Below are 118,069 nucleotides of genomic sequence, written 5' to 3'. Positions count from 1 at the left end.
AACTATTTGAAATTGTCAAATAAAACAAACATCTGCTCATGATTTATTGTAAAAAATGAGAGAGCAGACAACAGATGGACTCTGATAGCATTCAAATTTTGTATTTAGGAATTAATATACACCAGTGCTGACCCTTTAACTGTGTGAGTCTGAGCGACAGATGTGGGACACGAGTCACAGATGTTAGCATGAGGGACCCTCCACAAACACAAATGTAATTCACTTATTTATGTATTTATTCTGCTGCTCATTTTTGAATGAGATCCACTGAGGACTGGTGTTCACAGACATAAACCACAACCAAAAAAAAGCATATGCAAACATTATGAAGAGGTTTATGCAAAGCTGAAGAGAGGGTCAAAAAATTCTGAGTGAGGTGGCAAGGTGCCAGAAGAGGAGCTGAACTCATTTTTATGCAAATTGGAGAGTCTGCAGCAATTACACAGATAGAGCAGTGAGTGTCCACTGGACTGATGTAAGCTTATGGCATGCCATGTTCAACCTGAGATCAAAACCAACAGTTGGCACCAGTGAGGCACATGCAGGCAGAAGGAAAAAAGCATCTCTCTGCCTACACCCATTGGTAGTGAAAGTTAAACAATTGTGAGGCTTTCTTTCTGTCATAAGAAAGGAAACAAATATTGCCGTTTTCTATTAATTATTGGTGAGAGAAAATTTGCCACTTTGTATTTTGGATATTTTTCAGAAAGTACGAAAAACATTTCGCAGGGTGGAAATGTAACATGACTCGTGAGGCATTACATGTTAGTTTTGAAAGAAGCAATCCTAGATGCACAATAAATTGTCCGTTTGAAATTTTGCCCGTAAAAAGTAAATATGTCAGCTGCTGAATGTCACCACTTGGCATTGCTTGGTTATCAACTTCAAATTATAACTGGGCTTTTAAAGGTATTATACTGTTGAAGTCCTTGTAGTGGGAGACCAGACAAGTCTTCTACCAGAGTGGCCAGTTTTCTTCAGCTGTATGGAGAATAAAGTATCACAGCACCTCCTCTGCACGTTGCTTGGCAATGCATTCCCACTGTTTCACTGTGGTCTCAGTTGCAAGAACGACAAGTTTAATTTTAGTAAACCTTTGTAATTGTGTAAAAGACAGTAATAAGGTGGAAACTAAAGGAACGGCACCTATCAACCTTACTACGTGGGGGCGTGCTGTGGTGGCGCAGGGGGTTAGCACGCCCCACATTTGGAGGCCTTAGTCCTCGACGCGGACGTAGCCCCGGTCCCGACGACCTTTACCGCATGTCTTCCCCCCTCTCCTCACCCTCCTTCCTGTCTGCCTACTGTAGAAAAAATATGAGCCACTAGCGCCGCAAAAACTCTTCGGAGAAAAAAAAATGGAAAAAAAAAAACAAACCTTACTACGTGAACACTGTTTGTCTACAGCCGGCTAGCTCCCTGAGCAGGTAGTTGAAGTAATTACCCAGAAATTATCAGCTTATCAAACTCTATTAAATTCAGAATAGGAAAAAATATGATATTCTACACAAAAGGCACTTATAAATTCATCACATTTGCTTCTGCATTTTTGTGTAAGTCTATGCATCACAATCTAAGTAATAATTGAATTCCGCAGATAACATTGTAGCTCATTTTAGCAGCTGAATGAATAGCTGCTCCTTTACTTAATTTGGATCCAGATTATCACATTGTAAGAATCTAATGCCTGCCTATACTTGTGATCCAAAATTTTTCTTTAAGAATTAATGGAGGGTAATTTTGGCAAACATGAGTCATATTGATATGCATGCTCTAGGCAGTATAGTCATAACAACCCCCAGTGTCAAAACTGCAGTGCTACCCATAGCAAGTCAATGTTGTCATCAATTCCTACAGAAAGTGCTAGACCTTTACAAAGAACTCTTCTGCACTGAAATGCTGCCAGCTAGCAGGAAAGTTGAACAATGAAACCAGTAAGTAACTGAATAGCATTAGCTGTTTTGTCAGGAAAGTTTATTAGCTTTAGTAAGGACAAGGAGCATAGCAATTGATGATAACTGTATTAAACACACCCACATTTTTCTTTAGATATTATTTTATGCTTTTTATCCTCCACAGCCCACTCATCATTCCAACATGGAAACAAAATTACTGCCCACGGGGAGGCGAGTCTTTCCTGCCTCAAAGCTCTGACTAGTCACTAAACTATTTAGACTTCATTCTGTCTGAGCTCTGATCAAAACTTTGAGAAAACATTTCCATTAGGATACACCTTTCCCCAATGAGCCAGTTTTAGAAAATATTTTCTAAGAACGTCCAATTGACGAAAAGAAAAAGGGTTTTCTATTGTTGAATAATGAACATTGGCCATTGCTGGAGAGAACAGTTTTGGGGTTTTTTGTGACTTTCTGTGGGGGTCATCAGTTCTCTCCTGAAGTAAATTTGGTAAGCCACTCACTCCTGGGAAGATTCACTATTGTTCTATGTTCTCTTCGTTTGTGGACAGTGACTCACTTGAGTCCCAATTGCTTAGAAATGACTTTTCTACCATTTCCAAACTGAATGATACCATGACATTGTTTCTCATCTATGTATTTTCTGGATTTCTATAGATTTGGGACATGATGTTATGCTTTTAGCCTGCTTTACAGTGTCATGACCATTCTGTTTAAGGAATTTCTTGATTCTGCAGATCAAAAACTGAACCCCAAATTTTGTTAATGACCTGCACCGCATAATTAACTCTCATACTATTTGCTCTTTATCATAAGGCATATTTGGTTTGGATAGATTCTTCAATTAAGAATGAAAGCAATCATAATAAAACTGCATTTTGCATATAATCGGGTTGTTATTGTCTGATGCGTTTGAAGATTTCTGCATTTCAGTTATTTTATGTAGGACTCAAATTTCTATTAAAAAAAACAAGAATAATTTACATCAGATATGGGAGGACATTGCAGCAGCATTATTGTCCAAAAAGGGTCCCATAGTGTGTGTACAATATGTGTCAGAATCTAAAAGTGAGACAGAAAGAGGTTCATCACGTCTACATTGAAGTGCTCACATAACAGAAACTGTGTTCTGTAAAATATAGCGATACTGAACTTTCTTTCCAACAAACATGAGCATCATGAAAGACATTGCTGTATACCTTTATAATATATGTCTGTTTATATATTCAAGCAAATTTCAATTTAACTTTGATTATTGAGTTAAATACTGCTGTTTGAAAACAAGATAAATCACAAATTAATCACTAATTAATGCAATACATTTTCTAATCATATTATAATTAGTACGTATACGTTCTATGCATAACTTCTGATCTCTTCATTTGTTTCAGTGATGATCCCTCTTGCAAATGATGCTTAATAAAATGTAATGCATTAGTTTAGTGATTAATCAACAATTTCTTTCAAAACGTAATGGTAGAATAGGTTTTGAATCAAAACAACTGGCAATAAAATAAAGCTGTTGTAGAAATAAATGAATCAACATGCAGTAGGTTGCCTGGGCACTCTTAGTTGGCTTTGAAGACAGGTGCGATATCTTTCACGACAAATCTACCAAAGGTAATCTGATGGTGAGCAAAATTCCGCAAATCCCATAGATTATCGAGGCTGTTGTTTCTAAGACTGCAGCTTTTTTTCTTTATTTTCCTTTAAAGGGCAAAATATTCAGGAAGAAACAGCAGTACTATTAAGCTGCTTTGTTCTTTCATAAGGCTGGATTTGGGAGGGTTGGAGCTGGATTTTCCACAAAAGCCCCATCGAGAGGGGACGTTAACATTTTCATTAGAGCAGAGAGGCTGCGAACCGTGAGTGGCATTTCTGAACTGTTTGAAATGGTAAGCAGAGCTTCTTTGGCTTCTCTTATGCTTAGTACTTTTGCAAAAGCCAAAAAAAGTGCTTGCTCTGACTTGTAAAAGAAAACAGGTGCCCTTCTCCTGCACTCAAACACAGCCAGGTACTCTGGTTCTTCAAAGGTGGTAGCTATATGCTTGAGAACAAAGTCTTAAAAAAGGACCAGTCTGTGGTTTAAAAAACAGCATAAAATATATATATCGTAAGGCTGAAAGTGTTATGATTACATGCCCAGTCAACAAAACAAAGCATCAATCTTCTTCTTCTCATTCTCTGACAACATAGATCACACAGCAGCTTTAATTTGTAGAAACTAAGACTGGAGGCAATTTAAAAGATGCAGTGTTATAGTGCTATAAAACTTTTATGATTTATTATGCATTCGATTTGGTGATAAAATACTAGAAAATACAAATTATTTAACAGAGGCTTCTTGATATTTTTGAGAATAAATAAAGATTGACCTTAAATGATTAATATTATTTCACACGAGAGTCAATTATATATGAATCCCATTAAAGACCAATATGCGAGTCTTCTGCAGCCTGATATTGGCATAAAACGTGGTGTTTTAACTGAAGACAGGCAGAATCATTTAGAAAAGGGTTTAATGAAAAAGAAAATAACTTACAAGTCAAAAGGTAATAGGGAAGGTAAACCAATGGTGACCAACTTGCTACATGGAAAATTGAAGTTCAGGTGCAAATAGTCAGGAAAAAAGTTTAAAAGATGGTCAAGGATTCAAGGACCATAACAGGAGGAACAAGTTATAATTACTTGCCTGAATACTGGGTTTGTGATTAGTGAATCCAAAACAGGTTAAGTACAAATATTGGATGAACAGCTAAAAGTGAACAGGGAGCTGAAGGGAAGTAGTGACTAAATCAGTGAACATGGCAGCTGGGGAAAATAAGCTCTACAAAGACGATGCAGCAGTCTTGTTTGAGAAAGATCTAGGAATCATGACAAATATTACATAATTCTCTCCATGGATCTGAGACCTGGACCATTCTCAAACAAGACTTGAACAAACACAAGCTTTTCCAAGGAGTCTCTTTATCAAGTTACTAACAAGATCATTCTAGCAGCCAAACACTGAAGAGAAAATTCAGATATACAGAAAGTAAAAGCTACATCTGCAAAATGAACACTGACCAACTACTGCAACAACTCTTGAGATAGGAGCAACCTTTGCATTGAGAATGGATTCTAATGAGATGTACTGAAAAAGGGTATGGGTAAAGCAAAATGAGGACTTTCTGAAATCTTGATAATTAAACTTTAACCCATTAACCCTGACCCCCGCCCCGGAAAACACAATGAAAAAACGACTTGCGGGCGTTCTTCTGCATGTTAAGGGTTTTTAAACAGGCAGCTGTCAGTGTCATGGACAGTGTGTAGAAGTTGTCCAATGCCCTATAGAACCCATAGCAGTGTAGTCCCCTCCACATTCAGAGGAAAGCTAGGGACCAAAGACCTAAATGATGACAGCATCCCTTCTTTGACATCTTCAGTGTAGTTAACCTGCCTTTTAGTCAAATTTCTTTGCATATACTGTATTCAAATCGTTATTGAATAAGCCAATCAAACAAGAACCTTGCTTTGAAAATCAAGCGATATATATGTATATCGCAGCTTAATGGTCAAAATAAAAGTATCAAGGTTATTTTTCAATTAAATCTTCACCTAAATACTTGTTGCAACTCTCAAATTCGACCAGCTTATGTGTAGTTAATGTCTTTCAACAGGGACTTGACTCACTGAGGACAGATGGGGATTGAACTAAAAGCTGATCTGTACCAACTTGAGAATTTTTAATGTATGCTGCCGATGTCAAGATGCAGGCACCAGTGCAAGATGATGATGACATTTTTGCAATAAGTTGTGAATCTTACCCTAAAGATTAGGGTGATGTACTTAGACCTTCCAACCTCAAAGACACAGGGCTCATCTCATAAGAGAACTCATGTGATAACAGTGGGAAACTGAAAAAAAATTGAGTTTCTAAGAAGTAGAATGCAATTAAAAATGTTTCCATCTATTATTGAGAAAGGTATGAAAACCTTTTGATATGACTTTTTCAGTAAAGTGTTACTAAAAACATGCATTTTTAAACGATACTCCTCTTATATTATTTGAAAGAAATTAATTTTAGCTAGAAATCTGCCATAAGCATGAATATTTCATCACTGCACTGTGAAAAGCTGTGTTTTCCAAGTCTTAATCGACTCCCAACTGATCAGGCAGATTAGAACAAGAACATGCTGTCTTCTGTGCTGTTTACAAATCAGTCTATCATAAAATCAGTCTGTGAGCATGTCATAAAGTATCCAAAGGTTTACTCCCTTCTTGCCGGACTCAGAGCCAATTGGTGAGTCATCGATCTGCAGATTAATACAGCCAGCATCCTTCATCTAAGCAACTTAAGTGTAGAAAGGCAAACAAGTTCGGATGAGAAACCTAACAATGTTCTGTACTAACAATGTTAGATGTTGGCTCATATTTGCTATAGCATTTTTCAACAAACTCACATCTTTTTAACTTCTAAGTCTTCGGTACCAACCTTGACCAAACTTATTCCCTGAGAAGGACAATGTGTCCTCACACAAGCATCTGAGCTCAGGAGAGCCCGCTGCAATAATAATCTGATTAGACTGAACATAAGATGGTTGAAAGGAACATTATCTGTTTAGAAATTAAAGTTATGTCTTTTGCAGACCCATCTCTTTGGAATAAGCCCTTTCTTCGCAGCCAGACAGCATCACTCTGTTTTCACCGATGAGCTCTCTGCAGCAGACGGCGGGCTCTTATCCTGCTTTTCAGCTGGGAGGGACGACCAGCCAATTACATCTTCTTCCCCTCTTAAGTCCATTAATCACCTTATTACAAAGGCCTCTCTTCCCTTAAAGGAGAGTTTTGTCCTGCCATCACACTTTATCACATTAGTGCTTAATTAAGAATTATGTCCTAGCATCTTGGTTTTAATTATGTGAATGCCTGGCACCATTTGTAAAGTAACTGTTGGGTGATGCACAGCAGTAGCCACAGCAGCAGCCACTGCGGGAAAAGGCGTGGAGGGAAAACAGGCGGTGGCCTTTTAACTGAAGTAATGAATTTACTTTTAATGATTAAGGAATACAGGTTGGAGCCTCCAAGCAGCAGCGCCTTACTCCGAAGAGCAAAGGAGATGTGAAGAATGTTTGTCACCTGGTGAGGCCAAAGTTGAATATGGATCAATGAGCAAGACTTGAATTCGCTGACATTAGCAGCTGTGATTCTATCAGGATGATGAAAGGGTTGTTGTGAGCAGGATGTTCATCACTGCCTCTTTTTCTTCACAAAGAAATTTGCTTTGAAGAGGGCGGATAAGAGCCGGTATTCAGAGGAGCTGATGACATTTCTGTGTCTTCCCAAGGAGTCTTAGTTCTTTGGCTGCTGCTGAAAGGTGCTCCTCTTAAAAAGCACACTCAAATCAGCTGCTGGTCGACATGAGAGCGCTGATTTTATTCAAGATGCGCAAAACTCTTGCACACCTACTGTTAGCCTTAGCCCACTGATTCATGTGAAAATTGGAGTAACAAACTGTAAATAGTCCTCTTTATTATTGTTGTTTCCTGCACCAAAAACAAATCACGATGGAAAGGGAAAAAATTCAAGGAGCTAAAATTTTAAGCAAATTCAGTTCAGGTTTAAAATTTGCTGTATTGTTCATATCATTCACAGTTTTTCACATTTTATCAACAACAAACGTAAACCTATTTAATTGAAATTTAAGGTAACACTTTGAAGGGGTGTGTGTAAGACTGACATGACGCTGTCATAAACATGACATGACTGTTGTCATGAAGTGACATTCTGTAGAAAATGACACTTTTAATACAAAGTTGTACTATATGTGGATATTTCTTCAACCCTCCGTTACTTTGACAACCCTTAAAAAAACATTCCAGTGCAATCTTTTCCCTTTAAAATACCTTGGTGAGTTATAGCTGTCCACCAGTGTGAAATTTACTTTTCCAACCAGTGGTATAGACGCTCTGCTGATCTGTGAATAACTTTTGTGACCATTTCACAATTATGGACTCAGTTGTGTAAAATCCAACAGAAATACATTGAAGTTTTTGATTGGAAAGTGACAAAATGCTCAAAAATGCATTTGCAAGACAATGTGGCGGCATAAGATTCTTATGTTACGACAACCTTCAGGAAAAAACACAACAATTCCCACTGCTGCTAATATATTCTTACAAATGTAATGTTGTAATCTTTAATGTTAAAAAGTACCCATATTATTTGCCAACTAATAAGCAGTGGGCAGCAACAGGTATGGGAGGGGCAAAAATAACCCCAGTCACCGTCACACATTCTCTGATCTCCCATTAAAAGGATTTTAAACTGTGGGAACTGTGTGACAGAAAAAGGGACTTCCTCAATAGAAGAAAAGACAAAAATATCTTCTAAGTTTGATCTGTAAAACCCCTGGCACTCAGAGTGCGAAGTAAATTTACAGCAGGGATGAGGAAATGTTCTTGTTACTTTCAATTAACAAGAACAACTAATGGTTGCTGTCTGAAGGAGGTGGAGTTAGAGGTGTTAGCTATGATGATCATTAGGGGGAGGTGGTAGATATTCATACATGATGAGAGGACGAGCCTGTGCAATGAATAGTGATTTTCAGTGACGTCTTCCTTTTCAGGTTTCTAACACAGCCGCACTGAATAGATCAGTGAATAGGACAAATGACTGTTTTGTGTAAGCATCAATGCTGAATGGATGAAAAGATTTCTCACACAACTGTCATATTTCCCTAATTATTCCACCGTGTCTGTACAACAGTCATTTCTCTTTCTTTTAAGCACCCAGAGACCATAATGCATGTTGACTGACAGCAGGTTCAGTCAAATAACAGCCTGTGCTGTAGAACAAATGGCCCCCGTTGCTTCATGCAGCTTATATTCAGCAGAAACGAGCGAAAGGCTGCAGGAGTTAGCGGGGCTCGATTTTGTTTTATGCTTTTCTATTCCAACCAGTGGCATTCATGTCAAGAAATTTAAATTAATTCTGCACAAGGCTTTCTAGGATTTGTTTTATACCCCACTCAGCAAGTGTTCCTTAAAATGTGTAAACAAACTTTGATGTGTAAAATCCCCAGAAATCAAGCTCCTTTGAAATTTAATTTAATAAATCGCTGATAAATGACTGAATAAATGGTTTTAACTCTGGATTCTTTGAAAATAATATTCCTCTATCACACTGGCAGCGCTTGTGAGCATGCTGATAATGATTTGAGCGTAGAGCACACACTCATTCACACCCAGTAAATGCACGCAAACTCACAACTCTGATATGGAGTTGCACATTTCCCACACACAGACACAGCATGGGAGTCTTCTTTTACAGTCTGTGGTCACGCAGGCATTTGTTTCCCTGTAGAAGTCACTTTGCATTGTTTTCAGTGAAATTCCATTGAATTTGAAAACAGTTTCTCATCCAGTCACAGGATGGTAGTGACAGGGAGGGACCGTTGAATGTCCTGCTTTGACGACCTCAGAGAAAGATCCCAGAACAAAACCATGAGGAACTAAAGGTCAGCTCCATAGGTTTGGACATGATGAGCTGTAAGTATGCTGACGCTCCGTCATAAAAAAGCAGAATCCATATTTTTGCTGCATTAAACCTTCGTACAGTATAATTTGTAAATAACCATTAGACAGTTCCTTCTGTGGCATCTCGTACCTACATTCTTAAATGTTGGCTAAAAATATGCAGATAAGAAAAACAAAGAGAGTTTGAAGCAAAGAGTTACAGGAAAATTATGTGAAAATCATCAACCTCTCTTCCAAATTAAATATATTTGTACTTTCCAAGGTAGAAACAGGTTTCTGATTGAATCTTTGAAACAGAACACTTTATGTGTGGATATCTCATCTGAATCAATGCTGATCTCAAAGTTCCCGGTCCAGTCTGACCCTTGACCCTTTTGTGCCCACATCTTTGTTTCTCTTTGGTTGTTTTCAGGAGGCAGTGTTACAGCACCACAGATAGGCCTGGCGAAGCTGCAACAGCGTTCTTTTGCCTTCATTGCTTTGGCGTAGATGAAGATATTCTTAAAAACAACACTTTCCTTAAGATGATTTTGGCACAGCACAAAAGTGACAAAATAATAATTTAAGATGGATTTAAAGCTGTAATATTTTTGTTTTCCTGTTCTTTGAGGATCAACATGTTTTGTTTAAATTTGTATTTTAGTAATACATTTCCTGTTTTTATATCTTGGCTTATATAGACCTCCATCCTCAAACTGATGTATGTGCATCTAAAAACATTCTTCTTTATTTACGAATACCATTTTGTAATATTGTAGAGTGTGCTGGGGTGACGTAAAACATAAACATTGACTTGAAAAGTTGAATCTACCTAATTTAGCGCAGCCACCACAGGTACAAATCAACTGCAAAAAAGCTTTTGTTCTTCCAGCCTTTATACAATCCTCCGCACTTCCCCTTTCTTTTCTTCCAACTTTACTGTCACACTGATGTCTAAACTTCAGGAAGCGCAGCTCTTAATCTATAATTACCCTCAGCACTGCAATAATTTTCCTCACAACCTCCACGAATGCACAGAGATGCTCACATCTTAATCAACACCTTACACTGCAGGTCGCAACAGGAAATAAAGCAGTTCTCAGACAGGTGAGAGAGGAACAGGAACATAAGATGCAGGGATGCGTAGTTCAACCTGCAGGGTGCTTACATCTAACACCCTGCTGCAGCTTTGACCTTAAGATGAGACAGTTTTATTTCTTCCAGAAAGAATCTCATTTTATTCTGCCTCTGCATGGACAAAATTTGCAAATGTAAAAATATAACTTTGGGGGGATATAAAGCACTAAAACTGAATTTTGATTGTTGTTTCATGTATTTTTCAGCCCCTTTCTCTCAGACCTGAAATTAGAAAATGATTGACAACATCATTAAGTTTTGCTGCTTAAGAAGATTTAATATCTGGCATTCATTGCAGAAATGGGGGGGTGGAGCTACTTCAATCCTTCAAAGAATTTCTGACAGGTTTAATGTTAACTTAGTTCAATAATATAGTTATCAACATTTTAAATGAAATTAATCATAATTGCTAATCAGGAGGCACATCTTTGTGAAACTTCATACTTTCGGCATACACACTTTGCATTTGTTTCCTTTTTAAAAGTGATTTTTTTTTTTTGCTTGCAGATGATTAGCATTTCATGGATCTTTGGGTGTATCTTTTCTCAAAATATGATGCAAAAACTCTGCATTAACTGTGGTAATTTTAATAATGTTGAGTTTAATCCCCCCCAAGTTATAGTACTGGATGATTTTCAAACCATCCATCCATTTCTTTCTACTCGCTCATCTTTGCAGAGTTGTGGGGAGGCCGGTGCCTATCTGCAGCGGGATGCACCCTGGACGGGTTGCCAGTCCATCATAGGACAATTTTTAAACCGTTTTGCAAATTAAAATCCAAAAAGTGGTGCATGTATTTGTAGTCTGCACCCCTGAATCAGGACTTTGTTGAAGCCCCATATGTTTCAATTATCTTTGCACATCTAGAGACAAGTAGGTGACCATTCTACTTGCAAAGTACAAGCTCAATCATATTTGATGTGCAGTGTCAGCAAACAGTGATTTTTAAGTTTTACTGCAGATTCTCAGTTAGATTGAGGTATAAACTTTAAGCGGATTACTCCGACACATAGATGTGATTTAATCTAAAACATTTTATTGTACCTCTGGCTGTTTTTTGTGTCTGTTATGCTGCTGGAAAGTGAAACATCACATCAGTCTTTAGTTGTTTTTTATAGCTTTTAACAGGTTTTCTTCTAAGACTGCTAGGTATTTATCCCTTACATCTTCCTATCAAGTTTATCCCCATCACTAAGAACAGCAGGACACAACATTTCCATTTTTGGGTTGTGTATTTCACGATGCTCTGTAAAATGTCCTGTTCTTGGGATGTTGTTTTATAAAGCCCTATAGAGATAGTGGTGCAGCTCTTTTGGAGTATATCTACAGCATCTTTGCTCTTTTAAATCTAAAGGTAAAGGTAATTTTATTAAAGTAGCACATTTTCAGCAACAAGACAATACAAAGTGCTTTTAGACAGATATTTTTGCCCATTCTTCTTCAAAGTCAGGGATGTAGCTTTGTAACTTAACTTCAATTTAAGCTTCCCCACAACTTTATTACTGACCTTTCATGAGCTGTATTTTACAGCTGTGTTCAGATTAAATTGCTTAAAGTGCTTAATTCAAATGCACACCACACAAAAAGTATTACCAAAACATTTTAAAAAGCTTTTTTTCCCCTTCGACTGTACAATTATGTGGTACTTTGTGGTCCAAATAAAATACATATATTTGCGGTTGTATTATGAAAAAATGTGGGAAAAGTTTAACGTATACGAAGAAGGTTGTAAACCAAGAGGTTTCGTCTCTGAAACAAATTTAAAAGGGATGATTGTGCGCTTATAAAAATGACCTTTGTATGCATTTGAAAAACAAACCTATTTAGATGCAGCTGAAGAATCAACACAAAGTAAAGACCTTGACTTGACTGATGAACAAGCTCTCCTGTTAAGGGCTTTGTGCAAAAGTAAATACCAGAAGCAGCTCTGCTGTGGTCAAAGTCTCTACGTACAAATGTAATTAAAAACCTTCTTGCAGACGAATGAGTAAAAGGCTCCCTTCGTTTCCAAATACCTTGGCATGGCAACTGGCAGGGCTTTCAACTGGCTTCTAATAAGCCTACTAAAAGGACCTTTAATATGTTTTCTCCCATAAATGATGAAAACTCCCTTTTAGGCAACCCCAGTAATGATCTTTATCAAGGAGTCGACAAGAAAAGGTTCATAACGGGTGGAAGAGAAAAAAAAAACCCGCCTATGCCGATGGTACTCGGATGGGCTAAAGGCTAATTGTGTCTGAAATGAGATTTTAAGCTTTTGAATTAACAGAGGCTAGAGCACGCAGACAGGGAAGGAAAATGGGGGGTATAGGAGCAGGTCACAAGCTGATCAGCATGTCAGCTCTCACAGAGCCTGTCTCTGTTTATGCAGCTCTGAAAGCCATGCAGGACACTGTCTGGTGATTAATTAGAGTTGACTTAGAGGTGCAAACCAAACCATAAGCTGTTGTGGGCTCTTTTATTTTTTGAGACATTTGAACACCCTCCTCTGCAGTGACTTGGAACAGAGCAACAAATCCCCCCTGCATTTGCAAATAAGACCAACAAATGAGAAAGTGTAACACCAGTCTTATGAATGGATGGCTTTTCCCAAGTTTGGCTGCAGAAAGGATGATGAATTTGAGCATTTAAATGATAAAGAGAGGGACAAGAGACAGGATCAAGATGTGAGGAACAGTGTTTATTGCTCCAGTAAAGGAGTAAATATGATGTAGCATCTCCAGCTGTGCACTCAGCTCTGTCAGTACGTGTGGTCGGCATGCAAATACGGGGTGATGGATGTATGTGGTCGAGTCTAAAGGGAGCGAGCCACTGAGGGGAGAAAAAGACGAGGCTGTGGTCGCTCAAAGACTAATGGGCCGATTAAGAGCTTCAAGGGGGTGGCCATTTATTTGTTGTGTGTGACTGGATGAAGATTCACTTCATTAATATGGGCTGGCACTTACCACCATTGTATGTGTGTGTACCTCTCTAGCAACCCTGGATCTCTTTCTTTACGTAATTGTGTTTGGGAACATATTATTTAAACATTTATTTTTCCTTCTGGAACAAAAGTAAATCTTGTGCATTCAAGAAATGGGAGGCTTTATTAAAACATTCGGTCGTTACCAGTATTGGCTTTTGATAAGTTGTACGGGCAGCTACCCAGGAGGACAGTAAAAAGGAGCGTGTGCAAACCCCAGATAAAAAAAAAAAGTATAACTAGTTTGTCTGTCAGTTCTCTGGACAAGTTTGCTATTGCTTTTATGCATGTGCTGTCAGTGGGAAGTTGGAACCCCCCTGGCTGAGTTGACATTGCACAGGCTGTCCAAGCTCAAAAACTCTCCAATATGATTAAATTAAAACTATTCTGCAAAGGAGAGTGAACCCAAATTTCCTCCATGTAAAAGATTAATTGTCAGCTATCATAAAAAATTCTGACAGTTCTTGGTTCAACCAGTTATTAGGTTTAGAGGGCAACTTCTTTTTGATATGGACCCAGGTTGGATTGGATTGCTTTTTTCTTCTTGTAAATTAAATCACCATTTAACGTCATGTTGTATTTATTAAGGTGATCGCTGTCACATATGAAATTGATCTTTTCTGGCCTTTCTTTTTGAAGAACAGAAATGATCTAAAACAGAGGAACAAATGAACTGTTTAGACAAAGACATCAGGGAAATATTCTGTTTATTTATTTATTTAGGCTTTCTACAGCTTGTCTTGTCAAACAGCTTGTGATCCAACGCGGGCCCCCTGGAGGATGCCTCTGTGGATTGTTGTAGATTCACAGCACCCACAGTCATGTATCTGCTAAGACTTTGATATTTGGTGGAGTTCATACAGAAGAGCAACCACTAATAATTCAGTCTTATCCCCATTTTAACGAAAGACAGTGGTGACAGATTGAGCTCGACTGAGTCATTATGGTCTGATACAGCTTCGGTGATGTGATTTACGAGGCAGAAATGTAATAAAAGCTTAAGGCTATAATGGAGCCTGTCATATCAACCAGCTTGTCAACATAATTGCCACTTTCATCTGCAATTAGATTCAATTGCATTCAGTGATTTCCATTTCCACAGGAGCTATTCAGCTGTGAGATAGTCAACCATTAGGTTAGAGATTTAAATGTCATCCTGAAGGACGTTTTGATGGTCACTCTGACACTTGTGCCCACCTACCTTGAACTTCCAGGGATGTGTTGTTTCTTCAATGGCAGCTACACATCCTGTTCCCTAAACCCTTCTGGCTTTATTGCCAAAAAGCACAAAATAGTTTCCCTCTCCTTTGTTCAAATGAACCACAGATGGGTCAGCATAAACTTTTGTCCTCTAAAGTCCTTTTCAGCTTGTTTCTGCTCAGTTGTTCCCCGGCTCAACTGAATAAAGAAATCAAACTCTTGAGTTGTTAAAGTAATTGCCAAGCTGGCACGTCCCAAGCTCCTCAGCAAAGAGACCAGGGACACTTCAGAATGTTAATGGTCGCCCTTTTCCAACTAGGGCAGTGCAGGCCTGGCATATGCTCAGCTAGTCGTCATTGTGTGCATGAAGCAGAGAGAGAAAGAGAGCTAACATCTCTGCAGTTTGTCTACAAGATAAAGAGGTCTTGTTTATTTAATGACCTTCCCTTTAACTTCCACCCACTTCTCAATAGCTCCTTAAAATTTCAGAGGTGCAAAGTATGAGAGAATTCTGGTCATGTGTGAGGACGTGAGGGAAAACACTAATGGGCAAAAATCAGGCTGTGATACATTTTTATTCTTCTAGATTGATGCTATCAGCGTGTATAACCCTGAGTTTTACTCCTAGAAAATGCTTTAATGTAAAATAAATTATGTTTTTAGTTCTGCAACAAGCAAGCAAATTTATCAAAGTGATACATTTTTGCAACATTAAATGAGCTCACTCATTTTCAGGGCCACTGGAGAAAAAAAAAAAAAAAAAATTAATACAGATGGGCACATGAGAGCAGACAGCTTTAAGGACGGATATGCAATTTTGCAGAACTTTTGGAGAAAGATGTCGATTTTAGTGTTTTCTACAAGTGATAAAAATCAGAATTATGAAAAAAAGTAGGAATGAGAAACGTTAGCACATCCCAATAAGTAATCAGCTCTTTACTAATACGTTTACATAATTTGTACCGCAAATATTCACAGTAAGCAATATTCACCTGTACCAAACAAAATATGTTTTACAGCTGAACTCACGCAGAATATTAATGTGCGGCACTAAACTCTGCTATTCTGGAACATTACAATTTCTTATGGGGGAGAAGAGGTGAGGGGCTGAACCAAAACGTTATGCCAGCTTATGCATTTTATGTCGCACAGTGTGCACTTAACTGCATTACTGGATCTGTGTTACAAGAAATCAGATATTACTCACCTGAAAAAACGTCAAACGGAGTGTAAACATCAATGGTTGTGAAGAAAAATCAGTTGACGTCCAAATGGCTACCTCTAGCATCCAATCAGCCCAAACTCCGTATGAAATGCAAGATAGATGCAATAATTTTTATTTTTTTTTAAAAAAGTTTTATTATTTTTTACATATTAAAATTTGTGGAAAAAAAACTGAGCTCCTCTGTCTTCTCACAATATCTACAGAAATGCACAGCTTGTTCGGAAGCAACCAATCTGAGTCAGGAGGAGGGTCTTAATGCTGTCAATCATCCCCCTGTATGCTGCCTCTTTCTCTCTGCTATGCTAAAGCTGGTTCACCACAGCAGAACCTGCTATGAATGCTAAGGCTCGTTAGAATAGCCAATAATGGTAGCGGACAAATAGTTTTCCTGTAACGGCAAGTTGTTTTTCTGCCATTAACACATTCAAAAGCATATACAAGAGGATGATTGACAACGCAAGACCCTCCTCATGGCTCTGATTGGTTGCTTATGTATTTCTGCACTGGGAGGAGATTGATTTTTGTTACACATTAGCTGTCTCATATTGGTATATGGTGACAGCTTTAACACTTTTGTAAAATAAAAGAAATACCAGTTTGGAATCTGTTGGCTCTTCAGGTTAGATTTAGAAACTCGGGTAAAGACCTTAGTAATTTTCCTTGCATGTAAAAATTATATTAAAAAAGGATAAATGTACTTATTTAAATTGTTCCAAGTGGATAAGACATCAATCATCACTGAAAACACAATTTTGAATTAGCATTGTCCAGTATAGAATAATTAAAGAACTGTTAAAGAAAAATACATGGGCTACAGATTTTTTTATTATTATTATTTTAAGGTCGGTGCTGGAACTTTGCATTAATGAGCTAATAGATTTAAAGTGACAGTTGCCAAACTTAGAAAGAAGTTTATGAGTTTTTTTATTTTACTAACATGTACGTTGCATATATGATCATGACTTTAGTTTCCAGAAAAAACCCCCAAAAAGAAAATAATTTAATTACATTTACAGCGACAAGCTTTAATTATTACAACCAATAAATATCAGGTGTTAGTACCTTTGCATTCCTATTATTTGACCAAGAAAGAATAAAAAAAGTTCATTGAATCACACAAAACACAAAAGAGTTGGCCAAAAGTAGCCCACTTTAATCCCCATGAGTTAATTTTTGTTTGAGTGGATCTTAGTTGAAACACACCTCTGCTCAAATGTTTTAGTTGCGACAGGATGTAGGGAGAAATAATGTGACATTTACAAATGTGAATCACAACACAAGGCCTGCGGTATGTACACTGGGTCTGTGTTACAAGAAATCAGTTCATCAGTAGTTTATGCATTTCTATAGCACAGAATGAACATATGCAGGAAAAACGGGAAACAGAATTTGTGGTCAGCAGTACAAATTGAGTAATGGGCTTGTAAAACCTAACCATAAATCAAGGTATTAATATTCATGATGGGCCAAGTTTGTGAATTCACTTCAGAAAATTGACATAGAAAGAGTAGAATAATAGAAAAACAGACATACAACAAATTACAATATAGTTTTTTACTTGCATTTGAAACTCAAATATGGTGCAATATATGTAATTTTTCTTTTGGTTCCTACAAATGTTTCCAGTTGCTGAACTTCCTATGTTTTGGCAGGTTTAAGTGCAATTTGGAGCTTGGTGATATTAAACCACAACACTGACAAACAGCAGAAACCCAGGAACTAATTGATAATATCAGAAACTGTAATTCTTCTGCCGATTGTGAACGTGGGAAATTTCTGGGTCGTCATACTTGGCCTCTGCTTGTAGGAACCCTGAGATTGTGTTAGTGTGAGGAAAAAAAAAAACAGGGAGCTACCACATGATGTTAACACAAAATGTCCTCTGATAACTACATCATCACTAAACTTCAATGCATCCTCCAGACAAATCTACTAGTGTTTGCATTCAACATGTTTGCTCTATTACAAATAATTCTTTCAATATTTAACAAAGACATTTAAATACTGAGTTCCCGCTACAATACATTTCTCTTTTTAACCCCGTTTCCCCCAGTTTATGTCTGGAAATATGACACGAACACACCTCGACTAAAAGGAGAGCCCGTAGATGGATGACGCGGGTCCACCTGATATCCAGGCTACCACTGGCTGGATATAAAAATGGATGTTGCTGGTCACTTGAGTAAGAAGAGCTTATGTCCACCAGGCCTCACTGCTGAGAGGCTGCCATAATGCTTTAGTTTTAGTGGGAAGAACATGGGAGTGTGCCATAATTGAACAGATGCAACAAAGTATGGAACAGACGCCAACCTGGAGAATTATTTATATCAACAAGGAAAGAAAAGCACAGCAGCTGCCAAAAAAATAATCTAAGAAAGAAAAAAAATCTCATAACGTTGAAAAAACAAAAAAAACCCAACATTGCTACGGTGCTGCCCCAGAGCAAGCCGAAGCACCACTGCAGACATATTAACTCAAAAATATAAAAAAAGGACCATGCATTAAAAGAGTGCTTCTGATTTCCTGTTTCCTCCTCCATCTCTCACCTAGGAAACGTGTCCATCGAAACAGCACTCAGAGTTCCCCTCCGTTAGCTTACTTCCTGTTGGCTCAGCCACTTTCAGCTGACTAATAACATGGTGGAGGTGATTTCTAATACACTGGGCCTGGGGCTTCGTCCTGAGGAAAACGTGAGTGGAGGAGTGTCTCCATGTAGGAAACGTAGCCGCTGCTTGGTGTGTAGCTGTCGGCCATGTGCTGTGGTGGTGGTGGCTGCGGTGGTGGTGGTGAGGAGGACGACGGAACAGACAGGAAAGGGTCAGAGTTCAAAGTGGCCTGAAAAGGGATGGGCTGCTGAGTCAGCGGAGGGTTGGAGACCGGAGGGGGTTCAGCGAGGTTGTTGCCTGTGTCCATTGGGGTCTCTGCGTCCGTCTGAAAGCTGCTGACGGGAGTGGGGGCTTCCTGATTGGTAGTAGGAGTCATGGAGGGAGGCTCCATGGTTGGTTGAGTGGTAATACTGTGATTCTGCTGTGCTGGTGCTGAAAGTGGAACCGGGGTGTTAGGCCCAGCTGAGCTGGAGGGCAGCCGGCGGCGCTTCGCTGCTTGAGCTTCATCAGCTGGGCGAACTTCCTCCTGTGGGGTAGGTAAAGCCTGGAAGCAGACAGAAAAACACACAGAAAACTTCATCAGGTTGAAGTAAGTCATCTTCACCACATTTTTATATCTCTGCGCTTCCATTCACGTGTGCTCGATCCCAGGAAGCTTTCACACAAACAAAAGGTAAATTTCCACAACAGGAACCTTTTTCAGGAACCAGAGTAGCATTTAATCCCGACTGCAGTCTTTCCTCTTGCCTCACAAGCAATAAAACACTGAAATCACCAGTGACAGAATCATCACTAAACTTTTGGCTTTTGATTTGTCAACTCAGTGGCTGAGAGGTCAAAGCTGCTGAAGTCGGAGGAGTTTCTGCAGATGCAATTGTTTTAGGACTCCGCACTCACATTGAAACTGCTATGGAAAATAGAAGAAAAGGCAATCCAGATCTCATTGTCAAAACGTGCGTTAAGTGTTAATTTGGGTCCTTGGAACAGCATGAAGCAAGTCCACAGTCCACCTAGAGTCTTTGAAATAACCTGAAATCTAAGAGTGGTTTAGACCAGATAAAAGAAGAAACTAAGAGTACCAAACAGAATCTATGACACAGACCTAATGCGCTAATCAAAGAGCAACAATAAAAAAGGCAGAGAAAATGTGTAGAAAAGATGGACTGCGAAAATGTAATTGTTACTGATGATGATGATTAGGAGAATGAATGTGACGAGGAGGTGGAAACAACCAGTGGTGGTTGATAAAAATATTAAAGGAGCAAAGACTACATTTTTTTTATAGCATTTACAAAACAAGGAATATTGAACTAAAATAAATTTTAAAAATGTCTAGTAAAAAAAAAACAATTGTATAATGTAAAACCAATTTAAAGTCTAACTGTGGAACAAAACTACAGAAGGTTAAAATTTCATAAAATAAAATAACTGCTAAAGTTCAGTGGCCCAAAAGACACCTGAAGTTTGAATTTAAAAACATTAATAGTCTATGGTGCCCTGAGGTCTTCAAGAAGGCCACTCTACAGGCCGTAATAATAAAATTATATCTTGCTGTGCATTTTATTGCTTGTGCACACAGCAAGGAATTTGATACGAGTTTCACATCCTCGGCTTTCACATCCATTTAGATTTAAATGCCTGACGCTGACGATGTGAAGTACTTTGCATATAATCAGAAGACTGTTTTCTGAAAATCTGAGCAATCTGGGTGGTTTGTACAACAAAAGCAACCGTGTTGAATATGCAGAGCTGTAACTGTTTTTGATTTTAAAACCAATCATTTAAAAAGAATCTCAATATGATTTCTGTAATGCTGATTATTGCCAGGATTTTATGAACACTTTTATGTCAAATATAAAGGCCTCTACTGGCCAAACAAAGCATTCATTTACCAAACAAATGTTAGTATCAGATTATTTTCCAGTGTTTATGCTGAACGCTAAAATCAACGTTGAGTTCTGGTCAGGGCTGCTTAATGCTGTTTGCAATAATTTATCTGTTGGGGAACTATCAAATAAAGTAGAATTTGCAATGGAAATACTGCTTCAAACTTCCCTTTTAATTCGCAAACAGGAAAATCTGAGTTTAAGACTCATATGAGTGAGTATGGTGCAGCTTGCGACATCAACTAGTCATCTGTGAAAGACAGTAATGCAGGTTTGTTTTGCTTTCTGGCCATCACAAGCTTGGTTAAATAAAAAAGTAGACATTATAAGTGAGGTATGAGAACCACAGGACATTTGAACTCCAACATGGTAATGACTTCTTAAGCACAAGGGAGCCACACATGAATGCATTCGCGGTTTGGTGTCTCATTTGCTCTAAATGGACTTTAGTTAGACAAAAGTGGAGTTTGAGGGCAGCAGAAAGTAAAGTTTGAGTAAAATACTCACCAGTCGAGCTCTAACTCTTTTAGGTAATTCATGATCCAGCTGGAAGATCTCTGACTGTTTGAGCATCAGCTGACTTTGATCCTGAAACTCCACCTAAATGAAAGTGTTAAACAATGAATTAGTTGGAAATTTCAATCGTTTTTCCTTTTGTAAAACAGAAAATATTTGGGACCACTTTAACGTTGGGAAAACTGGTAATCATGAGAGGTTAAACTGGAACAAAATTGCCTTCATTGCACAACAAAGGGGTACACAGCGGGGAATAAATGACAGAGAGAAAATCAGATTGGTTCTGAGTAAAAATTCAAAGGTAAGCCAGGGAACCCAACCTGGGCCCATCTCAGTCAGCGCCACAACAATGGAACCGTCAACCAACATGTGCTGCTGTCAAATTATCCTTGACCATGGCATTGAACCAAAGCTGCTCACTGACTGGATCAGAGCCTCACTTAAGCTCCTTAAATATAAATGTAGATTTTAACAATATTCTGCAACAGAGGAAAAAGGTCAGGGTTGTGACTCTGGCTGCTTGAACAGCCGGAGGCTTGTTTTTCTTTCCTTTTGTTTTGTTTTGTTTTAGTTCAGTGCAAAAGCATGTCAAAAATACTAAATAAAAAATTTAATGATACAAGAATGACTCTGGTGGAGGTCATTTGGAAAACTGCAACAGCAATACTAACAGTAATAAAACACCTTTGAAAAGGTATTAACACCTTTGTGAACCTTTTTACATCTCATCACAAAGTGGAGAATAACTAATGTTGAAGCATTATGATAATTCAAAAGACTTTAAGCTGTAATTGCAAGGTAAGAAGGCTGGGTAAATATTGTCTTGGGGTGAATGCATATGCAAGTTGCTTTTCAGATTTATGGAAAGAAAATTAAAATTGCCATTCATCATTTTCACTAATATGCTCTATGTTAATAAGTCACAGAGTCACATAACATCTAGGTAAAACACATGAAGGTAAAGCGACAACATTTTAAAAATTGCAGAGGTGAAATCACAAGAGATACTTTAGAAATTATGCAAGTGATCAATGGAAAAAAAATATAAAAATCACCTCAGGTCCATATTTTTATTTGAGCAGCTGGAGACATCCACAACAATAAATGGGACGCAGAAAGAAAAATCAAGGCAAAATCTGGAGATTTTACATTTTTCTGCTAAACATGCATCTGTGTGTTTCTGCTTCCAAGTTAATTTGTGGATGTCCCTTTGTTTGTAAAAGTCCTAGAAATTACTTCACTTCCACATTCCCCCACTTTATAGAGCCATTGCATGTTCCACAACACATCTTAAATTTATTGTTACTGCAGTATCACTGTTGGCAAAGAATGACCTGGAGTGCAATAAGTTAGAATCTGAATGGATGGTCACTAAATAGCTAGCTGTGTCCTTAATATGTTTGGAGACATTTTAATGATGCATAAAAAGTTTGAGAAGGCCAATGGATCGGTTAGCTGTAACCAATAAGAGAGTACAGTCAAAACATCACGTCAAATCTGACACAAGCAACGTTCATTAAAATGCATTTGAAATGGAAATGATGAATGATTTTGTCCTTTAGAAGCTTGATAGACTTTATATGGATTCCACATTTGATATTCTAAAGCAGAAAGACAATCTAGTTTCCAAACAGAGGAACACTCAAATTTTTGTGTAGTTATCTCAAACCATATTGTTGTCATAACTTTGCCAATATTATTGCATGTCAAATGGACACTGCCCTCTTAGTACTGTGACATCAGCACTAAAAAGAAACCTATAACAAATCTAGACAGTGTTGCTTTTCAAAAAATAGTGCGATAAATATTTTAAGTTGCTTGATTACCTAGTACTAAGAATATGACCCCAGGAAGTGGGTAAAAATCTTTTCTACAGACATTTAAAAACTTGCAATATGCAATAACCACAGAGGAAACTTATTATTTATAGATCACATGAGCTTAATCTACCAACTGGTTTGCATAATGAAAGACCTGAATTTCTTATCAAGCCCCAGTGTATATTTGTGCACACAATACCATGTTATTTTAAATTTTTGTATTCAGTTATAAGATTTCCAACTGAATATGAAGCCTAAGCGTAAATTCAAACTGGAAGACTCTCTAGCCCCACCTGCATTATAAAATCGGCGCGTCCCGCTCATCATCGTCGACCTATCAATGCTGGACCAAGCTACGTCACGGCCAATCACCGACCAACTCCAGGTGATAAGGACCTCCATCCATGGCATCTTCCTCTTTCCAGCTGTGCTCAACCCACCTCCGCCCCTTCTCCACCACCGCTCTCCCGGCTCTCCAGGCATGCATCCTTCACCGACCTCCACCACCAGTGTCGGGCCCCGGGGGATAACATTCCTAACCAGCATCGGGAATGCTCATCCGAGCTTATTGCAATTCACAGCTCGATGTCCTCAGCCGGGGCCCAAGCGCCAAAGAACTTTAATTCATGTATGTCAATAAACCTTTTTAATCACTGTCTTTCTCCGTCCGAGTCTCTCCAGATTGAAATACTAGTTGTATATAACATATACAACTAGTATATTCAAGTTTTTTATTCTTTTACTAGATCAGTGTCTCATCTGCCAACCAGAGGAAGTGTGGAGTTGGCACTCAGGGCATCACACAGCAATGGGTCAATCTCCAAACCTGACCTATAAATTCTCCAAAATGCATCTGTGAGACTTTACCCTTCACTTTATTTCTAAATGTGACTGTGCAACAATTCTCGTGCAAGCATTTTTTGTTATAGTGATTGCTACAAATTCTGTGTACCCCCCCGTTCCTCTGTTCAGAAAGCAATATTTTAGCCAGTCACCTACAAAACCTTTTGTCTCACTTAAACCAGCTAACTGCGATTTGTCTGTGTCTGAACAGATGACTCAGGTTAACAGATTTCCCCTCACCTGGTAGAGCTTGTGGACATGCTCTTTGACAAAGGAAGCATTCAGGTTTTCATCATCCGGTGTACCGACCACAATCGGCTCCCCTGCATCAGGAGGACCGTTACGCAGACAGTCGTGACTCTGGAAGAGGAAGGACAAAGATGAGAGAACTGGAAGACGAATATAGGAGAAAAGCATTGAATTATAGAATTCTGCACGATTTCGTTCATAGTTCTAGTTTTACATCTGCAAGGGTTATCCTTATTTCCAGGCACTTACAGCTTAGCAAAAAGTTTGAACTTCTGAAATTCAAGGATAGTATTTAGCATTTTAAATTAGATTACTTGTATAGCTACGTTATGAATTCAACCTCCCTAGAAGCAAGTTTCAATAATTAAATTTTATTAAAGTACTGTTTCTTGCCATCTTTAAACAGCAAATATTAAAGGTTATCTATATTTATAAAGCGGAATACATTTTCTATAACTTCAGCCATTACTCAGTTGCTAGGATATATTTGTAGGCTTCGAAATGAAAATACCATACAGACTATAATCATAAGAATAGCTGCTTAGATCTATGGAAGAGGGGTCCTCCAAATTTTCATATAAATATTTCAGACAAAGAACTTTTCTGAGTACTCAGTCTACCTTCTATAGCCTATACCAAGTGGTTTGTACATCTAAGAACAAAAAGAAAAAAATTAGATGGGGAATAAAGGTCTGCAAATACAAATATTTTTCCACATCCTTTTTTCTCTATAGTTATTCAGACCCAGTAAATATTGAGATCAAATTCCAGACTGCATAACAACCCTGTTGGTGAAAACACTCACCATTATATTCTCTGGGTGCACGTTGTCACAGTATGACCCTTCTTCAAAGTTGACCTCGTAGAACGTCTGCGTTGCAATGCCAATGATGGTGCAGTGGTAGTACCAACTGTCGGATTTACGCCCAATCACCTTGAGGCCCAGGTCTAGGCCCTGAGGAGCAGGTTTAGGGGCTGCCCGAGGCTTCAGACAAAAACAAGACAAGAGTCAGGACTGGGACTCAGCAAGAGCAATGTCTGGGTTATTCTATAATTATTAATCATGTTCCGTCACTGGCATATGAAACCAAATATGAGTATCCTCATATAGAAGTAAAAGTAATATTTAATGCAAGTATTTCAATATTATCTTTTAAAAGGAGTTTGAGATGGGTTTATCCAATTGACATGACACCGGCCCCGCCTCCTTGCAGAAGTAGAGCTGTCCTCTGACAGGCCAACAGTTATTATGGCAGACTAACAGACCTCAATGTGTTACCCAAGACTTTTTATGAGTCATTTTTGCCTTATAGACCAACACTGAGGCAAAGACGGCAGGCAAGAAAATTCTCTAACTAGTCCTATGTCAGGTCTATGAGGTTATTAGCGGGAAATAACGGAGAAATCAACGATAAAACCCAAGAGGAAAAATGAAGGACACAAAGTGGTTGGATGTGAGTGTGAATGCTGTGGGACGCACTTTGCTTTGAGTAATTTACTCACCCATTATTATTACCCTGTATTATGACTTAAATAATACAGGCTTGTGAAAATCTGCCTTCAGGAAAATGCTTAGAAATAAACAGTAGTTTGAAACGGTGTTTAAATGCCAATATAGCAGTTAGCGCTGTCTGTTTTCATGCTGCCATAGAGCTACCGTTGGAATCTACACGCATAAAATCCAGCATAACTACCTTCACTTATTGATCTGGAAATTATTAGATGTTTAGCATTGTTGTTTTAATTTAACTGAGTTGTGTTTATTTGATGCTTAGCTGTCAGCCGTAAGTCGTTAGCATGGAGCCTGAGCCGTCAGCCGTAAGTCGTTAGCACGGAGCCTGAGCCGTCAGCCGTGAGTCGTTAGCATGGAGCTATCAGTAAGTGTCGTTAGAAAAATTGGGTTGTTTACTATCAGTTACCTTCGTGGTGCTGACTAACTTGGTAGTTTCCATCCATCAGTTTCATTCAGCTGGACGTGAGATGGGCTGTAGTCCATGATCCATTTCATGCGTTATTCCAGATTCCTTTTTGGTTTTGGAAATTTAATCAATTGTATTCCGTCCTCTACACGTTCTGGGTAACGGCTGTCGGGAATGAATATTACCCACTGACAACTGGGACCGTGATTATCTATTATTTTCCTCAAAATCTGTACTGTCAATATCGGAGTACTGTACTTTGAAAGCTGACAAGTGCCCTGAAATGATTGGGGGAGGACTGCTCTATGTCAGCATGGGGGTGGAGCCGGCGTCATGTCAATTCTGGGATTATCTTTATTACAACTTTCTTATGCCTATTTCTCTGTTTATAATAACTATAAGGTGATTCAGTTATTTAACTTCCTGGACTAGCTACTTTCTTTGCTGGTCCATAAAATGTTTTTAGCTTCTTCTAAAATATTTGCCATATTTAGCACAGTATATTGGATGAGTGTGACCAAGTCAGATTTTTAGTACAATGTGGCTGTATGTTTGTGGCAGGATTTACTACAAAATAAAAATAAAAGCAAAAAAAAGGCTAATAAAAGAAAAACATTGTATTGTACGCAAGTCTCAGAGGGCCAGATTTGTACCATTATTGAACTGCAGTCAGAGACCTCACAAAATAATTCCAAGGGCCATAAATGGCCCCCAGGTCACACTTTGAACATCCCTCATTTACACCAACGTAGCAGAAAAAGTGAAAAATGCAAACACACTGACCTTATTCACCTTATTCACCATCTGGATGCCCTTTTTATGTTTGTGGCAGGTGACTGACACCACGTAGGGCCAGTCTGCAGGCTTCATCACCACTCCTGCAATCTGGGCGCATGTGACATGGAAAGAGGTGGCACAGTTCTCATGTGTGCACTGGATGCAGGCGCCGCGGTTCGGACTGGGGTTTGTTGTGTGGCAGAATACACATTTCTGTAAAGACAAAAAGCAAACACTGAAACTTCAGTTCATCTTTAAACATAAAGACATACTCTTTTCAATGCTGAAAACTCAAATTCTACCACCCATATTGACCAATTTTCCTCTTTCCTATCACTTTCTTTTAATACTCTCCATTTATACTTTATTTGCAGCTATTTTAATATTCTATATTTAAGACTAAACACTTGTTTGTAACGTTAAATCCTAACATATTAAAGAACATTTAATATGTTAGGTTATTAAGTTTTGTGTGATTGAAAAACCACTATTCCCCCTATCCAACATGATTCCTTCAAATCAGTCACAATGAAATAAGTATTTAGGATTAGAAGAAATGACTGGACATTCTGGCAAGGGACTATATAGCAGCAGGATGACCAGGAGACGAGGCAGTCACTTGAAACTCTCTTGCCAAACCTCCACTTCCGTGTGCACTGCGTACAAAATCTCTTGGACCAGAGTAATCTGCAGCACTACAATTACAAGCAAGTTAAATTATGAGCAAAGGACTGAAGGACTTTTGAATTAGTATCTCTGGTGACCTAAATAACATCAATTGAACTCATAAAACAAACTTTACTCAAAGAGAAGAGGCATCACATCATCTGTTTAGATATATGTTAATTAAATACCAACACTAAATTGGGGCAGTTGAAAACATCTACAATCAGAAACATTCTGTCCTTTAAATTCCCTTTTCTGTCCCTGTTTTATATAGACCCTCCTTGAAAAAAATAAATGAAAATTAAAATGACTGAGCAGCCAGAGAACACAACTAATCAATGAAAGAATACATTTTTTTTTTTATCATCATGTCAATATTTCATTTTTGTTCCTGTGCAGGTCAGTTTGCCTCCTATGATTGCTACCAGCTAGCAGTTTTGAAACATCATGAAGGCGGTGATATAAAAGCAAACAGCAAAACTCAGCAGCAACATTAATTGTGTTGCAGCTTGCTGCTGAATGTTCATATTAAGTCAGCAAATAAGACAGTTCACTATATATCTCTTTAAAGTAAACTGCTGACTTTGGCTGCAAACAAGGCTATTCAATATCTATATAAAAATACATTTAAAGTGTGCGTTTTGTTGACTATGTGATTTTTGTGTCTTAAGTTTTTTGTAAGTTATGTCTCGAGAAAAAAATCCCCATGGGAAGCATGCCAACTACTTTGCCAACTGGACTACCAGGATCTGATAGCAACACTACTAACAACTTTGTCAAGATGTGATGTAATTGGTGTATATAAATTATAAACCTATTCCCCCCATCATAGTTTTGTTGGGAAAGATAGGCCACAATTACTGCAAAAAAGGCCCTTTGCTCCACTGAAATCGTATTATTTGGCAAAGGCATACATTTATTTACATATGACCTTCAGCAATCCCAAAGGGTTCCACCGTCAAGACTTTATGTCACGCTTCAATGCTGGTTAAGACACAGAACTTTATTACAGTTTTCATCCTAACCATTTGGAACGGCTCTTTTTATAATGAAAATATATTCCTGCATCAGCTTGAAGGTGTTTCTGACATTTGTCATTGTCAGAATGAATAACAAATCAATATTTACATCAGTTTTGCCTTTATTAATATATATTTTCCATTTTCATCTTCAAAATCTCTACAGAGCTGGAAACTTAATTAGTATTGTAAAAGTAAAGGTGAAGATAAATATCATATAAACAGCGTATGCCAAATCTTGCATGATCTAAACTTGCCTGTTGATTTACCCAGTTTTTACCAACATGCCACTGCTAAATTGAAAGTCCTTTTAGGTTGAACTAATTAAAGGAATAATTAATATAAAGATAAGTTGATGTTAATTTTTTTTCCATAGTTCTGGATTTTGCAGCTGAAGCAAAATTATGATTTGTTGATTATGATTTACAACTTCTTAACTATAAATACACTACTGTAGAATGTGAAAAATGTCATCAAATTTTGGCCAAAATCACATCTTTTTAGGATTTTTGCCATCCAACGATGGCCTATAAAATCCAACATAACAATGACAAGTTTCCTGAGAGGCAAATGTTTAAGAGTAGAAGGGTGACACGGTGACAGGAGAACACAGCGCGATATAAACTGGTTCCATGGGTGCGTGCTCACATTTGATCAGACCAGTCATCCGAATCATTAGAGCGCACAGCTTCTTCTCAAAGCTTTTTAAGTAGAGACGGAAGAAACCTTCTCTGACAGCGCATCGATGCAAATGTCACCCAGCTTGTCTTTGATAGATTATTCAGAGAGAAGAGGAGGCTGAGAGGTGACATTATTTGTGCGTTTGTGATAATGTAGCAGCAAGCGCTCCGATCACTCGCCACAGAGCAGAGACTGCAAAAGAGGGACTGTAATAAAACAAAAGCAGTGAAAGGAAAGAACAAAATAAGTTGTGTTTAAAGATGCGGCAGCAATGGGGAAATTGCCTTCAACCCACGGGATCGATGCAGTTCATTTGGCGCAGTGAGAAATGACAGCTGATTATTCAGCCATTCCCCTCAGCATGTCTGTTTTACCCCACTTCTCAAAAAAAAAAAAAAAACTGCAATCTATCAATCCACCAGGAAAGGAAGCAGGGCAACAGAGAAAGTGACAGACACACAGGCAATGAACAGGAAAGAAAGCAATCCGCTTCAGAGTAGGAAAAGACTGGAGGAGCGCAGGAGGCCCTGGAGACTTTATAAGCGTACAGGAAAATCATCATGGCGAGCATCAATACAGAAAAGTTTTTACTTTCCCCAGAGATGGCTGGTAATATAAAGAAAGCTGAACTCTGCCTGTTTAATAATAAACTATGGTATGAAACTTGTGCAGACCTCGTATTTGTCTCCATCTGCACTTACCAAACTCTTGCGGGTTTCTGGGACAGCACTGACATCCACCGGCTCCCTGTCGATAGCGTTGACAAAGCGAGCTTCTGGCACACCGATGGCACAGATGACGTGGGCCCATCTGAAGATCAAATCAGACAGGAAAGAAAATTTTAAACAAAAAAAACTGGATCTTCTAAGGACAAAATGTCAGATTCTTTTGCTATACATCCATCTTTCTGATTAGTTTAACATTTTAAATATATAAACTTACAAAAGGTCTTCAAGCACTCACCTGTTGTCTGTTGTCCTCTTCAATGCTCCTCCACGCAGGTTGCAGAGGCAGCATTCCTAGAACAGATACATTCTTTAAAATCAAAGGTTTGAGCTGAAAAGCCCTAATTCGTTTAGAACACCTCACACTTCTCTGGATATTTCTTGAACATGCATGATGACTTAACACATTAGTGAAGTAAATTAGCCATTATTCTCCATCTGTGTGTGAACATCAGCTAAGCATTTACTCACCACTACCCAGGCCTCTGCTGTACACCTGGCGCAGGTCCAAGAATTCCTGACAGACTCTGGCTTCAAACCGTAACAACCTATAAGAGAGGAGATGATGATTATTTTAACCAGTTCCCTTAAGACATATCTTGAATTTTGTATCCGTGGGTGTGTACAACACAGAGCAGTCTAAAGGCCACCTTTCCTTCTATTCTCTGCTATTACACATTTGAACACCAAACTTCCTTGCTAAGCAATCGTTTTTCTTGTTAATAAATAGCCCAATTTTCTCACTCCAATCCCCAATTTGAGGTTACCAGCAAACAGACCAGCAGATTTATGCAACACCAGGACATGTTTAAATGATTTTTAGTTGAATGTTCAGCCCAGAACACTGAGGAACAAAAAGTATGGGAATGCACAACTGGCATTTTTGACAGGAGCTCTTTCTGCTTCATGTCTTCCTATCAATAGCAGCGCTGTTTCAGCAGCTCTTCCCAGGATGACTAACGAACTGGCCTTGAAGGTGTGTTCCAGGTTTAGGGATAATAAGAACCCAGGAGGGTTAATGTGTGTTGTGGACTTTGTGTATATGTGTTAGTGATGTGATTTATGAGTTTGTTAGTTTGGGTTGGTACAAAACACAGTCCATCAGGATTTCAAGAAACTCACATTACTCATTTGAAACCTATTTTTTCCATACTAGAAGGAGATTTTTTTAAATATGTATGACTACACAATGAGTATTAATTTTTAATTAGCACATTTACAGTTACGGTGACAGAATGTAATACAAAAAGGTAGCAAACAACCTTTCCTTCTCCTTGGACAGAAAGCTTTATTGCAATATTATTTTAATTAACCACATTCAGTACAAAAATACCTATTTTTTAACAGTCCCAAAGCTAATAGTTTCAGGAAGTTAAATACAAAATTATTTTACAGAATTATATTACAAATATATTTTTTAATCAAAACTTAAATTATGAAAAATAATTATGACTGCTTATAAAATGCATTTATCATGCTGACTGACACGAGGTATTGATAACTCAATTTAACATGATATTTTTATGATTCCAGCATGTAAATCCAAGTACTTTTATACATAGGTCACACAACTTCAGTGCATTCTGAACATGCAGTCGCCTGCATAATGTTTACTTAAACAGCTTGAGTTTCTGTCTTCAACCCAAACCTTTTTCAAATTACACTTTCTTGTGACTGGTTATGAAAAATATAACAGAAATGTTTTGATTGTAATAATCAATAATAATTTAATAACTAGTTTTATCTAACTAAACATAACTCAGTTTGAATGTTTATATGATTTATTAAGGCACAAAAATTAAGGATCTGAAAAATGTAAACAGTATTTCATTCAAATCCTAAATCATATTAGCTTGTTAGGGTGAAAGAAGCTCCTTTCATGGTATTCTAACATACTTATAATTGCCTAGTATACTGTTTATTAATTAGCTTAGTACTTACTGGCATGAACTTGCATGGCGCAACATTTACACTTGATCAAGAGACTGGTTCCATCTTCCCCAATGTGGTAATTTGTGGGTGGTGGTTCTGTGTTGACTGCTCCTACACTGAAGCACATCTCTGGGACCAGTGGTCGAGTTGAAATACCATGTCGAGGTAAGGAGGTTTCAGGGGTCAAACTGATAACATCTCTGTTTGGCTTGAGTGGAGGGGAAATGAGATATTAAATTTCTGAGTAATCACGTGTATCCTCCAAAAAAGTCTGTATGTAGCAGTGTGTGTTTCTACCTTCACGTAAGAACAGAAAAGTGAACAGACAGCACAGTATGGTTCAAGTCCAGCCACGGCAGCATTGAAAGACTTCTCAGCCAAAAAGTTCGGGGAGTGATTCCGCCATAAGTGTTCCTGTTTCTTCATGCTGCTATCCATCGGCATTTGAGAGGACAGCTCTGTGGACAAAGACACAAAAAAGCATGAGTAAAAACCCATATTATTCAGTAAATCACTGTTTTGTCATCTGATGCGTTAAGCTTCTTCCCAACTAACTTCCCACTCTGAGAGGTAAACACTCAACTAGCTCTCCATCCAACTCCTCTCCCTTTCATAAATTAATGAGACTGAGTCGACAGTTAACTAGGATTCACAGACCACACTCAATAGCAGTCGTTCACTCTCTATTTTGCAGCTTGCTCTTGACTTTGAGCCAGGTACTACTTTAATGACTCATATGAAGCCCCAGTGTGTTGTTTTACTAATTTTAGGCTTAAGGCAACCTTTAAAAACCTTCCATAGATTTACGAACCGGGCACCAAGGCAATTTTACTGCCATTGTAAAACTTAGGATTAAAGGTGACTTAAATAATTGAAGGCCCACAACTACGCCAAGACTTTATATGGTACTTTAATTAGTAATGCTTTGCAAGGGTCAGAACAGCTTAATTCAGCAGCCTAGAATATTCAGATAAAAAAAAAAACTAAATCAATTTAATCAAACCTGACTTCCCCCAACTGTGAAACTGAAGGATTCTAAGTGGAGGCTTCGAGAGATGGAATGGCTTCCCTACTCTAGACAAATCAGATCTTCTGGAAAATTATTTGATAGTTTCTTGGACAGCCGACAGGCTGCATTAAGTCTTCTTTTCCTCTGAGTGGATAGCTAGTTTCTCACTGACCAAGTTTTTTTTGCTTTTGATGTCGAGCTTTGAGCCTCATCTGATAAGGGTTGTCTGATCTGGAGCCACAGCGTTGGGAGCTCAGGGGTTGAATCCTTCTCACAAGGCAAAGTTTTCAGCCTAACGATGGCCCCGGGTCTTCTATTGTAGGGTTCGTTGTCCATTTTGATCTTTACTTGACTTCCTGCCTGAAGATTACAATTGACTTTCCTCCTTCCTCATGCTGTTTTCTGGAGTTTTCCACCATACAGAATTGCTTCATTGGTTAGTTCTGTTGCCAGACTGTCTTGGGTAAATAATGATGTCAGCTTCCCCATCATGCGTGCACAAAGAAAGTGCATGATCTTATACCTTTCACACACTTAGACCATCTGTGGACACCTCCCCTTACTAAGGCCAGCTCCTTATCTGTTTTGACTGCCTCCATGCTAGCAGTCAACAAAAGTGAACAAAATCTCTATTCCTTCAGAGTTTATAATTTCTTCAAATTCATCATCAAAAATCACAACTTATTTAGCTAAAAATATATAATTATTAGAATGTCTGATTTAACAAGTAAAAATGCCTCATATTGAAACCAGCTTGATTTAATATAAGGGTATTTATTTAAATACCCTTATATTTAAATAAACACCCTTTTAAAGCAAGAATAATTTTTACCATTTGAAATTACATTCATAAAACTATGTTAGTGTCTGCTTTTTGTCTTTTTTTCCAAAGTGTTTATACTTTATATTTTTTTATCATATTATGCATGGAAACAAAAGGATGGTCTCACCTATTTTTGACAGCCCCAACTGTGCAAAGACCCATTTTTTAAAACTACTTATAAAGCATTTTTAAAGGATATCTGGAGGGAAGTCTTGAAAAGAAACAGCAATAAGCTCGAAGGCAACACTGTAGTCAGTCCTTATATAATTGGTGATGAACACAAACAGCACAAGCATCAATAATTTGCCACTCCGGGTCAGAATCAATATCGCGGCGTAGCCCTTGAGCTACTGATCCACTTTGTTTTGTTAGGCTTGGACAGAAGTCAGGCAGATCTTTTCACAAGATTTCCCCTTAAACTGTTGTCTATTTTCCCAAGACTGCTCCTCCTCCTCATTCTTTCCCACCATCCAGCCCTCTGAAGGACAGACTGAGTGTAGTCCCCGGCCACACAAGTTAAAGTGACTTTGAAAGCAGGTAATTGGAAGTCATGATCCCTGGATCAATAAGTGTCAGTCAGAAAATGAAAAGAAAAAAAATGGGGGAGAGTAGGAAAAAGAAGCCTTGCCATCTTGATTTCATTTATTCCAACAGGGAACTTTAGTCCAGCTTGTTTTTCTTTCCTCAGATCAATAAAACAAATAAAAATGGTGTTGTCTTCACTTTGAGCACTTTGATGGAGAGAATTACTACAGGGATGAATAACAGGAGGGATGGAAAAATTATGTTTGTTTTAGGTCATAAGTAATTTTTCCAAATCTGAATGTTATTTTATTGCAGCTTTTTTGTAAGATCCCTTTAAGACCAAATTTTAAATGGCAATTTATAGGTAGCATAAATTTATAACAAGTCTGCTTCTTTTTAACCGTTTCTTTAACTGTTTGTATGACCTGAAAAAAGTATTCACTTTGCCTTTTGTAGCTGTAGTTAAGATTTATGTGAAGTTCATTGTATTTTCACCCTGTTCAAATTTAGATGAAAATGCAATGCTCCATCCTCATCTCTAAACCATCTGTTTACTTAAATAGTCCCTTATTTCATCTGTGCAATCTTCCGACAGCACAGAAGAAAGAAAAAAAATCACACACCTTTCTCAGTGGTCGGGTCTTGTTTGACGATGGACAGAGGCGAGCGCATGGGTGGTTTACTAAGAGGATGGCGCCGACTTTTCTTCACCTCCTTTGGCATTTTCATCTTAGTGAAGGTCAGCTGCTAAAGTAATAAAAATAACACATTCTTTAAGTTTTCAGTATTGTTGAATTTAACAACACAGTTGCCCTGGGTCATTTGCTGCACGTCTTTCCTCTCGCTATTCCATTTCCTGCCAAGTCACTGCTAAATAAAGGCCACTGGTGTATAAAAAATATTTTTTTAAAAATCTAATTATTCAAAGGTTGTTCCAGGATTCCTTTCTTGTAATACATTTCTTTGTTAGCGAGTAAGCCTACAATTATTTTGATACTACTAGTATTTGTCCTCAACCATGTCAGATGAAAAATACAGTCCAAAGCAGGATATGTACAGGTGTTTGGATTGCCTTTTGTCAGAAATAAACAAATTAAACTACCATCTAAAGCATTCCAGACCAAACTAAGAATGGTAAGAATGGTTGGTGATGATGACCTTCAGGAGACTGAAGACCTTACTCTTTTTAATTAGTAATGAGCAATCCACGGTTTGGATTACATTGATGTTGCAGTAGTGGAATAAGGCAAACCAGATGGTCATATAGTAGTATGTTTATAGCAAGCTGTTTGATAACTTGTTTCATCTGTCCTTGATATCCAGCCTCAGTCTAGCATGAATCACTATACCTCCAGCTTAGCCAGCCATCTACGGTTAAAAAACTATATACAAGTTAAAGAAAATTGCAGCATGAATTTTCATATCAGGTGAAGTTATTCAGTCGAGCAGTGCCTCTTGTTTTGTATTTTAAGTCGAAGTTAAAAAGGGAAAAAAAAACGTTTCTAAACTGTATTCACGTTTATCGTAGAACAAGTTTTTTACTGTAAACAGGACCAACTTTTTTTTATCAAGTATCACAATAGTTTGTCCTTGTTTCTGTAAGTGGTTATTTTCCATTAAAAAGACATGAAAACAAACCAAGAAATTGCATTTCATAGGGAACACACTGAACAATGACTTTTGTGTATCATTTCATCTTAATTAAGTCGCATTCATCTTAATTAAGCTGCCTTTAAGATCATGCAAAATCAATATGTGTATTTAGACATTACAGTTTTATGCATGACTGTTTTTACCTGAGCAGTGTTTATTTCCATGCTCATGTCTTCGTTCTTAACCGACGTTATATCCACGTTCCTATTGGCAGATTTAGCAAACTGCTCAAATGCTTCTTCAAATCCAGATATAGGCCCTTGAATGTTTGACATCCTCTTCTGCTTTTTCAGCTTCTTCTTCTCAATGTCCTCCATGACATTTGGTGGCTTGATATCAAGTTCTTGCTCTAACAAAGACAATTAAGAAAGGTGCATGGTTAAGGTAATGTTGGGGATTTAAAACCACTGTTGGTTTTAATGAAATCATTTTTTATTATAATTCTAGTTTGGAATATAATAGTCTCATCTAACCTTCTGCTAATGGGGTGTGCAATGCTTTCACAGGACTGTCTGCTGCCTTTGCAGCGGCCTCGGCAGCCTTCTGTTCCTCACGTTCCATGGCCTCCAATGCCAACATGGCTTCCCTGGCTAAACGCTCTTCCCTTTCCTGTTTGCGCTGAGCCTCGCGCTCCTCCACCTGACGCTGATACTCAGCTGCATTCAGCTCAATTCCCTCTTCAGCCAGCACCTTCACCTCCTCAAGCTTAAGGCGCCGAACCTGCTTCATCTTGTGCATTGCTCTGATGTGCAGAGAACACAGGTAATTATAAATATTGGGTAATAATAAGCAGATCTTTGTATAGAAAGTCTCATAAAAGATACATTTTGGTCCTCTTACTTCTGCAGCAGGTTTTGCCGGTAGGTGATCCTGTGCTGCCTCCAGCTCTCCAGTTCAGGACTGGACAACTCTGTAGCCTTCAGATGATCCAGCACTGTGATGTCTTTGCCTTGTTTCCATAGCTCGTAGCGACTCGGTTGCAGGCAGCGAACAAACACATCCATTGAGATTTTCACCATGTCCTTCCGGCAGGAACACTGCAAGGGAAAAAAAACAAGACAAAAATGAAAACAAATGCACAGAGAGAACTTTGTTAGAGCAGACAAATGCTGCAGGTAAAAAATGATGCAAACTCTCTGTAATAAATGTTTAAAAAGCTCCTAACCTGTGAATAAATGCCACTCTGGTGTTTTCAGTCAAACTACAGATGTTTGACTGAAATCCCAGAGCAGCAAGATTATAAATGTGTTGGGGCACAAATTATGCAGAACTCTTCTTTTCTCTCTTTCCATCAGATTAATTATGGTGCAATTGATGCATCTTGCCTTGAGCCTAGAAAGGCAATATCCAAGCTTTAATCACGCAGAATTAACAGATTTATAGCCAGAATGATTTCTGAGAGCAATTTATCGTTTTAAAGGTCAAAAAGACACTGCATATGGGGTTTAAAATATCAGGATGGTAAATCAGTAAACATGAAGTGCCTTGCAAAAGTATTCACACCTCTTGAACTTTTGAACTTTCGCATTTTGTCACATTCCAACCACCAACTTCAATCTTTTTTATTTATCAGAATTGGAAGAGAGCATCTGGACATACATTTTCAGTCCAGGTGTCCAGATAGTCCCAATCTATTGATTTCGAAATAGATTGGGACTCTGCCAAAAATCAAGTCTTTTTCACCTTCTAACAAGTTATCTTCTAGGACTCCCATGTATTCTGCTAAAATTGTGTCCAGAAAAACATGCCAGTATCATCTGACCAGAGATGAGGCAGAATCTCATCTCTGGTCCTTCACATATTTGCGGTGTCCCTTGAATAACTTGTGGTAAATTGGCCTTGTTCAAGCTTTTGTCTTGCCACTCTTCCATTAAGGCCAGTTCTGGAATGACTAATGCTTGTCCCGTCAACAGATTCTCCCACCTGCGCTGTAAATCTCCACAGCTGCTTCAAAGTTACAATGAGTTTCTTCTGATTAATGCTCTCCTTGCCCCACATGTCAGTTGGCCATGTCCTGGTAGGTTTGTACTTGTGCCATCCTCTTATATTCATTTTGGGAAGATAGAACAACATGTTGAAAACTAGAAACGTTGCTTTAAAATTTCACCCCGTCTTCTCTGATACTTTCTCCTTCACTTGTCTGGCATTTTTTTGGTGTTCATGATGTTGTTTGGATTATTTTTAAAACAACATTTATTACCTTGAGATGGACTCCATTTGCAAATTTCAAGCTTGTAAAAGCAATTGATTGCACTGTAATTTAACTAGGGGTACCAGAGTTATGGGGGTTGAATACCAATGCATGAGAGTTTTTGAAAACCTTGTATCCTTTTCTGTTACCCTTCCAATTATGCACCACTACTTAATTATATTGAGAATTGAGAGTGAAACATGACACAATGTAAAAAGGTTTATGAGATATGAATATGTTTGTAAGGCACTGTACTTCAGCGGAAAGAAAAAGTGTGACAGACGCATCTGTTCACACTTCAAAATGTCTCCACATCCGTCAATGACAACATTGAACTCTGTGAATCATTCTGCTGAGTGAAGTAGGCAGCAGCTGTGTAATGTAGCAAAAGCACAGAAATTACAAAACAAAACCGCAGAAAAAAAGAAGAAAAGTCCAGAAAGACGTAAAATATAAACAGCAGTGATTCAACAAACAAAAATGAGGGTGGGATAGATGGAGGGAGGGGGTGAAATGTTTTCTTTTTTGCTTTGCTTGCTGTATTACATTCTGGCCCCCCATCAGTCTGTGAGCTGTACTCAGAGCCTTATGTTCAATTATGGGAAAACACAACAGCTCAAACAGCCACAGCAAAACAATATCCAGCCAACATCTCATCTTGGCACCACTTGACAGGCGGAAACATTAAAATATGGTATTGGGTGGAGAGCGCAGGATTGGAAAGGGGCGGGGGGTGCTGTGAGGGATTAGTGCATCTGACTGTAGCCATCATGAAACATTCAAAGAAGTGTACCAAAATGTGCTACTTGTCTTTGTGTACAGCAAGTTGTTATTTTTATAAAACGGTTTAAAGTTAACAGCCAGTGCCAGTATTTTCAAGGACCAAGAAAAATACATTTCATTGTCTAATAAGTACTAAACACATTTCAAGATGCCCAAGACTTGAGATTACAAACGTGCCGAGGCAGACAGTCAATAAACCACTTGACTCCTAATGGAGCTAAATTGTTTACTCAAAAGTAAACAGGAAGCCTGAGGCCTTTTAATGGACCCTTGAACTCAATGATACGCAATAAACTCTGATTTGTCTGTTGTGACCCACTGAGACCACAAAACTAAGATTATCTAATTCGGTATTATATAAAGGAGGACCTCATACTAATAAACTGAAAAAGTATTCACAGGTCTTGATTTTTTTTCCATATGTGATACTACAGTCACAAACATATATCTATTTCACTGGGTATTATGACCAACACAAAGTGGAGCAGTGAAATAGTAGAAAGTTGTAAATGCTTTTACAAATTTAAAAAGTGACATTCATTTTCAAGCTGTCTTGCTTTACTCCAATAGTTCTACATTTTACAATCTTTAAAGATCCCACCACTCCAACAGTAAAATACATGAGCACAACAACAGAATACATTTTCACAAAATACTAGCAACAGTATATGGATATATTTATTGATATGGGCTGTCAGTTTGCATCATTTATGATGATCCTGTATACATACAAAATGCAGATTTAATTCAAAAATCAAGTTTTCTCACTCAAGTAGGAGTAGTGCATTGGTCAAGGCAGACAGAGTGACAGCGATGTCTGTAAAAGATTAATTTTGGAAGTTGAGAACTACTGTATTTTGTATGATACCACTGATCCTTTTTAATCACTGGCTTTATAGCACAATCTCTCATTTCCCATGTATGCCTCTCTGAGCACCTCTGAGGTTCCCAGTATGGCAGAAGTCCATGCAGTGTAAATCTGATTAAAACATCTCTGGTCTGCTGGCGAAGTGGACAGCCGAGTAGAGAAGCATACAGTGTAAATCTGTATGTTTCTTAATGTCAGCTCCATGGATGTTCATCAGTCTGGTGGAAATCCACCACTAGTTCCTTGGTTTTCCTCAAGGAACTATAGTTCTGCTCACACTAGTCCACCAGTCAACCTTGCCTGAGATGAGGCTGACTATGACAGTCATCTGAGAATTTTTGCAGATGGCAGAATGGGGAGTTGATGGAAGTCTGCAGTGCAGAGGGTGAAGAGGAACCAGGCCACTACAATTCCCTGTGGGACCCCATATGAATGCCATATCTTTTATCTTGTAAAATCCTTTCAAAACCAATGTGTCATTTTTATTCCTCTTCACTACTATCAAGTAAGTTCTGTTGGTTTATCAAAAAAAAAAAATTCTAATAAAAAAACACAAAATAATAGTTTGTGGTTGTAAAGTGACAAAAATGTTCAAGTAGAAAACTTCCAAGTTATATGAATGTTTTTGCCAACATATCTCAAGAAAAACTGAAAGACAGAAAAAAAAAATTCTTGTCAGACCAAGATAACTTTGCAACTAAACTCGCTAATAAACCGAGGTTCACTCTCCAAAGAAAAAAGGCCAGCAATTTCTTCTGGAGAATGATTTCAGCTCCTCTCTCAGACAGGAAAGAAAAATAATTACCATGACTTCTTTGAGGAGCGGCAGCAAACAGTGACCGAGCACCAAACGAACAGAAAAGAGGCTTTCACTAAAAATCCAGCCAACTCAGAAGACAAAGCGTTTATACTCGGCAGCATGTGACAGACGACCACCATAGTCTTAAGGATTATTTTAACCAGCTGCGCTGCTGTCAACCAATCTCACTAATGAACTTCCACAGTTTATAAAACCTACAGTTATTACTTTTGTAAAGCTATTTGTCTTTATTTCTTATGCAACCTATACACATAAGGAACATTTTAAAGTTTTGAATAAGATTTTTTTAAACTATGGTGAAACCACAAAAGCTATTTTTATGCCATTTATACCTGTACATTCATGTCGATCTGACAAGGAGTGAAATAACTGTCAAATTCCCCCCCAAAAATAAATAAATAAATAAATACAATAGTTGGTGGCTAATGTGCAGATTGGAAGGTTGAGAGGACAGTTAATTAAAACTGCACTGTCTCCTAAAGAACAGAGGTACATGCAAACGCAGCATGCGAAAACTGCTGACAGCATTCCCGCTTTGACCGCAGGTGTGTGTGTGTCTTCTCTCAGTAAGTCAAGCAGATGGATCAGCAGTTGAGGAGGCTGTATTTAATAAGAGTGGGACATGAAGCACGGTCTGGCTCCCCATTTTTCCCTTCTCTGTGGTTTGCTGGCAGACCCAAAACTGTGACAAATTTCATACCGCGACCCATCGCTCACTGTCCTGTTCACTGCTGACAGAATAGGGCTCAGTCTGAAAAAATTAAATAAAAGGGTGAGGGGCCAAGACAGCCAAACAAGTTGTTGGATGACTGGCTGAATCAAACAGAAAACGGTGGAGGCATTCAGAGAAAGGGCGAAAGAGAGGCTCGGTTTTTACTACTCGGTAACGTGGGCGAACTGAACACAGTTCTGTACAACTAACAATCTAACACTTATTTAAAGTTCAAGTTTATTTATATAGCACATTTAAAACAACTGAGTGCTGTGCATGTCTTTCCTGCTGTAGTCAAAGCCATTTACTCATAATATTCTATTTTGTCAACAAGAACCTTAATGAGAATATTGATACCAACTTTGTTTAGGATGGAAATACACTGAACTTTCTGGGAGACTTTTGCTCAGGCTGCATTTCAACATTTCTCTGGCTCCATGTGCTGCACTGTAAATTTGTAAGCCTAGTTTAGCAGAGCAGAAAAGACCCCTCTTCTTGATCAAACTGACAAAGTGAGCTGGAGATGCTCCCCTGAGCACTGGAGCTTGGGCTACTGGTTCTTAAATTACAAGCGGTCACATGGGTAAAGTAGGAAGGCTGGAAATGAGAAGGAGTAGGAAGGGAGGGAGATGTACTTCTGCAAACTGGCACCTCATAAATCTGACATGCAGCCAAGTAGAGAGAAAGACAGAGAGGAAAAACACACACACATCCAAAGAGAAAAGAGAGGGAGGAGTGAACAGCAAAATGAAATGTATAGAAAAGAGATGAGTGCAGAGGGACTTTATTCCACAGGACATTGTAGTTGGACTCCCTTTCACAAACCTACCCATGCCCTGTTAATTTCATGCTCAACAGCCCACAGGCAAAGAGGCAGTTTGCGTCAGCACAAGGATTCAAGTGTACAGTCGGTGTCAAGAACAGATGGTGTGCAGCAGAGAACTAGACTCTACTTTTATATATCGATGTAATCCATGTCTCTATCCTTTAAGAAGAAAGAAAACTGCTGAATCACATCAAAATCAATTTTATTTCAAATCTTCATTTGCCTAGAGAAGTGTTAGGATTAAGATATGAGCATTCAAAGGGTCAACCTATTCCTTAAACATGTCAACCTTAATTTCAATTACATGACTGTTATCAAAACTCTGAAAATACAAAGTCTCCCATGAACAAAGACACTTTCAACATAACTTCAAAGAGTAAATATCTGGTCTGTCTCATCTTACCAGTGCAGCGTTCTTTCCATAGTCGACCCAACGTAGAGTTGCAAAGTTTGTGGACTCAGCACAGTTGAAGCCGTGGTTGAAGCCAGCGTGGTAGCCATATGGAAATGTAATCATAAACTCCCCTTCATTCTGAGTTATCTGTTGAGATACAAAATACAAACAAGAAACGAAATGCAGTTCAAATGTAGAAGTCAAATAAATTCTTGGAAAGGCCATCTATGCCCATTTATAGTGATCAGACCTTTACCGTCCAACTGTTTAAGCTATTTGTTACAACCATTGAAACAAAATAACTGATAGCTAAAACATTTTTTTTACAAAGTGTTCCCTGTTCCTTGTAGAAGAGGTACTTTTGAACCAAATGATGGACTATTACAATTTCTCCATTGAAACATATTCTCCTATGCTTTATCTGATATGTACAAAATTATAAAAATGCACTCAGGTAAAGAGTTTTCTGTGGATATAAAAAAAGAAAAAGTGGAATATTTAAATTTGATGCATTTAAAAGGTGTGGAAAGAATGGGTTTTGAGCAGTTGATCTATCATTCGCTGGGTCAATCAGTAGAAAATTGGGCTATTGTCATCACTGGCTAGTGATTACCATCTAATCCATAATTTATAACAGTTAAAATTTAAGGTTAAAATTTTTTAGATAACCAAAAAGTGTAAAACATTTGATTATTACCTATCAATCTCAGTGAAAAACAGTCAAAGTTTTAGAGACAATTAAGGAGTTTGGCTCCTGAAAAACGTTTCTTCCTCCAGTCGAACTTAGCTGCATCTCCCAGAGTTTAACATCTTCCTACAAGCTCCGTGTTATTCTGACATTGCTTAAGAATATGCGAACATCTTAATTTCATTTTTTCTTTGCATATTGCCCTGAAACCTACGCCCTGCATGTGCAACTGCGAATCCCATCGTCTTTGAGAAACTTGCCTGTCTGCAATCAAGAGACACATCAAGCCAGACGGAAATACAGGCATGGGTAGGGAGGCTGAAAGCGAGACATTAACTTCCTCAGCTAACAGTAATGGTTCACATATCAAACCAACAAATCCCTCTTCACTTCGGCAAGAAGAGAGGAGAGTTGTATTTTTACACATGAATCGGGAAAAGTTCACCGGCAGGTGTGCAGAATGCAACATGTTCACTGTGATAATGACGTCCTCAGGGGGGAGTGCTGGGAGAAGTTAAGTGGAGGGGGTCTTATGCTGGCTGTGGGGAACTTTGGATGTCTGCCCTGTGCCCCCCCTTCAGTTTCTCATTAATTTTTGCACTGTGGAGGTTTGTGCTGCAACAGAAAGGTGAAAAGATGGCAATTCATTTTTTGTGACAGGGACCGATGACAATCTTTACTCATGGCTGCGTCAACGCTGAGTCATTTGAAACAAGCCCAACCTCCTCTGTAATTTATGGATGACCCAGGAAAGGGTGAGAAAAGATAACTTTACTGACACTCTCTTAATTTTGATATTTCAAACTTAATTAATTCTCTTGTGCCAACCACTAGAGCCAGTCCAAAAATGAATTAATGACCATCAATAGAGGCTGCCAATCAATACGTCTTTAAGTGCCTGTCTTTTGACGCAACTTACTGGCTGAATTAAGCCACAAATGCTTCTAGATAAACAAATTGATCATGCTGATCAATAAAATGTCAGCTTATGTCGTGTATGCGCCACTCACCCTGTCAAAGGGAATGCCATATTTCTTCAGGATGGATGGAGATATCAGTGTCATCTTGTGACGGAGGAAGGCGTCGCAGCCTTGGGAGCTGCCAGGGAAGAAACCTGAAAGGATTGACAGAAAGCATGTGGCACTTCAGGAAGGTGAAGGAAGCAATGTTCAGATCTGCTACTAACATGCAACCTGGCTGGGTCAGATTAGGTTGATGGCCATGAGAAGTAAAACTGATGTTCAGGCATCTACCAGTGTGTGACAGACCTGGGCCTGACTGGGTTTTGTGGTGTCCCTAAACATCCTCAGCTATTTTCTTTTAACTAACAGTGGAAAATTGGCTTTAAATGATGACAATGATCCTGAAAACACATCAATACTGGCTTTGGAATGGATGCGGCAGGCTAAGGATATATTTTTCATGTCCCTGTCAAGAAGCCAACTAATTTTAAATGAACTCTGCCAATTTTAGCCAAAGCGAGGGGTAAAAGTTCCCACCAAAAGCTTATTGATGGCAACTAAAAGTGTGCAATTTCTCTATAACCTGCTAAGGCACATTTATCTACAGATTAATATAAGTGAAAGTATATATTTGAGAAAATCTGCAACAAATCAAAGTAGGGCTGCACGATAATAGTATTATTTGCATCGGTCCAAAAAGTGAAACTAGGCTGATATTAACAACTGATGTTCCCGTTTGTTGCCATGTTTCTGGGTGAGTTTGTCCATATGTTCTTTTTTTGGTCATGTCACAGTGACGCACAGGATTGTGAAGTGCTGAACTGAAGCAGAGAAGCAATGTCAGTGGTGAGGTCACTTTTTTAAGTTGTTGAAAGTGTGGGGAAATATGTACAATACTGGTAAACATCCGTTATCAGTCATTACAATGATAATAGCGGAAATCAGCCCATGTAATTGAAGCTGTGTCTTTCACATTACTCCAACATGGAAACTGCTTGAATAAATGATTAAAAGCCCAGAGTTCATATAACATCTATGGTAATGAACAGCCAAAACATTAAGGCTATTGATAGTCCAGCAGAAAATAGAGGATGCTGGATTCTTCATTTGATTTCTACAATATCACTATTAGGTACCTGATTTTTCTTAATCGTAGTCGGCCTTAACCAGAACAACAGACAAAACATCTTAAGTAAATCAGGAATGTTTGTGTTAAAAGAAAAAAGTCTGATTATCATCTAGAAAATTCACATAGATTTCCAAACAACACTTAGATGATCCAAATGTATTTTGACACCCACAATTAAAGAGCTTTCAGCATGTGAAAAATAGCAGCGTTTATCACATTACTGTTATAATCCCATAACCTGGAAAGGGAAATCCAGTTTCCCCCTGTGACACAGAAACAAATTAATTTGCTGCCTTGAGTGCATTATAATCGCATTACCAAAGATCATGTAAATGCATCGGTTTTGAGGATTCAAGTTGGATTTCAGGAGAAATCTGATGGACTGCAGGACTAAACTAAAACCTGGTTCCGTCACCTCAATACTGTGATGCTAGTCAAGCCAAACAAAGAGGAAAATCTTTGCCTGGAGATCTGTGGTGTAAAATTGATGCAGGCTAACAATTTTACAGGAGAACATTAAAGGTGACCTATTATGCTTCCTGGAATACGTTAGAATAGGTCTATGTGTTATACCAAAAATGGTCTTACCTTTTTAGCACAAAATTATTCTTAGATAAAGAGATGTTAATCTGGTCAGTTCTGCCCATTTTGAATCCCTTTCAGATTGAGCTATTTGGATTTAAAGTCTCGTCTTCAAATCCAAATAAGATGCTGATGGCCACGCCCTCCAACTTAGCTTTTACAATCGCACATGAAATTGTTGTAGATATGCAATTATATAACTGTCCACCTTTGAAAAGCAGAATTAGAGCCTTCTTCTGCTAAAATCAGCCAAACGTGCTAGAGCTCTGCTGGCAATCTAGCAGCCCCAATCAATCAATTGTGACTTAAACGGAACGTTTTTAAAACGGCTCATTTCCGGACACTAAAAAACATTAACTTATTGCCAAGAAATGACTCTGTGTTTTTCTTTAAGTGCTAGGGCTGTTCTTAGAAGCAGCTGAGACCAAACTTGAAGCACATAAACCTGCAAAATGTGAATTGTGCATAATAAGTTCCCTTTATAGAAAGAGGACATGTTGTTTTAGCAATGTCCTGGCTACTCTATATTTTATGCAAAAATAATTAATGCTAAATAATATAACTTTTTTTTCTATTGCTGTACTAAAACTGCTGATCCTAAGTCCCGAAGGTCCTAACTAAAAACCCTTGCAGTGGCAGTATTTTCTAGGACCTGTTATGTAAAATGATATTTGCAAATCATTTTTTGCAAATATACAAAAAAAAACGTACTAATCTTTTAATAAGCAAACCAGAAATTGTTTAGCTCTCCTCAACTTCTGATGTTGCCTGGTTTTTGGAAGATAAATCCATTTCCTTAATGGCACATACTGTCTTGAGATCATAATCCAACTGACATTTTGGAGGTTTAAAACCGGCGCTCGCCCTCTAAAACAAAGGCTCGTTTATGCTCTTAGACGGCCTCAGACGGTCTGTGCATAATCGAAAGAAAGAACTTTTTCCCCCGTTGACAACGCTCCCATTCTTTATAGTCTATAGTCGCCTTTACTTCAGAGGAGGGGCTCCATCTAAGCCTCCCACCAGTTAAACTTTAAAGTGACTGACAGTATAATCGGCGCCCATTTCATCCTTCATTTTCACCACATTGTTTCAGCCTCTGTTCCTCCCTACAAAGCAAAAGTGGGAGAGAGGGACTCCACGCTCTTGCTGCCCTCGTGCTTGTTGGAGCTGATAAAAAGGTGAATAATGTGCTGACAGAGCCTGGGTATTAATCCCCATTAAAATGCAGCTGGCTCTCCGAGATCTCCACAGGGTAATATTAACTTAAAGGTTTCACTCTGTCCTTTTGAATTTCAGAATTAGGCAGCTCTCTCTCTCGCTTTTCTCTGCCTTTTCCCTGCTTACATACAAAGTCCAACATTTTGGGAGAAACTATAAACTAAGTGATACAAATTACAGGTGAACCTGAACGTAGAACTTGATTGGAGTTTTTTCTTGACTACAGTCTCTGTACATTTGAGCATTTCTGCAAAAAACAAAGGTGTCAGATTGGAACCTCCATAAACATCATGGCCATGTGTGCCAACAGTGGCTTTAATGGGCCATGTGTTGGCCATTCCATCCAAACCGACAGCTGCTCAGGTATGATTTGAGGACTAATTAATATAGAAATAAGAATTGTTTTACCTTAGTTTAATATTATTTGAGCAAATCAAGCCACAGAATGTATAGATTCGTACTTTTTAACCAATTGCATTGGGAAAAACGGGGCTTAGCTAAGCCTGTTGCAATAAGCAATTAATCAATCACTTGATAAATTAAAATGAGTTTGATAATTTCAAATATGATTATTAATTTTGAAGGGCTGTGTTGCTGACAGACTTTATAATCAATTTTATTTATATTAGTTTGTCTGATTTTTATTTCCTATTAATTTGCCGTTTTTGATTGTAATGTTTTATTTTAGATATTTAAAATGTCTTCCAGTTCCAGTGTTGTGTTCTGTACAAAATTAAAGTTTATAACTCTTTTATAGGGCAAACTCTCAATATAACATCATATATTATGTGAAAATGGTCTTAAAACAGTATTATCATTTATCGCAATAATTTCTTGGACATCCAGAAAAATTTGTTATTGTGGCAGATCTACTTTTAAGCAACTACTTGTTTCTTATATTCCAAGTAATGTGCGACATTTCCCAGCTATTCTATCCTTAAAGGACGACATTCATCACTAGTTTGTTTTGAGCAAGTCGCAACATCACAAACTGTCATGTACTTCGGATTAACCCACCCTCCATCAGATCCCGGATTCCCCTCTTCCTCTCTGATTAACGTGCACTACTAAAGCTAATCCCCATTGATCAAAATAAGAGAAAGACGGGCACGCAAGATCTTAAAAAGAAAGTAGGGGATGAAAGCAGACGTCATGTGTCACAGAAAGAAGACAGAATGGGTTCACTTCACTGTGTCTCATTTATCCACCTAAGATAATGCTTCTTACTTTGACACTGAATATGGTACAAAGAAGAATATAATTCAGATTATCATTTCACTGAGAAGGCAAACTCAATAAGCCCCATATATAAGTGCTGCCAGGGGCGACATACTTTTCAAAAGCCAGCAGGTGGCTTGGACAATGAAAAGCTGGGATTGGTGATTGGTGATTGAGTATTGGCAAATGAGAAGGTGAGTTATCATTTGACCAATGCAGGAACGTGTGCAAAGGAAGGCAGCTACACGCTAGATTATCCATTACATCTATGGGACTGAAACATACTTTGGTTAGGCTGTTGCAGACAACCTAAAACTGTTATGCTGCCAACTCGCCAAGCAAGACAGCCTCAGGTGTGAGGCAGCTGACCTGTGTATGAGTAGACCACCTGTTTCAGCTCAATTTTGTGATTTCAGTTAAAAACACAAAGACCACATTGTGTGGTGCATATTTATCAGTAATATTTTGGGAAGGTATCAGAAGGAGAATACCTCATTTTTTACCACATAATGACCAATTTGAAGCTCTGTGATATTGCTGACTTGATTTACGTGTTTAAACTGAGCAGAGTCAGCTCAGAGTGGGGCCCATGATGGGTCCACTTGCAAAAAAAACCCCAAAAAACTTATGTTTGCTTCAGTAAACTAATTGTTTGTGTCACCATGTCTCTTTCTAAGAAGCATACTGATCTTGAGATTCTAGTAAAAGAATAGTATTTTTTAGATTTTAATAAATTAAAGCAGTATTTTATTCACTAATTCTACTTGGGAGGAAAACCTTTTACAAGATTCAGTAGTGTAGCAACAATAGTTGTGAAATTCATTTGAGAAAATAAAACTAAAACATTGATTTCTTCAAGTATTTTGCATAACTCTGCAAGAAATCAATTAGAATTGGTATTTAATTTTTTTTCTGCTTTAGCCATGTTTCTGTGAGATTTGTGTTTAGACAGCAAAGGGTTCAGCTCTAGCCGTTGAACCAAACTAAATGACATCACAACAATTTAGAAGTTTGAGCTATTTTCATGAACCTGTACAAAACGTTTTCTGAAATTTTGAAGAAAAATAAATACATTCAACTCCTATCAAAAAAATCTTTTTAATTCACCATCCTCTACCCTCCTAATCTGTTAAGCAGACATTTAACACAAACATTTTTTCAAGCTGCACTTCTCCCCTCAGCAAAGTGTCAAAAGAAATCCTAAGAAAGTAGGACATTGATGCATACTCCCACAGAATACATGTCAAAAGGTTTTTGTAGGGCAGAGCCCCAGAGTGTGTGACTGTATTCAGTAGAAATACCAGACAAAGAAGGAACTGCTGTTGGATGTTATGTTGTCAGAAATGGAGCACTGATCTCTCCAAAGGTCAGCTGCATTTCCCAGTTTACATTAGTGCCGTGGTGGAGAAGCTCCCGATTGACATATAGGAACTAAGCTAAGGCTGAAGAATGAACCTAAACTAAGACCGAGTCGATGGTATTAAACACGGTAAAGTCAGGCTAAAAGATACAACATTGTTGAAGCTGGAGACTGTAAACATAACATGGAGTGTCGCATGAAGCTGGAAGCAGTCTGATTTTGGCTGTGGAACTGATGATTGGAGATGGACTAGAGCTGAAGCTGAGAGAAAGGTGAAGCTAAGATGTGAAGCATTTTGAAAGCAAGTCAGGTCTGCCAGAAAGGGCTCACCTTGACCCCCCATGGAAGATGAAACAGAATGTTTGGAGCTTGTTAAATTCTCGTCCAATATGTTCTACTTGTGAAAAACTGCTGCAGGCTTAAGCTGAAGGCCAGATATCTTTGAGTTTGCATCAAAATAATAATTAAAAAAACCCTCTAATCTAAGCAGTTTTGGTCCAGTCATCTGCTGTAAACAAAAAGATCCAAAATATAGGCGTCCAGGCAAACAGACTGGTATGATGCCAGAGCCTTTATTAATAAAAAGTGAGACAGCGAGATCTCAAACATTTTTTTTTTTAAATCTAAAGTTCAGTCAGGTTGCAACCAACACAATGAAGAGAAGACGATCTAAAAAACAACAGAAATAACTAAAGTTTTACACAAGGGCTGCATGTGAGAAATCAGGATCAAATGGTGAAGCAGTGAGAAAAACAGGTTACTGAGAATTTCCAGGAATAATCAGAGAAACGGTAACAGCCTATAAGAAACCAAACCTACATGGGCAGCCTAAAGCTAATTAACACAGCTTGTCTTAGAAATAAGGAAACATAATAAGCATGATCAAAAAGGAAAATTCAGCCATGGCTCATAACATTTCTTCATCTTTTATGCACTAAACAGCATGGCTTAGGTGTTCTTACCGAGTAAAGTCTGTACAGCATCCAAATGTGGTAAAGAAAAAAACTCATGCATAATATATGAAATTTAAAGTTAGTTCTTCTGGCTTACCTTGTGCAAGCCTCTCCAGTCTCTTGCCATGCTCAGGAGGAACACTGTACCTGCAAAGAGAGGCAATGAGGTGCTCAGTTATGTCTTTTACCGTAAAGGTGGATGATCACAAGAGTGACTTCTCAGCAACTTAATGCCCACCGTTTTCTACATTCTAATTTGATCAAGTTATAAATTATTGACTTCTGCTCCACAGACCTTCTCAAGCAAAAACAATATTCACGGTGGTGCTTTTATGTCACAAGTAAATAGCAATTATGCTTTGTTTGCAAAAGGAGGCAAATGTCTGCATATTAATACAATCAAACTAAATATTGCAATAATAGAAAAATAAAACAAAGCATGGTGATTCTAGTGGAAAAAGAGAGGAAACAAATAGAAGCTCTGAGCTTTGGCACATCAACACACTCCACTCAAAACCAATCGGTATTGTTTGAGCATTGCTAGCTAGATGCACTTCATGTCTACAAGTTTCTTTGATTGTTTGTTAAAAAATAAATGCACAAAGAAAAATCCCCTCAGTAATGACATTTGTGAAAAATATATGAGGACATGACTGTGAAACTACTTTTACTAACATTACAGCATCGGTCTCAGAAAAAATGAGTGCTAAATAAATCTTATTGCGGAGATGAATATCAAAAAAAAGAAGAGAAATGACTGTTTTGAGTGTTGGCTTTTTTTAGCCCTCAGCTCTGAGCAGTTTCAAAAACAAATTGTCCAGGGTGTTAAATATTTTCTGCACTGATGTAAGATTTGTAAAGGCCACTGTTCTGTTTAATATTTAAGAGGTGCAATTCCTGCTTTAAATAATTTTACAAATCCATATAAAATTATAAGGTCAATGAAAAGTTATTATTTTCCCTACTTCAATTAGAAAGCATACATTCACCACACATGCAAGTTTTAGATTACCATATATTTCTAGTATAAAAACTACAGACCCCCAAACTTGTTTTTTACCCATTATATAGATCTGCATTATATTCTGCCTTTCAACGTTTCTCAGTTAAATGGTCAGTGGAAGATTAATCAGTGTCTCTGCTCTGTATGCACCAATAGACCTTTACGTCTGATGAGAATCTCTTTGCTTTGCATCGTATTGTTAATAAAACTCATTCCATAGTCCCAGTTCAACATTAACTCCCCATTCCATGTCAGGACCGATCTGCTCATCATGAAGTATAAAAAAAACACATGTAAAATTGATGTGCTCCGAAGGCAAGGATGTGATTACAGAAAAGCGGAGAGCATAACACAGAAAAACTGCAACATGATGAAAAAAGACATGATGCCAGTACGATTGATTTTGAGGGATGTTATGATAAGTGCATTTCATGGAGCAAAGTTTTAACATTTCTTCGAGAGCAACCATTACCTCCTGTTTAGATGGGTACTACAACAAGAAGGAAGCTGAATTGGAAACATGACTAATTGCACAAAGTCCTACTCGGACCACTGATTGGTGAGAGTGGAAATGTAACTTAAATGTTATTCTGTTGTTTTACGTCTCTCTGTTCATGGGGGATTAAGTGGTTCACGTTATTCTTTTTACCTTTTGTTCTATTCAGCAAGCTAATAGGTTTCTGTTTTGTTGTATTTCATAAATATGTCTAAGTTTAATAATGTTTGAGATTTTTTTGTTTATTCAGTAATACATATGACAATTTTTAAAAGCATAACAAAGCAATTCATGTTACAGAAAGGCCCTCTTGGTAGAACAGAAATTAATTGACTATATAAATGTCTGCTTGGACCTCCATAAATTTGTATTCTATGCCATTTTATTCTTCCAACAGGCTCTCTGTCTTTGCCTCTTTTTCTGCCAAAAGTTTTCTTTCCACTCATCCTTCCATTGACATGCTTGGATGCAGCCCTGAGTGAACAGCCATGTTCTTGACCAATGACCTTTCATGGATTTCTCACCTTATAGAGGAGGACAATGACTGTCTGCTGGACAACAGTGAAGTGAGAAGCCTTTCCCATAATTTTATATGCAAAGACAAGGACAACATTTCTATGATAATCTATTTTTATTGTTCTTACAATGTGTTAAACTATTGTTGTCTAATAACTTGATATTGGGTTTTCCTTAGCTAAAAGCTTTGTAATAAAATTCAAAAATAAATAATTTAAATGAATTACTGTGTGTAAATCTAAATACAACTCGAGTTTCATTGCTTGAACTGAATTATTGAATTAAATTAGGTTTTCAGTGTTTTCTAATTTATTGAAATGCATCTGCATTCTACAGTACTGTTCGCTATTTTTTGTTTAAAATCTTTAAATGTGCCATCATTCCTTCTAGGAAGTTTATTAGAGCTATTACTGTAAAAATAAACTAACCCTGTAGCCTTCTCTGTTACAGGGGAAGAATGCATTACCATTATGAATGTGTTTATACTAAATTTACAGCAGGTAGGCACTGAAAAGTCATGAAACATTAGTCCAAATGTTAGATGCTGCATTTAGAAACTAAATGTATTTGTAAAACAGAGTAGGAGGGAGTAAATGCAACTCTAATCTGTTCATTTGTTTAAAAAAAAACACTATTAGATATTATTTTTCCCGTAATTATTTCCACTAATTTGTGTAACTCTCCAGAGACTGTAGGCTATAAACACAGCCTGGATTAAACACCTTGTCTATTCTTACTCGCTCAACCCTTATGGGTGCATGAAACAAACTGAGAAACGGAAAAAGGAGAAAGAAAGACAGATATGGTGAGAGGCAACAACACTTAATGAGAGACAAGAGGAATGAGGAGAAGCGTGGGACAAAAAGGAAAGATAAAAATAAAGAAAAATCAAGTAAAAAGCAAAATCCAATTGAACAGACGATGTTAAAGGAATGGAGCCACACTGCCACCTGCAGACTAAAGCACAGACCTTCACACAGTCACTCTCTACTCCAGGGTTTTTCCTACACCGACAAGAGTGCTTGTCTGTTCTAACAAATATTAAAAGCTTGTAAAAAAGAATTGTTGATCATAGTTATGTTACTTCTTAGATCAGCTGCAACTGATGAACTTAAGACAATTTTGCCATAATCTTTGCACCTATATAAAATGCACATTGAGGAAAAACGACAAATGTTTAGGATCAGAGTATTACCTTGTCCTGTGGCTGTATAACAAAGACAATAAAAAGTAATAACTTCCAAGTGCTGGCAGATCCCATCATCCTCTAGAGACAATTGGAAACTTTGCATCCATTCCAAATCCTGCCTGACTTCAGGCTATGATTTTTCATTAGCAGCCGCACTTTGCATGTGCCCAGCAGGCATTCTCATAAAGCGACAAAATGAGAATCCATGAAGCACTGATAGGTAGACAGGGGATCACTCTGCCTTGTTGACCTTTTCATGCCAGCCTCACTTCAGACAAAATGCACTGTAACCTGGTGCATTTTCCAAACTACATTTAGTAGTGCAGCTCTGTTCAACTAAATGGAAATAACAAGGTTAAGCTGATTGCTTATCCTTGCATACAACTACGCATTAAATAAAAAATTTCTTGAAATGCTTAAGACTTGTTCAACAGTTTTGCATCCAGTAAGGAAAGATAGATTATGTCATTTTACACACATTTTAAAACACCAGTAGGACTGTTTCATATTAGCAGAAGCAAAAAAAAAACCCCATAAAAACAGCAGTGCAGCATGAGTCCACCAAATCCCATCCACCACTGTTACCATGGCAGCAACATGTATGTGACTCCAGAGGCAGTCAAGAAAAAAAACACACATAAGACAACACAGAGAAAATGAAGGCTTTAACTTACCCCCCTCTCCTGGGGAGGAGTATGATTAATCTATGGTGGGCCGGTGTTCCTGGCAGGTGGAATTAAGGAGTCATCACAGGTTGAGAAGCTGCACAGCTCATACGGTGATTCCCACACAACTGGGATGCATTTGTAGTATTTGCACTTATTTTTTTTAAGGATTCAGTAAACAAGCTGTAAATCAACAACTTCCCCATTTGCCTCAGCTTTCTGTTCACAGAAACAGACTGCAGCTGCCTTCCTATTCTGCAGAAGCTTTCTCTCAGTGCTAATCCATCTGTAGCTATTTTATAATGTGATACACTTTCTTTCCTGAATGTAAAAACCTTTGTATGGCACCCATCATAAAATGCAGGCATGGCAGCATCATGCTATGGGGGACGCATTGGGAATGGGACCGTGACGCTGATGAGAATATGGATGGAGCTCAACAGATGATAATCCAGGGAGAAAATCTGGTAGAGGTTGCAAAATAATTGAGACAAGAAAAGAGGTTCACTTTCAAGCAGGTTAGAATGATGATTTAGAATGGTCCAGTCAAAGTGTAGGCATACAATAAAAAAAAACCGTCTTCCAAGAAAGAATCTGTGGTAAATTGCCATCACAGATGCTGTGGTGGCATCAAGGTGGGCATTAATCATATCTTTTCTAAAGATTTTTTAATAGTTTTTTTCATAAGAACAATATCACAATAAATTCTAATTGATGAGGTTTTAAACACAAAAACTGTCAGAATTGGGTTTTTTTTAAATTGACTATTTTTTCCATTGATCAATGAGAGCATCAAGAAATACCAATAAATTTCGAAATATGGTTAAATGCTGTCACTGTGTACAGTTTAGTAATACAAATCACTTTTTTTATGTGACTAGTATCTTAAAAAAGGCTATGCAGACAGAAATGTTTTTCAAGAGCAGTATTTGTGTTTGTGGGGCTATGATTGCTGCGCCATGCAGTCACAGCTGGTTACCTTAAAAAAGTAATACATTGTTATTTTTGTTACTTTTATAATTATTGGAATAGTACCAGAAAATATCATGATAAAACATTTTTAAGTCCACATGGTCCACCCCTAGTTTGGGGCATTTTGGAAAGAATAATGGGTACATATCTTATTTGAAGTCATCCAAAACCAATACGGACAAACTGTGGCTGCAGGAAAGTTGCTTCAACAAAACATCTGAATGAACTCCTCCAGATGTCTTTCTGAATTAATGAATGAAAGAGGCCTTGTTGTGAATGTAAGCATTGCTTTTTTGTTCTCTTGGATTTAAATGTAATGACTTCCCTAATAACCATTCACACGTGACTTGAAAGTGAATCACATGGGGTGACCCATAAAAGGGGCCCATTTGCTTCATGTACCCCTTAAATCCATGTAGAAACATATTACGTTCAGGGTCATTTCTTTTTTGTTTTCATGCAAACATTTTAATTTGAATCGGAAACAGAGTCAAGAAAATATTACCAGGTCTGTGGATCATATCCTGTGTGTTTAGCACATAAATGGGAATGGGGAGGTGACTGTGGAGGCGGTCACAGAGCCAAAACATGCATTTATGGGAGAGCAAGCATTGTGAAGCACACCAACCAGCAGTGCTTTGTTACTCTGTGTCTCTCTACACCTGCTTGCCATTTGTAAGCATACTGTGAAATATCACTGAGCTCTCAAACACGAAAATTAAGCTCTGCTATTGCAGCAAAAATGTGTGGTTTTGCCGTCATATCACAAGAGCACAACAAAAAGAACCCAGCAATATCATGTAATAATGTGATACTGCAGGAATTTGGTAAAATAACTGACTACAACAGTCATAGCGGCTCTTTCGTGAGCAAAACATTAACTTCATGTCCAAGATGCCACACCCAGACTTCAAACTGAGAATAAGGACTATTATTACCCTTCCTATCCTCTGAGTTCAGAAATGATAATGGTGGACTACACAGGGGGGAATGAAAACTGATGGAGACATAATGGACTTCCTGAGGAACACTTAAAAAAAATATTTCACTTACGTCAACCATTCCCTGCCTTCCACTCACATGCTCTAAGGATAATCCCTCATCTGACAGCAGACCTCTGTGCATGTGTGTGTGTGTTGGGGTAACAGGGCTGACAGAGAAGCATTCAACATTGAAAAGAAGAAGATAAATTGATGGAGTAAAGATGGGGACAAATATGACTGCCAGTCAAGGCTGAGATCCTTTGCTTGTCCATCTTAGTGTGTGGGCAAGTTGAAGCAGCAGTTATGATGAGCACTGACTTTGATGGGAGCAGAGTTGCTGGGGGAATAGACTTCATTTCACAAACCGTTGCACTATGAGAGGAAAGGAAGAAAAAGACAAAGAGGGTGTATAAATGTGTTTTAAGGGACTGTGCTCTGTTCAACTGGCTGTAATTATCCCATCACACACAAGTATGGAAGTGAAATTGATTCAGTTTCAGTGTCGGAAAAAAAAGGATGTGGGAGGGCTTGGTAAGAACGCAAGACAGAGTGAAGGAGAGACATCAGACAGAAATGAACAAAAGTAGAAGGGGAAGCAGAGAGCAGAGCTGTTTAAAAGCTCTCATAGTGAACTGAAAGGTTCATCAATCTGGGAGCTAATTGGCTTTTAGAAATGACATGGGTAATGTAAAGACGAAATAAGAATAAAATGAGGAAAACTGAGACATAAGTCAAAACTGAGAAGCAGATCTCTGTTTCAAGACAGATAAGATCGGTTTTGTATAGAATATCTTTTATAGGGCTGCAACTAATGGTTAGTAATCTCTTACTCTGATAATGGGTTTAAAAAAGCTGGCACGTTCTGCAGATTTTTTTTTTATATGCATAGTCCAGTTAATTAATAAACTAGTAAATTAGCTGACAAGCATTCCAATAGTTGATTGAATATTAATCATCTCAGCCCTACTTTTAATTTCCAATGCAGAAAATGTATATGTTAGATAGATACTTTAGTTTCTTAGCGTGTTCTCCGCATTCTTTTTTTTTCTAAGATTTTTTCAGCTATAGTGGCTTTTTTATGTGGAAGTGACAGCAAAGTGGGTTCTGAAAGAGGGGAAGACATGCAGCAAAGGTCAACAGGCCGGGTGTCCGACCCATGATGGCCGTGTCAAGGACAGAGTCCTCTGTACATGGGTCATGTGCTTTACCACTGCGCCACCGTGGCGCAAAATTCATTTTAATTTACATCACAAAAATACATATTTAGAAGGATTACACTTGCTCTAAGCACTGTGCTGTGATTAGTGATTTGCAAAAAAATTTGAAAAATGTGATATTTTTTCTATGAGTCAAAGCATTATATGTAATGTCGACTTGGCAACACTTTTCAGTGTGGAAGTTGCAACAAAGTGAAGAAAAATTAAGGTTAACTATTTTGAGGGTAAGTAAGGTGGTTACAATAAAGAAATTTAAGCACAACAATGAAAATTTTGTACTTTAAAAGTGTAAAATCTTCACCTTGAACTGTTTAAATAATAAGCTTCTCTGTTGGTTCTACAAATCACAAAAAAGCTCTACTGTGCACATTGCATTTTTTGCCATCTAAGCTGAATTAGATCCTCTCTATTGCCAAACCTAACTTTTATGCTTGCTGAATAAGACTTAGTGTATCCTCTAATACATATTCTTTAAAGCACAGTTTGTGAATTTCAGTTTCTTTAGTTTGTTTGCAAAAAAAAATCCAAAATATAGAAGTTTTAGACCTCTGTTTATTAGATTTTTGTCTTCAATGTCTTTTAACACTAAATTTTCTTTAACCCCCATACCTCTCCAGACATGAAAAATGGGCAAAGAAACATACTTTTGTAGACTTGAAGACTGGAGAAACCATGATTTTGTCTATGTTTGACAACAGGAAAAAAAAGCAATGTTATATTTTTACACTGACTCTCACAGTCAGCCCTCCACCCCTAATAATAATTAATGACTGGTCACAGCAGGGAGGATGGGAAATAATGAATACTGTTTATATAGCTTCCTATAAACTTTTTAAAGAGAAATCTGAATCCGGCAAAACTCTTAGCGTCAGGTCAAAGTTTCTTCTTAGTCACGTCATGAACCTTATTTTAATCACACACATTTGCTTAGACCTTGACAGCAAGTTATAGCAAACACACAGTGAGAGCCGTGAAAATGGAAATCGATGATTTTAATGAGATCTCATCACAGCGGAAACTGTAACAGACATCCTACAACACACCAGGAGGGAGACAAGAGATGGCGAAGACAGGAGAAATAGGAGGAGGTGACAGTGTGGAATGGGAGAGCATACTGTGAGGAAAGAGAAGGCAGAGGAGGAAAGCCTGGAGACGAGCATAAATGCACGCACAGATAACACCGTAATTCAGAAAGCTGGATCGTCCCTGTTTCCCTCCTGCAGTGCCAAGGATGGAAAACATCATGGGGGGAAGGAAGCGATTTAAAAACACACACAAACAATCTAAAGAGAGTAGCTATTTTGGTGAAGAAACCGGGACATTCATGTGTCTGAGAAAGCCTGAGCCAAATATAAAAACAATGCACAGAATAGAAAGCAATATACAAGCACAAACATCACAGCAGCTACCCGGTCTATAAACAGGGGTTGGCATGTCAGAGGTTTAATGCACTTTTCAGATGGTTCAATTACCTCTTTAAGTAGTTCAAAAAGTTTACTGCTCTAGGATGATGATGTTGTATCAAATGCATTAACAGAGCCATGAAAAAGCATCCAAATCAACTAGTTTCTATGAAGAGATCAATTGTTTGAGTAAAAACAAATATTTGAAATTTCCCTCAGATTTCCCAGGAGTTTCTCTGCCAGCTGCACCAACCTGTCAGGTGCTCTGCATCAGCAAGCTACAGAACTCTGCCTTTTGAAAAATTTATATCATGAAAAAGTGACCCATTTCATAGCACTGCAAAGACTAATTTCAGCTATTTGTAGATTTTAAATTTATGGTGAGTGTAGTTTTATTACAGATTGCCTAATGGGTTGAGAAAAGTAATTAGAAACGCACAAAGAAATTTTGTTTTGGTCTAATAAACGCAATGATTTGCATGTAGTTAAAAAAAAATAAAAAATAAGGAAGCAATTTTATAAAGCAAACTCATGTGTTTATGTTAATAAAAACAAATAAAAACTACAATCCTACTTTCAAACTCAGCCTAAGCTCTGAAAATAATGATTTTGTTGTTTCTAATTTGATCACACTTTACATAAAACTATAATTACATTTAACTTTAAAAAGTAATTGTTCAGCAGAATCTCTTCTTTCCTATCTGATTTACACACAACTAACAAGACACACCATCTGACACAGAAGTACTTCCTTCCAAGCTGGTTTCTGTGTATTTTGCTGCAAAGTACTAAATTACTTTCATAATTTAATATGAAGTAGAAAATAAATATCCTTTATTATTAAACAATGGGGAAATTTCTGATATAACTGCAGACTGAATACAGGATTTTGAAAGTCACAATGTTTGGAGTCTGACAAGGATGTTTTTCTAATTATATACTTATTTCTGCTGCTATTCATGATTTATTTTACTTGTTACATGAACTCTTCATATGTATCATCGAGTGAACAAAATTAAATAAAAATAAAATGAAAAAGAAATGAAATGGACATTATGAACACTAGGTGGTGCAGTTTTTCACTATGAGATTTCATCTATCACCAAGTCTGTAGGTCTAATAACAAAAACTGACTAGAAAAGGCTAGTGGTTCCTTTTGATTTCAATAGCCTTTTGTGACAAACAAAGTCAATATGTTTTGTAGGCTTTAGCCAGGTAAAATAAGGTAATCAGCCTTTCCATACAATCAGAAAACTTGCTAAGCCCAGTAGTCAGAGTGCAGAGGCACTCCACCAGTATTCCACTGTGTTTTGTATTAAAAGATGTTACGTTTACAGGAAATGTAAAAGTATTACTGAGTAGTTATGTTACGGGAAAACATAGCCAGTGAAATGCTATTTAAATCCACAAGTAGTCGTATAAACAACAAATCAAAAAATACAATTAAAATTAATATCAATTACTTGCACTTCTGTTTAATCCAAATTAAGTCAGCAGCAGCTTAAGACCCCCAAGCCTCTGGGAACCCCCCTAAATGCATATTTTAACACAGACTACAAATATATAAATGTAACATTTTGTTATTGAGAATATCAAAGCTGCTAAATTTGATTTAATGGTTTCACCATACATAAATTAAAAGATTTGAAATTGTTTAACATTTAAAGTTAAGATTTTAAAGAGTTGGCAAATTTACTTTCACACCACCTTTTTAAGCGGCTCATCAAGTCACGGCGCTCCGCTGCGCACTCACTCCCGACGCAGCAGAAACAAACGAGTAGAGAAGCGAGGGGAAAAAAATTAAAAAGCAAAAGGAGAAAAGAAAAAAAAAAAACACTGGGTGACAAGAGTGACAACACGGAGTGAGGGCTTTTTCAGTGTCTGATGACAGGGAGAGGTAAAGCAAAGCGTACTTATAGACACCGATGCTGTTCTCTTGGCTCCCCTGAATCAGACTGTGGAGACTGGGCAAGTTTCAGCGGCTCAGTTAAACAAAGTTTAAATGTTAAACTTTAAATTGTTTAACATTTAAAGTTAAGATTTTAAAGAGTTGGCAAATTTACTTTGTAAAAGTTCAAAGAACAATCTTCATAGTTAAGATTGTTTTGTTACCATAGCTACAATGTGATGATGAGTTTAATCTTTGAGTTTGAGCTCTGCTTGTTCACAAATACATCTCAGTAAACTACAATCATCACTGATTGCTTTTTAGGTCGGCCAATTAAACTACCTCCTTCTCCCAGAATTTACTAACTCTATGTTGAAATGCTGTTATTGGTGCTCATGTTCTTAGCAGGAAGAGGGGCCCCCCCAAGTCAAATTCTGCTCAAGGCCTCATACAAACTTGGCCCGGCCCTTCATGATGAGTTAAATCAGCTGCACTGCACAAAGGTGCAGAGATGAGCAACAAACAGGATATTGAATTTAATGCTGTTAATGTGGCTTTAGTTTTTCCATTTTGTGTTTGTTGAGTTTTTAATAAGAAACTGTTTTGGTTGCCCGAGCTTTATGGGATGAGGCCGCACGCATTAACTCTGTCTGACAAAGTGGTCAAAGCATTTGATATGGTTTGATGCATCATGTAACCGTAAAAATAGTAATAAAAATAATAATAAAATAAAAATAAAACCAGCGTGATGCGTGACTACAAGGCGAGCACAAAAACTCCTCCACAGGCTGAACCGCTTAACCACTAACACACCATTGGGGGCCACATACATAAACTTTATCAGCACAGACACAGAGCCACGCGCTGAGCAGTGTGTTGAGATGTAAATATCCATACAGATCAGCCCGTGTCCAGTTTGAGTGAAAGGAGGCGCACATGATCCGCGTTGAGGTAAACTTCAGACATCAAACAGCGACAGTGTGCGATGCAACGCACAGAGGAACCAGCAACGTGACTGGCTTTGTGGCCTGTTAATTGCATCAACTATAAACCCATCTTTTAGGAATAATTCTGCTCCGCCAGTAAAACGCTCAGAGCAACAGAGACGCTTGCAGTCCGGCTTATTAAAAAAACAAATTCAAGCTTTTTCTGTTTTTAATTACTATTATTATCCTAAAAACAAAAACAACCCTGAAGATGTGTGTAGTTAAAAATAAAAAAGACTGACCAGGACTTTGGCTGCCCAAAGTGAAGGTAGTTGATGCTGTAGAGGTCCATGTCCTCAGTGTGCCAGGCAAAGGTGGTCTTCCACATGCCAAAATACAGGTACGGTGTGTTGACTCCTTCAATGACAATACCGCACTCCTGCTCCACCATGTCCAGCAGAGTGTTGAGGTGACCAATGTTCCACTCATGAATGCCCTGGACAATAATGGATGCATTTCATTATTAGTTTTTAATGATTAGATGTGTGTCAGTCACGCATTTGTTGCCATACTCTGGTCATTATGCTGTATATTAAGAACTCAGAAGTGGTGGGAAAAAACTCTAAACTTAAGAGCGTTTCTCTGCATTTCTGAGTGAGTGGGGTTCAGTGAACTACTTATCAATACTTAGTATTTTTCTTGCAGCCAGCAGACATTTTATTGGGGTAAATTTGCAGAAGAGGATGTTTTAAAGAGATAACGGTTAACAGGTATTCAGACAAACATGTTCATCTAAGAAAAGTCAACACTATATTAGTGTATTGCAAACACAGTTTAGTTTCCTGTCTTGCCAAGTAATTTCAATGTTAGAACAAGAATGCTTTTTTATTTGCAAAACTATATTCAACACTAACTCTTCTATAATGGTAGTAAAGTACAGACTTCTGACAAATATGTCACAGAACACCACTTGAAATTCTTATTTATTAAAAAAAAACATTCTGAAAACAACTTCTTACATTTAAGACACAGTACATCATCATTATCTGCAGGTCTGTTTATAAAATACACTAAATGGTACATTTAGGTTCAACTTATCCACCTTTCCTACTGAAAATAGCTGCTTCTTGCACATTGCAGTGACAAAATAACTCCTCACCTCATCGTAGATTGAGCCACTGACATCTGCCCCATAAATGGGTGACACAAATGTCAGGTTCTTCCAGTACTTCCTCTCCAGGTCATCAAAGTCTTTGTGGCGTGGGGTGCAATATCTGAGAGAAACAGAGAAGAAAAAAAACCCCTTAAGAATTGTACAAATGTTTTTCTAAATCATTTGTGAATTTTTGATCTGAGATTTTTCACTCATCTACTAGTTGTACTAGGTATAGGTTATATTTTGGGAGGAGGGTTGCTGCCTCCAAATATGACTCGAAACAAGAGCTACAGGACAAATTTAGTCAAATAAGCCTTTTTATTTCTGCTGAGGACAAGTCCAGCTAAAGTGCTGCTCTTTTTTAATCTGAGATGCAACAACTGTGAAAAGGTCACCGCTTTCACCTAGAGCGCATCTCTCCTCATTCTTTAACAGTAACCCTTTACAAATCCATTAATACACATGCCAGCAATAAACAATATCTGATTAAAATAATTCAATAATTCCATTTATATTTACTTTGAACCACCAGAAGGTGCTATTGACATATTTTCAACCTTCAACAAGTAGACCATTGGTAAAAATATGAAAAGTAAGTAATAAAAACCGAGTTTATTGGTTTCTAAAACAAAAGAATAATGAAAAAAGGGTATGACAAGAAAAGCTTTCAGAACTGGATCTTTTCACTAAAGACTGTAGATTTAATCCAGTCTACAGTCTTTATAGATTTACAAATTGGATTTTACAAAACAAATTTGTAAAATCCAAATTGGTTTGGTCGGAAAAAAAACTATTTTATTTCATTTTTACATTTCTAATTGAAAAAGAAATATTTATGAGGTTTTTTTTTCTTCATACATTTATGGTTTTCATTTCCAGACTATTCAAGGGCACCAACTTGCTGATTTAATTTCTGTTTGTATCCTACAATTGAATAAATATATCTAGTCATTTAATGAAACTATTTTATGTAAAGATATAAGGGAATTCACTGCTTTTTATCTTCAACTGCAATAAATACAGTACAGTAATTTCCAAATTGTATTGCTATTTTTTAACCAATCTATGAATATTCAATATAGTTGACATATGTACTCCTATCTGAAAGTGCAGATATCTCTTTTGCTACAAACACATATAGACATCTACAACTTAAGTTCCAACAAATCTTAAATTTTCTCAATTCTTTCCATTTTTTATTTCAGTCTGTCGTCTACAAAATTTTATCCCACAGATTTTTCTTGATTTCATTGTATCAAACACTGGTCTTTAACATGTTACTTTTGTGAGCATGTAGGAGAGTAAACTTTTAAGAGATAGCCAAGAAATGTTAAAAAAAAAAAAGAAATGCTGCTAGCTTAATGGTTTAAATGACAGAGAACTTACAAAAACGAAAGCAAAAGCAACTCACTTTTTACTGTTGGCCAGCTTGCGATATTCACCCACAGTCATGGATTTCTTCTGAATGTTGTATTGGGTAAACAGACCAGACTGACCAGTTACCACCTGCATGATGGGGGCTGGGATTACCATGTCTTCAATAGTATCGTAGGATTGGCGAGGTTTCCAGCCCTCTGGAGGAATCACCTGCACATGAAAAAGGAAGGTTAGCAGTTATATGAAGAAAATTAATATCCACCTGACCTCCTACAATATTCTTTAGACTGGAAATGTACGTAGTTAAAAAAAAAGCCTTGGTGTAGAGACGACTAATGAATTCAAGTGTAGAAAAACAAGTATCTATATGTGCATATTTTTTGGCAGCACTACCTTTGCCAGGCCGGCACGATGAGCTCCTTGACTCTCCATGTACACAATATATTGGGCAAAGTCTTTAAACTCCTCCATGGTAGGCCTGAAAGTCATGATCTTACAGCTGGGGTTCTTGGCAGCAGCTGGGGGAAGAGGTGGTGGACCTGGTCCGACCTGCTGGAGTGCAGATGGCTCAAAACCTGGAACGGATTTGGAAGTCCCATCTAGGTCTATAGGCAGAACTGGAGCTGCATGTTGCTCTGAGGTCACCGGGATACTGGGCGTTTCAGCTGTTGCTGGCTCCTGGATGGGAACATGATCTGGAGCTGGACTGGAGCTGAGAGCAGGAAGAGAGACCGGACCAGGATCAGGGGGTGCAGTGGGGCCAGGGTTTGGAGCCGACACCGTCTCCATGGACTTGTCGGTATCCATCAGATGCTTACGGTTCTTGCAGGTAAATCTGTGGGGCACAGCAAGGAAAATTGGGTTTGATTCTTTGGACGTGACCTATTTTTAAAAATACTACTGTGAAAATCAAGTAGTATGTAATGTAAAAGCCCAGTTCGAGTATGATAAACACAGTTAGGTGCATTCACAATAAACCATCACATCAAGCATTAAATTCTAGCTTCCTATAATAAACATGTCTTTTGTTGCTATAAACCCAAAGTATTAACATTTGTTTGTTAATTGATCGTAAATTCATTCTGTGTCATTCACCAATATTGAGATATATTCAGCATAATTTGTGCAGCACTAGTGCTAAGCTACCCCTATGGATGATTATCCAGTCTAAAGTATGAACAAGAAAGAGGAATGCAAATTTATCCTGGATGCACTCCAATATGATCTAGTTTTGTTTTTTAACCAAAAATAAGATACTACTAAACTTATAAGAGGTAAATGTTTGCCTATATCACAACCTTACATTCACTGCTACTTTAGCAGAAAAATTAAAAACAAACATGAAGAAAATTCTACTTCCCAATTTTTTTTATGCAAATTGTTTAAAACTGTTGTTAAGCTGTATAAAACGGCCCTGCCTCAATCTCCATCCAAAAGTTGTGCTTGAGAATATGGTTTACCACACCTTATGTACTATTTTTTTGGTTCATTTGCCTCCACTGATTCATAACATGAGCTAATTTATTTGACATGTCAAGTGTTGTCAATGATCTGTGCTTATGTATTTGTTACACTTGATTTTTTTTTATATTGAAAAACACAATTTTAAGCCACAAGCCAGAAAAAACAATGACACCAATAAAGTTTTTCATCACAGTGGATGTGTCAGTGCTGCCTCGCCAAATTTGTACTTCATTTTTAAATTGTACAGTATTGTACTGTATTTCTAATTTCTGAAGTCTAAATCAAAGCAGTGTGTTATGTATTCTGATTAGCTCAAAGACCAACCAAACACAGTATTTTGTGTCCTGGGCTCTGATTTAGTCAGTAACTATAGCATCAGTCTCCTCCGTCTCTATTGTACAGCATCTGTTCAGCAACTTGCTTTGTCCATTTCACATTGATGTCTGACAGCTGATAAAGTGTTGCTCTGCTGTGTTTTTGTGAAATTTTCATAAAAAGTTAGATATATTTCAAGCCCTACAATGTCAACTAAATGTCCGATTCCTGCCATCAAAACCAAGTACCAGAGGAAGATGTTAATCACAGAAAAGTTAGAAATTGAAATTCTAGCTGTAATAATGAATATATAGGTCTGTTTATACATGCAGTCAGCATGCATCATTTATGACGATGCATACACACAAAATGTGGATGTGATTCTGAAACCAGTTTTTTTTTTTTACTCAAGTCACAGTAGTAGTATGAGAGAGCAATGTACGGCAAAAGATTTGAAAGTTAAAGTAGGGGTGCACTAATTTAGCTCCATCAATTTCCTTAATTTGGGAAATTGGTGATCGGATGATACTTATATGAGAACCTCCAATCTTATCTACCTCAGAAAAGGTCTATAAATCGACCATTATACTCTTCTGTGAGAAAGCTTTGACTGATTGACTAGTCCACCAGATTATGTCTACACATTTTCAGTTAACAATAATCACACCACAGTTGCCAACTCTGTGACTTTCTTGCTATATTTAGTGACATTTCAAACAAATCATTTGGTATCAGCCAAAATCAGAATCAGCAGGTTAGGCTTTTTAATGATTGATAATCGGAAAATACCCAGAAACTGCAAATAGTTAACCCATAGACTATAGTATTTTATATGACATCATTCATCCTTCTAATCACTGATGCATGGTTTTGGGAGCACATCTAGGCTTTGCAGAGGAGCAGAGTTGCATGCAGTGTGATCCAGGGTAACTGATCAATGATCATGCTCATTCAGGGATGTTTTTTCTGGCCACATTTCTTTCTGAAAGACGACTGTTCCACACTCTAGTTTTAATAATGCACTGGACAGTTCTTAACATGGTTTCAGTCATTTCTGTAATCTCCCTAGATATTTTTATCGGCTCGATGCCATTCATTTGACCGTTCTTAAACAGACCAACATCGTTTCCACAATCACAGGATACATCTTTCAACACAGTTGTTTTAGAAATAACTCACAGCATCAGTTGGGGTTAAACAACTTGTTGCCATGTGAAAGATAACCACTCATGTCGGAAGTTCATAACTATTTTCTTAGTTACGTCCAGACGGATACATTTTTTTGTCCAGGCAGTGTACAATTTTGTCAACATTTTAATAAATTGGTAACACTGTTGTTCTGCTGCAGCAAGGAGATACTGGATTGAAACCCCTACTTGGCATCTTTCTGCATGAAGTTTGCAAGTGTTCCCTGTGCATGCGTGGGTACTCTGGCTTCCTCCCACAACCCAAAAACATGACTTTTGAGTAATAGGTCTCTATAAATTGCTTTTAGGTGTGAGTGTCTGTGTGTCTGTGTATGTACGGTTGTCTCTCCTGTGTTAACATTTGATGGCCTAGCTACCTGCCCAGGGTGTACCACACCTCTCAACTGATTTTATGTAATTAAAAGAATAAAGTCATACCATGACGAGAACACAGTCGTATTACTAGAATAGTTACAAAATTGGCAGAATAAAGATCCAATAATGACAGAAGAAAGTTGTAAAAAAGCTTTGATAGTTACCAAGATCTGACTTGACCAAAATTAGCTTTAAGTTGTTTCAACTAATTTTAATCTGTTTTATTTGTCTGTACAGATAAATTACTAAATATTATCATTGATATTTTAATTCAGAGGGGAGCAAAAAATATATATTATCCCTAGGGAGAGCATGACAGAAAACAACTGAGAAAACACGTTTTACATATCAGAGTCTGATGCATACAATGTGTAAACATTAAGATATTTCTTCCGGCAAATTTCATAAAAACTTTGCAAATTCTGCAGTGCAAGTAGATATTTTATTATAGTTCAACAGTTGTTGAAAAGCTGGTCTGCATCTTTAAGAACACTGCATCTACATATGACTTTCACTAGCAAATATATTTGCATGTATTAAATTACATTTACTTAAAGTGAAACCCCAGAGTAGTCAACTTTACAACACCAAAATTATTTTAAAAGTCCCATTTTGGCTCCTGTATTACAGTAAAGTAAGAAACATGTTACATTGTAATAATAAAAAAATATTTTCACTTTTAATATAAATGTCGCAAAACAGCACCGATTGCAAATATGTAGGGCAGAGTGACTTCCCCAGGCAAATGGGGCTTACAACTTCAAGGGTATTTGCATCAGAAAATGGAGAAGCATCCCTAATTTGGTTTCAAGCTGCTGAAGAGATAAAACGGGTAAACACTGCTTTCTACACTTTATAAAGAAAAACATGCTATCCACCAACTTCCCAAAAACATCTACAAATTGCTTTTGAAAATGACTCGTCACAGATTAAACGACCGTTTTCTAAACATTTTTAAAAAAGATTTACTGGATAAGAGCCTAGAAGAACTCTTGCCGACCAAAAGCACAACACGAAGGGGCCTAAATGATACCTTTAACTCCATATGGGCCCGAAACTTCCATGTTGTATCCAGTTTACTTCCTTAAAATGGTCCTAAATGCAAACACTAGTTAAATACATTTATTGTTCTTATGCTCGTTAGATATTATCGGTTTCATGCAAATAAAAAAAGTCTCATGTGGCATTAACAAAGTGAATTATTGTTACAATGCCGTTACTGCTGCTAGCCCTGCTCAGCTGACACCACTAGCATACTATTCAAAATGACAGAGGCTAAAATATTGCCACACTAGGCAACTGCAATGAACAAAACTAAGGCTACTCTTCAGTCTCTTTAACAGGAAAATATTTAAAAACACACACTCACGCACACAATTGCGAATATAGTAAGTACAGCTGTAATAAAATTAGCTAGCTTCTAGCTAACAGCTACCATATCTGCAATTAGAAAAAAACAAACAAAACGTCGCGACGACAACCCACAGCACAGTCAAACTACAAAGTCTGGGTACTTTATATTTTAGTAAAATACGCTTCGGAAACATTACCTCCTGCAGAAGATTATCGTCCTCTCTCTGTTTGGCTCAAACCAATAGGTTTCGTTTGGTTTATCGATTTTCTTTTAGCTTTAGCAAGAAGCTGTGGCTGAGCTTGTTTGTGGGTTTAGGCCCTCAGAATACTGGCTTGTGATTGGTTGAGTGACGTTGAGGACAGGAACGCTTATAGAATTTCTGTAATCTCATTGGTTGATCGCATGAGTGACAGGGTAAACAGCGACTCAAATCCTACGCCTAGTAACATTCATCATCACAGGGTTGTAACCAACCAACCAGACGCCACGCACGTACTCTCATACAGAACTTAGCGGAGCTCTGCAGTCATGGCAAAACACACAAATATATAGTCTTGTAACGCATAAAAAACATTTTCTTAATTCTTTATTGAACTTAAAAGTTTTTACAAAACCGTGAATGATTCGCCTATATTTTTGGGCGAGCCAATTTAAGCCTAGAATTTTTTTAAACTAAAAAATACTTCGTATTTAAAATGTAATATACATACTCAGTCGATTATTAAATCACAGAAGTACTAATAAAAAAATATCTATATTCAGTTTAAATCTTTTTAAAGTTTTTTATTATTGAACAATGACAATTTCTGCACCAAACATGTGCAGCGAATGCTAAAACCACGCATGAATTCTAAAACTGACTAAAAAAATTTTTTTTTTTACAATTTCAGAAAATATACATTTCCCAACATTTGCAGATATTTTGGCACAAGAAATGCTTGCATTCAGGACAATTTGCACATTGCTAGAGAGTTTGACCAAACAGAAAAACATAACGGACAAAAGCAGTTGTTACAGCAAGCTTTAGAGCTTATATCAAATATTAAATGTACTTAACATTAAAATACAAACATTTCTTGTTTTTTACAATGGAATCAAAGTTTATAGATGACCACTGGGAAGACACAAAACTGAACCTTCAAATTACATGACAAGGCAAATATGTATACATTTTAAACTTTAGAAAAAATACAAATCAAGTCTCTAGGCTGAAGTAGGTTTGAGTGTTAAGGACAGTCCAGAGAGCTAAATAGATGGAATATCTACTTTACACTCTATAAGCATAACCATATCTTTGGACTATTTAATGTGAACCACGAAAAGGGTAACCTAAAAAAAATTTTTAAAAAATCCGTCAAAAGAAAAAACAGATATTTTCAAGCTATTTTTTTCCTTAAATTGTAATCCATTTCAAAAAGTAAACCTACAGTAATAAAAAAAAAATCCTGTTTGACAATTTTTGGGTTAACAGTACATGTTGACGTTTGATGACACGGCTTACAGATAAGACACTACTCTCCTCTTACTCAAATGCTTTAAAAAAAAAAATGTGTTTCTTGTTTACATTTTATGGAGTCATTACAAATTTAGGTTCTTCGTTAATTTATCACATCAAGGCATTGTCATATGAAATGATTACGTCTGGACTCAAGAAATCAAATGATCAAATGTCTGACTTTTCAAAAGACTTCAATAACGATCACAACCAATTTAACAAGAAAACCAATACACATCAAACACCTACTGATAGCCTTAGAGATTAGGATCTTTAGATAATTTTGGGAAGCAGATTACCTCTTTTGACCAATATTTCTTCAATGAGTGCAAAACAAAGGAATATGGGGGAAAAGATAGGTTAAATTTAAATAAGGAATATTAGCTGTAGCTAAGCAAAATGTGGAGGATTAATTGCCATTAAAGGGTAACGGTACAACCAGTTCTAAATGAATTCTCAATGAATATTAGACAAACATAACAGCTCAACAGTAAAAATGGATGTATTTTAGCCCACAAAAACTTTAGCTTTATATTCATAGAAAATATATTAAGAGAAGCGAACTCTTTATTGCCTCAACTGGAAATTCCCCCGTAAAGGTTTCATTGCGCTTCTTTGAGGGCTGAGTAGACTGGAGTAATGATCATCGCCCATTGCTGTAGCCTGGGAAAAGCTGACTTAGAATGTCCTGCAGATCTTTGTTGACAGACATGGAGTAGTTCTTGCCCAGGTCGTGTCTGCAGGCAGGGCAAGTGTAAACGTCTGCCCTGAAAGACCGCTGGAGGCATTCCTACAGATAAAAACATTAATATTGATTTGCAACCAAGCATTTTATACAGATTATCTTTTGACGGTGTTAACAATGCTAATCCCAGAAAAGCCATTTATATGCAAGATGAAAAGGCATGCACAGATTACAAAACGAATCAATAAAATAATAAAATAAATTAAATTAAAAGTGTGCTAACCGATCACACTTTCAGTGTCTAAAAACAAAAGCATCAGAGAGGAAAGGCTCCATGCCCTTCTAATCAGGCAAGTCTGAAAAACAGTGGTTCTGGATTTTACTCAAGAACATCAGAGTAAAGAGAGTTGAATACACATACACACGTTTTAGTGGCTACAAATGAGACAGAACCATCAATCAAATGTTAAGTTAATATTGAAGATTTCTGGGTCCTCACCTTGCAAACATTGTGTTGGCACTCTGTGGTTATAGGCTGAAAGACCACTTCTTGGCAGCAAATACAAAGGAAAACCTCTTCAACCTTGGTCAGAAATTTCTGCAGGAAAAAAAAGCAAAACAAGAAGATGTCAGAAAATGACAAAAGAAAATCTTTTCAGTAAAGTATTCACAGTCGTGTTTAACCAAAAGTCTCTTCTGAGGTTAAAATTGGGTTTCATTCATTCAGGCTTCAGGTTTTTGCAAGAACACTTCATTGGCATCAGCTTTTATAATCTAATTCAATCCTATAAGCTTACCTAAACACACAGCTGGCAGGCAGACTAGAGTCAAAATGTCAGATGGATTTATTAAAGCAAATGGTTAAGTGGTATCACCAGTATTGCAATGATTAATACGTTTCAGCTTTACCATCATCCCTGCAGAGAATCCATGTTACTGAAAGCTGATTGTTACAGTTGTTTTTAAAATATACTGTGAAAATTCAAAGCAATATTAACTCTGGAGATTTTAATATAGTTATTGGGCTCAGTGAGACCACCTGATGAAGACTGATTTTCTCTGACCCAGCAAACATCTGAGGCTGAGACAGAACTGCTAATATGACTAGAGCTATTACTGGTGTTAACCAAGCACCAGTTCAGCACTAGAACCAGTTTACTTAACAGAAACACATCAGGTACATCATTTCGGTGAGGGAAATGCATTATGTAGATCTGTATGTGAATGTGCAGAGATATAACTATGGATACTCTAAAGTCCCATGTTACCGGTCCAAGAGACAGCGACTCCATAGCTTCATCCCACAGCTTCTTGTTTGGCTGGTCATTCTTAATGAGGGATTTCTGCTGTTGTGAAAGCTTGTAAACTTCCACTTTCATCTTCTTGGGAGTCTTGGCAGGCACGGTCTTAGGGGATTCTGGAGAAAACAAGTCAGATTTATTTCTAACCATTTATTTGTCTAAGTATTTCATATTTTTGAAATAATCCATCAGGTCTTCTCAGAGAATGTCAATGTCTCTTTCAAAACAGGGAATTCCTATCTGCAAATTGCAGAAGTGAAAAACAAAAACAAAAGGTGCACAATCCGACCAGTTAAAGCCACAGAGAACTTACCACTCCCCTGAGATTTTCTCTTCCTCTTCGCCTTATTGGGTGTCTCTTCCTCCTCCACTTCATTTTTGTTCTCCTTCTCCTTTTGATAACCGGCAGGATACTGGAACAGCAGCCATCACAGTCAGTTTACAGAACATATAATCAAGCAAATGAGAATCAAAAGGTAAATCATTATGAAAATGAACATTATGATGAACATTATGATGTTCATTTTCTGATGCAAAGCATACTGCTAAGCTCCTCACCTGCATGACCAGGCCAAGTTTCTTTATGCGCTCCTTCCCCTCTCTGGTCCATGGTGCCGGCTCATCATCATCGCGCTTCAGCAGGTAGCGCCACACCAGGAAACCAGACTTGCCTTTGTCTGGCCAGTACTTCACCACCTGTGCAAAGTAGAAGATGCAAAGAAAACCATAAACTGATGCTCAGGGTGAAAGTTTGGTCCTACACAGTGTCACTTTCTCCTCTTACCTTGTAAATCCCATCATACCGGTTTCCTTCCTCAGGGCAGAATTTGCTGTGCTTGCGTCCTTTGCAGCTGCGCACAACCCTGACCGGTTTGCCTTGCTTCCAGTTCTTTGACTCGGCTCCATTTTTCTCATTCACAGGGACATTGCAATTGAGAGCCAAAGCCCTAATGAGCCATAAAAATGATATAAATTTGAGGTACCAGACACTGTGCTTTGAATTGTACATTCAAACACTCTACCGGTTCATGTGGGTCAGAGTCTGGTCACATGACTGCTCAGCTGTCCTCTTGTTTCCAGACAGATCTCGCCCCCCTGAGCCAGTATAGGTAAACTCATTGCCATCATCCTTTATCAAAAGATAGCACAAACATTAAAGTCAAACGGCATCAGAATCAAGACTAAAATCATTTTGAGATATTCTCGTTACATAAATACTTTATTTTTTAGATCAAAAACTCTTTAATTATACCATTATGTGTTTTACAGCTTATTTATTTCAATTGTGAACTGAGGTAAACTTGCAGAAGGAATTATTTAAATAAAAGCCAGTTTAAGATATTGTGTGTCATTTGTATTTGTATGAAAAAACAAAAATCCCCTAAAATTGGAAATCAAATTTGGTATTAAAAAAAATGACTAGAGAGGCAGGGTTGACTTTCTAAGATTTTCTTTCTTCTAACTACTCCATTTCTTTGAAAATGTTTTTTCATAGCAACATGTGACATGTTCATTTTAAACTGTAAACAAAGTAAATAAATAATAAATATTTAGAAAACAGCATACCACATCATCTTCATAGCCTCCTGCCAAAACAAGAGAGTAGGCTCCGTCATTGCTCCTGCCATGGATCCCAGCAACATGAGGCCTGTGGACACCAGCTTCACTGACCTGGGAATGAATGAAGAATTACTGAAAGTCTATACAGATAAGTCATTTAAACCCACTTGGTTTACTTAACATCTTGCAGATTGTGTTAAAAACCTTAGCATTAGTCATGTGTACTACATTAATACATGTAATAGTCAACCTTTAAACTGTTTATTAAATAGTACTCTTAAACTAGCCAAGTGAATTTCAGTTACAGCAGTGTTGTACAAACCTGCACTCTGAACTTCCACAAGGAACCCACAGGAACACCTGGAATTGGACCATGGTGGTTGGATGGGACGATGGTGCACTGCTTGGTCCGACCCACACAGGCCATTCCCTGCAGAGGTTACCACAGTAAGCTACCAGAGACAATAACTCTGCATTTTTTTTTTTTTTTTTTTTTTGCTTGTACTCATAATTAGACTAATATTCAGTAAATTAAAGTGAACTCAGATAAAGGTTTTACTACTCAAAACTGTCTTTGCTGTAATGAACAGATCTGCTCTGTGTCACCTTTCCCCAGTCTCTCTGGCTGGACGAGCTTGCAGAAGCCATCCTCGCCTTCTTCTTGCTTTTCTTCAGCTTCTCTCCAGCCAGAACAACTTCACTGGTGTCGTTACGGCAACCGGGGCAATACCTGAGACGGCAGGCAAAACATGTTAAGGTTAAAATCAATTCTACATCCAAGCACTTCAGTAAAAAAGGCTAACTACATTTGATCACCACTAATTCTTGAACAGATCAAACCTAAGCTACATTATTCTACATTCAGAGATTTGTAATTGGAAAAACTTTACACTTTGTAAAAAAACAAAAAATCTGTCCCAGCTTTTATTCTGGACCTGAATTGTGCTTCCCCATGCACAGTAAAGCATTGATATCAGATTTTTACAAAAAAAAAAACAAACATTAAAGATCATTAATTGCATTTAAATCAGTATAAAAAAAAACAACAAAAAATATGCAATTTAGATCATGAATGAACATTTAAAAACAAGGCAGATATTATGTTGAAACTTAAAGAAAAAGAGAAACTAATGAGCAACAGAGAAAAATACCAATAACTCTAGAAAGTACCGTGCTGGATATAATGAATACACTCATAATTCAGGTTCTACTGACCAATCTTCGTCTTCAGGGATGGAGGTGAGTGGAGGATTCAGACAGTACGTGTGATAGGCCATGTCACACTCGTCACACAGAAGCTGCTTGTCTGGATCCTGCTTGATGCCACAGATGTGGCAGTTGCACCAACGGCAGTTTTTCTTCAGATCATCCTTGCAATGCTTACATTCAGGTCCATTTGATCCTAAAGGACAAATTATAATTATTAAGTAACAATTTATACAAGAATAATAACAACATGGTTGGTCAGCAGAAGACCCTCACAGTTGATTTGAGGAATAAGTCAGAACGAATCAGACGCCAAACTTTTAAGGTTAACATCATCCATGATTCACGATCTTCTAACTCACTTTTTAACGGGCTATCGGTTCCAGCTGGCAAGTCACTTGAAGAACCTGGCTCCTCGATCTTATAGATTTCAGTTATGAACATGATCCGGCAGTCACTAAGAGAGTCGCCTGCTTCCCTGCAAACATAAAAGCAAATTGGTAAAAATGTGGAGCTCAACACTGGGACCAGCATTGAGCAATCCACAGAGACCACAGCAGGAAATCCGCCTCTACATACCAACCGTTGTGTCATCACAAACCACACTAACGGAGATACTGCTACTGTGCTCACCTGTCACCACAGATGGCTGCAGTAATTCCCCAGATAAAGCTAAGCAAAACTCATCCTAGAAAAATAACTTACCCAAGGATGATCGTGGCGTAGATTTCACGGATCGTGCGAGTCTCCCGCTTCCTCTTGATCTCAGCATCGTACCAGTAGCCACGATCCTTGGGGTCATCTGGATTATAGTTGACCATAACGACCATTCCTGGTTCCAGCTGATGCCACTGGTAGACGGTGCGTGCCCGCGGGCGAACATCTTTGGCCAGTAGTTGAATCACACCATTTTCTGGATAACTAGAACAGTTTATGTGAAAGTGTAGTGTAAGTTACATGCCCCTCTCAGGTGTTCCAAACAGCGCTGCACTGCGGTGCATTTAATGGTGACGAGAACCAACAGGTACAAACAGCTACACTGCACTGACGGAAGCTCCCTTCAAAATCCACACTGCCAGCTGACACCCAAGCACAGATTTGTAACCAAGCATGGTTCTAAATTTCTCAGACATTTATCAAGCAGAAAATCTAGCAGGGACACATAGGAACGTAAAGGAAATATTGTATAATGTGGTTTTTGTTATTAAGCTCAAGACCATAAACATCCAAAAATTAAAAAACATGCCAAAATTGCTGACTAAAAATGTAAATGCATTTAACTGGACATAACTGGTAAAACTCCAAATAGCAAAAAATAAATAAATATCTTACTCTTCATATTTAACGTGGTACAGGATCTCTTCTTCTCCATCATCGGACTCTTCTTTGGGCGTCTTTGTTGTTTTTGTGACATTCACAATCTGGGCCTCAAACCATGCTCCCATGTTTAGGTCTCTTGCATCAACCAACTCATTAATCTTCGGACAAAAACAGAAGATGGTAACTGACCACGTCCATTAAGCTTAAAACTGAATTTTGGAGACCAACTAATTACCAACTAATCTTTCTGAATTGTGTAAAAATGCATAATTAAAGTCTAGTAGTCAATTTACGACTAAAAGTTGTTTTTGAAGTTAAATGGCTACATTTATGAGTTCTTTTCTCCCAACTTCTCTGCAACATAACGTAGACATAAAACAGATTTAATCCAGTCTACAGTCTTTATAAATTACCTTGTAAAATCCAAACCCAGGATAGACGAGCTCCACTGCGTTTGTCTGAGCAGAGGTCCCAGCAGTTTGACCCTCGACCTCGCCGTGGGTTGAGTTCTTGTCGGACTCGCTCTGGGTGGAGCCGCAGCCAGAATCCGAGTCGGAGAGCTCGGCTTCTTTGTCTTTATTTTTGTTTTTGCTTTTGCTTTTGACGACGTCAGCAGCAGGGGCCTTCTGCCTAACAAGCAGCTGCACTATGTCGTTGAGGCCAACGTTGTAGTCAAATATGGTGTGGCCATCTTCCATCTGAGATCCAACACCAGGAAAGAATTATACTTTAGTTAAACCAGACCAAAAGAAAAAAGAACTATTTAACCCACACCATCTCACCTGTTTTCCACGATAGAAAAGTCTCTGCCTCTCCGGCTCCACCTTGAAGAGCTCCATGATTTTGAGACGCAGCTCATCCACCTTGGTGAGTTTGGACAGGTTATCCACCCGATGGGTCTCCTTCCCATCCATGGTGCGAACTTGAATCCACATTGCAGCTGCCCTATGAAAACAACCAATTTGCACAAACATGGCTGAAAGTCTTTTTTGTCAAAACACGATCATGCTAACTCCAGTCACATTTAGCTTTGCAGAACAATCTCACTTTAACTTCATGTGAAAAATGTTTCCAAATAGCAGCTCAGTGAAAGAACATCTACTCCTTTCAACCAACACATTGATGCAGATGGTAAGATTACCGTAAGTAATAAGATAATACATTTTATTAGGGGAAAATATTCTTAAGAAATGAAAACAAAAATGATATTTAGGTAATATGGATTCATTTATACATTTTTCTTCTGTAAGGCAAATAAATGCCGTTATCAGAACTAGCGTTTCCTCCATCATCTTGAAAAATTCAACCATTGAAACAGCGTTTTATTTTGGGATTAACTACTTTCTCCTGTGAGGTTTCCAGCCTTTTCAAAATACTGCAACAGGACTTCTGATAGCGTCACCTGATCTTAGTCTTTTTCACATCTTTGTGCTGGCTCCCACCTCAAAAGATATTTGAGTTCTTAAAAAACACAAAAAGGGTAAGCATTTTCTCACCCACGTGACCCAAATTTTACTCACTTGCTGTAGAGGTCAGGTGAGGGAACAGAGGAGATCAGTGCACAGATCTTTCACTGCACCTGCATCCTAAACTGTCTATAAGCTTGCCACTTTACATTAGGACTTCATAAACCTAAATGCAATAACTGATTGCAACTTAGACACCTACCCGTCCCGCTCATTGGAAACAAAGCATAACTTATGACATCAATGTTGGACAATGTCTCCCACCCAAGCATGAACTGCTGCTGAACTGGAGAGCGCCTCCAGTCACAGATCTTAGGTACAATCTTCTTAGGTAGGCATCTTAGGTACAAAAAGGAGCGCAAACACGGATCTTTCCTCCCAGCAGCTGTTAAGACTTTATAACCATCACTGCTCGCAATAAACACAAGAAGACTAGACAACTCTGCTCTTATTTGGGGTTTTCTCATATAAAATTTTAACCTCTTATTAGTAGTTTATTGATTTTATCCACAGCTTGTGGATAAAATTTTATCCACTTTAAAGTACCATACTCTGCTGCTGCTGCATATTTCTTGTCATACAAGTATGCTATTTTTAATAAGTTGTAGTGTTTTTGTCTTATTTTGTAAATTTGTCTCTTATCTGAGGAATAAGTCAATCTCTTATTCTTATGGGGTTTTTTTTTAACCTTGTGGGAATCAGCACTCTCAAATTTTACTTTGATTTGCTGCTGTTTCACAGGAGTTACCCGACTGTGGAACAATAAAGGATATTTCTGTTCTAGCCCCGTTTTATCATTGCCATCAACATCATTGTTTTATTAGACTTCATTGTCTGCAATAACCAACTGTTCCTCTGTTGTCCTGATCAGAAATATGACTTCTTCCTGCTCAGAGTACAGTATGGTGCCGCTGTAAGCAGTGGGCTGTCATCAGCACTATCAGAAAGGGAGGGAATAGGCTGATTTAAATACAGTGCGGGAAACTGGGCTCCAGACCACTCCCATTTTCTTTTAAAAGCACATCCGGACGCGAGGGAGCGCTAGCAAACAATGTGCCTTCGGTTTCTGACTGTAAAACACGGTGAAATGTTATATTATTTAGGTTCTACACTGATATATTACCCGAATATAACGCACTTGGATCCCAGTGAGTGATGAGGGAAAAGCTCTACGGCTGCTCGGCTTCACTGAGACGCTCTATGCGGCCCCTAAATAACCGTTCGAAAGCGAACAAAACATGATCATAACATTAAAAAAAATGAGGAAGAGAAAAATAAAATAGCTGCTCCAACTTAGAATTCACCATTTACCTTAGTTTCTTTTACCATTTTCTTTTTGAAAGAGCAAACAAAACCACCAAATTATTCACTTTAAGCAAGAAACAGGAAAATGGGCAGTCTTATGTTAGCATACGTGAAAATAGATGAAAAGCAACAAAGTATTAAGCTAGCAAATTTAACCGTTGGTAGTAAGAGTTACAATTTCAGCACAGATAAACAAGATAACTTCTTCCCAACCTATTTTAAAGCGTACAGCAAACCACGTTACAGATAAAAGACTTTTTTTTCAGCCATTTTAACAACCACATTACATATGAAAAAAGAACAATGAAAAAAGATTAATAACAGAACTTGACAAAGCCTGAACTAGATGTGCGGCCTTGTTAGTGGTTCCGCACAGGCAGCAAAAGAAACAACACAGGACTTAGCTAACCTCTGTGTACTAGCAACTGAATAAAGATGCAAATGAAAGCGAAATTAACAAAATGTCGAAAGTTAACAGAAGTGGCAAAACAAGATTTACCTGTTTGATCGTCCAAAATAAAAATCAGGAAAATGTCGGCTAAGCAATAAATGTGCACGTTTTTCTCCCGCAAGTAACTTCTATCAAAGGGTTTATGCGACCAACTCTACCCTTGTTGGAGATTGATCAATGAGTTATTCTTCAACACTTTGTTAACCCGCCTGCTCTAGGAGTTCCCCATGCTGATTGGCTGCTTCTTTCACACTATTCAGATTTGATTGGTTAATAGAGCTGTCAATCTGGAGAGTGACTGGAGCTTAGTATCAGCGCGCGAAACGACATTCTCGTGGGTGCAGTTCTTCTTTGGGAGTTTATCGCGAGACAAAGTTCTCTGCAGAATAAACATATGGCGGTCCTGGTAAACAACGTTGATAGTAAATGTATATCTTATCCAAAGTACCGTATGTCTGCTTTGTGGGGTTTAAAGAAATCCCAGCCATCATTTTTTATTTGCTTGCAGAAAAACATAAGACTTATTCGATGTAATTAATTATGTGTAATTATAATTATATTAAAAACAAATATTATTAGCCCCCAACTATTAAGTTGGTCTTTGTGACTTGTTTGCTGTGCTGAAACCTGAGAAGTGGTAGATAGTGCCTCATCAATATGGGGTGACGAGGTTCGACCCTATCAGCACAGATAAAAGATAAGGAAATTAAAAGAAAATCACAGGCAGTGAGTGATTTTATCTTTCATCACACATGATAGCTATATTCTAACAGATATGTGCACATCATATTTGTATAAATTTACAAAGTTATTAATAAAACAGGCCTGAAATGAGATGTTAGCCAAAGATGGAATACACCATAGGTAGGAGAGTTTAGACGTCAGAGCAACAGCAGACATCTAACAATTTAATGAGAGGAAGAAAAATCTGACATTATCATTGCTTGCAATATAATGACTCAACACCATCCAGCATGTAAATATTCTTTATTGAAAACAAAATAATAGAAGATTAGAATAGTAAGTCCATTTTAAAACTGTGGCTATTTTAAACATCCACCAGTCTCTTTTGTAATACTGCTCTTCTTTAAGATGAAAACTGTTATAAACTTCAACCATAAATGTGAAATATATGAATTTAATCCATGACTGATTCTGTTTTTTTTCCATATACTCTCAAATACCACATTTATATTTATTTGCACTTTCAGTTATATTTTACAAAACTAAAATTCCCTATAATTAGGAAAGCATTTTTACAATATCTTGTTTTATCCCTGCACAAACTGATAAGTAAAGCAAAATGAGAGAAAAATAAACAATGAGAAGTATGAATAAATATACTCCTTGCATTCATCCTATTTATTTTGCGAAGTTCCCCCAAACTGCACTAAAATGAAACAGCTACATTTTAGGAAAAGCCATTTGTAGGTGAAACAAAACAAGAAATTAATAAACACGTTGGTAAGAATGATGGATATGAGTAGTGTAAATATATGAGGGGCCCCTCATATAAATACCGAGATATTCACAAAGGCATTGGATTTAGGTTGGAACAACAGAGCAGTTCTGGGAGAGTAGTGTGGTTTCTAACAGCACTTCTTGTGTGTGTTAAAATAAATATACTTACATTGATACTTACAGAAAATATCTACCTTTCTCTAAAATGAACAAAGAACCACACTGGACACTTGACATCTTGAACTTTTACTGCACAAAAAAAATCTTTATTTACTTTTTGAGTTTAAATATATGTAATGTTGATCTCTAAATATTAATGTTTTTCAAGATTTCATTAAATACTTGCAGTGTCTCGTTTCAATTGCTGAAGGATTTCAGTTACTGAATAATAGCAAAAGACTTACAAAGTTAGCCTTCCTGAGGTAATCACTCTAAAATGCTACATTACAGAACAATGTTTTTTTTTTTAATCAATTTATTTATTTTCTTCCATATGGACGAAAATAAACAGGCCTATTATTCCACCCCTAAAGGGAAATAATCATGGTTTTTGGTACAGTTCCAACCGATATGAAAAATTAGGAAACTCAGGGAGGCCTCTCAGCTGTATGGCGTCTCTGGTGTGCTTGATCCAGGACAAAGTTGCTTGGGATGTGCTGAACAGCACTCCGAGCTCAGTGAGGACGACAGGAAGTGAACGCGGCACGCTAAGTCATCCAGGAAATCTTTTTGTAGTTTTGCTATTGCTTGAGATAGAACAACTGGCAGCGATTGCACTCCCATAAGGATGGAGTCCAGTTTCTCTTCCAGAGCCACAATCCTCCTGTCCAGCTCCCCAGTTCGATGCTGCAGATCTAATACCAGATCGTACATCATGTTCTGAGTCTGAAACACAGCAAAGAGATTGTACAGCAATCTGGAAATATTTTGATATTTTTCTTGTGTCTTTGTCAGCATAGATGCAGTCAGTCGCAAATGCTTTTCAGTAAACTATGCAGATAAGGAAAACAAGTTTTGGTTTACATTCTGCTCTATTTTACATGTAAATTGTGCTGGATTTCATAAAAATAATTTAGTGGGAGCTAAAACTTAAGAATTCTTCAAAAACTATGTGTCTCCTTATATTATATTAGGTGTATTTGTTATTTGCCCATTTGAGCATTAGGTTTTTAGACCCTCAGTGGATTTCCACTAAAGTTAAAAATAAAATGCAATATGTCAATTGTGTCCAACATTTTAGCATTATATTTCATAATGTAAGCTAAGCATGGACCCTCGGAGCAACAAAACAGATGTCCCAACATATTTAGGTTTGAAATGAATAAAATGGAAGTAAATATGTATTTCTCTCATCAAAAACAGCAGTTTGATTATAGTTTTCTGGTGTATTCCTCCATAATTCAGAAGAGATTACACAAACCTTTGCGAGATCAGCAACAGTATTTGCCTGGTCAGTTAGTTTCCTTTGCTCCATTTTGAGTCTTCTCAGTCTGAATTTAAAAAAACAACATTCATTTGTCTTAAATGGATTTAAGATTATGTACAGTTTATCTTGACAGAATCTATAATTAAAAAGTGCCTAATTATACTTCAAGAGGGAGACAAACAAACAAATAGTGATACCTACTGGTGGATGGCCTGCAGAAATTTCCGCTGATGCTGCCGCACACGGCCGTGGTCAATCTTTTTGACCAGCTTTGTGTTTTTGTAGATAAGCCAAGTCTCCCTTAAAACATTTGCTGCTGTGTTTTTTATCTGAGAAGGGGAATCACAAGAACAAGAAAGCACTGCAGCAGTTTTAAAATGGCCTAGGTTGTCTTTTTATGACTTACATTTATTTTCTTTTGGTACTTTGTAGGTGTGGACTAGTTTGATAAATATGTTCATTTCAAAATGGTAACTGAAATGTAAAGCAAAAAACTGACAATATTCTTGACTGAAAAAAATTTTTCTTCAAGAAAAAAGCAGTATTGGGTGCAAACAGACCTTTTTGTAAAGTTGAGTATCCATCATAAAATTATGGACATGTTTTTCAGCTCTTGTGAGCTCTGACAACAGCCACCACCAAAGCTGTACAACCTGCTCCCTGTGGAGAGGAAGAGCTGCGGTTGGCATCACAACAGATTCATTCAGTTGTAACCAAAGATTAATTTTGATATTAATTTCAGTACTCATAAAAATGTATTCATTCTCACCATAATTCCTGTCAAGAGGCAAACTCCTTTCCCACAGTAGGTGTGAGGGACCATGTCTCCATAACCAATGGACAGGAAAGTGATGGAGATCAGCCACATTGCTCCCAGGAAGGTGCTTGTTACTTCTTGTGCATCATGATACCTACTGAGACAGAACAGCAGGGGCTGTAGTAGCATTTAGTGTTACAGCTACACGTCTGATCACCATAGACAGGGGTGTCATATATATTGGAAAAGTTAATTTTTCAGGGTGGAAGCATTATTCCACAAGAAGCTCTATTGTTTTTAAAACAAAACTGAATGTTTGAGTTTCAGAAAGCTTATGAGTCGATTTAAAGTAGCCAGTTTCATGCCACAGACCCAGACTAAGCATGGCTCACAAAAGTGTTGGGATTACTGTCAAGTTTTAATCATTTGACCCAAACTATGACCATCAGAAGGCAAGAAATTGGTTAGGATGTTCATGGAGAACCTAGCCACTGCCAAGGCTCAAGAAGAAACATTTGTATCATTTTTCACAGAGAACCTGGTTTTGCATCTCAAATTGGAAACTATGGACAAACCTTCTGTAGAAAATTTCTATACTCAGGTGAGACACTGAGGCTGAGCTATTTGGGCATAAATATATGAAGTATGTTGTGGGGAAGCCAATGTGAGGCTTTGGAACCTACAAACACTCTGATGGTAGCATCATGCTGTGGAATAGTTCAGTTGTTGCACAAAATGGATTGAATAATTAAGATGGGGAACAACCTCTTCAACTTCAAGTCAAATATATTGATGAAACTTCAACATAACTGGTTATTTTCAAGTTCAAAGTATAAAGCAGTCTGACGTTAATATTTGAAAACATAAGAGCAAAGCTTGAAAGCCAGGTCTGTGCCAAAAAAACAAACAATTTAAATAATGTTATCCCTCATTAGAAAGGTAGTCAAACAAAGAGTCCTAAGTATGTCAAAGCTTTTGGTCGTGGCAGACATTGCAAACTATTAGTGAGCATGTTTGTATAATGTTGGCCCTGAAAATGCATCAATAAGAATTTAAGAAAACTATACACAAAATCTCTGTTAGACTATAAATTATAACAACTCTAAGATGATACCTCTCACATACACGCACTGTCCACGCTGCAATGATCCAACAGGAGACACTAAAGACCAGCAGGACAGTCCCGGGGCAGATGGTCATCAGAGTCTTCATCACAAAACGAGTGTCAAAATTGATCTTATTGAGGGCCCCGATGCTGCGTGAGGAGGCATCTGTGAACAGCTTGCTGTGCAGCAGCATGACACGTCCGATCAGGTACAGACGCAGGAACATCGGGACAGAAAGAATGATGTCTACATCGGCATCTGCTACAGATGCTGTGTAATTGAAGGCCAGGCGGGCAGTCCAGGTGAACACATACTGGCCTGGGATTGGATGGATGGCACAGATGAGGAGCTCCAACACAATGAAGAGGATCCTCTCAAAGGTCATTGCTATCCTCCAGTCATCTGCCCCATTGTCAACCATGAACAACTATTACAAATGAACAAAATAAATAAAAAATAAAATTTCCTCAATTGTAAGATTAATTCAGTGAAAATTAATCTAATCTATTTTACTTGATCCAAAAGAACTGGTTGATTAAAATCAGTTTATATTTAACATTAAACCATGGGACGATTATATATATAAAAAACATATTAAAACATCAAAATATAGGCATATAGAATTGTTATATCTTTTGTTTGTTTCTTTTGAAGCAGATTGTATTATCAAATGCAGATTAACCCAATGTTCAAAGTGACACTATATTCTTTTTTCCATCCCAATAAGCTGGAGCAGGTTGTCTTGACATTTCCAAAAATTCAGAGCTTATTGATTTTAAATTAAAAATAAATTTGAAGCACAAGTGTTTTGTAATCACAGCCAATTTTCAACCATATTATAGAGTCTTTACGTGTTTAAAAGAAGGTTATTCAAACATTATGCCTATAATTTTGCAGAAAGTAAGGAATATTGAATATTTCTATATATTTTTCCTTAATTAAATACCTGTTTCTCATTTTAAAGTTATTGGCTTTTAATCTTTTCTAAAAGCAACACTAAAAGTGTTGAACAGTCATCTATCATACCTGTATTTCCCTTGCATGGTACATCAGAATGAGTCCAAGAAGAATTGCAGTGGAAATGCTGATCAATCCTTTAAGCACATAAGAATAGATGGATTCCTGTTCACAATGGAGAGAGAATATTAGCATATCTGAGTGCCTCAGTGGCTTTGTTTTCGTGAGGCTGAAACCTTAGTAAGCAACTGTATTTCTTATTCCACAAAATAGCCTTCAACGAGGCCAGCCTTGCTTATGGTATGTAATAGTACATATTTCACATTGAACATGTCTTTTTTAAAGCATGACCCAATCATGTCTCAGTATTTTCTCAGTAGTTATATAGGTTACCTTAGTGTAAAAAGTTCTTGAAAGCTCTGTCTCGATGACCATGGCGATGATACCAAACATCCCACAGACCAACGCGTAGTCGCTCAACTGTTTGCGCTTCCCAAATAGAGCTCTCCTCTGACCCAGCCGATAGCTGATGTCCTTGGTCTTCTTCTGTGGTTTGTTTCCCTCTGTTGTGATCAGGTTTTCACTGTTGGCCTTACTGGAGTCATCTCCGATGACCTTGGAGAAGGCGTCCTCAAGAATGGCACTCTGAAGCAGCTGAAGTTGCTGCTGGTCTGAAGGAAAATCTGCAAAACTAGAGCTTAAAGTGCCCAGGCTGCTGAGTGGTCGCACTGCATCCCCGTTTTGGACACTACCACTTTCTAAGGTATCAGAAAATGGAGGGCAGAGTTTAGGGAGTGATTGTTTGGATCCAATGAGATGCTGAGAGGGTTCCTACAAAAGAAGGTGTCATTGTTCACCAAGCAGTGTATTGCCAATTGTCGCAATCAAAGACAGCATGCATAAAACTCCGAAATCATATGTGAGAAGATCATAATTTTTTTCCACTGAAACATTCTGGAAACCCTAAATTAACAGGAAGGACAATGAAAAAAGATAACATACCTGACTTTCTTGTTCTCTTGTTCGCTCCACCAAATCTTGGTTTTCAAGCAAACTACACTGGCTGGTGGAGAAAGAGGTGAAACTTTTCTGACTGGCTGGTGTAGCTGGTCTTTTTCCCCATGGTGCTCTGGTTAGGCGATTGTAAGGAAGATGGCGGCACTTCAGTGCAAAGGATGACTCTCCAGATGGCTTCCATGTTTGATCATCAGTTGCGGAGCAGTGAGAGTCTTTCCTTTGATGCTGCTGCACCAAAAGTGGTTCTTTGCCAAAAAGGTCTCTCCAGTTGACATCTAAACTGTGTGCAGAGAGTTTCTTATTTCTCATAGCACACTGACCTGAGCTTAAAGGAATGTTGAACAACTTAGAATGAGTTGCTTGGCTGAAGTTTCTGACTTTTTTATGATTGCAATGCTGATCTTTATCACCATCTTGGCCAGAGCACTGGGGCACGATGATGTTCCTCGGGTGGTTTGTAGAAGGTTTGCGAAGATCTTTGTGATTTGTTTGCTGTGCTGAAACTTGGCAAGTGGTGGACGGGTATACGCTTTCAAGGAAAGGCAGGGTATGAGGTGATGAAACGCTTCTCTTAGTTCTGCCTCTTGGGACACTTTCTTTATTTGATTGTGGCTGTAAACTTAAGATGTCAGAATGTTGGAGAGCATCAGGACAGGGGCAGCCACATCTGTTCATATGGTTTGGATTTTCCACAATGTCTTCCACTCTTCCTGCTGAGGGTGGATCCTCCCCACAAAGCAGATGCCAGTCTTGGTCACTCAGCTGTGACAGTAAAAGGTTCTGTGTTTTTGAAGGCGACCTCTGAGCCGAGCCTCTTGGAGGATTGATTCCATTCGACTTCTCATGGAGGGAAGATGAAGCACAGCAGCGACTCTTCTGAGGAGATGAAGATTCTTTGTCTGGGCTTCCAGAGAATGGATTGTGCTTCTCCTCAGGACCTCCTGTAGCACAGTGTTGATGTTCTCCATCTTGGAAGGCTTCACCTGTTGAGTCAAGACGCCTTGTTGCATTGGTGGGTTTAACCAGGATCAACCTCATGTTATCTCTGCAAGACGGAAAAGACATGATGTCCATTTGAGTAAAAACACATTCATTTCTGATGAAACAAAAAAAATGCAATAGGTATAGTAATCTGTAGATTATAAGAATACCATAGATGTTCCCAAACGTTTTGACCATCTAAGCCACTAAATATTATTAAAAAACATTCAGCACTGACTATTGGAGTTCAGATCTGTAATCAGTGTCTCTGCCCTGAGCCATAAATATGCAGAAAACCAATAAAAAAAAATTACATAGATTTCTAGTCTAAACATCGTAAACATGAGGTTGAAAATGTGTCTATAAAAGTACAGCTAATTATATCTAAATGTTGTTGAAATGTTGCTAAATAATTACTGTAGACTATATTTGGACAGGTTGTAGGGAATAAAGAAGTCATATTCTGTATTTTCAGTATAAAAACAAGGACCTGTTTTAGCCATAAAAAAGATGTTTGTAAATATCTGGTATTTGGAGATATTTATTATTATCAAATAATAAAGGGAAGCTTAAAAAAATTCCAGAAGTTTAAATGAAGAATTTTAAGCATTAGCAGAGTAAAAGTGTTTTTGTGTGAGGAAGTTGTAAAGACTTTTTGCCAATGACAGATCTGCACAATGATCTTTATGCATGCAGAGGCCAAAAGCATATTCAAAGAAAGTATTATGTTTCAAGAGGCATTTGTTATAATCTTTTAATAGATTAATGGGACCCCTTTGTGTTTTTGAATAAGTTTCAAGGCTTGTATTCATGGTTGTAAAAGTAATCATTTATTTAATTACAGGTTGTCTTAACATGAGGTTGTGAATATGAAACAAACTGTCAAAATCAGATGTCCCCCCTGTGCCCTGTTTTCTTTATCTACCAAACTTAGCAACCATAAAGACTGAGAAAAGCTTCACCGGTTTCATTTCCATGCAACACATTTCTAATTTATTAGAAATTTGAATCATGATATGTTACTCTAAGTATCACTTTATGATCTGTAAATGTTAACTAATGAACAGATTATAACTTTAAACACATAAGATGTAAAATAACTAAATCAAAAATAATTCTAAAGTTAGTTATTTTTTCTTTGAATTATGCCAAAACAGTGAAATAATGGCATTTTTCTTAAAATGCAATGTTGAATCTTGATTTCAGTCATTAGTTGAAAGCAACAGTAAAAAGATTCACTTGTTTCTCTTAACATTTTTCTCTGTAAATAAAAATTGCTTAGAATTCTCTACAGCTACAGGTGATTCTTACCTCGTTCCTGATTTTCTTTCGATTCTATCCAAACTTGAAGAAGCAGCCTGCAAACAAATATTCGCCTCATCAACAGTAGTGATGTGTAAAGAAGAAGAGCAGCCTGAGTGGGTGTTGGATAGCCGGTTGCCTGCTCCCAGTGTGGACACTTGATGAAGGAGCTTTAAAGATGCTTTCCTTTGAAAGAAATGATTAGAATTCAAAATGAAGGAAGAAATAAGCAGCAGCTGCCTGATGAAGGGTTGCCATGCAAATGGAGGGGAGTGAGAGGGTGCAGGTAGGGGACAGTGAGTGAAAAAAAAATCTGTAACATCAGACCACAGCATTAGGGGGGACATCACACGGAAATAAATTGGAAGGAGACAGGTAGGCTGGGAGGGAAAACAAGGCCAATTGCTAGCATTCATAGCAAAGTGGTAAATAAAAGGTCATTTGAAGTTGTTATTGAAGCTTGTTGTTCAAAGGCCTTTTGCAAAGTCTCTTATCTCTTCCGCCACAAGAGCCTGCTGCACAAAAGTGCCCATTTTTAAACCTGGCTCTGAATGAATCATGCCATGCAGCACAAGGGCTCATCACCTGTGCCTTAGAAGAAGATCTAACAAATGCAATTTCAGGTCCAATATAGCAATCAGTGTTTAATGAAGCATATTTGAAATCACCAGTAAGAAAGAAGAAAAAACACTGCCTCAGAAGGAGTTTTATTCAACCAAATCTTTGTTGGTTTGGGTTTTTTATGTGAGGCAGAAGCAACATGTTTTATTTTTTTCTAGATGAAAAAAAAAATCCTTTACATTTCTATTTCATTCATGCTTTAACCAGTAACCCCCGATGTACATATAAGATATGTAGAAAATTCATGTTCCCTAAATGAAACTGAACTGCTAAAAATGTTATTGTCTTGTATTTAGTTAGGATCAAGCAGACCTGTAAAGTCTGCAGCTTCATGTGTCACCAACTCAGTAATTTATCAGCTGCTGTATTAGATAAAACCTATGGGAACAGCAACTGTGCTTTTTTCTTTTTTTGACCCAAAATATTAGCAACAATGTAAACTTAGCAATATTTAACACAGTGGTTCCCAAAGATTTTCTGCCTCGCCCCCCTATGGATTACAATAAAATCCCCCCAAAAGAGAAAAGAAATTCAACTGGGCACACACATCATTCAACCAGATATAAACCTATACACATATTTTGTTTTCAACCCCCACTGAAGTTTATTTCACACTTCAGGTTACAACAAAACACACTACAAAACATCTTTACAGTGAAACACTTTTGTGTAACTGTTTGCTTTTTTCTCATTCATCCATAACGCTTCCCACGCCCCCCCTGGTATGGCAACCCTAGGGGCGCGCCCCACACTTTGGGAACCACTGATTTAACAAGTCATAAAACGCATTTCCGAAATTTTACAACTACAACAAGGGTTCCAGGGTTTTGAAAAAAATTGGAAAAAGTATTAAACTATTTTTGATCATCTTTCAGGTCTGAATAAATAGAAAGGTGAGTATGAACAGCATTTGATTTCCCATACTTTTTTTCTTTAAGTTTCTACAAGACAAAAAAACTTACATTTGTTAATTCTTAATAAAGGTAGTGACTTTACACTGACCATGAACATTTTCATACTTAGGGCTCTTAAAGTTATTTCTTTTATTTTTAAACCTTGTGAAAGTCCTTCACTCCCTCATATCTCATAAATTGTACAGTTTGATATACAGTACTCTCCTTTTCTTATTATAGCCTGTTCAAAATGTGTCTCTGACAGACCATCTCAAGAAAGATCACATTTCATCTGTCTTTGCTTCGCTGCAGACTGTCCATTCTTCATGGAGAAATCAGTTTATAGTTTGTCAGTCATTGAACGATAAGGATCTCCATACCAGTCAGAAATCCCAATGTTTGACACTCCTAAAACATTATTAAAGACAGGCCAGTAGATGAGTTAAGGAGCAGATTAAAGAACATACAGTACTTTGATGTTACATCTCCTAAACCTTTACATTAAGACTGTGCTGACATTGGTATTACAACCAAACAGCTGAGTTATGACATCCTTTATTGTAATTGTTTACCATATTTAACCTGTATTCTCTTATTTTCTTAGTGCATTACTGGATTTTTCACATGTGCAGAACTCCTGTTGCTTGTAAATAAATTTGACTTGACTTGGATATGAAATAATCAGCAACCTTACAGGCAACTGCTGCTGTGCATTTAAAATACACAGTGAGAATATTGAGATAGAAATGTTAGCAATCTTCGTCAGTACATATAGTTCAATAAAAGGCTTCAAAAGCTTGTTTATTTTTCTGTTTTAAAAAAAACCTAAATTAAATTATCAAACTGCTTGGCAAACTAAATTTCTAGTGTACAAAACCTAGCGTTATCTATTACATTTCTAAAATTCAATGGTTGGTGTGCCCTATGTAAGCTGGACATAAACCTTTACTCATCCTCCATCTTGAAAACAAAAGTGACCCGACTTGCACTGGTTTCCTATTAGTTTGTGCAGCACAAAAAAAAAGAAACACAAAATGTTGATGATTCAGCCGTGAACTTTAATAAGTTATTCCCAAAACATCTGGATTCCCACCTTCCCAGAAGGGCAAAAATAATAAGTAATTTAATTAATGAGATGCTGAGTTGCCTCATTATAGGCCATGTTCAGAAACATGATAAACAGTTGTTATTTTGGGAGATGAAAAGCAGTTCCTCTTACTACTAAATTAAACAAAAGAGTCAAGTCCTCTGGCACAGGATAAGGTGTTGCCGGGTGATTGCTGATGAAGCATCATCACTGACACTCTTTATTCAGTGAAATTATTAGTTTTTCAAATCAAAGTCTCTTTCCAAGCGACATTGTGAAAAAGCTGAATTCACTTCGAGTTGTAGGAGGCAAAACGCTGGTTCAGAGGGTTCTCAGGAGATTTGGCCCACTCTTTTTTCAGCTGTTGCTTTAGCTGCGACAACCTCATGTTGGGGTTCTCCATTTTTAGTCGGGGCATGTTTGCTTCCTCAAAGGCAGTAAAAGCTGCTTTCATCCGCCGCTCCGGATGGCGGTCCAGGTCTTCCGGCCCCGTGCTGGGAGACAGAAAAACAACAAGAGTCAATGATGACAAATAGCCAACAATTTGGCTGTAATGACAGCAACATCCTAATGCCACACATCTTCTACCTGAGCACAGAGATGGCCTCCTCGATTGTTCGGGCTTCCATACTTCCTTCTTCAGCTATGACTCTGTTAATATTCTCCTCTAGAGGAGTCTCCAGGTGGCTTTTCTCTGCATGGATGGAAGAGTTTTAATTTTATTTTACACAAACACATGTGGTCCAGGATCTCTAAACCAGTGTTTCCCAACCCTGGTCCTCAAGGCACACTGTCCTTCATGTTTTAGAGGTTTCCCTGCTTTAATGTGCCTGATTCAACTGATTGAATCAGGCACATTTGTTGATTTGACAGTTCAACAAACGCCTGTTAATCAGTCAGCAATTAAATCAGCTGGACAGAAGCAAGGAAACACCTAAAACATGCAGGGCAGTGTGCCTTGAGGACCAGAGTTGGGAAACACTGCTCTAAACCAAATGCTACCTATCGGCTTAATCTCCAGTTCTTGCTGCTGGTCATTTTGAAGTATCTCCTGAATTTGAGCACGAGTCATTTTTCCACCAGCTGCTGCCTCCTTTTGTGCTTTTCCTTTTATCCCGGCGTTCTCCTCATCCAGGAGCCGCTGGTTTTCCTTTTTCCTCTCAAGAAGCTCCAACCGCTTCTTCTCCTTGTCGTCCTGGAGGAAGAGAAAGTATTTCCACTTATTTTATCAACTCAACAAACCAGAGCTTCTCTATTAAATATTTGCAAAAGTGAAATGGTTATCCTTAAAATATTTCCTATAAAACAATACAGTTGAGCGTTATTTGCTTATATATGGTTTGTTGGTCAAGTATTCATACTTGATGCACCTTTTCACATTTTGTCACAGTACTAACCAAAAATCTCAGGTCGTTTTGTTAGAATTTGACTGGGTAGAGCAACACAGTGAAATGCATATTGGTGAAGTAGAATGAAGTAGACAGATGGTTTTCAACATTTTTAACAAATTAAGATATGATAAGTGTGGTCTGCATTGGAATTAAATGTTCCTGAGCCAAAACCATGAGGAGTCATCGTCACCAGCAAACATAACTGCAAGTCTCTCTCAGCTTTGTTTCTGTGCTTACTGAATCCCTCAGTAATTTAAGTCTGGTGTCTATATTCCCATCAATTCCCAGTGGCTTCCCTCTTCCTGCCTCTACCATGTTTTATAATGGAGGTTGTGTCTTCAGGTTGTTAATTTGACACTTCATATTTGACAAGTTAACATTTTCTGCAACCGTCATTTTAGACACTACATAAACAAATAAGGGAAACAAAAGGCAGGCACAATAGTCAAAGAGCTGATTTGAATAATAAAAGACGATAGATGCGTCCTGTGATGAATTTGGGTGTCAACTATGATTTGACATCTCTGCTCACCTTCCTCTGCTCTTTTTTAAGTACATGTTTGTCTGTTTCTTCCCAGAGAGCGTCTTCTTCTTCCTTCTTCTTACGGGCGTCTGCCACTGCCTTGGCCTCAGCCTTGCGGGCTTTGGCAGTGGCCGCCTTGGAGTTCTCACCCTGGAACTTCTTTGGCATTGTGACAGCTGCTTTTTAGCTGAAAGACAGGAAGAGGAGATAACGTGAAATAAGAGAGATAGGGGAAGCTTTCATTAAAACACTCTACATGTAGTGAACTTCCTTTTTCAAAGTTATTTAGATTAAAAAATGGAAGATGTAAATGGAATATTTATGTTTATGTGCACAAGTATTGCTAATTACTTGTGCAATTAGCGATCCTGGAATGTGAAGTTAAACCAGAGTTTTACAAAGCTTCAGTACATAATCCTGGGTTATGTACTGGTATCACAACATCAAACCAGGCAGACAAACAGCAATTATGCCAATAACTGCAGAGATGTAGGTGAAATTAGACTGCAAATTTAAACTTTACAAGGATTCAGATAGAGTTTAACATAATGTCAGCCCACCCTATGCAGCTCTTCTGGCAGGGCTTCCCATAAGGTTTAGGGGCCTATTTATGAGGATGTTTAAACAGTTCTTTCAAAAGAGCATTTTTGATGTCAGACATTGGTTGGAAGGTCTAGCTTTCAGTCTTCATTCCAATTCAATCTTGTGAAGTATCAGCTTGTGCCCTAGTGTGCAGAAATGTTTTCCAAACAGTTCCAACACAATCAGAAAGCAACTTTTCACTTGACAAGGTTCAGTCAGAGATGAGCTGTTGTACTAGCGACAGCCAAACCTAGATGACATATCCACTGAATTGATTTATATCTTCAGAAAACACGTCTCCACTGATCAAGAGGCCACCCAAACTTGATGATGGGCCGCATCCCAAGTGTTTCCAGCCTCGTAGATGTAAAATGTGCTTTTAGGAGTAGTTTAACTAAACCATACTACTTTTACTTGAGTAATATTATTATGAAGTGTCACTACTCTTATTTGAGTAAAACATACTATACTCACTGCGAGCAACTTCACTGAATGACAAACAGAAATATTTTTGCCAGCCTGCATGAGTTCCAGCCATACAGGTTACATTAGTGTGAATCTTCTTGTTTGTACACAAGCTTTATGTTATTTTCTTTCTGTTGAGCCTGTTGTATCATTTGTAAATTAAGAAGATAAAGTGAACAGGATACATTGTCACTCGAAGTACCTTAACCCTCTCTGACAGACATACAATCTCCTGTAGGAATTAGTTTAATACATTTTACACAGAAAAAAGAAAATTTGGCTGCATTTGTTACTTTGTAGTGTCTTTATCTTTTCATTTTGCTTTTTAAAATACCAGAACTTCCATCTGGTCTTATATTTTTCATTGTCTGGTAATTTCATTTATAAACATTTAATCAAATGTTATGTTCAGTCACTCAGTACATTTTAGCAAATACTTTTTAAACCTTACTTGAATAATTTCTTGGATAGCTACTTCTTGTTTTTTATTGAGTAAAAATATGTTGACCCAGTTCTACTCTTGAGCATAATTTTGGTGTAACCAGAGATGTATAACCCATCTCTGGTTAAAAAACTGCTAATAACTGACTGGAATATTAAGTTGAGTAGATTTCTTGATACAACCTATTGCACAGGTGCATCTTGTAACAGTAAGACCATTATTTGAGAAATGTTTATAAAAGCTCTGTGGCCTTTGAAATGATTGGAAGACCTTAATTCAATTATTTGAATGAGGGAGTCAATATACATAGCTAATGAAACTACTCTAATCACAATTTAAAAACGACACATCTCGGTTTGTGACATCGCTGTTTAAATTTTACAAAACTACATAACGTAAATGCGATTTAGATAACCGTACAAAAATCCATTTGTGGGTGATGCAATGCCTGACGGAACAATGATGGCACATTCCAGCATTAACAAAGAATGGCTGTCAACCTTATGTAAAGGAGGATAACTGTAAACAATCTCCATGTTAATTTATGCGCCACAGCTTCTATTAAACGACATCTACGATAGTTTACGACCGAAAAACTGCATCAATCTAGTTTTTTTCCCCTCACAAACTGAAGACCAAAAATAATTAATCTGATACAAATTATTTTTGTTATATTTCAAGCATGAGTAGGTTGTAAAGCTCATTTAACAAATAGACTGGTTAACAAACAGACACGCATGCAATCGATGGGTTACAAACTCATAAATTAAAGCTCAAATATTCTAAAAAATGTCAGCATTGTGTTTGTCAGGAGGAGCGACTTAGCATCAGTTAGCCGTTGTTACCCTGATAAAACAGGCTTGTTTACTTATCAAGGAGCTCACCGCTCTTTCAGCCACTTCACTAATATGTAACTACACGAACAGTCGTCACACCACTTGGTTGTTCAATTACAAGTCGTTTTCATACCAGGATAGGAGAAAAACCAAGTTCTAGGTAAAAGACAGTTTTCTGTTTCGAAGAGGCATCCGCCACCGCCTCCTAGCGCAGCGCGCATAATGATTGCGTCACTGATGCCTTAATTTCACAAAACACAACATTGATGTCAATTTTATTTTACTTAGTGACTGGTTATATATATTCTATGTTTACTTATATATTTTATGTTTTTATTAGCTTCATATGTTTTTTGGTTCTTTCCGCAAGATAACTTGGTCGTTATGGTTATTTTAGATAAATGTCAACTCTAATGAGCCAAAAACAAAACAAAACAAAACACACGAAGATACTACAATCCGTTTAGCTGTTCATATTTCTTTTTAAATACATAAGATAATAGACTTGTTTGTTTGTTTTTATGCAAGAAACCAGACTAAAATTATTCAACATGTCATCAATAATAATAACAATAATAATAATAATAATAATAATAATAATAATAAAACATTAAGCCTACGCATTTTGTTACTGGCTGATTCTCAGAGATGAATAGCAAAAACACATTTTCCTTGAATAACTTTTTGAAAATTACTTTTAAAAGCACTTTTTTTTTTAACCTTTACTTGAGTACTATTATTACAAGTGCTCATTTAGTAATTTCCTCCGAAGAAGCCGTCACTAGCCGTCAACATGTCTCACACCGTCATCAGCGGCGGCGGCAGGACCCTATATTTAAATCAACCTATTGGAAGCTTGCATGGCCATTTGTGCTTTCTCAAAAAGTTGAAAGGTATTTCTACTACTAATTGTATAAGTAAATATTTAGTTTCAATTGTATAAAAGCTCCATATTTTTATTTTTACCCACTATGGGTAAAAACAACTACAAAGAAGCCACAATGAAAACTAGACTATGTTTAATTATTTTGGAAAATGTTCCCAAGTTACATCTGTTTGAATCCACCAATTTAAGAAACTAGAAAACATTTTTCAGATAAATTATTATGCAAACTTTCTTTCTTTTCTTAAGTACTGCTGAGTGTATCCTATTATTACATATTCCTTTGAAAGTATTTATTTGTGTTTAATAGTCACAAATATTTTCCCTTAGAAAGTACAGCATACATTTAAAAAAAACAACTGCCAAAATATGTCCAAACTGCCACATAGATAAATTATTTATAAAACAGTAATTTTTGGGAAAGAACAAAAACTGAAGTTTAAATTTTATTTTTGTCAGCAGATTATATAAATATCAAAGAACAGAGGATATATCTGCAAATAAAAATTATAGTGGAGCTTTCCAAAGGAATTCAGCTAGGACATAAAAAAGTGCACAGCTCATGATTGTGTCCCCAACTCAAAAGTCATCATCACTTTCTTCCAGAAGTGCCGGTCTCACTCCTCCCCTAGGAGGTCGATTACTCCTCGATAACAGGACCTCCAAGCTTTCATCCTCCTCCCTCCTCTCTTCTTCTTCTTCTTCTTCACCTTCCTCATCATCCTCATCTGCATCAATCTCACTGTCATCACTCTGAAACAGGAAGCAAGCACCAATAACTACATCAACAAGTAAAAGGTTGAAGTCTATCTCTGATAGGACTGTTGGATGATATAACATGTCAAACTATATTTTTCCAGGATAGTTAGATTACTAGACACACACAAACACACTGTGGAACCACTAAAATAAAAAAAACAAAAACATGTTTTTATTCTAACTAAACACAGAACCTTGGCAAGATTTTATTCCTATATCACAAAAAACTTTGAAAAGAAAAAAAATAGCATTTGTTGCATTTGAAGGAAAAATACATTCTTACCCCAGACTGTGCTGATATTGAGAATATTAGCACAATTCCTTAAAAAATAATATAAACCATTTTTGACAACACTTTTTTCCACATTAGGGTCAAATAGGAAATTTGAGAATGGATATTTCCTTCTAATACATAGGGAGGGACATGAGGGTTAACTGAATCCTTTTCCTGAACAAACCTTTCCTTTCCGCTGTTTTTTGGATTCAGGGACTGACCTTCTGGAGACTGCTAAAAACCTCTTTAAAATCCAAGCGACAATGACAAAAAAATAGCAAAAGGAAACATAGACTGATGAAACATCAAATGAAGAGATAAGCTGGAAACCAAAGAAGGTGGTAAATCTGGTCAGTTTATACCAGAACCATCTTTAAGTGAAGGTTAACAGGAAAATCATTCACACTTAGCCCTGCTGACAGAGCTTGGCGGCAAACAGGATCAATGTAGCCTGTTTTCAGAAACAATGTGTAAAAAGAGTATCAGTGTGAAGATAAGAACATCACTTACGTCATCACTGTCATCACCCTGCATGTTACCAATGAACCGTGGTCCTCTTCCTTAGCAGAAAGGAAAAAGCACAAGCAATTATGAATTTTTAGGACAGAAAGAGTTTTCCGAAAACCATGTTTAATAAAAATATAATTTTAGGTGGATCTGTAATATCAAAATAAATAAATAAATAAATATAACTTAAATATGTAAGAGCTTAGAGGGAACAACTGGAAGTTTCTCTATTCTTCTTGATGTCGGAGACTAAAATAAATATAGGAATGCTGTGAATAATGGTACCAAAAAATCCAAATGAAAAACTCTCAAAGTATTTTTAAATAAATTGGTTATCATGGGATGAGATGAAAGAAAATTAAAAATATAAATTTTGTCTAATCATAAAGGTACTAGTTTTTCTTATCACTATCTTGGCTGCACTCCATCTGCATACCTGCCATGGGGGCACTTCTTGAGGGCTGTGGCTTAGATGGACGAGATTCTTCAGGGTCGCTATCTGACTCTTCGTCCTCTGGAACATCCAAATCAGAATCAGAGTCTTTCACTGTCAAACACAAGGACAAAAAGTTTTAGACGGAGGAAAAAAAAGTTGTGTTCTAATTCTGCTTTAGGCATTTGGTTCTGGTTTAACTCACATGAGCCCTTCATTAGATCTCTCTCTTCCTCCCTTAGTTTGTGTTGCATAATCCTCAGGCTGTTTTCAGCTTCCTAATAAGTACACAAGAAACCCCGTTTCAGATGAAGAGCCAGTTGAACATTTTTAAACTTGGAAACAAGACTCAAGTATATAATGTAAAACTTAATATAGTTAATATACAAGTTCCAGACAATGTGGCAACAAAATATCCAAGGAATTCATGAGAAAAACAGAAACACAGGCAGGCAGAAAGATGCAAATAGTGCATTACATATACTGTAATATATCTATAAAGGGAGGGATTATCAATAGGATTGAGCATTATACATAGCATATCTATTCCATCCACACACCTCAAACCTTTCCTGCTCCAGCCTGTGGTACTCATCCAGTTGTGACTCCAGGTAGGTGAGGTTTCTGAACTTCTCCACAAAGATTTCATACTGCTTCTGCAACTCTTCTTCTATCTTTTCAAATTCATCCATGAATGCTGGCCTGAAAAATCCAAACACAATTTTCAAGAGAAATGTTTCAACGGGTTTTGTTTCAAGGCTTATTTCAAATGGAAATTGTAAATCTTAAGATGGTTAAATGTAAAAAATATAACTGACCTGACACTCTGTAAAGTCTGCAGCCTCTTCTGATGCCTCTCCAGATCCTGTTTCTTCTTCTCTATCTTAGCGTCCAGACTGGCCTCATCTGAGACGACATTACTAAGCATCTCTTTGATCTTTTCGACAATTTCCTGGTAACAAAGGCAATACGGCACAATCACAGTTTAAAGTATTTAAGCAAATGAAGATGAAAACCATCCATCCATCCATTGGGAGAGGTGCTGGTGCCCATCTCCAGCTAATGTTCCGGGCGAGAGGTGAGGTACACCCTGGACAGGTCGCCAGTCTGTCGCAGAAGATGAAAACCAATGGAATTAAAAAGATAAACACTCAGAATACTCACCAGAGTTTCTTTGATAGCAGCTCTCAGTGCCTTTTCTGTCTCATTGATCTCAAGAGGTCGAGCAATGGCAGCGGTTCTCATTTCCTGCGAGCACCAAAAAAGTGAAGACGAAATAAAAGCATTAATGACGGCCACTCGTGTATCAAACTGCCTTAAATCTCTGTCTGCAGCACAGCAGAACGAGATTTAACATTATGTTGACTTCAGAGCAACGAAGCTACTCGCAACATTTCTAGCCATTTCAGTCATATTTGTGTTTAAAGAAGCTTGAGAATAACATAGCCATAATACAGGTAAAATCTCTTCTCCGATACTAAACTCGAAATAGTCAAGCTTTATTTTTTTACCAATCTGCTATTATGAAACAATAACCAACTTTGCCTCACCCTGAGTTCTGCCTCTTTCCCCAATAAATCATACAGAGATGCTCCTCTGGATGTGATTTCAGATGCCAGCTGACGAGCTGCTTTGAGCTCAGAGATCTGCAGAAAAGACATGGAGAGATCATCTGACTCACATTTGACTCTTTTTTCTTTAACAAAGGAATTAAAGACTTAAATTATTTCAGGGAAAAGAAAACGAGAAAAGTAGAGACACTGTAGACAATGTGCAAAAAATAAAAAAATGTGTGCAGGCTTGGCAAATAGGTGTGTCAAATTGATGTTCAGGAGAGTACTGCTAAACCAATTTAAAGAAAAGGTACATTTACACTAATATCAGATACAGTATTTCCTGTTGTTTAAATAGTTTAAAATCTCTGACATTGAAACACAACCAGTACAACAAGAAATCAACTCCATGAGTCATTAAAAGTATTGTAAAATCCTTGAGAATGTTGGGTGAAGTTCTTGTGAGCTCTTACAATAAATGTGAGTGAACTACATTTTCAATCCTTTTCAAAGACTCATTGCATCTGGATGGGTTTACATAGACAGAACGCTGTTTACCAATTAGAAAGATAAAGTTATTTTGACTGCACATTACATTAACTGTCTTAATAACCATCTAAAGCACTGAAATATGTCCTTTATGTTTTTTCTTATCTTTAATCTTCTTAAAACTGTCATTTAATTAATTAAGTTAGTGGACTATCAGCAACACACATAATTTGAATGATAATTGCAACTCACCCTAGAGCCGAGATCAAACTTGAACTTGTTGCTATCTTCCTCCACAGCATCCTCCAGAGCCATCTGCTTGGTTTTCATGGCATTGTACAGTACTGATGTGATCTTCAGCATCTCTTTCACTGCATAGCCGTCAGCCTGGTAGAGATGCTTGGTGTTTAGCTTGATGTGAGCCTTGGTTGCCTGCAACCGGGTCATACAATGATTAAAACAGAGTGGATTTTAGTTAACTACAGTTAAGGACATATTATCTGTCTGAATAGCACTTCACCATGAATTGAACCACAGCCTTAATAAAGAATATTCTGTCTGACTCTGTGTCCACTTCAGTGGGAATATCAACGTGAGGCTCGTATCTACAAAAAAAGAGAAAAGAACATGAGAACCAATGACTGTTTTAGAACAGCTCTTTATTTGTTCATCAGGATTAGAAGAAATACTTCTACTGGAAGGTACAATGAGGGATGTGAAAAAACCACATGAAGGCGAAGAACTATCTGAGCAGAAGTGCTGTTGTTACATGAAGCATTTCAATTTTAAAAGCTGAAGCATACCTCCTTACAAGCCATATTAGGATTTCTGCCACTAGGGTGAAGTTTGGTGTTGTGAAATTTTCCATAGATATGAGGCGAGGGTAGCCCAAGGCCCTCATCATTTCTGTGAAGTCTGCCAAGTCACAAACAAATTCAGTTCTAACATCAGCAGCAAAATAATGTTTGTTAGATTAAAGGTAGAGAAATACAAGGTTTCACTTACTTTTTAAATCTCTGAAGGACATGTTGACCTGAAAGAAAGGAAAAACGAAAGGAAGAAAAAAAGACTTGTTTTCATAGTAATTTATCAGAATTATTGTTTCCTTATTTATAATCCAGTAAAATGTTATTCTTAACAAGCAACGTTTCACACTTGTTTTAAGTAGTAGAAGAAACGAAAGCATAAATAAATATCTACAATTTGTAGATTTAATTTCACAGCTTTGATAGCTAACCCTATATAGCTACTCATTAGCTAGAAGTTAGCTGTAAGCTAACGATCTGTGTCGCTTTGAGTGGCTAAAGAGATGTTAATCTATAATATTACATCTTTACAACTCACTTCGCATATATTACATATGTCCTAGGGTGTTTACAGTCATAATTTTGTTACCTGGTACCGTTACAAAGACGCTTCCGTGGTCTATGCTATAAATGGTCGCTATGGAAACACATTCTGTTCTACGGAAAGCCAAAGCAGTCAAATGTTCGAAACGAAAATTGAGAATAGTTCATACCGCTGAGAAATGGAAGTTAAAAATTAGTTTAATTTAACCAATACGTTTGTTTCTAATATGAAGTAACACAGATATTCCTCAAAATGTTATTAAACATGTGAAATATGTACTTTCTAATATATAAAACAGCAATATTGATTGGTGTTCATCAGGTAATACCAGACCAAATGATGCAATCATAGAAATATTCTTATATCGCCATTTTCCTTACAAGTAACATCTTTCAGCACTATTTTATTCCCATAGCAGTTGTGGCTGGTTGTTTTTATGTATAAAATAACGTAAAGAGGCTGATTAGATTCTCTTATACAAATATCTTAATTCATTTTAAGCCCGCTAATTAACTTTGTTTAAATTTGTTACAAATTTTACAGACGTGTCCATTCAAGCAATAACAGCTTAAGAGGGATGTGGTGTTGTGGTCTTCAGTAAACTCCTAAATAAAACAAACACTGAATATTTTTGCCTGCTTACTTGTTGTCAGACTGGCTACATTTTAGTGATTTTTTAAATTCTTAAAATCAGACAGTGAGACTGAACCAAAAATGCAGTTATGTTCCTTTTTATGAATTAACCAGGAGGCCCAATTTTATTTTTCTACAGGGCTAGATTAGTTAAAAATAATTTAAAAACATATTTTTAAACTAACTATGACTATATTTGTATGGTGAAAATTTGCTTGATAATCTAAAATATTTACTATGACAAAACAACAACAAACAAGATCATTTTCAGGGGAAAATATTTTTTTTGTTAAATCCTATGGCTGTGGGAACCTGTTTCTGCCCCTGTGATGGAGAAACATATTATTTTGACTAAGCTATATTATAATAAAGAGTATTTTATTCTTTTGAGAGCTAGGTCAAAAGTATGAGACAGCCATTATGAGATCCTTTTGTTTTCAAATATTGGCGGAAACAAGCTTCTATACAGAATGCTTCAATAAAAAACACTTCCAAGTATAAAAAATGCAAAAAAAACCAACAAAAAACTGCGTGTCTATTTGTTTGGTTTATTTATACAAAAATACAAGTTAGAATTTCTAATTCTGTAAAGCTGCAGTACTGCTATAATCCACTAGACGGCGATACCTGCCAGTTCTCCTTCCGACCAGTCCATTGGAACTATGGGCTGTTCAACTGACGCAGAGCATGATGGAGCAAACTGGTGAGCCCCCTCACAACAATAACACCCCGGCAGGTAATGAACTGCCTGCCTGCGGCCTTCATAGCAAACGACTCAAAGAACTGGAAAATGCCGCCCTGCAGACCAGCTTGATATCACAAATGGAGACAGAATCCGGGGCGGACGCCGGGAGCTGGACGGAGCAGGAGTCCGGGCAAGGTGAGCAGCCGAACGGGTTGCCCTTGAGCCTGCAGCGCTCGGCGCCTCTGCCGCTCGGCGTGGACACGGAGGCGGAAGGAGTGGAGCCGGGGACAAACGTGGCCAAGCAGCGGGTGGAAGAAGAAAGGACGCTGACGGACCATTTAAACAAACGACTCCTTTCTTCGTTTCTGGAAAAACTTAACGAAAGGGACCTGGCGCTCCCTGGCGTGCAGCGCCTGGACTGTGCTGTAGCCGAAGAGGATTCGAACAGGGCCGCGGATGATTGGTGAGGCGCCTCGGCCTGACGATCCGCAGCAGCACGGAGGTGGTTGGAGGATCCAGGACCAACGTGCACGGAAGCACAATCTTCACAACATTAAAGACTGACATACTAGTTTGATTTATGAAAGCTTACAGCAAGAGTGTCTGGGGATATTACGTTTTATCTGAATGCTTGAATTGTTAAAAAAAAAAAAAAAAATGCAATAAATGAACACCATGTGAAATGAACCGCCTTTGTACTTGGTGTACTCATTGTGTATTTGGCAGCCATGATGGTTTCAGCTGCTTTCCTTAACATCACCAGATGTCAGTGTACTATGAAGAAAACTAACATGCCAGCTCTTTCATAAATAGTTAATATTTTATTCACATACACCAAAGGTTACTTTTAAAAATATTGTAGAAACGTGAAACTTTTGAAATGTATTCAGGTTTAATAAAATGCATGTAAAATGCAGAAAACAGTTGAATAAATGTAATTTAAAAATTTTAGAAGTCATTAAAAAGCTCTGCATTGCTCTATACAGGAGGAGACACCTCAAATCACTTACATGTTTTTTCTAGCATATGGATAAAATGACAAGTATTTTTTTATTTAAGATGTCACAAAGCATCGGTGGATAAGTGGTTTCAAGGTATGGATTGTTTTATAAAAAGAAAAAAACAGTTTAAAACTAAGTTTTACATTTAACCACATTTGTTTTAGATTCACAAAGAACCTGGGAAATTGATATAAATTTATTAAATAGTGACAAAGTGGTATAAATTTTAAGTCCCTGAAACTTTTACATTATTACCTAAGTGGACAGGATTAAATACAATGTTCTAACTTTTTAGGATGAGTTAAACTGTAAAGAATAAACTGTAAATTCAAGTGCTAACATATTCATTACTTTGTTACTTTTGTCAACCCCATCATTATAAAAGTAACACAAAAACCATCACAAACAATTTCCAGTATGCAGACAATAATTAACATAATAGAATCCTGCTTTGATAAAGTGCAAGAAACCTATGGATGGATTTTGAGAATGAACCAGAGGCTTCTGTACAATGAAGCACTTTTCCAAGTAGCATAAACTTAACAAAATAGAAAATTGTTTAGGTTGACAACTCTTGGAAATTGTAGTATAATTTAAAAATAAGAGAAAAACATAACAGCAAATCTAAATTTTTCAAAATGGTACCTTCATACAAAATAAACAGGTAGTAGTCATTCAAGTCTCTGCTCTTTGTGTTTGTTAATATAAATTTTACTGTTCACTTTTCATATATTTTTTGAAAAGTAACCCAAATTGTTTTCAATAAAGATGTTTCAACAGATTTTTTGTATTTGACCTTGCTGACTCAACATTTACATTTGAGTGTGAAGCTGTGACCCACTTTGCTTCCAATAATAAAAAAACAGAAAAAAAACAGGCCTGATAACAGAGCATGAAATAAGGAAGTCATCACTAAAATACAGCAAATGTACACACAAATTGAAACCGTTATCTCTGCTTCCCATCATTCTTATGTTGACACATTGCAGGTGCACATCTTTCCCGAAACAAGGAAGGAAATTAAAATCTTTCATCACATTTTACTGTCCTGAATATTATCTATATTTATGGCTCTTTGAAAGAACAATGACTAACTCTGAATGTGTGTCAGGATTTTGAAACTTCAAATGATAAGATAAAAAAAACCTCTATTGCTACTACAGAGGAAATTCCAGTAGGATTTGCTATGAGTAATTTGGAGGTTAATGCCATTTAAAAACTACATCCTCTTTTTTTCCCCATTTACAGCACATCGTCTCTGGGTAGGCTCTTCAAAGGAACCGCCAGTGGGTTGTCTATTAATTTGTCCTCCTGAAAAACAGATTGAAACAATAAAAATACCTTTCAAATACTTGACTGGTTATAATATTCTAATATTTTTAAAAACTTGACAAACAGTTCCAACAACTCTACACCAGTTTTGCCATACAATTGGTTTCTTTACCTGGTTATTTCCTATGTGAACCACAGATATCTGTTGTGTATTCCTGCATGCAGTCTGAACGAAGCAGGGGAACATCCAGGATATCACATCGGTCTTAAAACAAAAAATAATAATAAGAAAGATACTGTCAATGAATGCTCTTAGAAGACATTTGTCATCAATGTAAAGCATGTCTGAGATTTTTATAAGCTCCTAAAAACATCTAAATTAAGTCAAGTTTAAGTTCATATACATATATATTTAGTAGTAAAAATATATGTAGACTTTTTCAGCTTGGAGAGGGACATAAATAAAGGAACCATTAGATATAAATGGTTACATAAATAATCAGGGAATAATTTATGGCACTTCCATTCATTAGACAATTATTTCTGTTTAAAAAAAATGATTACTCTGCTTTCTGATGAGATCTCCATCTCCTTTTTATTCAGGTCCCACCATAACAACCCCTCTTTAATTTGACTCCTCTTTGTTGGCCCTGTGTGCGATAGAAACAGGAGAGTTTGTTCATGTATGCATAAAACGTAAAGGAAAAAAACATCTCATTCTTTTCTAGTAGCTCTGTGTAAAAGCCCTTGACTTAGCATTTTGGACTGATATGAGCAACATCTTCTTGTAAATATTCACACCCACTGTGTTTCACATTTTGTCACTATAATGTTGCAGTTGTGACAACATCTACAACATTATAGAAGCACAGTGAATACAGTGCTTCATTCATTGTACGTGAATGAAGTACATGAAGCAATGTAGCCTGACTTTGAAATTGAATGAAGTGAACGTAGATTTTCTTGCAAAGAAAATCTGAAAAGGTGTGGCATGCATTTGTGTCAAGCAAAACTAGTGAATATTTTGTAGAACTGCCTCTCACTGCAAGTCCAGCTGCAAGTCTTAAGAGGTATGTTGCTACTAACAATAGACTAATTTGGTTACTTCTAAAGGAGGAAATTTGTAATAAAGTGAGATCATTACAAATGCACACACTTTTCAGATTTTTATTTCTAAAAAATAATGAAAACAATCTACCTCCTTTCATTACATGCTGATGCACTACTTTGTTATGTTTGTCATATAAAACTCTTTCAAAATACATAGATGTTGTCTGGTTGTAACATTACCCAAATATTTTCAAGGGATCTGAATACTTTTGCAATAAAATGTAAATTGGACAGATTTGATTCAATGTGTCCCTGTAGTTTTTACAACATTGACTTGCGTATCTCTCATTATCTTTTTACCTGTTGCATAGCTCACTATCAGTCCCACCAGTATGACTGAACTGGTGGCCATGGCTCCAAAATAGAGGTAAGACATGGAGTAGAAGTTGAGGAGGCCACTGTTTTTAGAAAAAACAAAAGCAACAACAAAAGAGCTAAGGCATTTTATATTTTTTCATCATAATCTCTCTACATAGTCAGTGTATAACAGTCATAAACCTTTCATGTGAGTAGTTAAGCTAAGATGAAAAGAAAATATTAATGCTTAATGATTAAAAATAGATCAACATCTGAAGAACTGTGTCTGCTAACCCTTGGTGTTTAGGATGAAGTGGGGTCAAGATGGAAACCTTAGAGCTGTTGTTTCTTGTGCCATTAGCAAAGCTACAGCCGTCTGTGAAGCTGGGCAGGACACCCATGGTCTCCTCACTGGGTGGGTGAAGAGTTGAACCCACAGCCAGCCACAGAGAGACACAGAATCCCGCCAATATCCCAGAGTACGCCCCCTACAATAAAGAATAAAATACCCTAATAATTGGCTGCAATATTATTGAATACCAACAGTGTCTAAAAATGAATTTGTTCCTTTCAGCCCATCAGCATGCTCTGATTGTTTTTTTCTCTGGATAAAAGAAAACCCAAGAAACCCCTGAAGGCCTGATTTCAAAAAGGAGTTGGACTGCACTTCAGCAGCAAACAGAAGAACAAGTACTCTAAAATGCAGCCATCATAAAAGATAATGCTTCTTTCAACAGATATAAATATCTAAAAAAAGGAAACAGGAAGTCAGTCCATCTTCCTGTTAACATGACTATGAACAGCTTCTGAGATCAATGTGCACGAGGTCATGTGTGAAAACTAAAACCTTTACTCTGATTGTACATCATAAAAAAGGAAATTCCCATGCCACAGTCGGGTTAATGAACAAGAAAACCTTCTTTGTGGGATAGATAGCGGCAAAGACAAATTGTGACATTTACAACAAACAGACTTTAGTATTTACTTTAAAACACAGAGAAATGCGATTGAAAATCTTTCTAATAAAAGAGTTTGCTGTACACATAACCCTGCAGGGATTCTGGGGTTAAGTTGAGCCTTCAAACCTTGTTTGAAATTTTAATAGTCAGTAGTTTGCTAATTGCATTAGTTTTTTTTGAAAGGTTTGAGTTAAAAAGTGTCACCTCACTTCATGTCACATCTTCACAGTTTAAATTTCCCTGCAGTAATAGGACCAAATGGCTCCCCAATCAGTACCAATTAAATTATGTTTTATTTTATCCCTGTACAGACATTGATACCTATTCAATCTAAGCCTCTGCTTTCAATAAGAGATTTTTTTTTCATGGAATTTCATATTTACCCACTAGTTGGCAGCAGAGTTAATGTTCAAGTGGTAGCAGCAGTTCAAGTGGGTGGCTGATTTAAATAAATAACTAAATAATAATAATAATAATAATAAAATATTTAAATGTGTGGGGTTTTTTTATTATTATTTTTAAAGCAAATTTTCTTGCAGGAACCAATTTGAACACAAGTTTGAATTTTTCTGGGGGTAACCAGAGGGGATAAATGCACCATACATAAAGAAGATCTATTTGTTTTTGCCCTTCTTCTGCTTGACTTGACTAGTGGTAGCAATTGTATTTTACTACCAACAAGGTCAGAGTTTGTATTTTGTAAATCATAAGTTTTTAAGGGGGTTGGCAAACACTCACCAGCCTGTTTGTTCCTGGGACAAACATTCCCAAAATGAATATGCCCAGAACTGGACCACTGACCACACCCATGACAGTGAACGAACCCTGAGGAAAGAAGACAAACAACATTCTGGGTTCAAAACAAAATTAATTAAAATCCAGGCGTGAAGATGAAAGAAACTTATTTCAAATCAGACAATAATACATCCAATTGGTTGGATGCACGCATCACACTCACAACAGTTTTATTTATTTACTTAATTCATCCATTCTGGGGGAGCTTTTTTCCAAGGGTCATTTCTAAAGGTCTATTCAGGTAAGAATTGACTTGAATCAATTCAGGTCAATTCTTACCCTAGGATAACCTTTTTTGGAGAATATGGGAGGAAGCTGGAGTACACATGCACAAAGAGACGATATAAACTATGCACAGGAAGTCAGGGTTTGAACCCAGGAGTTTCTTGTTGTAAGGCATTCAAATATTTCTGTATAACATACCTGAAGAACCCCCCAGTCCAGGAAGGAGGAAAGAGCTGCTACAGTGATACATCCAGCTCCATACAGGAATGCTTTAAGAAATAGAAGGGGAAATGTTTACTCTACTAGACTTACTTTGTCTGTTTAATGGAGAAAGAGGTCTGCAGCTAAGATATGTCTGATCAAGGTCAACCTGAAAGGTCAACTTGAACTCATCAAGATGTTTGAAATAAAATATTGTTTTTAATACTTTCTCTGTTAATTACAGAGTTGATATCAGTAGAAGGCTGTACTCTCCTTGAAAAGATGTTTTGTTCCTGGTGGCATGAAAGATGACTCTTATATGAATGATTATTTTGATTTTTTTATGAAAGGGATTGATTTGTTTACATACTTTTATACATTTGCACATGAAGTGGTAGATATTGCTTTGTAAAAAACCTCATGATTACATTTGTTTTAACTTTTCACCAATAAACTAAATTAAATTAGCATTAGACTTCCAGCAGCTTGATGCCAGTATTAAGGTTTTCAGCTGGAGCTTAAACCCGTCTTTGGCATGTGAGGTTTTAAGACTTTTCAATCAGTCTTTTCACTAATTTGAAGAAGTGGTGCCGAAATCAAAATCTGTTTCACTTGCTTAGTAAAAATTAACCTACACAGTCCTTTGGAAACAAGGACCAGCTTCTTCTGTGTCGTCTGGAGCAGATGAGGTCTCAGTATATCCTCCATTGTCACTGCAGCCATGGCGTTGATACTCGTGGAGGCAGTGCTGTTAAAGACAATGCCAATCATTTCATTTCTGGATGTCATAAGAGTTAAAAAAAATAATGTTTATGCTGCATGGGTGACACCTGAGGACTTAAATAAAATTATATTTTAATAAATAAGACCAAGCTGAAACAATTGTTTTTTTATGTAAAAATATAAAGGCCTTCAGCTTTTCTTACATAGTTGGATTATGCACAATGTTTCATAAAGAGGTTAGAATCATCCATGTCAAACCACGATATCTGATACATTAAAAGAAACCATGCAAGGGGCCACCCAAAAGTTGCAATTGTATTAAAAATATCTACAATCTCCAGTTAAAAAGCTTCAGAGTATTTTTTACTCTCTCTCATGCTTATTTCCATTTTAGATGACTTATTGAAACACTAAAGTAAAGTACAAGTAGCTCAAGTTTATGGTTTAAAGAATATGTTTGCATCTGGCAGCAGAACTGAGAAAAACTGATACCTGAGAGTCCCACTGTATGCACAGGCAAGAAAAAGACCTGGGAATCCTGGATGATTACTGAATATGTCCAACACGAAGAATGGCATGTACTTTATTAGAAGAGAACAGGAGAAGTAGAATAGAGTGTTAGTGTGTTACTTTTGACAGAAGCACTTCAAACATTGTATAGGAAACCATGATCACCTTAAATTACATATATAGTTGGGAAATAAACCTATTCATGGTATCATTACCAGGAATGATACCATGAGTACAATAGAACAGAACTAATTTCAAACTTAATTTTGCATTACAAAACATGGTTGGATAAGACTGATGGAGCACAACCACCACATACGTCAATAGTATCAGAAATTGAATTAACTTTGAAAATTGGCTGAAACATTGCACTACTTTTGAGTTATTGTAAGGCAAATTCCTCTGCCTTTGCCCAGAGTCATCAGCATACCAGATCAGGTGCAGAAATCCTCCCAGATTTCAGCGGGTCGCAGAGGTTGTAATAAGCAAACATGACGATACCGCAGGTTGCTGCGCTGCTCACAATGAGGCACAGACCGATCTGATTTACAAACAGAGCCCTAGAAAACAAAAAGTGTTCTTTATTACAATTAATCCTGTAAATGTGTATGATTCTAAAGGCAAATATGGGAAAAGAAATGTCCGTTATCTATTACTGAATGATAAGTTGCAAGATTCAAGCAGATTAACTTAAAAACCAACAAAGGCATGACAGGACATCTAGAAAACTCATAAATTCAAAAACATAGAGCCATGTGGCAAAAGATCGCAAAGACAAATACATAACACTATCCAATAATGGTTGTTATTATTTTGTGATGCTGTGTATTAGATTTACTTTTTGTCAACATTTTACATGTAAAACAATATTTTTTGGGGGAAATAGAGCTCTGTCAGTTGAATTGAGATTTCCTCAGACACTTGAGTAGCTTCAGTACTGTTAACAAGATAAATTACAACTAACTAGCAACCTGTCCAGGGAGTTCTACGCCTCTTGCCCATTAATTAGCCATTAGCAATAGGCTCCAGCGTCCTCATGATCCATTGAGGACTAGGAAGCAATCAACAATGGATAGATGAACATGTGAGTAATTTATAAAAACACTCACCACTGGGCTTCTTTCTCTGATCGGCAGGAAATGTAGCGCTGAACTTGTGCTTGGTTTACCCCATACATGGACAACCAAACCATGGAACCCCCAACACTGAGGCTCCAGAAGGTGTAACGTTTCCGTGGATCGACATCAAAACTGTGGATGAAGCACAATTAGAAACCTAAAACTAAATACATTTTGGGTTGAACGTTATATTTTTAACTTGAGGTATTAATATGAGATGGAATGTTATTTCTAATCAGTGACTTTAATCTTTGTCGTCTGTAATAGTTACTGTTATTTTAAAATGATCAAACTGCAGACTGGACCTCGAAATGGACACAGATTAATACAAAAAGATTTTTACTCATTGAAATTAAGGCGTGATTTATTGCTGGCAATCTCCAGTACTTGTGCAGGACCGCCAACCAGAATTGTCCCTTGGATGAAAATTGCCACGAAACCTGATAACATGACAACAATCTGGAACACATCAGTCCAGATAACAGCCCTCATGCCGCCCTGCACACAAACATTAGGGGAGAAAGACAGAGTGAGAAATCTGGAATGATGAGTCAAACCCAGTTCTGCACATACAGGGGGAGAACATGCTCCCCTCAGAAAAACCCCAGGCCAGGATTTGAACCCAGGACCTTCTTGCTACAAGGCAGCTTTGCTAACAACTCGTCCACTGCACTGCCCAGTGGAAGAGCATTAAATATAAGAAAGGTTGCAATAACCTTGTTTGCATAAGTATTTACGCCCTTTGAGAACACCTTATTGTTCTTACCAGTGTGGTGTACATGGTGCAAATGATCCCCGTGGAAAAGAGAGACACCCAGATACTGAGTCCAGTAGCTGCAAAATCAAATGGGTTTGATCATTAATATCAAAGGTTTATTTATTTAAACAAATAATCATTTTACAAATTTAACTATAGTAGAATATTTGCTACTTTTTCAAAAACATTAAAAACAACAGCAACAAAAATAAATTCAACTGGTATTAAAACAAAATCAAAGATGGTGATATAATAATAATAACTGTAATAACTGTCTTAGTAAATTTAGTATTTAAAATACATTTTATGACAAAAAATTGTAGTGTTTTATGCTATGGTAAAAGTTTTATTTATAAGCAAATATTCACAAGAATTTCTTATTATGAAATTAATGGTTAAAAACTTAAAACTTCATTGTAACAAGTTTCTGGTTTAAAAGAATATATATACTAAAATCAAGATTCATTGGAAAAAAATCTTAAAAGTGCTAAAAAATATAATGAGACTTCTAAATGAATCAATAATAACATTCCCTCTTTTCTTCCAATCAAAGCAAATTTCACTCTCGTACCTTGATTTAAGATCAATGCTGGTGCATAGATGACAATCCCAGTGTAAAGCAGCTGAGAAAAGAGAAACACATTACAAGCAAATCTTCGGAGGAAACTGAATCTGAGCATTCACAGATAAAAGCTCTTAATGTGCAACATTCTGCTCAGGAGCAATGAAATGTGAGACTGATGTCCCTACCGTTGCAAGAATAAACTGGATGCTTCCCAGCAGCTGCATCCCTCTGCCAAACCTCATCTTTAGATACTGTGACAGGCAGATGATTGGAGTCAGAACATCACAGGGTAACACACATCCTTCATCTTTCCTCACCTCACATATTAAGCTGTGTTGATGAGCAACACGGGAATTTAATCAGCTGGACGTTAATCAGAGTCATCATAGCCCTATATCTATACTGTAATTTAATACTATTTAAAACTGGAAAATCAGGATATACATTGGAGCTGTTTGAAATAATAACACAAAATAAACTATGATTTGGTTCATAGTCACAAGAAAAAAAGCATACAAAATGTTAATCCTCTTGTCTAACATTCAGTTCTTGTTACTCTGACCAACCTTACAGCACATTCCTGTTCACTTTATGAAACAACTAGTGCAAAAAAGAGGAGGCTCATTACGACCTGGTTGGTGCTGGTGATGCCCAGTCGAAAGAAAACTGGCAGGAACAGGTAAGCTGTCAGCAGGGAGTTGATGCTTTGTCCGAGGCACATGTAGAGGAATTTGAAGCCATAGCGAAATCCCTCTGAGGGGACACCCAGGACCTGGACAGCTGACATGAAGCTGGCACAGAGCGACAAACCAACAGGCACAGCCGGCATGCTCCGACCTCCGGTGAAGAAGGCCTCTGCAGTTGCATCCCTTCGCTGTTTTTTCAGAGCCTGAAAAAGCCCAATTGCCATGGATACTGACAACATAGCAGCAAAGACGGCAAAGTCAGCCAGTGCAAACCCTGGATTACTGTCAAAAGTTTTCTCCATTGTTGAGTTTGGATCTCTCTGTCTTTAAGTCTCTTTTGAATCCAGATGTTTGGTTGATCTGTCAGAGGAAGCCACACAAAAACAGAAGCATGTCAGTAAGTTGTGTTGATGGATTAGGATCACACGCTGAACAAATCTGTCCACTTGACCTAAACTTTGCCTCCAATCTGACAAGTAGGTAGTTACTGCAAGTTAGTGCTAGTTATGTTCACCAATTGCAATATGACCAAATACATGGTCATATAGGCTATAGATACTGGAGCTATTTTCAGAAGAATGGTATATAAAGTATGAATTTTGTTTTTAAAAAAGCAACTACAAGTGTTAGTATTGGTGCCTCTCAGCAATAAGGCTCTGGGTTTGAATTTCAGCTGTGGCCTTTGTCTTTGTTTGAGTTTGGATGGTCTCCATGTGCATTTGTGGATTCTCTCCAGTTACGTTTGCTTCCTTCCACTAAAAATCTGCAAACTAGGTTACCTGGTCACTTCAGTTTGCCTTTAGATGTGACTGGTTGTTGAGCTGCCTGGTGTCTCCTGCCTGTTGACCACTGGAAATAGACGCCAACCTCCCTGGGGCCCAGAAAGAATTTAATCCAAATGTAACTTATTTAAAATATTTATTACTCACTTCAACACACTAGTTGTCTTAACATGTACATCAGTCGTTTTTCAGGTCTTCATGGTATGAGAGAATACCAGGACAAGGATGAGTGAAAAAAATAAAATAAATAATAATAATAATATCAAGATTACTGTTGAGTGAGCATAAAAACACAATTTGGTGAGGTAAATATTATATATGTTACTGCTTTTCACTCTCTGGCTGGGTTTAGGCAAAATAATATGCATGATTCAGAAAATATTATTGTAAGAACATATGTATTTTCCCAGGGCAACATGTCCCTGGTTCAGTTTAGACAATTTATCACAAGGTTATAGTTACAATTCCAATAAGAAACTGACTAAGGCATTTAACATTCTTATGTGCAAAGAAAGGGAGAATCCCAAGGTAATTTATGATAAGCAGAACAAAAGAAAACCCCTATGTCAAAAAGATTAAGAAGAGTGGTAAATAAAAACAAGTTCGAAACAAAAATACCTGATTAAAAATGTATGGAAAAATTTACATTTACAATTGTATGTAGCTTTTTGCTTTTTAAAATAAGAGTGGGAACTCTTCTAAAACTCAGCACATCATCAGAAAATGCACCCGCTCCAAGCAAATGTCTTGTGATAAAAGTTGAAAATTTGCAAGAAAAGAAAAAAGCAAAGTGTCTCTAGTTGCAAATTTCTAAAAAAAACAAACAAACTGCAGCATACATATTTAAACACTGCAGTTTAAACACTAATGTCACTTTTTATTTATTCAGAAAGCAAAGCATTGTCAAACATCTTTACCATCTGAATAGCCAACGTCAAAGTTGCTTTTACTCACACTGTAGGCATGAAATACATTTTTTGATCAACTAACTACAAATTAGGTGGCTAATTCCAATGTAATTGCTTCTAAACGAGACAAGCTCCATTTTATGAAATAATGCAATAAAGCACATTTAAGACTCACCCTATGTCAGTTCAGTCCAGTCTGTGAAGTAAGAATGTGCTGACAGCCAACTTCACCCCTCAGCAGCTGGAAGATATTCATGCGCCTTCTCTGACACACTTGCTTTTGTGAGTAACGCCTCAGCACATCTTGAGACCTTCCTTAAAGGAAGACACTCAGAGGAGAGGGTCAATAAAGGTTTGAAGGTTTACAGTGTGCAACCAGAAGGAAATACTAATGCTGATAAAGGAATCAGAGGGACATGAGCTGGAGAGAGGGCATAAGTAATCTATTTTAAATATTTATGGGACAGCATAAACATCTCTCAGAATGTTGCAAACATTAAGGTACAAAGGAGGGATTTGTGGAGATTTGGGCATAACTTTAGTGTATTCTAGATTTATTCCAAAATCAAGACACGAACCATGACCTCCCAGCAAACATGTAAAAAGACAGTCACAAAGTCGGCCTTCTATCACCTGAAGAACATTTCCAGGATTAAAGGACTAATGTCTCAGCCAGATCTAGAGAAACTCATCCATGCGTTCATCTTCAGTCGTGTTGATTATTGCAACAGCGTCTTCACAGGTCTGTCCAACAAATTAATCAAACAGCTGCAGCTGATTCAGAATGCTGCTGCTCGCGTTCTCACTAAAACCAGGAAGATAGAGCACATAACACCAGTTCTAAAGTCCCTCCACTGGCTCCCTGTAGCTCAAAGAATAGACTTTAAAATACTGTTGTTAGTTTATAAATCACTGAACGGCTTAGCACCACAATACATTAAAGATATGCTTTCATTGTATCAACCTTCCAGACCTCTCAGGTCTTCCGGGTCTGGTCTGCTCTGCATCCCCAGAACCAGAACCAAACGAGGAGAAGCAGCTTTCAGCATCTATGCACCACGAATTTGGAACAAACTTCCAGAAAACTGTAAAACAGCTGAAACACTGACTTCTTTTAAATCTCAACTGAAAACCCACCTGTTTAGAATTGTATTTGAAATGTAATCAATTACAAATTTATTGATGTAACTTGACTTAATGATTGATTCTATATTGCATTGTGATTCTGTGTTTGTTATGATGTAAAGCACTTTGAAATGCCTTGCTGCTGAAATGTGCTATACAAATAAAATTTGATTGATTGATTGATTGATAAAATAGATGAATATTTGCCAAACCAATAAATTTGTGAATCCTAAAATATTCAATAAAACTGCAAACTATAATTCCAACTGTTCTATTAAGCAAATTCACAAAAAAGTATACCTTCCTTTTGAAGAGGTCTCTAACAAAATGAACATCAGTAAATCAACTATCTTATCTTCTTTCTAATACTGAAGCCTTTTGATCTATACATACCGTAAGTGATCATTAACGCCTCATCAGCAAAGCTGTTGTATGCCAATAGCTCTCTCTCTCAGATTGATTATTTTCATTCAATCTTAAAAGATCAATAAAGTCATTCTGTTCAAAAGTTCCTAATATTAATGGCAAGCACAAGGAATGCTTTTCAGTTACAAGAGGCCGTGTTTATGTCCATAGATGTATATTACAGTTGAAAGGAAAAAGAGCTGGTTCTAGTAAAAGAAATAACCATTTTAGCAGAGATTTACAAAAAAATGGTAAATGATGAGGAAACTGAAAATGACAACAGCAGCTGCAGATGTCTGATTGACTTTTTAGGCAGACCTTTGAAGACACTCTCGTGGTAATCAATTCAACTAAAGATTAACTCATGGATGACTTCCCTTAGCTCTTGCTGGGACTGGGAACTAAAGATAGGGCATGGTATGTGAAAGACATTTATTGTAAGGCTTCCGACACATCCTTATCTGAAGTGACACTAATTGCTGTAAAATAGTATTTTTTTAGATGACTACCATGTGTACCTGTAAATTGTTTCTATTGTGGTTACAAGCACTGGTTTTATTGTATATAAAACTCTGTAAGAAGCTTAAACTCAAAGTAGAGTTCAATCTTAAGTTTAAACAGTGTAATAAAACTCGGACGCTGTTTTCATCATAAGCTTTAAACATTTGACAGTAAAATGTTTGGCTATCTTTGTCTTTTACAGCAAACCTTGACCCAACTACATGCTGATGTGATAAGATCTGATTGGTATGAAACTGCTACACAAACGTCAGTTAAATGAAGATTGTAAAAGTTCCTAATGACAAAAAGATTCAACTTTATTGGAATATTAAAAATTATGTATTTCTCCCAGAAAAAATGAGACCTTTTATAGTTTTTATAAGTTTTGACAATGATTAATGATCAAAAAGGTCATTTTAGAAACAAAAGACTATAGAGGGCTTTTCCCTAATTTACTTTAATTCCAAAACAGTAGAAGTTTTCTGCTATTGTATTCAGTGCATTTGATGACTCAAGACCTGTTCAGCTTGTGTCAGTAAGTGCAGATTGTTGTGGCCAGTAGGAAAATGATGGTTAAAACTATCATTAAAAAGTTGTAAAACCTAAAATTTGTCTTTTGACTCTTACTGACCTTTGTGGAGCAAGAAATGGGAGAGACGTTCAGTGAGAAAACAACATATCTGACACCCCACATGCAATAGAGCTAACATCACACAGCGGTGGTCCAGCTCCATACCTTAGTTATTGTTAGATTTAAAAGAAGCTTTGTTTCCCTTTTTATGTATTCTCAAGTTTTCATGATTTTTCCCATTTTATGCCTGTTCCTGTGCAACAATTTCTGTTGATGACAGCAGGAGTAAACTCTCTGTCTCAGCAAACAGAGGGAAACACGAGGAGAAGCACATACATGCAAGTCTGGGAACAAAATGTCCCAAGTGAGTAACAGCAGTACGATGGGAAGAAGAGGTAAGCAAGAGGTTTGAACAAGGCCTAACATACATCAAGATTTTCTTTGGTCTTTGAACTCTTGAATGCTCTTTGTATTTACTCAGGTCATATTTATCCAGTATGTATTTATCTTTGATTGTCTGAAACAAGGCTGACATAAACAGCAAAAACAGAAGAAATCTGTCAGGAGCAAACACTTTTTCA

At 37.4% G+C, this 118,069-nt stretch overlaps 6 protein-coding genes across 12 annotated transcripts; all 6 read right to left on the bottom strand.

Moving 5' to 3' along the window:
• Window positions 1-16,843: 16,843 nt before the first annotated feature.
• On the bottom strand, window positions 16,844-69,099 carry kdm4b (lysine (K)-specific demethylase 4B). 2 transcript variants are annotated; one of them, XM_032572252.1, is made up of 22 exons: window positions 68,972-69,099; window positions 64,474-64,915; window positions 64,115-64,290; window positions 62,707-62,821; window positions 61,850-62,043; window positions 50,387-50,436; window positions 43,878-43,981; window positions 42,189-42,326; window positions 36,426-36,622; window positions 36,059-36,327; window positions 35,729-35,934; window positions 34,556-34,679; window positions 31,873-32,033; window positions 31,585-31,783; window positions 30,115-30,191; window positions 29,882-29,937; window positions 29,620-29,728; window positions 26,559-26,765; window positions 24,662-24,841; window positions 23,848-23,967; window positions 20,936-21,028; window positions 16,844-19,086 (listed from the first exon to the last, which is right to left on the bottom strand). In XM_032572252.1, the coding sequence occupies exons 2-22, from the start codon at window positions 64,885-64,887 to the stop codon at window positions 18,589-18,591; spliced, it is 3,687 nt and encodes a 1,228-aa protein (XP_032428143.1). In that variant the 5' UTR covers window positions 64,888-64,915; window positions 68,972-69,099; the 3' UTR covers window positions 16,844-18,588. The 2 variants fall into 2 exon arrangements, with proteins under 2 accessions (XP_032428143.1, XP_032428144.1); XM_032572253.1 differs by having other exon boundaries at window positions 34,556-34,676.
• Window positions 69,100-69,543: 444 nt separating this feature from the next.
• Window positions 69,544-79,749, bottom strand: uhrf1 (ubiquitin-like with PHD and ring finger domains 1). Its single transcript, XM_032573033.1, has 17 exons — window positions 79,613-79,749; window positions 77,125-77,287; window positions 76,756-77,040; window positions 76,355-76,500; window positions 75,728-75,943; window positions 75,385-75,500; window positions 75,032-75,218; window positions 74,423-74,546; window positions 74,139-74,246; window positions 73,823-73,927; window positions 73,279-73,385; window positions 73,041-73,203; window positions 72,815-72,952; window positions 72,570-72,669; window positions 72,224-72,372; window positions 71,455-71,553; window positions 69,544-71,060 (listed from the first exon to the last, which is right to left on the bottom strand). Exons 2-17 carry the CDS (start codon window positions 77,275-77,277, stop codon window positions 70,914-70,916), a joined length of 2,343 nt encoding a protein of 780 aa, XP_032428924.1. The 5' UTR covers window positions 77,278-77,287; window positions 79,613-79,749; the 3' UTR covers window positions 69,544-70,913.
• Window positions 79,750-81,261: 1,512 nt separating this feature from the next.
• kcnn1b (potassium intermediate/small conductance calcium-activated channel, subfamily N, member 1b) lies at window positions 81,262-88,806 on the bottom strand. Its single transcript, XM_032571165.1, is given in 11 exon segments — window positions 81,262-81,910; window positions 82,446-82,515; window positions 82,653-82,780; window positions 83,012-83,075; window positions 83,077-83,111; window positions 83,221-83,362; window positions 84,323-84,741; window positions 85,341-85,436; window positions 85,665-86,102; window positions 86,274-87,333; window positions 88,581-88,806. Coding segments are annotated over 10 exon segments (2,730 nt in total). The 5' UTR covers window positions 87,327-87,333; window positions 88,581-88,806; the 3' UTR covers window positions 81,262-81,625.
• Window positions 88,807-91,122: 2,316 nt separating this feature from the next.
• Window positions 91,123-95,649, bottom strand: ccdc124 (coiled-coil domain containing 124). 2 transcript variants are annotated; one of them, XM_032573204.1, is made up of 5 exons: window positions 95,545-95,649; window positions 93,096-93,273; window positions 92,175-92,367; window positions 91,761-91,866; window positions 91,123-91,666 (listed from the first exon to the last, which is right to left on the bottom strand). In XM_032573204.1, exons 2-5 carry the CDS (start codon window positions 93,252-93,254, stop codon window positions 91,462-91,464), a joined length of 663 nt encoding a protein of 220 aa, XP_032429095.1. In that variant the 5' UTR covers window positions 93,255-93,273; window positions 95,545-95,649; the 3' UTR covers window positions 91,123-91,461. The 2 variants fall into 2 exon arrangements, with proteins under 2 accessions (XP_032429095.1, XP_032429097.1); XM_032573206.1 differs by having other exon boundaries at window positions 95,460-95,620.
• A 1,078-nt stretch (window positions 95,650-96,727) lies between these two features.
• cluap1 (clusterin associated protein 1) lies at window positions 96,728-103,028 on the bottom strand. Of its 4 annotated transcripts, none has more exons than XM_032572907.1 (13): window positions 102,920-103,028; window positions 101,315-101,342; window positions 101,113-101,224; window positions 100,830-100,914; window positions 100,562-100,741; window positions 99,818-99,913; window positions 99,432-99,515; window positions 99,086-99,219; window positions 98,828-98,969; window positions 98,473-98,545; window positions 98,271-98,381; window positions 97,838-97,887; window positions 96,728-97,047 (listed from the first exon to the last, which is right to left on the bottom strand). In XM_032572907.1, the coding sequence occupies exons 2-13, from the start codon at window positions 101,334-101,336 to the stop codon at window positions 96,874-96,876; spliced, it is 1,263 nt and encodes a 420-aa protein (XP_032428798.1). In that variant the 5' UTR covers window positions 101,337-101,342; window positions 102,920-103,028; the 3' UTR covers window positions 96,728-96,873. The 4 variants fall into 4 exon arrangements, with proteins under 4 accessions (XP_032428798.1, XP_032428796.1, XP_032428797.1 ...); XM_032572905.1 differs by lacking the exon at window positions 102,920-103,028 and adding an exon at window positions 101,705-101,790; XM_032572906.1 differs by lacking the exon at window positions 102,920-103,028 and adding an exon at window positions 101,654-101,747.
• A 2,187-nt stretch (window positions 103,029-105,215) lies between these two features.
• On the bottom strand, window positions 105,216-115,478 carry slc5a5 (solute carrier family 5 member 5). Of its 2 annotated transcripts, XM_032572904.1 has the most exons (18): window positions 115,062-115,474; window positions 113,976-114,067; window positions 113,142-113,556; window positions 112,696-112,761; window positions 112,517-112,568; window positions 111,955-112,022; window positions 111,532-111,686; window positions 111,180-111,320; window positions 110,501-110,630; window positions 110,053-110,141; window positions 109,473-109,585; window positions 108,835-108,905; window positions 108,355-108,441; window positions 106,952-107,145; window positions 106,661-106,758; window positions 105,815-105,900; window positions 105,423-105,515; window positions 105,216-105,289 (listed from the first exon to the last, which is right to left on the bottom strand). In XM_032572904.1, exons 3-18 carry the CDS (start codon window positions 113,496-113,498, stop codon window positions 105,221-105,223), a joined length of 1,869 nt encoding a protein of 622 aa, XP_032428795.1. In that variant the 5' UTR covers window positions 113,499-113,556; window positions 113,976-114,067; window positions 115,062-115,474; the 3' UTR covers window positions 105,216-105,220. The 2 variants fall into 2 exon arrangements, 1 of the variants encoding a protein (XP_032428795.1); XR_004340573.1 differs by lacking the exon at window positions 105,216-105,289 and having other exon boundaries at window positions 106,990-107,145; window positions 115,062-115,478.
• Window positions 115,479-118,069: the final 2,591 nt, after the last annotated feature.

Source organism: Xiphophorus hellerii, chromosome 9 (genome assembly GCF_003331165.1).
Source record: "Xiphophorus hellerii strain 12219 chromosome 9, Xiphophorus_hellerii-4.1, whole genome shotgun sequence".
NCBI classification, from domain to species: Eukaryota; Metazoa; Chordata; class Actinopteri; order Cyprinodontiformes; family Poeciliidae; genus Xiphophorus; species Xiphophorus hellerii.
This window is presented reverse-complemented; position numbering and strand designations above follow the sequence as displayed.

Coding starts and splice junctions, on each gene's coding strand:
- slc5a5 (XM_032572904.1), bottom strand. CDS start 113,498: ATGGAGAAAACTTTTGACAGTAATCCAGGGTTTGCACTGGCTGACTTT. Junction 107,146..108,354: donor TCCCAGGAACAAACAGGCTG/GTGAGTGTTTGC, acceptor TCTTTATTGTAG/GGGGCGTACTCTGGGATATT. Junction 106,759..106,951: donor CTTCATCCTAAACACCAAGG/GTTAGCAGACAC, acceptor TTCTAAAAACAG/TGGCCTCCTCAACTTCTACT.
- cluap1 (XM_032572907.1), bottom strand. CDS start 101,336: ATGTCCTTCAGAGATTTAAAAA. Junction 101,225..101,314: donor GTCCTTCAGAGATTTAAAAA/GTAAGTGAAACC, acceptor GTGACTTGGCAG/ACTTCACAGAAATGATGAGG. Junction 97,888..98,270: donor AAGAAGTGCCCCCATGGCAG/GTATGCAGATGG, acceptor CTTTCTGCTAAG/GAAGAGGACCACGGTTCATT.
- kdm4b (XM_032572252.1), bottom strand. CDS start 64,887: ATGGATACCGACAAGTCCATGGAGACGGTGTCGGCTCCAAACCCTGGC. Junction 42,327..43,877: donor ATGGCATTCCCTTTGACAGG/GTGAGTGGCGCA, acceptor GTATCTCAACAG/ATAACTCAGAATGAAGGGGA. Junction 30,192..31,584: donor CGCCATGCAAGTTCATGCCA/GTAAGTACTAAG, acceptor CCTCTCTTATAG/GTTGTTACGGTTTGAAGCCA.
- uhrf1 (XM_032573033.1), bottom strand. CDS start 77,277: ATGTGGATTCAAGTTCGCACCATGGATGGGAAGGAGACCCATCGGGTG. Junction 75,944..76,354: donor TACCACGTTAAATATGAAGA/GTAAGATATTTA, acceptor AAACTGTTCTAG/TTATCCAGAAAATGGTGTGA. Junction 72,373..72,569: donor GAGAAAATCTCAGGGGAGTG/GTAAGTTCTCTG, acceptor TGTTTTCTCCAG/AATCCCCTAAGACCGTGCCT.
- ccdc124 (XM_032573204.1), bottom strand. CDS start 93,254: ATGCCAAAGAAGTTCCAGGGTGAGAACTCCAAGGCGGCCACTGCCAAA. Junction 92,368..93,095: donor TTAAAAAAGAGCAGAGGAAG/GTGAGCAGAGAT, acceptor CTCTTCCTCCAG/GACGACAAGGAGAAGAAGCG. Junction 91,667..91,760: donor GAGGCCATCTCTGTGCTCAG/GTAGAAGATGTG, acceptor TCTGTCTCCCAG/CACGGGGCCGGAAGACCTGG.